The sequence below is a fragment of the Dendropsophus ebraccatus genome, chromosome 8, assembly GCF_027789765.1.
Source record: "Dendropsophus ebraccatus isolate aDenEbr1 chromosome 8, aDenEbr1.pat, whole genome shotgun sequence".
Lineage (NCBI taxonomy): Eukaryota > Metazoa > Chordata > Amphibia > Anura > Hylidae > Dendropsophus > Dendropsophus ebraccatus.
In genome coordinates, this window is record NC_091461.1 from 78,221,371 (window position 1) to 78,365,549 (window position 144,179).

The 144,179-nt window shown below is 42.2% G+C and overlaps 1 protein-coding gene across 1 annotated transcript; it reads right to left on the minus strand.

Annotated features, from left to right (window-relative positions):
- Positions 1-11,426: 11,426 nt before the first annotated feature.
- SH2D4B (SH2 domain containing 4B) lies at positions 11,427-112,318 on the minus strand. Its single transcript, XM_069981858.1, has 8 exons — positions 112,294-112,318; positions 106,355-106,514; positions 102,296-102,443; positions 73,160-73,307; positions 56,457-56,664; positions 54,359-54,486; positions 12,652-12,872; positions 11,427-11,698 (listed from the first exon to the last, which is right to left on the minus strand). The coding sequence occupies exons 1-8, from the start codon at positions 112,316-112,318 to the stop codon at positions 11,606-11,608; spliced, it is 1,131 nt and encodes a 376-aa protein (XP_069837959.1). The 3' UTR covers positions 11,427-11,605.
- Between the last annotated feature and the right edge of the window lie 31,861 nt (positions 112,319-144,179).

Consider the following 144,179-nt stretch of genomic DNA (forward strand, 5'->3'; position numbering starts at 1 on the left):
AAACAAGAAGGCACTTCCTAGTGCAATACAATCAGCAAAGGTGAGCAAACACAAAATTATATTGAAATGAACTCACCTAGTCGATACATAAGTCACCGCAGCTCCCACCACCTGTGTCCACTGGTGTCACAAATATGTAAAACAGAACAGCTTGATCCAGTCCTATCGTGCCACTTGATCCTTTATGAAATCCCAAGTGCAGGTGAGCGGTTGTCACAGTTCGTGGTAGATGCAATAGAGATGGACCATCAATTGATGAGCATAAATAATTTATTAATAGGTGTGTCATGTTTCAGCACCCACATATAACAGAGCCTTTCTCAATCATGTCATAACAAAGTACCTCTCAAGCATTGTTATGACATGCTTGAGAAAGGCTTTGTTATTTGTGGGTGACGGAACGCGTTACGCTTATTAATAAATTATCTGTGTTTATCTACCACAGAATGTGGCAACCGCTCACCTGCGCTTGAGATTTCATAGAGGATCAAGTAGCACAATAGGTCTGGATCGATCCATTCTGTCTTACCTATTAGGACAGTTCACCGGACACTGTAGGGCAGAAGGTGGTCAGACATAGTCTAAACATGGGTACAATGAAACATCTCACTACAAAGTATTCGTCAGAGCACATTGCTACACTGGGTTGGGGCTCCATCAACAATTGCTTCTCCTTTACCCTCAACTTTTCAAACACCGCTGCAAGTACCTCTCTTCTTCTACTTTACTTCTTTCAGCACCTCCTCAAGCACAAACGAGTTTAATCACTAAAGTCTGTGTCAAAGATTTATCTTTTCTACAAACAAGTATTGTACTATTGAAGAACTTTATAGTACTCACCAGCACCCACACATACACCAACCGTACACCTTGGTTATTTCCCCCTTTTCAGTGGGTGGCAGTACCGATAGTCCGGGTGGGTCAGTTGCCACTAATGTGACAAGAGCCCAAGGGATCTGAACAAGCCTGGCAGGTTACCAACCATTTGGGGAACACTACAGAATGGCCACACTAAAAAGCAGGAACCAACATCACACCTGTGTGCTGGACAAACACTGGCATCACAAGATTAGCATCACTGGCCGAGTCATGACGCATGCAATAAAGAAATCACTTTTCAGGATCACAACACTGTTCAGTCCTTATTGTTACAGTACAGTATATACTGAACTAAGAAAAGTATATAATGACCAAAAAAATTTGGGGAAAGATGTAATACTATGCCCCCCACCAAGTTTGCTGCCTTGGGATCACCTTTGACCCTTTCTTTTAAACCACACATTCAAAACCTGACCACCTCCCGCCATCTTCACCTCAAAAACCCGAATTTCCCAAATGCGCTCTTTTCTCAACCCTATGAGGCAAACGAAAAATAGGGGGGAAAAAAGTACCAATAATACCAGCGCTGATCTCAATGGACTGTGTACATAATGAAAATTTATAATAAGCACAAAAAATTGGCATTTTTGGAGCACTGACTCCCTTCCTCAGATTAAAGTGTAATTTAATGTTAGGACGGGAGTAAATGCTCCCAAAAATTTCTGTGCTTATTATAAATATATTTTCATTATTTACTCAATCCGTTGCATGCAAGTCCATTGGGATCGGTGCTGGTATTATTGGTACAGTTTTTCCCATTTTTTGTTTGCCTTATATCATCAGAGACCTTATTTTTGGAGTGTCCTGTTCACTAGTACAACCAGCTTGTAGACCATTTTTTCGCTTGCATCAGCCTACCATCTGAATACCTCTGGATAGGGTGATATGCACAAAGCCCAAGTGGCTACAATGTGAGCTCATTACCTATTTCTATCCCTTTGATCCCTCTATACATACAAGGCACTGTGCCCTTGTTTCTCCATCTGTCTCTTTTTCCCTTTTTATTGCTTTTCTCAACCCTAACTCAACATAACTGCTGGTACTTGCTCTCGTTATTTCCCGCTTGGACTACTGTAACATCCTACTCTCTGGCCTTCCATCTGACACCCTTGCTCCTCTTCAGTCTATCCTTAACTCTGCTGCCCATCTAATCCACCTTTCTCCTCACTCTGCCACTACCCTCTGCCAATACCTTCACTGGCTCCCCATTGCCCAACATATCCATTTTAAAATTGTTCATTATAACATAAAAGGACATCCACAAACTGTCCCCACCCTATATATATCCCGCTACTATCCCTCATGCAACCTCCGATCCTCCAATTACCTTCTTTTGTGCTCCCCCTTGTTCATACCTCACATAACCGCCTCCAAGATTTTGCCTGAGCCTTCCACATACTCTAGAAGCCACTACACCAACCAGGGGCATAGCTAGGGGTTCAGCCTAGGGGGGGCGAGCAAGTCTGAGTGGGCCCCCAACCGATTATGTTACCCAAAGGGAACCTAACTTGACGACAATGCTTTCTTAATAATAAAGGGTATATTCTGCTCCATTGCTCATAGTGAATTAAGATTAAGATCAGTGTTAGAGGCTTCTACATTTCACATATATAAACAAATTAAAAAAAATTACATTATGGACGATTCTCAATTTTAATCTCGATTTTATATATATATTTTTTTTTTTTGCTAAATCTATCAGTATCTGTACCTATCCCTACTGTTTCCTGCATTATCCCCCCCCCCCCCCCCCCCCCCAGCTGCCAGTAGCTCTACATACTGTGTTAGTAGAGTGACTGTATAAAAAGCACCAGAGCCAGTACAGTATACATGGAGGAGACAATACAGAGTGTGAATATACTGTGACAGTCTCCTCCATACATGGAGGACTATACATATGAGTATATATAGAGAGAGTGTGCACTGTGTGTGTATATGTGTATATGGACAGTGCACACACCTTATAGAGAGAAAGACCACAGTGCACACACCTTATAGAGACAGTGCACTCTCTCTGCATTGTGCATATGCACAGTGCCACTGTGGTCTCTATAAGGTGTGTGCACTGTGGTCTTTCTCTCTATAAGGTGTGTGCACTGTGCATATACACATATACACACACAGTGCACACTCTAAATCTTCTAAATATTCATATGTATAGTCCTCCATGTATGGAGGAGACTGTTACAGTATATTCACACTCTGTATTGTCTCCTCCATGTACACTGTGCTGGTACTGTGTACATGGAGGACTATACATATGAATGCATGAATATACACACACTCATATGTATAGTCCTCCATGTACACAGTGCCAGCACAGTGGAGGACATGGAGGACTATACATATGAGTATATAGAGAGAGAGTGTGCACTGTATGTTTATATGTGTATATGCACAGTGCACACACCTTATAGAGAGAAAGACCACAGTGCAGACACACAGACACACACACACACACACACACAGAGCACACCTTAGAGATGAGAACGGGGGCTGTGCGGAGGCCTGGACAGTTGTCCCTGGAGTCCCGGCAGGCTGACACCAAAGTGTGTGTGGCTAGGGCCACAGGCTCTGCAGCGGCGGCCTAGAGAGACCTCCTCCAGACTCCCGGAAGCCAGACAGGCGTGCCTCCCTGTATGACAGGTGCGGTACACCCGCAGGCAGCGCTTGGGGCCACAGGCTGTGCAGCAGCAGCCTGGAGAGGTGTCCCCCAGACTTCGGTAGGCTGGCCAGTGTGTCCCCTGCGCGGCTGTTTGAAGATCGCGGCCCGGTGGCGATCTCATTGGTCCAGTCGGGCGGCCCAGCAGGTGGCGCTCCGACCTGCAGAGAAGCAGCTTGCCGCTCCAGGCCCCGCTCAGGCCGGAAGCCGCCGGTAACTGCAGCTGAGCGTCCTCTTGTGGCTGGAGGCAGAATTGTTCTGCCTTCGGTCACAGGAATGATTAAATGGCCAGGATCAGCACCCAGCGGGGCCCTGCATTTGCTGGATGCTAGGGGGCCCAATACAGCCAATATTTTCTGCGGATCCCAGTGGGCCCCTGCCAGGGTGGGCCCAGGGGCAGCCGCCCCCTCTGCCCCCACCTAATTTCGCTACTGACACCAACACATCCTCACAAAGGTGATGATGGTGACTTTCACCCACAATCAAGACCTTTAAAAGTAACCTGAAAACCAATCTCTTTAAACTAGGCTATAACCTATAAACTGGCTGCCCTTTACCTCCTCTCTCCCTTTTCCTTGTAGATTGTAAGCCCTCGTGGGCAAGGTTCTCTTTCCCCATATACCAGTCTGTCATTTACCTTATTCATGGTATTAGTTTTAATAACGTGCTTTCATGTAATGTGTATACTACTACTACTACTACTACTACTACTACTACTACTACTACTACTAATAATAATAATAATAATAATAATAATAATAACTAGATTTGCATTTCCAGGGAAATGCATAGTGCTTGAAAAGAGCGCCCCTTTACCAGTGACTTCCATTTAACTTTAATCCTGGGTGCCGTCCCTTTAAGAGCGACTTGGGTCCCATCCCTTTAAGAGCAACTTGGCTCCCGTCCCTTTAAGAGCGACATGGGTCCCTTTAGGAGCGACCTGGGTCACTTTAAGAGCGACGTGGGTCCCTTCGCTCTTGAAGGGACCCAGGTCACTCTTAACGGAACCCAGGTCGCTCTTAAAGGGACCCAGGTCGTTCTTAAAGGTACCTAGGTCACTCTTAAAGGGTCCCAGGTCGCTCTTAAAGGTACCCAGGTCGCTCTTAAAGGGACCCAGGTCTCTCTTAATGGAACCCATTTCACTCTTAAAGGGACCCAGATCACTCTTAAAGGGACCAATTTCACTCTAAAAGGGCCCCAGGTCGCTCTTAAAGGGCCCCCGTTGCACTTAAAGGGACCCAAATGGCTTTTAAAGGGACCCAGGTCACTCTTAAAGGGACCCATTTCGCTCTTAAAGGGACCCATTTCGCTCTTAAAGGGACCCAGATCGCTCTTAAAGGGACCAATTTCACGCTTAAAGGGACCAATTTCACTCTTAAAGGGACCCAGTTCGCTCTTAAAAGGACCCATTTTGCTCTTAAAGGGACCTATTTCGCTCTAAAAGGGGCATATTTCGCTCTTAAAGGGACCCAGGTCGCTCTTAAAGGGACATATTTCGCTCTTGAAGGGACATATTTCGCTCTTAAAGGGACCAATTTCACTCTTAAAGGGACCAATTTCGCTCTTAAAGGGACCAATTTTGCTCTTAAAGGGACCCAGGTCGCTTTTAAAAGGACCCATTTTGCTCTTAAAGGGACATATTACGCTCTTAAAGGGACCCAGATCGCTCTTAAAGGGACCAATTTCACTATAAAAGGGCCCCAGGTCGCTCTTAAAGGGCCCCCGTTGCACTTAAAGGGACCCAAATGGCTTTTAAAGGGACCCAGGTCACTCTTAAAGGGACCCATTTCGCTCTTAAAGGGACCCATTTCGCTCTTAAAGGGACCCAGATCGCTCTTAAAGGGACCAATTTCACGCTTAAAGGGACCAATTTCACTCTTAAAGGGACCCAGTTCGCTCTTAAAAGGACCCATTTTGCTCTTAAAGGGACATATTTCGCTCTAAAAGGGGCATATTTCGCTCTTAAAGGGACCCAGGTCGCTCTTAAAGGGACCCAGGTCGCTCTTAAAGGGACATATTTCGCTCTTGAAGGGACATATTTCGCTCTTAAAGGGACCAATTTCACTCTTAAAGGGACCAATTTCGCTCTTAAAGGGACCAATTTTGCTCTTAAAGGGACCCAGGTCGCTTTTAAAAGGACCCATTTTGCTCTTAAAGGGACATATTACGCTCTTAAAGGGACCCAGATCGCTCTTAAAGGGACCCAGGTCGCTCTTAAAGAGACCCAGGTCGCTCTTAAAAGGACCCATTTTGCTCTTAAAGCGACATATTTCGCTCTTAAAGGGACATATTTTGCTCTTAAAGGGAAATATTTCGCTCTTAAAGGGACCCAGGTCACTCTTAAAACGACCAATTTCACTCTTAAAGGGACCAATTTCGCTCTTAAAGGGACCAATTTCGCTCTTAAAGGGACCCAGGTCGCTCTTAAAAGGACATATTTTGCTCTTAAAGGGACATATTTCGCTCTTAAAGGGACCCAGGTCGCTCTTAAAGGGACCAATTTCCCTCTTAAAGGGACCAATTTCATGCTTAAAGGGACCAATTTCGCTCTTAAAGGGACCCAGGTCGCTCTTAAAGGGACCCATTTTGCTCTTAAAGGGACCCATTTGCTCTTAAAGGGACCCAGATCGCTCTTAAAGGGACCCAGATTGCTCTTAAAGGGACCCAGATTGCTCTTAAAGGGACCCAGGTCGCTCTTAAAGAAAGCCATTTTGCTCTTAAAGGGACCCAGGTCGCTCTTAAAGTTACCAATTTCACTCTTAAAGGGACCAATTTCACGCTTAAAGGGACCATTTTCGCTCTTAAAGGGACCCAGATTGCTCTTAAAGGGACCCATTTTGCTCTTAAAGGGACCCAGGTCGCTCTTAAAGGGACCAATTTCACTCTTAAAGGCACCCAGGTCGCTCTTAAAGGGACCCATTTTGCTCTTAAAGGGACATATTTTGCTCTTAAAGGGACATATTTCGCTCTTAAAGGGACATATTTTGCTCTTAAAGGGACCCAGGTCGCTCTTAAAGGGACCCATTTCGCGCTTAAAGGGACCCATTTCACTCTTAACCCTTTGAGGACCAGGACCAAAATGACCCAGTGGACCGCGCAAATTTTGATCTTAGTGCTTTCGTTTTTCCCTCCTCCCCTTCTAAGAGCTCCAGCACTCTCAGTTTTCTATCTACAGGGCAATGTGGGGTCTTGTTTTTTACAGGAATAGTTGTACTGTGTAATGGCGTCATTCATTTTACCATAACATGTATGATGGAATCCCAAATATATTATTTATGAAGATATAAATAGGTGAAATCGTAAGAAAGAATGCAATATGGTAACGTTTGGGGGGTTCCTGTGTCTACGTAATGCACTATATGGTTACAGCGACATGACACTATTATTCTATAGGTCAGTCCGAACACAACCATATGCAGGTTACACAGATTCTCTAATGTTATATATGTATTTTTTTTAATGAAATCCTTTTTTTTGGCAATTAAATATTAATAAAATGGGCCTATTGTGACGCTTATAACGGTTTTATTTTTTCACCTATGGGGCTGTATGGGGTGTCATTTTTTCCGCCATGATCTCTAGTTTTTATTAATACCATATTTGTGAAGATCGGACGTTTTGATCACTTTTTATAGATTTTTTTATTATATAATGTAACATAAAATCGGTAATCTGCACAATTTTTCCCCTCTTTTCGTGTACGCCGTTTACCGGTCGCAATGACGCTTGTTATATTTTAATAGATCGGACAATTACGCACGCTACGGTATATTATATGTTTATCTATTTATTCATTTTTATATGTTTTATTTATATAATGGGAAAGGGGGGTGATTTAGACTTTTATTGGGGGAGGGGCTTTGGGGTAGTGTAATAGTGTTTTGAACTTTTTTTTTTTTACACTTTTGAAGTCCCTTTGGGGGACTTCTACATACATTACTTTGATTTCTACACTGATGAATGCTATGCCATAGGCATAGCATTGATCAGTGTTATCGGCGATCTGCTCATTGAGCCTGCCTGTGCAGGCTCAGTGTAGCAGATCGCCGATCGGACCGCACGGAGGCAGGTAAGAGACCTCCGGCAGTCCGTTTCAACGATCGGGACCCCCGCAGTCACACTGCGGGGGTCCCGATCGGTAAGTGACAGGGGACTCCGGCGTTTAAGGGGTTAATGACACGCGGCAGCGCGATCGCTGCAGCGTGTCATTACCGGTGAGGTCCCGGCTGCTGATTGCAGCCGGCCCCCACCTGCTATGAAGCGCGCTCCGCTCCGGAGCGCGCTTCATAGAGGGAAAAACACCCAGGACGTAAGGTTACGTCATGGGTCGTCTGGGGACAGACTTCCATGACGTAACCCTACGTCCAGGGTCATCTAGGGGTTAAAGGGACCCAGGTCGCTCTTAAGAGGACCCATTTTGCTCTTAAAGGGACATATTTTGCTTTTAAAGGGACCCAGGTCGCTCTTAAAGGGACCCATTTTGCTCTTGAAGGGACCCATTTTGCGCTTAAAGGGACCCATTTCACTCTTAAAGGGATCCAGGTCGCTCTTAAAAGGACCCATTTTGCTCTTAAAGGGACATATTTTGCTCTTATAGGGACATATTTCGCTCTTAAAGGGCCATATTTTGCTCTTAAAGGGACCCAGGTCGCTCTTAAAGGGACCCATTTCGCTCTTAAAGGGACCCAGATCGCTCTTAAAGGGACCCATTTTGCTCTTAAAGGGACCCAGGTCGCTCTTAAAGGGACCCAGGTCGCTCTTAAAGGGACCCATTTTGCTCTTAAAGGGACCCAGGTCGCTCTTAAAGGGACATATTTTGCTCTTAAAGGGACATATTTCGCTCTTAAAGGGACATATTTTGCTCTTAAAGGGACCCCGGTCGCTCTTGAAGGGACCCATTTTGTTCTTAAAGGGACCCATTTCGCTCTTAAAGGGACCCATTTTGCTCTTAAAGGGAACCAGATCGCTCTTAAAGGGACCCATTTTGCTCTTAAAGGGACCCATTTCACTCTTAAAGGGACCCAGGCTGCTCTTAAAAGGACCCATTTTGCTCTTAAAGCGACATATTTCGCTCTTAAAGGGACCCAGGTCGCTCTTAAAGGGACATATTTCGCTCTTAAAGGGACATATTTCGCTCTTAAAGGAACCCAGGTCGCTCTTAAAGGAACATATTTTGCTCTTAAAGGGACCCAGGTCGCTCTTACAGGGACATATTTTTTTCTCTAGAAGGGACCCAGGTTGCTCTTAAAGGGACCAATTTCGCTCTTAAAGGGACCTTGGTCGCTCTTGAAGGGACATATTTCGCTCTTAAAAGGACCCAGGTCGCTCTTAAAAGGGACCCGGGCCGCTCTTAAAGGGACCTTGGTCGCTCTTGAAGGAACATATTTCGCTCTTAAAAGGACCCAGGTCGCTCTTAAAAGGGACCCGGGCCGCTCTTAAAGGGACCCAGGTCGCTCTAGCGACATGGGTCTCTTTAAGAGCGACATGGGTCCCATACCTTTTGGAGTGTCCCGTCCGTTTAAGAGCAACTTGGGTCCCGTCCCTTTAAGAGCGACTTGGATCCCTTTAAGAGCTACTTGGGACCCTTTAAGAGCGACTTGGGTCCCGTCCCTTTAAGAGCGACTTGGGTCCCGCCACTTTAAGAGCGACTTGGGTACCTTTAAGAATGACTTGGGTCCCTTTAAGAGCGACATGGCTCCCGTCCCTTTAAGAGAGACTTGGGTCCCTTTAAGAGCGACTTGCGTTCCTTTAAGGGTGACCTGGATCCCTTTAAGAGCGATCTGAGTACTTATAATGGTAAAGATCATTGCTCGGTTACCATGACAATCTTACTCATGTCGGGGAGACAAAATCGTTAAGGACCTTCCATATATTACATCTTCTATTGGCCAACAGTGGACATGTGACTGTGGATGGTGTGATACATTGCATGACGAGACCTTAGAGTTCCTATTGGCTGCTATATTTCAGCTATTTGCATATGTGCTGTGATTGGCTGTCAGCGGTTAGAGTGTGGCCATTATTTGCAATGGGCCATTATTTTCTATGGGAAATTTGGGGTCGTTTAACGTACATTTCTTAAAAACAACAAATCCGATCGAAACGAAAAATAGATAGCACACCACACACCGCCGAGGGCTTCGAAACGCAGTTTGAACGGAGTGTGTGCACAAAGCGGTTCGGGCTGTATTACGCGCAGAAAAATGGCTGGAAGAAGAAGAAGAAGAATACGGATTACAATATAATGCTTTTCAAGCACTATAATAATGTTACAAATGTTTCACATGTAAATAGGTAATGGGTAATGCAATGGTAAAATAATATTATGTGGGAGCACTTTTAATATAATCCTGCCTTTTTTATACATTATAATAAACATCTTATTTTTATTTTATCACATTCCCCCGGTGACCTCTTGTGGTGTCTCTGGCTGACCGCTGCTGAGTTGGATTCGACTTGGTAGTGACAGCCTGCTCAGTCAATCACTGACATTGCCACTTTTTTGTTTGTGATTGGTTGAGCAGGGTGTCACTGCAGATACGAATTTGTGTGTAAAACATGTGACTTGTGCCCCTGATTAATTTAGATTTAAAGGGGTGCTCCAGCGTGGGGGCACTTTATTGGGGGGACCGGGGAGGAGGTGGCTGAAATAAAAGACGTCCACTTACCTTCCCAGTTCCAGTGGCGGGTCCCGCATCACTGCGCTCCGGTGCCCGGTTCCCGGCCGCTTCCGGGTGTCTGACGCGGGCCCGAGACGTGACGTCTCAGGTCCGCTCAGCCACTCAGTGAAGGAGGCGGGATCCGTTTGAAGTCCGCTCAGATCCCGCCTCCTTCACTAAGTGGCTGAGCGTCTCGGGCGGCATCAGACACCCGGAAGCGGCCGGGAAACGGGGACCGGAGCGCCGTGATGCGGGACCCGCCGCTGGAACCGGGGAGGTAAGTGGACGTCTTTTATTTCAGCCACCTCCTCCCCGGTCCCCCAAAAAAGTGCCCCCACACTGGAGCACCCCTTTAAGGAACATTCCTGGGATCCGATTTTATTATTTCTTTTGCTCTAAGAACTTCACAGGGTAAAATCTAGGGCCGGGCTTCTATTTTGTGTGCTACTAATTGATTGAAAACATGTGTAACCATATACTAGCATGTGAAGGCTAACTATGGGTATCTATGACTAACAGTTATCTAACAGCAGTTTGAGCCCTAAATTGCAACTGACAGATTGTTTTTAAAAAGAACAGAATAATCCTGCATTCCCAAATCCCTCATGATATTTGATTTATCTGGATACACTTGGGTTCTATGCTTCTGAACCTTTAAGGGGTTATGGCTTTTTTCCCCCTACAAACAAATCTGTGGCCTAAATTTAAGCCACATCACAACATACAGTAATATTCACATAAACAACTTAATGAAACCTGATAGGATACTGATGTATATTAAATTAAGATTAGTAAATAGTTAGGTGTATTTAATCCTTTGCAATCAATTCCTTTTTTAATTAAATAAGTTACTGAAAAAAATATCAAAGTGGTGGCACTTGCAAAGTATGTCTTTGAAAACTTAGAATAATTTAAAATTTATAAGTTTCAATATACGATTGACGTCATTCTTAGAAGCTTGCTTCTTACTTCTTACTCTCTGAGTTCTCCTCCATCTTTAGATAACTAACGCATAAATATGAATGGAATACATTTAATTTCAGATATTTCTCACTAGCCTATAAATGACAAATTCACACATTCTTATCCATAGTGCATGACATAAAATCCTGTTAAATAATGGATACACATAAAACAAGAACAAAGTAGAGACAGACCAAATAGGGAAATATTTTTAATGTAGAGCATTTGAACATCTGCCTTCAAAGTGTTCCTCATACCTCTGCAGTAAATAAAAAGGTCATCATATTAAAAGCATACAAATAAAACTAAGCAACTAGATCTTCAAATCTGAAGTCATTGACACTCTCCAAAAAGTGAAAAAGGTCCGTATTTTTTCAATTGTTAGGGGAATTGAAATAATAATCATCATTCATTAACTGTAAAACCATTAGTGCCACCAGCCTCATTCAAATAATATACTGAAGTCAGGTGGGGATTGTGCTTGTCCGCATGGTATCCCCAGAATCTCTCCTCCTGTGCTTGTTATGACTTCCTCCTGCCAATGGGTAAACATTTATAGGTGTTAGTTACAAAATAAAAGCATAAATACTAGTAACCACTAGAAATGAGTGAACCTCAAATACCCCCCAGGTTCGTCTGAATCTGAGTGTGCAGCCGGTGGAAGTTTTGATGTGCTAAAACTTTCTATATGCAAACTTAAAGAGATTTTCCTGGCAAAATCAACTTTTCCGCTATTCACAGGACAGGAGAAAAGTAAGAGATCGCAGGTGTCCAACCTCTATACCCCCTGCCAATCTCTTTATTGGCCCCCGGCTTCTGTGTTATGAATAGAGCTGCTCTTACGGCAAGTGACTCATGGCTCTAATCATTCCTACGGAGGTGTTATAAAAATGTTACTAAAATGGAGGGAAAAGTGCCTTAAGCTAAAAATATTGTAGTTATAGCATATTATACAGTATATCATTACTGATCCACAGTTAACATCTGGATTCAATGTTTCTTCAAAATTCAGAAAAATACCTTATGAAAAACAACCCTAACAGGTCATGTTTATAGATTATTGCACACAAAAAACATGTTTTAATTCTTGATTTAATGAATCTTATGAAATGTCAAGGTTCCTTCAGACACATTTGCAATATGCAGCAAGTTATTTTATAGACCTTGTATGGGACTTTAAAAGTTGCTTATGGTTTATCCTCTAGGGCACAGGTCAAAATGTTGCCCTCCCGCTAGTTGTAAAACTTCATTTCCCATCATGCCTGGACAGCCAAAGCTTTGGGCTTAGCAGTCCAGGCATGATGGGAATTGTAGTTTTGCAACAGCCAGAGGGCTGCAAGTTTGACGCCCCTGCTCTAGGACATCAAGTAATTGATTTACTACTAAAGCTCAGGAATTTGCCAAACCAAAGCATCTATGAATGTTAGCATTACTGGATGTCTTTTCTCAGATTTCTATTTGAAATGCTTTCAAAATACATTATTTTACCTTGTGAAAATCAATGAGATCAGTCAGTGTTGCATGTCTGTTTGGGTCAACACCAAGAAAGCTGTAGTAATCTCCTGAAGCATCGACTAGAAAATGTTTGAAGCCAGTCTGATGACGATAAGACAACGCATAGCCCCAGATTTTCTCACTAACACGAACAAGGAAGGAGCCCTCAGGCATATTCATCAGCAATTTTTCTGCCGACTCGCGGCTTATGATTCCTGTTCATAAAAAGAATTAGACACAAACATATCATAATAATACAAAATTATTACCTGAGTTCCATTAAGAAGATGCACTTTAAAACTTCAAGAGTGACAGAGAGAGGAAAGTGTGGGAATTCAAATTGATAAAAAACATTCTAGTCATTAACACATGGACTAAACCTGGCACCTGGATTTATGACCCACTACATGGACACACTCCACAGATAAGACTTAACTGACCAAGAATCTTGGACCTCTAAATAAGCTTTAATTTACAACAAGTCCTTTTTATTGCCCTGGCTTATCTATGAGATGTATATACCCCCTATACCAGCCCCCCTTATTCACAGATTTCTCTCCTTTCTTGCTTGTAATATCCCTAAAATGTTGTGCTGTTTCTGTAAGTCATTCATTTGTGAACTTGTCTGACGAAGGGATCTTTTGAATCCCGAAAGCTCACAATTCTAAAAAAAAAATTGCTGGCCAATAAAGGTATCACTTCTAAAATACTTTGATCACAAGTATCTCCCACAATATAGTCATAATATAAGACTTATGTCATTGCCTAAAACTACATTTTTTTTTTTGCTGGGATGTAAGTGTCTCATACATGGCAGGGAAAGGGTAAAGCTTCATGTACTTTGCACAAAACTAGTCCTCTGTCAGCCATACATCCTAATTTTGTCAAACAGAAATATGTAGCCGCATCCCTTCAGAATTACCACAATGCTCAGCAGGGTTCACACCAGCTTTAAAATCTTTTTATTTTTATTTTGGGTGCTTCTGTACCAGGTTCTGTTAAAAAAGACAAAAAAGTGCAGTATGCCGTGTTATATAATACCAGATACCACTAAGGAAATGTGACAGAACCTAATAAAATCAATGGGGCCCATTGGATACCATTCATTTTAAGCACATGACAGATCCGCCAGCATGGTGGTTGCATTGAATGCTGAGGTCCTGGGTTCCCTCCAAAAACAACATCCACAAGGACTTTGTATGTTCTCATACATGTAAATTATAGAGTTTAGATTGTGATCCCTAATAGGGACTGGTTTGGGTGATGCCAAGATAAGTAAAGCTCTGTGGAATATGTTAGTGCAATATAACTAAAGGAATAATTTTAAAATAGCAGAACAATAGAAAATGCAAGGGTTAACCTAGCCTTACTCATATTAAGGTTTATGTGCACCTTAATATTAGTTACCAATATAACACAAATCATAAATACAATACCCATAGTATTCTTTGAAATCCTTATATACAGTGATAAAACACAAAGGTACAGTAGGGGCATACATTGACATCTGCCATTGTACAGACAGCATTCTTTTAGGTAATCTTACATATTAAAGTGAAATTTTGGAGAGGATCTTTTAAAACAGTGCTTCTCAATTCCAGTCCTCAGGCCTCACCAACAGGTCATGTTTTGAGGATTTCCCATACAAAGAACTCCTGTGCTAATACCTGATGCACTGAGTATAATTATATCACCTGTGAAATACTAAGGAAATCCTCAAAACATGACCTGTTGGTGAGGCCTGAGGACTGGAATTGAGAAGCACTGTTAAAAAAAAAAAAAAAAATCTCCTAGTACTTGGAACAGAAAATGTGGTCAGTTGACAAATGCATTATTCATTGTTACACCTGTTGATGTAACAGAAGAGATAAAGAATACATTGGTCACAGATGTGTTTGGGGCCTAGAAAAGACTTGTTTCACATAGAACGCCTGTTGTCTGTCATTTGAGACTTTGTCTGCAATAAAGTGTTTTAAAGAGTTATAAATAAAGGAAGTTTGTCTTGAAAAATACTTGGTGAGCAGATTGGAGCACAAATTACAGTTTTATTAAATAGTCACTGCCTATTTATCACAGTGCTATTGCATTTCAAAAAAACATATGCACATATAGAAACATAAGCTAAATATAATAGACCTTTAGGCCCCGTTGCCACTGAGCAAAGCTAGCGGAATTCCGCGACGGAATTGTCCGCCGCGGAATGCCGTTAGCCTCCCGCTCATAATGGGAGTCTATGGGAGGCGCGCGCTCCTGCTCTGTACGCGCTGAAGAATGAACATGTTCATTCTTCAGCGCGGACAGGGCAGGAGCGCGCGCCTCCCATAGAGTCCCATTATGAGCGGGAGGCTAACGGCATTCCGCGGCGGACAATTCCGTCGCGGAATTCCGCTAGCTTTGCTCAGTGGGAACGGGGCCTTAGACAGTTTAAGCCATTTAAAACATACTAATTCCAAGTGAAATACTGAGGAAATTCTCAAAACATGACCTGTTGGTGGGTCTTGAGGACTGAAGTTGAGAAACACTGTCTTAGATAATCATAATCAGGCATGGTAAAACACAACATGTTAATTTTTATTTAGAATCCATATACTGGATGTCCTAATGCACATTAGAGTGTTAATAGATCAGCATATATCAAGCAAGTAGACATGATACTATGATAAACCATATTACTGTTACTGCCAGTAGTCATGGCTACCTCAGGAACTAACATTATGCTGGAACAACTTTGCTGGCACTGTTCATTGGGGAGCAGTCTCCTGGAAATGTTTATAATTTGGCTGATTTTGGCTGATTTTGCTAGAAAAATGTAACTTTCAACTGCACCAAGGGAGCAGATTGTGAAGATGTCCATTTTTCATCTAAAAGTTTTTTTTCTATCATATTTTGCAGTGTCTGTCAGAAAAGAAACCCATTTAGATGCTTAAAAGCCACTGATGTTGAATCAGAACACTTTTTGTGTCTTGGGCCTTCCTATTCATCCCAGGTCAGGGCTTTGTGTAGCCCATCTAAATTTCTTCCCACCAAACTCTTTATATTATGGGGGAATTTCAGCATCAGTTCATCAGTAAAATCCTGCTGGCAATAGATTTAACAGTTTTATTGCAAGGCACCCAAAAATTCAGCACCCTACCAGCTGCCCCCGCATTGTGAAATCTGTGTTAGCCCCAAGCTAGCCTAAATTTTATCTATGATTATATTTTCCAGGTGCTTTTGTCCTACCACCGTACAGCATGCCCTTACAGCTTTTTCTAAAGTGTGGTGTAAACCTGCCAAAAAGTCAATGAAAGTTTCCCCACCACCATTTCTTTATATACAACACTTTGGGCACAGGGACAGAGTCATGCTGGAACAGGATGGAGTATGTCACAAACAGTTGGAAGCATACTACTATCTAAATTGTCTTTGTGTGCTGTAACATTAATATTATATAGAGGTCCTAGGCCAAACCCTGAAAAACAGCCCCTTAACCAGTATTCTTGTTTAGTTTAGGTTAAGCACTATGCATTCTGTTTAATGAAGATTCATCCATCAGACTGTCAAAATATGATTCAAAGGACATGTTTCCATTCTTTTACTCTATTCCAGCAGCTGCTTGGCATGATTACACAATCCAGTCTTTATCACTCATCCTACTCATCAGGTTACACGGTCTACTTTTTCAGTATAACTATTACCCATACTACTACCAATGTTTGCCTATAGAGATTTTGTGGCTCTATGTTCTTTTCTATTTCCTTGTAATGCTTTGCAATAGGTGTAGCTGAAACACCTCAACTTAATATTTGGTAGGGTGTCCATAAGCCATTTACTGTATGCCAAACACTTTTTAGAGTTGCTAACTTGCTAAGGACTCATCTAATGCATTGTGGGTTTTTTTTGTTAGTTTGTTTCGTTTTTTTTTTTTTTTTTTTCAGTTCCGCTGGTTGGTACTATGTGGGGCTAAAGTTTAACTCACTATAAGGCTATGTTCACACAACGTATATTTTCATTAAAGTTACCTGGCCTCCTATACATGACACACCCACACTCCACACTGCCCCAATACATAGCTCAAATTGACAACTATGGCCGTTATTCCGGTCTCAAAATCAATTGGGACAAGTCAGTCTTCATGCCCCTGTTACAGCGCACTTGGCCAACGCACATCTGCAACCTGAGGGTGGTGGACCAATTCCGGTATCTGGGTATTAACATATACAGAGACCACACACTGGACTTGGCAGGGAACATATTGCCTCTTGTCCCATATATTAGAGATAAATTTAAGATCTGGAGCACGCTCCCCTTAAATGTTCCCGGACGTATTAATTTGGTTAAACTAATCATTCTCCCCAAATGTTTATATGCCTTGCAACATTCCCCAGTGCCTGTTCCTAAGACTTTCTTCAGGTCTGTCTCCTCCCTACTTCCCTCCTTTATTTGGGGCTCCACCCGCTCTAAGTTGAAACTCACTACCCTTCAGCGCCCTAAAGACGAGGCGGGCTATGCACTACCAGATTTGCACATATACTATCTCGCTGGGCAATTAAAGCACTTAGGGCCCTGGCTGTCCACTGAAGAGTTGCCACTTAGTGAATTCTTCCTCGCTCACTACCTGGGATGGTCCGCCCTCCGCCCATTACTGGAATCCGACTATGGCCCGACGAAATTATTGCTCCCCGCCCACAAACTAGCCAGGCAGGTGTGGCGTGCTGCCCTCCATATCCATAAGTTTCAGGACATCATGTCCGACCTCCCACTGTGGGAAAACCCAGCACTGCCCCACCTGACTACGGCATTAGACCCTGAGTTCTGGAAAGCCCACGGGGTACTGACGGTTGGCCAATTGTACAGTCAGAACATATTTAAATCATTCGAACTACGGGAGGAGTATAACATGCCTAGAGGCTTTTTCTTTAAGTTTCTACAGATCCGTCATACCTTAGCAAGTCAGTTCCCTAGCCCCATAAAACCTGTTTCTGACTACCCCCTGATTGGAGTCCTTAGGACCCAAGGCCCGAAGGGTCTGGTATCTATTCTCTATACTCACCTCCTGACGTATAAGACAGCCGATGCGCCCCTCAGAGCGGAGACCTATTGGAGGTCATGTATCCCTTCCATGTCTGCGGAGGACTGGCAGGAGGTGATGGCCTCACACCGTTCGGTTTCCCCGGCAGCCAACCACAAAATCATCCAATTGTACATTACCCATCACAGTTATCTCACGCCCACACTGCTTTTCCGCATGGGACGCATGGACACAGATGAGTGCCATAGATGCCATATGCCCCGCGCAGATTTTTGGCATCTCATATGGGCCTGCCCATACCTTGCTTCATACTGGCAAGATGTCACTTCTACACTTTCAGAGATTCTGACCAGGCCCTTACAAACGGATCCTCTTATTTGCCTGTTTGGAGTTCTAGATGAGGAGGCCTGGAACCCCTATGAGCGCACCTTTCTTAGAGAGGTACTGTTCCTGGCCCGCAAAGGGACCGCCCTAAGGTGGATGGACCCCCGCCCCCCCACACTCTCTCAATGGAAGAAAATCGTTAACGGTATTCTCCCCTTTTCTAAAATTGTATACAAAAACCGTGGTTGCCCTAAGAAATACGATAAGGTGTGGGGTCCCTGGTGCGAACACCCATTGACAAAAGTGTTAATTGTGCTGTTGTGTTCACTATGTTATATTCTGATTTTACCACTGCATAATGCTGATTCTTCTATGACTTATGCTGAAGATTGTACGGTTTCCTATTTTTGTTGTACAGCGTGTGCAGAGCCCCTGCGAGGGCTGATACGATATCCTCGTATTCTCTTTGCATAAATATATGTTCGTTCATTGTTCTCTGCACATATTCAATAAAACGAATTTAAAAAAAAAAAAAGTTACCTGGCCTCTATGAAATCCTGTCTGGAGCGTATACACATAGCATACGCTCCGGCTGGAATCTCTCGCGACGACGTAGAAAACTGACATGTCAGTTTTTTGTGGCCGCTATTCCGTGAATAGCGGGCGCAGAAAACCCTGTCAGTGTACACTATAGAGTGAGCGGTTCTGGCCGCACGCTCCATAGTGTGCAGTGGGGAGTTGTGATGCGGGCACGCACGGGTGTGCCCGCATTAGAACTCTGCGGCGCTAAAGATCATCCGGCCAGGGAAGATCTTTAATAAGACCAGTCGTTCCGTGACCCGGACGGGTCATGAAACGGCTAGTCTCATACTAAGTGTAAACATAGCCTAACTGTTAGGGGATCACTCTGTTACAGTGACAGGTTCTCTAAACACCTTATAACATCATAATTAGTTCAGTACTTGCTTCTGCTGCTGCCAAAAGAGATTTATTGTCAATAGTACAATGTAAGGAGAGATTGTCTTACATGATTGTATCACCTCAATCAGTTCTCTGCACAAAAAGTCACCACAGACAGAGGCGTCACTGAGTGAATATATAAATAACATATGCCACCTTCGACACTAAATCACTATAGTAGAATGGCCATCTTTCTAATGTCAAGGCCAGTCCTGTTATATCACATTTCCTTAAAAGTGAAGAGAAGCTAAAGAAATTACTAGCAGTGTGACAGGCTATAAATGGTTTGATCTACAGTTTCCTTAACCAAGTGTCAGGGAATAATGTTTTAAAGCACATGTGCCAGTTTGCAGAAATTGTGATTATTAAAGCACATCAACTCCATAGTTGTGGTTATTGCAAAGTGGAATATATTAGAGCACTATTAAACATATTAATGCCACTATGAAACTGAAAGGATTATACAGTACATGGAAAAACGGATTCAAAAAACTTGATATAATGATATCCCTAAATGGAGTTAAATGGCTATCATGATCATTCAGATCTTTGCTCCTAGTACACAAATTAAGTGATAAATATTTAGAATCCCAAAGGAAATGCAATTAGAAAAATACAATCAACAGAATTGTTGATTAATCGTCTTTGCTTCAATTAAATCATTGTGAAAGTAGAGCATATGTACACAGATCCTAGAGAGGTATTTCCCACATATCTAGCATGCCCAAAGGCCTTAGGGGTTAGCCCATAAATTATTTCCATTTTATAAATAATCTTTGTTAAGGTTTAAAAGCAATGTGTAGAGCATAGCGTACATCAAGCTTATAACACCTAAAAGCAAATATAATCTTCATAGCCTTAGCACAAAGAAAATAAACAGAACACAGCACAAGACAGGAAGCAGCATAGTATTATGCAGTCATTGCATGTTTACATTTCAAGGAGATGAGAGAGGGAGAGAGGGATTTGGAATACAGATAAATCTCCATATCAGAATCGTAATAGAAAACATTAAAGGACATGGAGGAATCTTAGCTGTTATCAGTTATTGCAGTAAGTTACAAAACACAATTTATTTAGCCCAAGTTTGTTAGAATTTAGTTATATTACCCAGTTTTCTGGTCACAAACTGGCCGCAAACTGTTCCCTAGTGCAATAATACAGAACTACGTTTTGGAGGTTAATTATATATTTATAATTAACGTATATTTATAATATATTTATATAATTTTTTTTTTCTCAGATCCTTTTTTTTCCTTCAAATTAGAAGGCATCTGTAGGTCTAAGAAGAGTAAAGCCATTGTAGGTGACCATTTCAAAAAACATAGACAACAATGTTTATTATCTGGAAGCACTGCATGGTCTTCCAGAAGGGGGCAAATGTTAGAGCACTTCCAGTGGACATGGTAAAAAAATTGCAAGCTGATGAACTGATTTGTTACAACAAGATTTTACTGGCAACTGGAAAACTGGGCAGCTATATTTTTAAAGAGATAATCTTGAGAAGTATCTATCACCTAACAATCAGATAATCCCTTTATTTAGAAAGGTTGTTACCAAAGAGTTAAAAAGCAAATTTGCTGTTAAAAAGCAAACTGTGGAAAAAATTATAATAGGCAGCTGGAGTATCTACAATAACCCAAATGTTCATAATTTGTCTATTATCCTGGTTAAAACTAGAGTAAAAAGATGTTCTTAAACCCCTGAATTTTTGTAGGCTGGAATACCTCCTTGCTCCTTCTCCCATCCCATTACTTGCTTGATTGACAGTCAGCTGGAAGTTAAACACCAAGCAAAATCAGGAATAGGAGGGGGAGTGAAGAGGTAAAGTTAACATATTATTTATTTGATTTAGTGAATAGTGAAAATATAATTGAATTGTGTTTAGGTTCTAATTGACAGCTATATATACAGTATATATCATATATCATTGCATCCAGTGCATCCATATAAAATCATTTTTTAACAAATCCAACCATTACCCTGAAAGTCAATGCTCCAGTGGTAAGGCTTAGAGGCCTCAATAGACAATGACAAGTTCCTAGACAGCAGACTTCAACTTCTACACTTTAACTGTAACAATCGCCTATCTTGGGTCCTAACTGTGGCCCCGAATACCGAAATATTCTGAGGATCTACAGCAGAACTAAACCTTATGACAAACACACAACTGAAAGAAAAAAATACAATGTATTTATAAAGACTTGCAGGTAACAAGAATAGTAACTCACCATTAGATGACAGAAACTGAAGATGATGGAATGGTTTATGGCACATATGTGACCCTAGCTAGCTGTCCATGACCTTTTCCCTGAACTTTAACTTAACAGCAGACCAACTAAGCCTTAATGTCCCTGTTTCCCTTTTGAAACTAGAATAGAGGTTATACACCATGAAGATATAACGCCCACTCTGATGCATATAACAGCTTAGCTATATGTATATGACAGTGTTAAATAGTAAAAAATAAATAAATAAAAATTAATAAGTAATGTTCATAAGGAAGACAGAGACAACTTTTAGGCTGGGTTCACACACAGTATATTTCAGGCAGTATTTGGTCCTCATGTCAGGTCCTCATAGCAACCAAAACCAGGAGTGGATTGAAAACACAGAAAGGCTATGTTCACATAATGTTAACCCTTAGACGACCCAGGGCGTATAGTTACGCCATGGAAGTCTGTCCCCAGACGACCTAGGGCGTAACTGTACGCCCTGGGTGTTTCTCCGGCTATGAAGCGTGCTCCGGAGCGGAGCGCGCTTCATAGCAGGTGGGGGCCGGCTGCAATCAGCAGCCGGGACCTCACCGGTAATGACACACTGCAGCGATCGCTGTCATTTACTCCTTAAATGCCGCGACCGCGGCGTTTAAGTGTAAGTGACAGGAGGAGTCCCCTGTCACTCACCAATCGGGACCCCCGCAGTGTGACTGCAGGGGTCCCGATCGGTAAAACGGACTTCCGGAGGTCTCTAACCTGCCTCCCTGCGGTCCGATCGGCGATCTGCTGCACTAAGCCTGCACAGGCAGGCTCAATGAGCAGATCGCCGATAACACTGATCAATGCTATGCCTATGGCATAGCAATGGTCAGTGTAAAAATCAAAGTACTGAATGTAAGGGGCGGAGCCTGACCGGGGATGGAGTAAGCCGCACGCCGCGTGAGATCCCGCATACAGCCGCATCATACATGCTCCTGCGGGCTGGAGGACGGCGGCACCCACACACCCCACGTACCGGAGGGCAGAGGACGCGGCGGGGACCAGATATGGCCGGCGGGACATCCAAAAAGAGCACCCGGGAGCCCAGGGACATGGCGGCACCATCCCACAGAGGCCTCCAAGATGGCGCCGGCTCCACTGTGCCGCGGTCCGGCGGGGCGCCCATACAGCAGGCTGCAGGCAAGCTGGTGGTGTGTGCCGGGGACCAGCTAGGGGAGCAGGGGGGCAGCCCAGACACCAGCCAGAACCGGAGCCCGCATTCCCCGGACACAATCCTGCCCGCTCAATCCTCACTGGGGCCTGCCATTATTGGGCAGCAGAGCCATGAGGCCCAGATTCAAAGGGAGGAGGAGGAGGACGACGACCTGCCTGAGCCCACACTGAGGGAGGTATTTCGAGCGGTAATGAAAGGCAACATGGCCATTGCCTCCCTACAACAGCAAGTAGACTCTATCCAGGAAGAACTATCCTTTATGCGCCAAAATGTGCAAAAAGTCAATGAGAGAATGGCTGCTGCTGAGGGCAGAATCAGTGATTTGGAGGACAAGCTAGGCCCTGTTGCTAGAGATACTCGCAGACATGATCAGCAAATTTCTGCTCTCCTCCTAAAAGCAGATGATCTGGAAAATAGAGACGCATGTGCGCATTGTGGGCTTCCCAGAAAAAGCAGAAGGCCCTAATCCCACCGGTTTCTTTGAATCCTGGATTAAGGATGCTATAGGAGAGGGGACGCTGTCACCTTTGTATGCTATAGAAAGAGCCCACCAAGTCCCTGCTCGCCCATTGCCACCTGGGGCCCAGCCGCGCTCGGTTCTGGCGAAACTGCTACACTACAAAGACAGAGACGCTATCCTGCAGGCTGCACGCCAAAATCCTGATATTACCTACAACGGTTGTCGTGTTTCCTTCTACCCGGATTACTCAGCAGAAATTCAAAAGAAGCGGGCACGCTTTACGGAAATCAAACGCAGGCTACGCCAACTTCATTTTCCCTATGCCATGTTGTACCCAGCCAAATTGCGCGTTGTCGCTATGGGAGACACGCATTTCTTCACTGAAGCGCGTGATGCTGACCGCTGGCTTGAAGCCCATCAACACCAGATTCGGCAGGGGGCCAACCCCTGATGTGTTTCACGTCCCTTTGCTTTCCTCCGTGGCGTGTGGAAAGTTTCTCCCTCCGCTGTGGAGAATATATTTTTCATTTTGGTGCCTTTTGTCCTCGGCCCGCAGTTGCACCTTGTATCCTGATTGAAGCGGGGTGGCCCGAAGAAGATGCAAGCTTTTCACCTACACTCGGTAGTGTGGAGAACTGGTGGCCCCCACTGTCCACACGTAGTGGACAATTGTCCCTGTTTCTGTTTTTTGTTCTTATTTCTGTTTCTCTTTTTTCTACTTGTTTTTTTCTGGTTGCTGGGTCTATCAGGCCCTGTGTTTCTTGGCAACTCCCACACACTATACATGTACTCTCTACCCTCCGATATTTTTCATTGTACTACGTACTGTGCATTGATCTGTTCATATTTGCAAATGTATTTCTTCCTGTTCCCTTATGGCGAATGGCATTAGAGTGGTCTCCTGGAACATAAGAGGTCTGGGTGAGGCTGATAAGCGTTATGCACTGTTTGATAGACTACGTACTTTCCACCCCCTCATCTTGTGTCTGCAGGAGACCCACCTTACTAAAGACACAGCTCATCTGTTACACAGGTCATGGATAGGCTGGAGCTTTCATTCTTACTATTCACAGTATTCCCGGGGGGTGAGCATACTGGTCCATAAAAATATACCATTTGTTTGTTTAAAGGTTAAAGTAGACCCTCACGGTCAGTTCATTTGTTTGTATTGCTCCATTTATGCTACTAAGTGGGTACTGTGTACACTCTATATACCTCCACCTTACAATAGCTCAGTCTTGAAAACAATTTTGAGTTTTGGTGCAGCACACCCGGATGCCTCACTGCTCCTCATAGGTGATTTCAATTCTGTTGTGGATGGCACCCTTGATGTCTGTAGTCGCATCGACCTCCAATGCGCGCCTGACCCCTTTGGGTGCGCTCTTACCTGAGGTAGCTCTCTTTGATCTTTGGAGGGCACGACACCCGGGTGTGCGCACCTACTCCTGTTACTCGGCCACGCACAATAGTCTGTCTCGTATTGACCTTGCCCTTGGGGATGCTCGGATGCTGTCCTTGGTGATAGAGGTAGAATATTTGCCGCGGTCACTCTCTGACCACTCCCCCCTGAGCCTCCTCCTGGAACACCCTGGAGTGTGGCGCCCCACAGTGCGCCTTAATCCGCATTGGCTCTCTATCCTCGAGACGCCTGGTATTCAAATGGCAGCGGAAGAATTCTTTAGTCATAATGCTGGTACTGCCACTCCGCAGATCGAGTGGGATGCCATGAAGGCGTATTTAAGAGGATATTTTATACAAACAATTACCCGAACTAAGCGAGCAAGAGGCCGTCTACGGTCGGCTCTCCAGGACTCCTTTTTACAGGCGGAGGAGAATTACATTGCAGGTAATTCTGCTGTTACCTCAGCTAGACTTAGAGAGGCCCAACAGGTACTTACAGATTTTGACCTTGAATCCGCCGCCCATAAGAGAAACTCTGCTAAGAACATGTTTTTTGTAGAAGGCGAGCGTACTGGACATCTATTATCTGTTATCACGAGTGCTCAAAAAAGTTCGACCTTCCTCACCTACATACAGAATAATGAGGGAGCCCTGGTGACCTCTACCCCTGACATCTTACAAGTCTTTTATTCTTATTATTCCAATCTTTATAGCTCTAAATTGGAGGCCACTCCCAATCATATCAGGGATTTCCTGTCTTCTGTCTCTCTCCCGGTCCTAACTACTGATGTGCGGGAAACATTGGAGACCCCACTGACCTTAGAAGAGCTAGAGGCTGCGGCCTCCTCTATCACCAACAACAGGGCACCGGGGATAGATGGGTTGCCGGGAGAATAATTTAAAAAGGTGGGAGAGGTGCTGTTGCCCAAGCTGTTGGAGGTGTGGCAGGCCTCTGTGGAATCAGACTCCCTTCCGGAGTCCATGGGGGAAGCAATAATTATAGTCCTACCCAAGCCTGGGAGAGATGTAACCTTGCCGGGTTCCTATAGACCCATCTCTCTGTTATCTACAGATATCAAGATAGTGGCCAAGGCCATAGCCAACAGACTCTCCCTCTACATGAGTGCTCTAGTTCATCCTAACCAAACGGGCTTTATTCCAGCCAGGTCCACTGCCATGAATATTAGACGGTTGTATGTTAATCTCCAGTTGCCCTCGGAGGATTCGGGGGGAGGGCGGTGTGCTCACTCGACGCTGTCAAAGCTTTTGACAGTGTCGAATGGGCCTTTCTATGGGCGGTGCTGGACAAGATGGGGTTTGGGCCACACTTTATTTCTTGGATTCGGCTGCTATATTCCTCAACCTGTGCACGTGTGAAAATAAATGGTGGCCTATCTGCCAGATTTGTGTCCCCTGATTCGCGGGTGTCCCCTGTTGCCGTTGCTTTTTGCGTTAGCCATAGAGCCGCTGGCATCCCTGATACGTGGCCATCCGGGTGTGTGTGGTTTTAAGAGGGGTCCCCAAGAGGAGAAAATAGCGTTATACGCAGATGACTTATTGTTATATCTAAATGACACTGATGCATCTCTGGCTACAGCTATCATGCTTATTGATGACTTTGGCAGATTTTCGGGATTGTCTATTGGTTGGGACAAGTCGGTGCTGCTGCCACTGGATGTTGATGTGGCACACATGCCTGTCCTCCCCTTCCCTCTCAAGATTGTCACGGAATTTAAATACCTTGGCATTATCATCTCTAAGGATATTAAAGCCTATGAGAGATTGAACCTCACACCGATTCTTTCCAAATTTCAGGCCAAAATGGGGGTGTGGCGTAAGCTCCCTTTATCAGTGGTGGGACGCTCTAATCTGATAAAAATGGTATGGATGCCCCAATTACTATATGTATTGCATAATTCCCCGATATGGATTCCTCTCTGTTACTTTCACAAAATACACAGCTTATTCAGAGACCTCATTTGGGGTTCCCAGCGCCCTCGTATAAAGCTAGAAACTTTGCAGAGAGCTAAGACAACAGGGGGTTGGCGGTGCCTAATGCCATGATTTATTTCTTAGCCTCTCAGCTGCAACATCTTAGGGGGTGGGAGACAGACACGTTAATGGACCCTACTTTTCAATTATTACAGGCCCACTTTGGAACGGGGCAGTTATTTGAGGTCCTGGAGGCTAAACGTTTCTCGACGGCTGCTACAGGCCTCCCTACACTTCAGCTTTATCATAGAGTCTGGTGGAAGGTTAGAGACATGTATGGGTTGTCCAGATGCTCTGCATACACCTCTATATGGGATACCCCCTGGTTGAGTGAGCTATTTTTCTTGGAAGGGTTTACACCATGGCGGGCACTTGGTCTTAGACGAGTGGAGCAGTTATATATTAATGGTCAGCTGAAAAGTTTCCAGCGGCTGTGTGAAGAATTCCCCATCCATAGGACACATTTTTACAAATACCTTCAGTTACACCATGCGTGTGATAGTGAGGGGGACATTTTGTCCCGGGAGCGGGTAATTATTCCGCCTATTCATATAGTGGGTGCTTCTACTTCCACATCTGGTCTCATTTCCTTGCTATATATCCATTTACACGACAAATTTTTAGAAAAACACCCGTTGACTATAAAGGAGAAGTGGGAGGCTGACTTGGGTCCCCTGGAGGATGAGTTATGGAAGGAAATTTTGGAGATGACCCCCAGTTGTCCGTGGGGGAGCAGCACCGACTGTCCCATTTGTACCTATTACACCGTGTCTACAGAACTCCGGAGTTCTTATTTAGAGTGGGACTTCGTCCCGATGCCCTGTGTCCTCGGTGCCGGAGAGACAAGGGAGGGATCCTGCACATGTTCTGGCGGTGCCCAAAATTAACGAGGTATTGGCAGGAGGTTGCTTCAATTATCCACAAAGTCTATTCTGTTCACCTTGAACAGTCTCCCTTAGTTTGCATTTTAGGCTACGTAGAGGACATAGCCTTATCTAATCCTGGTAAAGTAGCTGTTGCTAGGATCTTGTATATGGCTAGAAAGCTGATAGCTCAATCCTGGCTTGACCAGGATCCTCCGACGAGTACTGTCTTTGTAGCTAAAGTCAACTGGCTCATTGCCAATGATAAATATGCCTATGAAAAGCGGGAGGCGATGAAAAAGTTTGAGAAGATCTGGGCCCCTTGGCTGGATACCCCCGTATGGCACCGCCGTCACTTACTAGAGGCAGGCTCTCTCCCTCACCGGCCACCTAATCATATATCTAGGAGTTTTCTGTTTGTAATGAAAGATATAGAACCTATCTACTGGTTTACTTTCTATACTGCTGCGTATCTCTTCTCTTTTGAAGGGTTGCCCCTTTGAACTAGGTTGGTTGTTGCCAATTTGTTATGTATCTTTTTTTATTTTCTGTTCTGTTTTGTTCTGCGCAGGGTTTGGCTACTGTACTAGCATCCCTGCAGTTATGTGTACTTTAAAAAATGCAAAATCTTTAATAAAAACTATTTGATCAAAAAAAAAAGTACTGAATGTAAAGGTCCCCCAAAGGGACTTCAAATGTGTAAAAAAAAAAAAGTTAAAAACACTAACACACTACCCCAAACCCCTCCCCCAATAAAAGTTGAAATCACCCCCCTTTCCCAATATATAAATAAAACATATAAAAATAAATAAACAAATAAACATATAATATACCGTAGCGTGCATAATTGTCCAATCTATTAAAATATAACAAGCGTCATTGCGAACGGAAAACGGCGTACACGAAAAGAGGGAAAAAAGTGCGCGGATTACCGATTTTATGTTACATTATATATAAAAAAAATTAATAAAAAGTGGTCAAAACGTCCGATCTTCACAAATATGTTATTAATAAAAACTAGAGATCATGGCGGAAAAAAATGATGCCCCATACAGCCCCGTAGGTGAAAAAATAAAACTGTTATAAGCGTCACAAAAGGCCCATTTTATTTATAATTAATTGCCAAAAAAAAAGGATTTCATTTAAAAAAATATATAACATTAGGGAATCTGTGTAAACCTGCATATGGTTGTGTTCGGGCTGACCTATAGAATAATTATATAATGTGGATTTTACCATATAGTGCATTACGTAGACACAGGAACCCCCCAAACGTTACCATATTGCATTCTTTTTTACGATTTCACCAATTTATATCTTCATAAATAATATATTTAGAATTCCATCATACATGTTATGGTAAAATGAAAGACACCATTACAAAGTACAACTATTCCTGTAAAAAACAAGCCCTTACATGGCTTGTAGATAGAAAACTGAAAGTGCTAGAGCTCTTAGAAGGGGAGGAGGGAAAAACGAAAACACTAAGATCAAAATTTGCGAGGTCCACTGGGTCATTTTGGGCCTGGTCCTCAAAGGGTTAAAACTGAGTGGATGGCCGCCATATAACAGTAAATAACGGCCATTATTTCAATACAACAGCCGTTGTTTTAAAATAACAGCAAATATTTGCTATAAAATTATGGCCATCCACTCAACTACAACATTGTGTGAACAGAGCCTTTCTGTGTTTTTAATCCACTCCTGGTTTTGGTTGCTATGAGGACCTGACATGAGGATCAAATACTGCCTGAAATATACTGTGTGTGAACCCAGCCTTATGCTTTTTGTATACATTGTCCACTCCTTCCAATCCTAATACACATTTTAATTATAATTTTAATAAAAACCCTACAAGGATGCAGGGATGTTCTATACCCTTCAGCCTGGATTGTATTAGAGAACTGATACCAATAAAGGTCCCTAATACAACCGCTACATTAGCTTTAGGCCTGATCATCTATTGACTAACAAATATTTACAACATATATAAGAACGGTTGTGTTAATTTTACAAGTAAAAAGGGTCCTATAATTCTAGTTTGATGTTTAACCATGGGAAAATATATTATGTATAACAATTAATATACTACACTAAGCAGAACAAAATTTGCATCTATTTAATAATCCTTTGCTTCATTACACAGCTCTTTACTAAATGTAAGAACAATCATTAGCCTAACACATCAGCATTTTAGTCCATGCTCTTCTATACACATCACCACTGATCAAGTTCTTCATATAGGACATTACATAGTAAACCTTAAGATATGATGTTAAAGATCATGCCTTAAATAAACTGTCTCTTTAAGAAAATAATAATTTTACCATATCTTACATTATATATAGATAATAATGTACCTTTATTTTTTACCTTTAATTGGGATATTACTTTAATCTCTCAAGTGCTACTGCAAACTTTATACCCCCCCCCCATTACCGTAGTAATAAGGACAGAGGTGTTATTAGGAACAGCTTATTGTTGATAGCTCATTGCTAAAACTACTGATAACCACTCGGCTATAAAATCAGTGATAGATAGATAGATAGATAGATAGATAGATAGATAGATAGATAGATAGATAGATAGTGTATATATACTGTATACATAGTGCTATGTATAAATGTGTCAACTATAGCTATAAATATACAAGCCAGACCACTGCTTTTAAAGTAAAGTGTTGGTCTGTAACCTAGACATCGAGATGTCAACAATAGGGGAATTTTCAAAAATATTTAACATAATGAGCCCTACAAAAATAAATAATGTTAGCTGAGAATACCTCTTTAAGACTATAATAGTAGAGCATAAGAATCTTACAGAATTACATTTTTGTAGTGATTTTTGATACCTAAAAATAAACTAACAAATAGGCTGTATAGCCAGTGAGCACTAGTTACACTGCAAAGTGGATTATAGTTTATTACATTAAGAGCTCAATTCTTTCTTATCTCAAATACCTTGGAAAATTAATGGTTTCTATAGGGAATGCCTATTAGCTATTACTTGGCAGATATCATGTTGTTTTACATGCTTTTTATTGCAAACCTTGACTGAGGCTGACCTGATCTTAACCTACATCTTCCAGCTGTATTACTAAATATGGCCCCTGCTGCAGTAAACATGGCTCTTTAATGAGCCAGATGACCAAACAAATAGATACTGCACTCATAGTCAGAGGCGCAGCGGGTTTGCCATTTCCCAGATGAATAAACAGTGCAGGTTTTAATGGAATGCTCACTTTCTCTCTCTGAATGTATGCTTTCCCCAAGGACCACAAACACATCAATTTTGCATGCACCAATTACCGCATACTATTTAAAATCTTAATGGCAAAATATAGAACAGGATAATCTCAAAATTATAAACCAAATTTATTAGGTTCAGTAGTTTAGTTACAGTCATTTTATATCACTTTTTTTTTTTTATGTCATCTCTTCCTAAACTTAAAGCCCTTGGGTGCCAATGTAAAATCTGTTAGAGAGTCCAGGGTTTCCAACGTGACAGACAGGCTTTTGGGCCCCTTCAGGAAAAACATTCTGGGTGCAGCTCTAACTTCTAAAATGCCTATAGTTATATTCCTGCTTTTACAGAATTGCATTTTAAAAATAAACTTTAATGTAAGTACATTTTAACTCTTAAACACTTTAGTCTTTTAGACAGTTGTTTAGTAACTCTAGGATAATGGCACCCACTATATGATCAACTAAGCCCTAACTTTTAAAGAGTTCTGGACCTGCCAGATTCCTTCTCAACCAGACATTAGAGGGGCACAACTGTACCAACTTTTCTTACATATCAATAATCAGGAGTAAGAGGGCTTCCTGGCCCCCTCCGGCATGCTGGCTACTGACAGTAGTGGTTAGAAAGCTGAAAACAGCAGAGCTGGCTCCCACCTGCCGTTTGAGAACAGAGCTCAGCAAAGCAACTAACCATCGTAATTTCTGAATTAATGTAACCAACACAGCTCACACCGTTACTGTTACACTGTTTACAAGCACAAATGTTAACATAAAAATTAGCCGTCTCAGGTGTTGTTGATTTGCTTACCACTTCCAGCAACCACAAAAAGACCAGAGCAAGCCATCAATATTAGCGCCTCGCAACTGTTACGCTGAAAAAAAAAAAAAAAAACTAAACAAAATACTAAAAATGAACAAGATAAGGATATAAATCCTCCATCCCTACACTCATTCCTCAATACTAACAATCTATATCTACAATACATACCCAAATTTTTTTAATTAGTACTAACCATAATATATTAACTAACAATGTACACTAGTATATATAACACACTACTATAAATGCCTGCCTGGCTAAGCTTATTGCCCTGCAGTCTCTCAACTTCCAGTTAGTGGTGCCAAAGCCATCGTGTGCCGGAGTGCCAAGTCGCCATTTCTTTGCCAACAAGGCTTTTCTATCTCTGTACGCACACTGGCAGAAGAAGGTTTCTCCATGGACATCATACGGAGACCTCATGGTCTTCTTCCACCACCTTGTCCGATCATCACGCCAAAACACACCCTGTACTGACGCTGTGAAGATGGTGAGGAAATTTTTTACCCACTTCAGCCACTCATACATGGCATCCAACAAAATCGTGGAGTGCAACAACATTAGCTTATCTGCCATGTGCTAACGCACCGGAGTTCGTCCCTTCACATGTTGGATCGGCTGTACAAACAAAGATCACAAAGGAAGACGAGTCTACCATGTAAAATGGGCCCGGAGGGGTGGTTTGACCCACACAAACACAGTACTGCAAGGCTACAGTGCAAACCAGTGCAAACCAGTGCAGAGACAACATCAGCCAGCATCAGCTGCCGGGCACTTGCCTGTGTTTCTTTAAGAAAAGTCTTAATAAAAATATTTGCCCACCATAAGTATATCCATTTTTTAAAAATGACAAGTGATGTTCCCTCTTTACACCCCCAATGATACGATAATCCACTATGAAATACACATTCACACTGACATCCTGCCCGTGGGCCCACGCCCATGTGACAATTGGTATAATGCCACGCCAGCACCCAGTGACTTGGTATAATGCACAACCAGATAATTGGTATAGGGCCCAGCCAGCACCCAGTGACTTGATATAATGCACAACCAGATAATTGGTATAGGGCCCAGCCAGCACCCAGTGACTTGATATAATGCACACCCAGATAATTGGTATAATGCAAAGCCAGCACCCAGAGAATTGGTATAATGCACACCCAGATAATTTGTATAATGCACAGCCAGCACCCAGAGAATTGGTATATTGCCAAACCAGCACCCAGTGACTTGGTATAATGCACACCCAGAGAATTTGTATAATGTCATGCCAGCAACCTGTGACTTGGTGTAATGCACACCTAAAGAATTGGTATAATGCCCAGCCAGCACCCAGTGACTTGGTATAACGCACACCCAGAGAATTGGTATAATGCCCAGCCAGCCATAATGACCACCTCCTGCCGCCTCCACCTCAAAACATTTCCCGAATTTGCTCTTTTATCAACTTTGACTTTACAAAACTGCTGGTCCATTCTCTCATTATCTCCCGCTTGGACTTCTGTAACAACCTCCTCTCTGGCCTTCCATGTAACACCCTTGCTGCCTTCCAATCTATCCTTAAAGGGGTAGTGCACCAAAAAATGTTTTCTTTCAAATCAACTGCTGCCATGAAGTGCCAGAGATTTGTAATTTACTTCTATTAAAAAATCTCAAGCCTTCCAGTACTTATCAGCTGCTGTATGCCCAGCAGGAAGTGGTATTATTTCCAGTCTGGAGAGCAGGAGAGGTTTTCTATGGGGATTTGCTCCTTCTCTGGACAGTTCCTGACATGGACAGAGGAGGCAACAGAGAGCACTGTGTCAGACAGGAAAGAAAACACCACTTCCTTCTGGACACACAGCAGTTGATAAGTACTGGAAGGCTTGAGATTTTTTAATAGAAGTAAATTACAAATCTCTGGCACTTCATGGCAGCATTTGATTTGAAAGAAAAACATTTTTTGTGCACTACCCCTTTAACACTGCTGCATGACTAATCTACCTTTCCTCTCGTTCGGCCTCTAGCCTCTGGAGATCACTTCACTGTCTCCCCATTGCCCAACAAATTCATTTAAAATTGTTGACTATAACATACAAGGCCATCCACAACCTGTCCCCTCCATACATCTCCGATTTTTCCCGAGCCTCCCCCACTTTGGAGCTTTCTACCCTGACACATCCGTCTTTCATCCACAATAAATACCTGAAAACCCATCTCTTTAGACTAGGCTACAACCTATAATAATTCTACAGTACATCACACTTTGACTGGCTGCCCTTTACCTTCTGTCTTACTCCCCATTACCTTGTAAAATTTAAGCCAAGGTGGGAAGGATCCTTTATCCCTATGTACCAGTCTGCCATTTATCTTATTGATGTAACATGTTTTGATTTTGTAATTTTTCGTTTGTCCAAAATATGAGGTGGTTTACATAGGCAACATACAAATACAGACTGTTTGTCTATATTGGGCTCTCTAGTAAGATAGAGGCTTAAGGTGGATGGATACAATATGAAAAAACAGCAGCAACCAGGTAATCCATATGTCCTCTAGCTGTTTAACAGATGCAAAATATTTTACTTGTAGTAATGTACAAATCTCTGCGGCATCTGCAGTGGTTGAAAAAGCCATAAAGACGTCAAATCCAGAATCTCTATTGGGTCCAATAAACCAGCACAAATGTCAGGAAATTAAACATAAATGGATTTTCTTCCCCTGAAGATGCCTAAGAAAATGATTTATGTCATTGCACTATTCAAAAGGCAATGAAATCAGCCTACTGCACTGCAAGTGCCATGCTAATATTACCTTCATTGTATTCTTAATGACAAAGAAATCAAATTAGATGCAATCTAAGACCATGTATAAGACCAGCAATACCTGGCGGAAATAGGCACTTAATTATTAATGCTCAGATTATTATTTGCCCATCTAGACCTTTCATAATATACCCATATACCATACATGAATAACATTACATTTAACTTTTGGATAACACAGTAAAGGTGTAGTGTAGAACAGTAAATGTAAAATAATGTTAAGACTGTATCTGCAAAGTATCAAATGTGATGTCTGCACTGATATAAATGTCAATTTCAGCAGTTTTCTTATGACCTTTTGTCAGAATTAGCCATTAGCTTTCTTACAGATTGAGTGTTTGATAGATAGATATATATATATATATATATATATATATATATATATATATATTTATTTATTTTTTCTATTCATCAAAAAGCAAATGGAACCTAAACGCTCTTCTGATATATCGTGGATAAACATAACGGAATTGAAGTGCTCTATAGTGCACTGAAACAATAAAAAAAATGTGGTTGTGAATGAATGAGGACATAGCTTTTAAGCTCCTTTGGGCTCAAAGATTTTTGTTTCTGTAAATCAGACATGTTTTATCTTCAGCATATAGGCTGGAAAATTCTACCAATGCATACATCTTGTGTGCAAGCAACAAAACATATGCCAAAAGAGAGTCCATAATGATGCAGGCAAGTTCTCAAATACAGGTACAGTAGCTAAAGGCACTGCCTTTATAATAGTGGAAAACCACATGGTTGAAGAATGTTGTAGCCAGATGTTACTTTAAATGGTTGGATGTAAAGGAATCATGTTCTAGAGCAGGAGGAGCTGAGGAGGTTTATTTATAGTTTATAGGAAATTATTCAGTAAAACATGTATTTTATTCATTTACATCCATGATCTTTCTGTGGTTAACAGTCAACTGGGCAGTCATATTAAGTGATTGACTCTGAATAAAGAACTGGCTGTCAATCACTGATAAGACTGAATATTGCACTCTCAGGGTGTGTTCATAGTATTTATATCAATCTTTCGGTCAGTATTTTTGGCTTAAAAAAAAAGAAGCTGTGCAAACCTTTCTATTATATTTTTTCCTCTCAGCTTACATTACTGATTTTGGTAGCAAAATTGTCTATATGAGCATTAAGAAAAACTGGTGGACATTTTATAAGGAGTCTACAGTCATGGCCAAAAATTTTGAGAATGACACAAATATTATATTTTCACATGATCTGCTGCCGTCTGGTTTTTATGTGTGTTTGTCAGCTGTTTTTATCACATACAGAAATATAATTGCAATCATATTATGAGTAACAAAAGCTTATATTGACAGTTAGAATGAGTGAATGCAGCAAGTCAATATTTGCAGTGTTGACCCTTCTTCTTCAGGACCTCTGCAATTCTCCCTGGCATGTTCTCAATCAACTTCTGGACCAAATCCTGACTGATAGCAGTCCATTCTTGCATAATCAATGCTTGCATTTTGTCAGAATTTGTTGGTTTTTGTTTGTCCACCCGTCTCTTGATGATTGACCACAAGTTTTAAATAGGATTAAGATCTGGGGAGTTTCCAGGCCATGGACCTAACATCTCTATGTTTTGTTCCCTGAGCAATTTAGTTATCACCTTTGTTTTATAGCAAGGTGCTCCATCATGCTGGAAAAGGCATTGTTGATCACCAAACAGCTCTTGGACGGTTGGGAGAAGTTGCTCTTGGAGGACATTCTGGTACCATTCTTTATTCATGGCTGTGTTTTTTGAGGCAAAACTGTGAGAGAGTCGATTCCCTTGGCTGAGAAGGAACCCCACACATGAATGGTTTCAGGATGCTTTACAGTTGACATGAGACAAGAATGGTGGTGGTAGTGCTCACCTCATCTCCTCCGAATAAGCTGTTTTCCAGATGTCTTAAACAATCGGAAAGGGGATTCATCAGAGAAAATGACTTTACCCCAGTCCTCAGCAGTCCACTCCCTGTACCTTTTGCAGAATATCAGTCTCTCCCTGATGTTTTTTCTGGAGAAAAGAGGCTTCTTTGCTGCCCTCCTTGGGACCAGGCCTTGCTCCAAGAATCTCTGCCTCACACCTGCATGCTGCCATTCCTGAGCAAGCTCTGCACTGCTGGTAGCCCAATCCCACAGCTGAAACACTTTTAAGAGATGGTCCTAGCGCTTGCTGGTCTTTCTTTGGTGCCCTGGAGCCTTTTTGGCAACAATGGAACCTCTCTCCTTGAAGTTCTTGATGATGCGATAGATTGTTGACTGAGGTGCAATCTTTCTAGCTGCAATACTCTTCCCTGTTAGGCCATTTTTGTGCAGTGCAATGATGACTGCGCGTGCTTCTTTAGAGATAACCATGGTTAACAGAAGAGAAACAATGATGCCAAGCACCAGCCACCTTTTAAAGTATCCAGTGGTGTCATTCTTACTTAATCATGACAGATTGATCTCCAGCCCTGTCCTCATCAACACCCACACGTATGTTAATGGAGCAATCACTGAAACAACGTTAGCTGGTTCTTTTAGGGCAGGGCTGCAATGATGTTGAAATGTGTTTTGAGGGATAAAGTTCATTTTCTGGGCAAATATTGACTTTGCAAGTAATTGCTGTTAAGCTGATCAATCTTTATAACATTCTGGAGTATATGCAAATTGCCATTTTTAAATTTGTATCATTCTCAAAACTTATGGCCATGACTGTACTGTGTGTGACTCTTCTAATGAGGATTGGTGTATATTTTGTTTCAATATCTTGTGACTGATTTATTATACTGTGGCACTGCCATAGTTAATGTATCTAAGCAAAAAGGTGCAAATGATAAATTGGGTGTTATCCTGGATTATGCAAACATTTCGGTGAATACTCAAAATAGGCAAATACTCAAAACAGGCCAAAATAGGCAACAGGCTAAAAATAGGCACAAAGCATTGATGGACAATGAAAAACAAAGTGTTGAGGAGATTTATCAAACATGGTGTAAAGTGAAACTGGCTCAGTTGCCCCTAGCAACCAATTAGATGCCACCTTTCATTCCTTACAGACTCTTTGGACAATGAAAGGTAGAATCTGATTGGTTGCTAGGGGCAACTGAGCCAGTTTCACTTTACACCATGTTTGATAAATCTCCCCCTGTGAGTCTTATTGGCTGCAAAATTACATCACTTTTTTGTATGTTTTAGCCATTTCCCAGGTATTGCCAGCAAGTGACATTGACATACAGTGCCTAAGGGTCCTATTTCACAGGCCGATGGGGGCCCGATTAATAACATAAACGAGCACCGATCTGCTAGATCGGTGCTTGTTTACTGGGCCTATTACATGGCCCGATAATCGTTTAGCGAGGGCTGCAGGGACATCATTACCTTGTTTAAACACAATACTTTACCCAAACATGATGCAGGGCTCCTCCTGAGCTCCTTCTTCCTCCCGGTCCTGCGCGCAGCAGCAGCTTCGGTGAGGCCTGTCTAAGCTGACAGCGCGTGGGACCGGGAGGAAGAAGGAGAGCAGGAGAAGACCTGCAACATGCTTAGGTAAAGCATAGTGCTTGTCAATGGCCGATGGTCGATGCTCGATGATTTTAGGTTTGAACCTAAATAAATGATCAGCCAATGACACGATCATCGGCTGTTCGTTGTCTCTATTCCACGGAGTGATAATCGGCTAGGAGCTGATTATAAACAGACAACCGGACATAAAGGAAATAAAGGAAAGAAGTGATCTTCCAGTCTTTCTGACTCGTGGCAGTATCTATTTCCCATTGCTAGTTGGCGGTAAGTTGCAAGAGATTTCTGTTAGGGTATGTTTCCACTACAGAATACGCTCAGAGACTTCAAGCAGATTCCACCGCGCAGCATCCATTTAAAGCTCTGTCCTCTCCCATAGATTCAGTGATATTCACCTCAAAATTCCACAGAAGTCTCTGCATGTAATCTATAGTGAGAAGATACACTTACTGGTAGGTAAAATAGAACATGATTCAGGAAGCATTAGTAGAAATGATAAAAACTTAAGCCCATTTACTGCTAGGAAATGTTGCCAGCCAAGAAGTTAATATGTAACTAATGTAATACAAAATAGAGACTGGAAAAGCACAATGTTGACATTAAAACAGAATGTTGTGATGCACTATAATATATCTAACATGTCAAGACGGTTGTTTATTTTGATATTGTTATATTAATATTAGAACATAGCTCCAAGATTAAAATGAATGATATATTTGCCATCCTATGGTTCTAACAGTGGGGCCATATGCTTGCGTTATCCTGCTCTTTTACTACTTTTGTATTATACTGGATCTGCCAGATGTTATAAAGGTTGTACAGAATTTGGCTAAGTTCCGTTGAGCTTTTGGGTTTGTATTTTGGCTGCTTTTTATGAGGCTATGTTGCCAGAGTTTTGTGCTTTTGATTTTTTTTAGCCAAAAAAAGCCCAAGATGCAGCGTGGGAAAATGCTCTTAACAAGCATATAGATTATCTTCAAGAAACAGCACTACTCCTGCCCATAGGCATTGGAGCAAAGCAACGTGCTATACTATACACTAACTGATCAATTAGCATTATTTCTAGAAAAGAAAAACAGCCATGCTTATCCAAGCCCAAACAAACCCTTTAAATTTAATTGCTGGGGACTTAGGTAGAGAATCAGGCAGAGAAATGCAACATTCATAACCCATGCTTTTTTCTTCTTTGAATTCTGAATTCTGAAAAATATGGATTCATTTCAGTTACATATATAGCTCTGCCATGTTCTGAAGTGCTGAAAAAGCTCCAACATAAGGGGAACATACAAATTCCATGATATGTTGTCAGATCTAATCCCAGGAACCAGTGCTACAAGAAAACAATGCTTACCACTGAGCTGACATTTGAGCAAGAACCTTCATTAAAAAGTCAAGTATTACATATGATGATTCATAGAAGCAATTCTGAAAGCTCCAAACAAGACATTGGTTGTTATATGAGTAAATTAACCTATTTGTGTACTTAAGATCCCTTCATAAGACATTGCGTAAAGCTAAAATACAAAAAGAGCTGTTGATTAGTCAATTATGTTGAATGACATTAATTTAAATGTCAGGGGCTTGGTTAGTGTTACAGCAGCACTGCCAGGTTTCCACCACATCTAAGTAATTCTCCAAAGTTATGAGTGACAAAAGAAATCAGTCTTTGAACGCTCCTAAAATGAACATTCTACATGACAACTATTGTCAGCAAGACAAAAGCCATTGCATATGACGTACTATGAAGAATTAAAAAGGAGGCTGTTTCCACATTGGTAATTAGCCAATTTGCATGAATTATTCAGGCCAATGTCCTCTCCGGTTACAAAGCCTTGGCGCCATGTGCACCTGGAGTTTTTGTTCTCTCTCTATAGACAAGTTCGCATTACCACTTTTCGATATTCCACTCTCCTCCACATCAGGATGGGTTTCTAAACCATTTAATTTGTTTGCTAATAAACTTCTCTTTGCAGCCACTTACACAGCGGCAGGTAATGGGAAAACCATCTCATCACTAATAAAAGCTGATGAACTGTAGCAATTACTAACAGCTACTGTGCCTGAAGTTACATCCTGGAGCAAGTCTTCTCTTATTCACAACCCATTCAATTATTGGCACATCCTGTCAATCCATCCAGCGGCTATTAGAACTATGGATTTGAAATCACTTGTAATTTCCTTGTATATCAAATGCGGATCATTTCATATGAGTGACGTTGGTTGTCTTCTCATATTGCAATACCCTTTCAATTATTTAGGTAATACTTTTAGCATCGCATAGATATTTTCTTCTCATCCAGCTAAAATCTTATCTACGTCCTATGTCCACCATGAATGTCAACACATCCAGTTGTCATTGTTTAGATTTTTTTTCTCAAAAGTAAGAATGTCAGAGATATTCTAGAAATTCATTAGATGGTATAATGTGTGATGCCAATGGTGACAGTAGTGACAGGAGATGTACCCTGTTTAACTACTCAGGTCACACACAGCAGGCCCTATATATGATAATCCTCTTCACACTGGCGTCATGCATCATGGTACCTGTTGTAAAGAATACATGATGGACATGACTATTAACTCTAACGGATTCTAATTTTCAGTTTACCAACTGACAGATATGAAGAACAGTGCAAAATGCAGCATATCTATATATACATGTGTATGTTTTCTATAAGTTCATAATTATTGTATACTATATTTTATGTGCTGTATATTTTTCATTTGCCATAGGCAAATCTCAAGTCTTCCAGTACTTGTCAGCTGTTGTATTCTCTACAGTAATAATAATAATAATAATAATAATAATAATAATAATAATAATAATAATTTTTATTTATATAGCACCAACAGATTCCACAGCACTTTACAATTTGGGGGGTATAAACATAGACAAAAAACAAACATTAAAGAGATTTACATATAATAATAATAATAATAATAATAATTATTATTATTATTATTATTATAAGAAGAAGAAGAAGAAGAAGCCTGCTTAAAACGATGAGTTTTGAGGGCACTTTTGAAGCTTTGGGTATTGGTGGGGAGTCTGACATTCTTAGGCAATGGATTTCATAGAATTGGTGCAGCTCGGGTTAAGTCTTGAAGATGGGACTGACGGTAGACAGAGATGAGAAAGGAGATGTAGGGAGGTGCAGCACTGTGGGAATCCTGTATTGTATAGGGAGTCCATGTAGCGACTGGCACAGAGGGGAGGCATCAGTACAGCAGCTGAAGAGGGACATGAGCCTGACTGCTGCATTAAGAATAGACTTGAGAGGCGAGAGTTTAGAGGAAGGAAGGACGATTAGAAGGAAAGAGTCTAGATGGGAATGAATCATAGTAACAGTGAGATTTTAGCAGATTCGACAGTAAGGAAGGGCCAGAGATTAGAGATGTTTTTTAGATGCAGGGGACAAGAAAGTGAAAGAGATTGAATATGGGAAGTGAAGGAGAGATCAGAGTCAGACATAACCCTAAGGCAGCAGGCTTGCTGTCTAGGGGCTATGGTTGCACCACAGACAGAGATGGAGATGTCAGATGAGGGTCAGTTAGCAGAGGGAGGAATTACAAGAAGCTCAGTTTTAGCAAAATTGAGTTTTAGTAATAGGGAGGACATAACGTTAGAGATGGCAGACAGACAGTTATTGGTGTTCTGTAGAAGAGTGGGGGTGATATCACGGGAGGAGGTATACAGCTGGGTATCATCAGCATAGAGATGGTACTGAAAACCAAACTCACTGATGATTTGTCCAATGGGTAAAGTGTTAAGTGAGAAAAGGAATGGGCCCAGGACTGATCCCTGAGGCACCCCAACGGTAAGGGAGAGAGAAGATGAAGTAAAGCTGGCAAATTATATGCTAAAGGAACTGTCAGAGAGATAGGAGGGAAACCAGGAAAGAGCGGAGTCTTTGAGGCCGATAGAGCGGAGCGTGGAGAGGAGGAGCTAGTGGTCTACAGTGTCAAAAGCTGCAGATAGGTCCAGGAGAATGAGCAGAGAATGGTCACCTTTAGATTTGGCGGAGAGGAGATCATTAGAGACTTTAGTAAGAGCAGTTTCCGTAGGATGGTGATGAAGGAAACCAGACTGAAGGGGGTCAAGAATGGAGTTTTCAGAGGGATAGCTGGTTAGGTGGGAATAGACCTTACGTTTCAAGAGTTTAGGGATAAGAGGGAGATAAGAGACAGGTCATAAGTTGGCTGTACAGGATGGAACTAGAGAGGGTGTCTACAAGAAGTGATGTACTCTTTTAAGTCTGACACAGTGCTCCCTGCTGCCACCTCGGTCTGTGACAGAAACTGTCCAAAGCAGGAAAGGTTTTCTATGGGGATCTGCTACAGCTTGGTCACCTCCTGTCAAAGACAGAAGTGACAAAGGGCAGCACCATGTCAGACTGGAAAGAATACACTACTTCTTGCAGGACATATGGCAGCTGATAAGTGCTGGATGGCTGGAGTTGCTTTAAAAAAAATAGTAATTTTTATTTTCCAAAGTAATGAAAACATGTACAACAATGCCACTTCTTAACATAGTTGTGGCTCATGTAAAGGACCAACAAGCTGTAAACCAACAGTAAAAAGCTGTGTGACACAAAGTATGCTTTTAAAATATCATGATAAGTGACATAGTTTACCTTGCAGACCTTGTGGCTTACCATATACTTCTCTCTCAATCATAGCTAAACATAAACTACACATTACTACTAACTACTAAGGGTACGATATATACATACATAAGTCTATTTAGCGGTGAGAGCAATCAATTTCTTATATAGATGAGATGACTCATCACAATGAACTGCTGCCTCTAAACCATTTAGGTACTGACTGTAGTACTTGACACCTCAGAAGTAGTACCTGGATGGCTGGAGATTTTTACATAAAAGTAAATAAACAATATATAACTTTCTGAAAAGTTGATTTGAAAGAAATACATTTTTACCGGAGTATCCCTTTAAGCTAAATGAGAATTTTAATAGGGTGTAGGCACAAAAAAATGTGGGCTAATTTTTTTTTCAGCTGATGGTGTTCTAAGGGTTTTCCAATATTTTAAAATAATCACTATATTGCTGTTAGGAATTGGGCGTTCGGCTTGGCGTTCATAGCAGCCGAACGGCTTCTCATATTTTGCTCTGCTCTGCTATTCCGTGTTGTAGCAGTGGCCAGTGTTTCACTCTCTGGCTCATCAGCATAAGGTGTAATGTTTTCACTGATTGTTGACTGACAGCTGACTCACCAGACAGCAGGTATCTGGGCAGGACTTGGAGCCTTAGCCCAGTCATGCCTGGGGCTGGAACTCCAGGCTCCATAAGTATGCTCACTTTTCTCATGTTCCTTGCCTGCGATAGGGCCTAGTTTGATTAGTGTTATTTGACCTAGCGTTTCCCTACATTTGTATTCTGGTTCCCTGACTTCTGATATTGACCCTTTGACTACCCCTTTGGACACAATTTTGTACTTCGCTGCTCGGTTGATTTCTGACTTAGACTTCTGACTTCCCCTTTATTGTGTTGTGTATTGTCTGGTTTTCTTCAGTGTTGCACTTAATTGAGATCAGGGACTGCCATCCAGTTGTCCGTTGCTATTTAGAGCATCTAAGGCAGATAGGTAGGGACAGTGGGGCGGGTACCAACTTCAGGGTCCTTATGTCTCCCTGTCCCTACCCTAACAATCACTGAGCAGGTAAAATAATAATAATAATAATAATAATAATAATAATAATAATATTTTTTTACCTATCTCCCTCCTCATTCTCCGTCCCCTGAGACTTAAAGACAAGAAGGTTTGCTTCCAAGACAAGAGGTCCTGTCTGTACAAACATACCCTGCTTCATTTTCTCATCTTAAAAGCAGGCAGAAGAGAGGAGCATCTGGAGACCACTCTTTAATATCTATGGCCATTGCAATTAACATATGATTGACATTTGTTGTAGCCATTTTTTATCCTTTAGATGGCCTCTGAACTAACATCATTTCTGAATTATTAAATTAGATATTTCAAAGTAATTCTTTTTACCTGTCTCATGAAATGTTTTTGTAAGTCACATAAAAATTGCCTACTTGTGACAAAGCTTTTTTCTCCTGTATTTGTGCATGACATAGTTCTGAAATCCTCTCAGCCACATCACAGTGATAAAATGCAAAATGACTGTTTATTTTTAAGACCAGATAAAATATCTAGTCTGGCTCACTAAGCATACTGTTTTCTTTCTGCAGAGATTCAATATTTATTCTGCATACTAAAAAAATCAAAAGTGCAATAGGAAATCACAGAAAATACAAATTATATGTGGGTATGTTTGTTTGTTTGTATCTTGCCTTTTTTTTTTACATTTCTTTATATTGACTTTTAGACCTTAACTTTTAAGCTGTTACTATACGGCTAGTTAGACCAATGGTTGATTAGATATTTTCTGATTCTCAGTTTTTATGCTGCGTCTACAAAGAGCGATAATCGATCGTACGATTAACGATTTCGAAGTACCGATTTTTTTTTACAACGATCAGCGTTTAGACGGAACGATATATCGTACAGAAAAATCGTTTTGCCATCATTTTGCGATCGCTTAAGCCTATCTCGCACATAGGTTAAATCGGTGAACGACTGTTTACACGGAACAAATTGTGACTTTTTTGCGAACAGCCAACAAGGATTTAAGAACATGTTGTAAGATCAAAATAAACGATTTCTCGCTCGTCGTTTGATCGTTCCCTGCGTTTACACGTACGATTATCATTAGAATTCGATTGTTATCGTGCAAATTCGACCGATAATCGTTCCGTGTAAACCCAGCATTACTAAATCCCATTTATAAGTGATTTTCCAGGTTATTGGTAGAAATGCCTGTGTAATATCCAGTACCTGATAACTGCCAATATATATGGTGTTTCTCTAGACCCAGACTGCAGTGTTCATGGTCAAATTAACATTGCTTCCTCTATGAACAACACTTCAGTGATATGGCACTTGATGGAGATTCATAAAAACTTCTGTGTGCTTCCATATAAAAATCAGAGGCAAACAGTGGTACAGGGATCATGTTTATCTGTTGCCACATTATGTGAGAGATAATTTTTTGCAAGATAAGTTGATATTTTAATTAGTAGCATTTTAAGGTACACCAATTTTATTTTTTTATTGGGAGATGAGAAAATAATCTGTGTAATTAAATGTTTTTGTTTTTTTTTTGTTTTTTTTTTGTGCTGCACAGCAGGTTAAATAACTTTGTGTACCCTGGATTTTTAATTTATTATTGCATCCTTTCGATTTAAAGGGATATTTCAGCAGTACAGCATTTAAAAAAAAAAACATTTTTTTTTTACTGATCCTGAAAAAAAAAAAAAGCATACTCTACTGCTTTCCCCCCCAGTGCTGGTCCTGCTGCTATCTACTTCCTGTTGCCCCTGATGGATTGCCTTTACAGGAAATGCCCACTCACCCAATTACTACCTCACCCAGTCAGTGTCTACCAGGTCACATCAGAGGAAACAGCAGTGAGCAGTGGGGACCTATGCCATCAGAACAGCAGCAAAGAAGGATAGGGGCAGCTAAGTATATTTGCATCTTAATTTTTTTTTACATCTCCCAAAATCAATGACAAAAATGTTCCCACCAACTGACCCTGCATACTTGCCTCAACATTCCTAGGTGACTGCAGACAACCACGAAGACTGTCCCTTCTTGAGGCTACTGTGAGACACGGAACAATAGCCAAGACAGACTCACATACAGGGGAGATCAATGGGCTGGGGTCAAAACCAAATAGGCAGCAAAGTACAAAAACAGAATGCAATAGAATAGTCAGGTAACTGCCAAAGTCAGGAAAACCCAGGAAACAATAATGGAGTAGAATTTGCAGGGATGCTGAGCATGCTTGATAAAGTCTAATGGCCTGTGAGGTTTATGGGAACTATATATAGGAGGTCAGGGGTCTGGTCCAGAATGTCTTTGGATTGTCCCCTTGATCCTCACTAGGCACATGTGCCAAGATTAAACTTGACTGGCAGGGAGACCTGCCATTCATCAAAATATTGCAGAATTCAAACCTTCCCGTTTGGTGATGTGGAGCTGTGGCGCCCCGGTAGCTAGGGACACTGACAAGTACTTGGAGAGAACCCGCTGTGAAGCTGTTGGAGCGCGCTTGTGAAAGTCCAGGGCTGCACTCTAGGCAAGGAAGAGGACATCGCTGGAGCACTGGAAGGTAAGAATCTGACAGCCAACCACTCCTTTCTCCGATGCCTTATGATTTACCTTTATTCACATAGCATCTTCTTCTAAGTAAGCTTCTTTTAACTACATGTATTTTGCCCACTTCATTAATATTTATTACATATAGATGTATAATATTTTGTATTTTCCAAATAATGAATACTATTTTTACTACTACTCTCACTACTATATTCACTGCTGCTGCTGCTGCTACTACTACTTCCACTACTACTACTTCTAGTAATAACACAAATAATATATTTCAAATAAATAGAATCTAAACCTAAAGTGGTAATAGAAAAGATATTACTGCAAGTGAAGCTGTTTACTTTAATATGACCCCTTCCTCTTCTTCTTCTATGGTTTTATAATTTTACATTTTACTACTCACATTATACATTGTAGTGCATTATACATTGTTGTACAACTGTTGCATAGAAACAGCACAAAGGTACAAAATTGTATAAAAAGGACATGGATGTCCTTATAGCCTATAATTCTAAGAACAATTGACAATCTTAGATTGTTTTCGTACCGCTGCCAACATAATGTAAGAAGATAACCTGAGTGATTGAAATGGCCATAAAGTGCACAATTGTTTTTTTCCTGTTAAAACAGCCATTAAATACTTAGAGTTTAGAATGCAAACACCACTGGGAATATGTTTACATTTTGTAGCACCATCATTTCAATGGAAACATATCCATTTTATTCTGCATTGTATTTAACATAAAAAATTATGAGATTTTTTTCAGTGATATATAGTTGACCATTTTCTGACCCAGAGAAATGTTTCCTAAAAGTTAGAAATTATATTTTAATGCTCTTAAGGATACTAACAAAGTTTAAAGCTTCCTGCACATGGTTGTACATTGGATCCCACAGACTACCAAAGAAAAATGCTTTAACACTGTCCTATTACACACATGGACTGCGTACAGCTTTAGGCTATGTTCAAATAAAGTAAATTTTTTATTAATAATGGCAAACCGGCAACGACCATGATTAATAGAAAATTTATGTTGCACTGTAGTCAATGGAATCACCGCCGGAGTGTATTCCCATAGTTTACACTCTGGCTGGGATCCCTAGCAGCCACACAAAAAACTGACATGTCAGTTTTTTGCGGCCGCTATCCATTGCATAGTGGCCGCACAGTACTGACAGGTCATGTACTATGTACATGAAGGCTTTACTCGTTAGTATTTAGACTCCTTGCTGCGATTGACTATGAGAGTGGCAGCAAATAATTGTTTTTTATAGCACTGAATCCATGCACATGCATTACTCATTCTGAAGTACTGCATCCTGAGGCATTCACAATTCTGATGATTGCTACTGGAAACTGGTAATAATAATACTACTAAAAATAAAAATAATATTTTTAGATTTATGAAAATGTTATTATCAGTTCATGAAAAATAAACAAACACTATCTAGGAACAAAATCTGGCCAAAATCAACAGTATTTCGATCCCTGCTCTACCTATCCTCCAAACAATCTGGCTTATGTTACATTTCAGTTTTCGATTACTTGTCACATTTCCTTCTACTAGAGGATCTGTATAACTCCCCCTTTCTTTGTTCCACCAAACGTTAATTCCTTATTAATGCACAGTAATTCAAAGAAAATGGAGGCCGTAATGGTGATATTTAGATCCATATTTTAACCTTAATTGTCTTCTATAGGGAGCCTTGGCTTCTTTGATGAAGCAGCAGAAGGTTTGGAGATTCACTTATCTCTATTCATCTTCATTAATAAGTACCTTTAATAAGAGCATAGCAAGTGTTTGAAGCACTTTGGCTATGGAAACTTTTCTGGTACAGTCATAGCTAAAATTTAATGATGAATGTAAAAAGTTCACCTTGAGTATCATGTCCATTCACATGAGAATTGAGTGCCATCTAGGGAATATTGTAATGTAAAGGACCTTCTTCTCACATCTCACTGTTTCCTACATCCTGTTCTAGCAAACTGACCTGCCCTTACCACCGTGTATAGTGACATGTAATAGTAGCAGGAGACAAGGTATTAACTTGTAGGGTGGTTAGGATGACACACTGCTCTGGTTATATATTATTATTGATAGAATGACTCTGCATCTCACTTGTAGACTGCTGAATATACCTTGTGACCGCACTATTAAACTTATACAACATTTTAACAAATCAAATTAAATGACCAAAACTATAATTACAATGGCAGATATTTGGACTTAATCCTATTATTTTTTTCCTCGTTGCCATCTAAAAGCCATAACTCTTTTTGGCTACAGCACCATTTTAGGGCTTGTTTTTTTGCAGTCATGCTAATTCTAGGGGTTACAATAAAACTGACATGTTATTTGTATTCTGTTGGTCAGTATAATTACAGTAAATACTAATGTATGCAGCTTTTTTAGCTGTTTTATTTCATTAATTAAAAAAAATAAACTTGGGGGGGGGGGGGGGGGGCATGGCTAGCTATGGAAGTCAGCTTTTCCTTAAGCCCAGAGAGGGCTTGTGAGAGGGCAGCTGAACATGGAGAGAAAATCCCAAAAAGCAAAGGGGAAACCCCTCCTACCCGCTCTCTATCACCTCAGATGGACATGAAAACATATTTTACCCAGTTCCAGGAAAAGAAGCTGGATCACAATGTGCAAGGGTTCGTAGTGTTTGTGACCCCATAGCTTAGTGTGGATCCTGCTGACACCACATGCTCCTGGTCAGAGAGCCCTGAACAGCTCTCTATAGAAATATCCGACAGCTTAGGTTTGAGGAAGCCAGCATCTTTGTGCAAGCAGGGTCCATCACCTTCACCAGGCGCAACCATTTCTGCGTCATGGCTTACCAGATAACCACCCGCATGATGTGACAGGTGGAGTGGCACAGATACCAGGAGACAGATTTGGATACTCTTGCTCATGCACCCTTCACGCTATGTTCACACTACGTATACACTTCAGCCGGGATCCCATACGGGGCCGCAAATAACTGACATGTCAGTTTTTCTGCGTCCGGAATTCAGTGAATTCTGGCTGCAGAAAGCCCTGTCAGTTCACACAGTTAAGCGAGCGGCTCCGGCCACTCGCTTCCCTGTGCGCTATGGGAAGCTCTGATGCGGGTGCGCGCTAATGCAGACTCACCCCTGTGCCACAAGAAGAGCCTCATGGCTTACTATTGCTCCTGTGATATCTGCTCACCGGGTACTGCATGCAAGGGACAAGCTCTCCACCATTACCTCACTTGTCCCCCCCCCCAATAGCCCATGCAAGTCCTGTTCCCTTGCGCAGCCCCTCAATTGCCCTTGCAAGCTGGCTAGGCAGCACCACCACCATTGTCTCCAACATTAGCTGCATTGACTATCTATACAGTGGACACTTTGTGAACTGAGGTACCTCCCCTTCACATCAGAAAACCACAGCTTTGGTTCAGATGGCTCTGCAACAGTCTGCTTGCCTGCACAGTTTGACTATCTAGACATATGTTAATTGTCTTCTATAGGGAGCCTTGGCTCCTTTGATGAAGCAGCAGAATGTTTGGAACTTCACTTATCTCTATTCATCTCCATTGATCAGTACCATTAATAAGAGCATAGCAAGTGTTTGAAACGCATTGGTTATGGATCCTTTCTGGTACAGTCATAGCTAAAATTTAATGATGAATGTGAAAGTTCACATTATGCTTAATTTCGTTATCTATCTCTTTTCTTTGCATGATGAATGGAAGGATGGCAATGGTAGGAAACGCCTTCTGGGAGGTTACTAATCTGTGATGTAAATCTTATCATTAGCGCAGGCACTGTAGCAGATCCTTAGTGTTGCCACTTTACTATTGACGCATGCGCTGCAGCCAATCTCCAATGCTCACGCCGCCATCATGGATCATGGTTTGCAGGAATGGTCACGCCTGTTTGCGCAGGTACAAAGATTATCCACAGATTATTTGTATTGATTAGTTTTCATATAAATAACAGTCCCCACTTACATGCATTACCCCTGAGGAAGTCTGGGTGTACGAACTGAACGTCAGGGGCTCCCTTGACAGCTCTCCTTCCTATCTTCAGTCCAATATAAATTGGTGATATTTGTCCAGTCTTAATTTTGTGTTTAGATACTGTTGGTTATTCTGTTGTATATCTATAGCATTTAGATCTGTATTGCTTACTCTGCACTCTTTTATCTTGTATTGAAATCTATTGTTGGTTATCCTATTGTATACTAATTGTATTTGGATTTATAATACCGCAATCTTTGACACTTTATTACATAATTAGCACAACCTTTATATATAGGCTGGCTTACCTGAGATAGTTTGCTGTTATTGTATTGGGTGGCCGCCTGGGATGACACCACATCTAGTGCCCCCACATCTAGTGTTTTAGATGGGACTGTATATTGTTTTGTATTGTACCTGCTGGAATAAACTAATTTTACTCAAATTTTTACATTTGATGTGCCAGTGTAATTTATAGCATATTCTCTTTCCTTTTTATTGGTATCTGTAGTTTCTTGTATATGCTTACACTGTGCACCCTTTACCCTTAATTGATATAAGGCTGTGTATGGACACACCTTGCAGTTATATACTGTACTTGTTCCATACACTTAAATGTAGAAATGCAGGTATATAGTAATAAATACAGCCAGTGTTTTCAAAAGTCAACAGTATGAAACATGTCAAATAGCTCATGTCAATCATTATTCCCTTTCTGTAAATGTGTTTCTTGTGCAAATTACAAAGACACTTATAAGATAACTCAAAGTTCACCTGTAGTCCTAATAAAAATAACAAAAAAAAACTTTGATTTTACATTGTTATCTTCTGTGAGCAAAGAAACAGATATGTTCTACACCTGTTGATCTCAACCTAGGCCAGTGATGGTTAACCTTGACACTCTGAACAACCAAAGATATGGCTTTGGCTGCCCATGCATGATGGGAGTTGTAGTTTTGCAACAGCTGGAGTGTCAATGTTAGCCATTACTGACCTAGGCTATGTGTATGGATAAGTATATAAACCTTTGAAAACATTAAACTTATTAACAAGTGTCAAAGGTCAGAAAAACAACCTTTTAATTCAAAGTTGGCAGCAAGGTATTGTAACATTTGTCATTTTTCTTTCAAACAAGGCACCTAGACTATATTTAATTTACTTAGCTACAAAACTGACATAGACTTTGCACAGTCATGGCCAAAAGTTTTGAGAATGATACAAATATTAATTTTTACAAAGTCTACTGCTTCAGTTTTTAAAATGGCAATTTGTATATACTCCAGAATGTTATAAAGAGTGATCAGCTTAACAGCAATTACTTGCAAAGTCAATATTTGTCTTGAAAATGAACTTTATCCCCCAAAACACATTTCAACATCATTGCAGCCCTGCCTTAAAAGGACCAGCTAACATCGTTTCAGTGATTGCTCCATTAACACAGGTGTGGATGTTGATGAGGACAGGGCTGGAGATCAATCTGTCATGATTAAAGGAGAAGTCTGGCAAATTTTTTCATTTAAGTATTGTATTGCCCCCTAAAAGTTATACAAATCCCCAATATACACTTATTACAGGAAATGCTTATAAAGTGCTTTTTCCCGCTCTTACTACTGCATCACGTCTTCACTTCCTGGATAAAATGGTGATGTCACGACCCGACCCCCAGAGCTGTGTGGGCTGTGGCTGCTGGAGAGGATGATGGCAGAGGAACAATGAGGGACACTGGGCACTGTAGGGACACTGGGCATCCCTCTGCCATCATTCTCTCCAGCAGCCACAGCCCGCACAGCTCTGGAAGTCGGGTCGTGACATCACCATTTTTTCCAGGAAGTGAAGCCTTGATGCAGTAGTAAGAGCAGGGAAAAAAGCACTTTATAAGCATTTCCTGTAATAAGTGTATTTTGGGGATTTGTATAACTTTTAGGGGGCAACAGAATACTTTAATAAAAAAAATTGCCGGACTTCTCCTTTAAGTATAAATGACACCACTGGACACTTTAAAAGGAGGCGGGTGCTTGGCATCATTGTTTCTCTTCTGTTAACCATGGTTATCTCTAAATAAACCCGTACAGTCATCAATGCACTGCACAAAAATGGCCTAACAAGGAAGAGTATCACAGCTAGAAAGATTGCACCTCAGTCAACAATCTATCGCATCATCAAGAACTTCAAGGAGAGAGGTTCTATTGTTGCCAAAAAGGCTCCAGGGCGCCCAATAAAGACCAGCAAGCGCCAGGACTGTCTCCTAAAAGTGTTTCAGCTGTGGGATCGGGCTACCAGCAGTGCAGAGCTTGCTCAGGAATGGCAGCAGGCAGGTGAGTGCATCTGCACACACTGTGAGGCGGAGACTCTTGGAGCAAGGCCTGGTTTCAAGGAGGGCAGCAAAGAAGCCACTTCTCTCCAGAAAAAACATCAGGGACAGACTGATATTCTGCAAAAGGTACAGGGAGTGGACTGCTAAGGACTGGGGTAAAGTCATTTTCTCTGATGAATCCCCTTTCCGATTGTTTGGGACATCTGGAAAACAGCTTATTCGGAGAAGACGAGGTGAGTGCTACCACCAGTCTTGTCTCATGCCATCCTGAAGCCATTCATGTGTGGGGTTGCTTCTCAGCCACGGGAATCGTCTCTCTCACAGTCTTGCCTAAAAACACAGCCATGAATAAAGAATGGTACCAGAATGTCCTCCAAGAGCAACTTCTCCTAACCGTCCAAGAGCACCATGATGGAGCACCTTGCCATGAAGCAATGGTGGTAACTAAATGGCTCAGGGAACAAAACATAGAGATTTTGGGTCCATGGCCTGGAAACTCCCTGGATCTTAATCCCATTGAGAACTTGTGGTCAATCATCAAGAGATGGGTGCGCAAACAAAAATCAACAAATTCTGATAAAATGCAAGCATTGATTGTGCAAGAAATGGACTGCTATCAGTCAGGATTTGGTCCAGAATTTGATTGAGAGCATGCCAGGGAGAATTGCAGAGGTCCTGAAGAAGAAGGGTCAACACTGCAAATATTGACTTGCTGCCATAACTCATTCTAACTGTCAATATAAGCTTTTGTTACTCATAATATGATTGCAATTATATTTCTGTATGTGATAAAAACATCTGACAAACACGCATATAAACCAGAGGGCAGCAGATCATGTGAAAATATAATATTTGAGTCATTCTCAAAACTTTTGGCCATGACTGTAGATTGCATTGCCTTGTAGCTTGCATCAACCTATAATGTTGTACCGAACATATTTCAATGTACTTGCAATATATATCCTTTAGTTGAAGACTACTTCGGATACCCACATACAAGGATACATCGTAAGATTTGTTAAAATTGACCAATAATATATTTCGAGAACTAGGGGGAAAAAAAGGAAAACACAAATTTAATGTTCATTAGATTTGTTGTCATATTGTACATTTGTATTTATCGATACAACAGAGAAGCACTGCCGCTAATATTAACCCCTTAGCGACCCATGACGTACCTGGTGTTCAGAGCGGCGCCACTCCCGGCTGCAGATTGCAGCCGGGCAGTGCCTCTATTAGCTGGCGCGGGTCCTGTTGCCACGCCAGCTAATTAAGCACTTCAATGCAGCTGTCAAACCTGACAGCTGCATTGAAGGGCTTCAGACCTCATGTCCCTGGTGTCTAGTGGGACGGATCTCACCCCCGATGCGATCGCGGGGGGGAGATCTGTTCTTCTGGCTGGCCCGGGCCTCAGCGTCGCAATGACTCGCAATGACAGCGTCGCAATGAACCCTGGCTCGGCAATAGATTGCTGTGGCCTGTAATCGATCTTTGCTGTGTATATACACAGCATTGATCTCTATGAGAGATCAGTGCTGTGTATATACAAGTCCCCCAGGGGGACTTCTAGTTTATGTAAAAAAAAAAAAAGTAAAAAAGTGTTTTTATTAATAAAAAATCCCTTCCCCTAATAAAAGTCCAAATCAACCCCCTTTTCCCATTTTATAAATATAAATTAATAAATAAACAAATAAATAAACATATTTGGAATCGCCGCGCACGTAATCGCCCGAACTATTAAATCATCACATTCTTAATCTCGCATGGTAAACGGGGTCAGCGCAAAAAAAAAATCCAAAATGCAAAGTTGGTCGCATCAAACCCAGAAAAAATGTATTAAAAAGTGATCAAAAAGTCGTATATGCGCAATCAAGGTACTGATAGAAAGTAAACATCATGGCGCAAAAAATGACACCTCACACAGCCCCATAGACCAAAGGATAAAAGCGCTATAAGCCTGGGAATGGAGTGATTTTAGGGAACAATGTTGTTAACAATGGTTTGAATTTTTTAAAAGCCATCACATAATATAAAAGTTATACATGTTACATATTGTTGTAATCGTAACAACTTGAGGAACATGCATAACAAGTCAGTTTTACCATAGGGTGAACGGCGTAAATGCAGAACTCCCCAAAATCAAAACAAATTCTTTTTTTTTTTTTTTCAATTTGACAGCGCAAATGATTTTTTTCCGGTTTCGCAGCATATTTTATGGAAAATAATTCCTGTCATTGGAAAGTACAATTGGTTTAGCAAAAAATAAGCACTCATATAAGTCTCTTGGTGAAAAAATGCAAGCGCTATGGACTTTTAAACATAAAATGGAAAAAGCAAAAGCGCAAAAACGAAAATTGGCTTTGACCTTAAGGGGTTAAACAATTAAATCAAGAGCATTACCATGAAACCAGGTGGCAATTTGTCCCGTTTCCTTCTCCAAACCAGCACGTCGTGGAATCTGTTCTTCTTTAAACCAACGAACAATGACATCCTTAGATATTGGTCGAGCTGGTCTTTCCCATGTTTTTCTAGTAGAAACAGAATTGTATTTATTTATTTATTTAAATCTGTATAAATTGTGATCTGGAATACACATTTTCTGTTTATCAGCTTATCTAACATTCGTTAAATATATTGTGAGGAATTATATGGGTGAGAATTGGGGGTTACTTCAATCAATGGAGCTTGAGCTTGAGTGAATTATCAGACCCAGTAGCCCAGATTTACTGCTGTCTGCCAAGTGTCCGACATGCCAACTGCATTTGGTCACTTCCAGTGTTTTGTTAGCTTGCACTTGCAAATGATGCCAGACAAGTGTCAATTTGATTATTAAATTCTTCAGATATGCAAATTTCAACAAACGCTCCCTTTTTCATCCTGCCCATTCAAAGGATCATTGTCAGCTGCACATCACCTGTTTACACACCTGTTTTTACATAGGTCATGTAGAAGGGCTCTAAATTAGAAGATGCGGTTTTGTGTTGAAAAAAAATTGAGGTTTTTTCCAACATGTATTGCTAAACCTTTATTGCCAGTTATTCAGTCAAGTTCATCTACAGTATATTAATTAAACTAATGCAATTGCAGTACTCGCCATTGTGGCAATCATATAGCAGTTCTCTAGTCCTAATGTTAAAGAGAATCTGTCAGCATCTGCACCCTACCTGAGTGTGCTGTAGTTGTCAGTCCCCTTGTGAGTATGTTACCTTTTGGTAATTTTCTCTGGAGTGGATTATCAACAGTCTTGGGTCTCCTACTGTAATGAACAGCAGGGGCGGATTAACTTTACCATAGGCCCCGGGCTGCTCACCAAGCCTTGGCTCCCCACTCTACTGTAACTATGGCAGCACTAGCGTGGTGCTCATACTACAGGATAGATAATATCATGATGCCCTGGTGCAAAATTGCTGTAAAGCAGCGATTTTTTGCAAATCATGGCAGAAATGTAGCCAGGAGACATCACACCACTAAAAGCATAAGTCTTTTTGGGTGGCACTTGGCGCCCCAGAAGCTCAGGACCCCGGGCTACCGCCCGAAACGGATCTATTATAGTCCGCTACTGATGAATAGTCAATGAGGAGTTGTTCCTCAGCATTTGTGCGGCACTCTAGCACACCTCACGATTGTTTTCTCCTCACTCCAGGAATATTTTTTGCTGCCATGCCTCCTGCTCTCTCCCACTTTCATCCAGTGTCTTTGATTGCAGATTAGTGCTCAATAGGCAGTTTATGTCTGAAAGAAACACTCAGATATAGTTAAATCTCCTAGCCAAATGTGTTGAAGCCGTAGTCTAGGGACAAATCATCTGTGTAGAGACCAACAGCTGTTTTTTTTTTCCCTTGGTTCCTCTGATGGAATTTAACTATAGTTATATATGTTTTCTTTTTTTCCTCATTATTGTATAATTTTTAAAAGTACATAAAAATCACATTCAGGTCCAAATTAGTTTTAAAACTCTATATTTTTATACAAAAAAAGAGAAGAAGAAAAAAATTGTTATATTTCATTTCCATCAGGAGAATCGAACCAAAGGGGAAAAAAACTGTTGTTGCTCTCTACACTAGTGATTTACCACTACACCACAGTAATGAGGTGTGCCAGACATTGAGCCACAACTCCTTTTTGACTCTTCATTACAGTAGAAGACCCGAGATTGTGCATAATACACTCCACAGACAAATAACCAAAAGGTAACATGCTCACTAGGGGACTGCCAGCTACAGCACACTGTCAGCATCTCAGGTAGAGTCTAGGTGCTGACAGATTCCCTTTAAACTCACTTTCAATTTACGAAAAAAATACTTAGTTATAAATAAATGGTTTAATATCAAAGTTTTCAATATTTTCTTATTTGTTATTTATTAGCAGTGAAAATAGGTAGAGAGTAGACTTTTAACTACTTTGGAAGGCCAATGAAGAACAACAATCTGTGGGACACCAATATAAACATAAATTATTGTATACAACTTAAGTTGAAATTTCATCAGAGAAAACTTACTGAACTGGCACTTGAACTCTAACTGGTGATAAACTACGACTGTCGTGACTAGATTCTTGCCCATTGCTGAGGTTGGCGTTTTGGAATAAATGACTCAGTCCAGCTACCTTTCCTTTTTGAATGGCTCTCAGAGATTGTCGATGATATTCAGCCCTTGCTCTTCGAGCTTTGTGCTTTCTTTCTTCATCTGCTTCCTTTGACTTGCGCACTGAAAAATATGGTAAGACATAGACAAATTATCCTCTTATAACTAGCATAATAGTGGGCACCAGAATACAAGGAAAATAATCAGTAAGCAAAGTAAAGAGGTCAAAATAAATCATATAAACAGTTCTGTGGATTTACACCACTCATACGTAGTAAAGAGCCCCCATCAGCAGCAGACACTGTTTAGTGCACATGCTCAAACACATAGTAATAGGAAGGTGCACATCTCTGGCCATGCCATAGACTCCATTCTATGCACAGGTGGATTCTTCCGTCTGCCCAAAGAGTGGACTTGACTTATCTATATATTATAAAGTATATCAATGGCATAAACAACAAGAAGAAAGCTAAGTATGGTATAAGTAGATAATATGTAGTATTGGCTACTCTTTAACTGCGCCAATAAAGGTCCAAAATGATACTAACAATACTAACTTGACTTGGCGTCTTAACCTTTTATAACTTTATACATGAGTAGGGATGAGTAGAAATAAGCCAACTTTGAGTATGTTTGGATTTGCCTGAACTCAAACTAATTCAGTAACTCCCATAATCAGTTGCTCTAATATACCGTATTTTTCGCTTTATAAGACGCACTTTTTAGCAAGAAAATATCTAAAAAGTGCCTGCATGTTATATTCAGGAGACAGGGCAGCCTGACACGGTCTGACTGCCCTGACTCCTTCCCCGATGGTCCGGAAGGCTGCATAAGCTGTGCAGTCCTCTCCCTTCTCCTGTCGGTACTGATCAGTGAGATCAGTGCCCGGCAGGAGAGAAATCGGGAGGGGATATGCACGGCAACCTACTGAAGGCCATTCGGAAGCTGAAGGACCTTCGGTGATGTCACAGTCATGTGACTAATCACATGACTCAAATCACTCAGGTACTACACTCCCGCAGGTCCTACACTGTATTATAACTAAAGAGCAGAAGAGGTATGTGTGTTAGAACATTGTGTGTGTGCCTGTGGATATGTTTGTATAGCTGAGTGTGTGTATGGGTGTGTATGATACAGCAGAGCTGAGAGTGTATGGTGTGGCAGAGCTGAGTGTGTTTAGTACAGCAGAGCATAGAGTGTATGGTGTAGCAGAGCTGAGTGTGTATGATACAGCAGAGCTGAGAGTGTATGGTGTAGCAGAGCTGAGTGTGCTAAAACATAACTTTTATTACAATAATTAAAAAGGTACACGCCTGAAATAATTCATACCTATAGACACTGACACATCAAGCCAATACAACATACAGTGCTAGACAAAACAAAGAATAGGGGGTATATAACCCAAATATGGATGGGTAGGTTATACAGGAAGGGCGAGACACAGGGAATGTGTGCCCTGCTCTGAAGTAAGTGTGGTCTTTCCCTGCCTTTTGGGGGACCCACCCATGATACTCAATAACAATAGATAATGCCAGATAACATGATATATAGTCAGCCAGAAGATACAAATAAACAGCATCTCACATAGGTCCAAGAATAGGACAGATATGCAGTAGGACCAACAAGGATGAAGCCCCCACCAGATCAGCCTAGAGGGGCAAATTTATGTGATGATTATCTACATGTTGTCCCCAAAACGCTAGGGATACATAAATAACCGGACACATTGTACATATTATATACAGATGAACGCAACCACTTATCTGTGGTCCTATGATAAGAGGGCCGGGACTGGATGATGATCCCCAGGCCGGTTAGGTCCTGTAGACGTTGGAGGCAACTGTGAGACCGACTATCCTGGGCACGTTTGTTATTTTTTCCTTGGCACTTTATCAAGAGTAGGGACCGACACTGTGGTTGGGGCCACCCTATTAAGGTGGTGGGTCCCCCAAAAGGCTGGGAAAGACCACACTTACTTCAGAGTAGGGCACACATTCCCTGCGTCTCACCCTTCCTGTATAACCTACCCATCCATATTTGGGTTATATACCCCCCTATTCTTTGTTTTGTCTAGCACTGTATGTTGTATTGCCTTGATGTGTCAGTGTCTATAGGTACGAATTATTTCAGGCATGTACCTTTTTAATTATTGTAATAAAAGTTATGTTTTAGCGCCATTTGACTTACGGTGGTCTACTTTACATACATACAGTGGGGGGAAAAAAAGTATTTAGTCAGTCACCAATAGTGCAAGTTCTCCCACTTAAAAAGATGAGAGGCATCTGTAATTTACAATATAGGTAGACCTCAACTATGAGAGACAAAATGAGAAAACAAATCCCGAAAATCACATTGTCTGATTTTGTAAGAATTTATTTGCAAATTATGGTGGAAAATAAGTATTTGGTCACCTACAAACAATCAAGATTTCTGGCTCTCACAGACCTGTAACTTCTTCTTTAAAAGTCTCCTCTTTCCTCCACTCATTACCTGTAGTAATGGCACCTGTTTAAACTTTTTATCAGTATAAAGAGACACCTGTGCACACCCTCAGTCAGACTCCAAACTCCACTATGGTGAAGACCAAAGAGCAGTCAAAGGACACCAGAAACAAAATTGTAGCCCTGCACCAGGCTGGGAAGACTGAATCTGCAATAGGCAACCAGCTTGGAGTGAAGAAATCAACTGTGGGAGCAATAATTAGAAAATGGAAGACATTCTCACCCCGTGGGGCCAAAATGATCACAAGAACGATGAGCAAAAATCCCAGAACCACGCGGGGGGACCTAGTGAATGAACTGCAGAGAGCTGGGACCAATGTAACAAAGCCTACCATCAGTAACACACTACGCCGCCAGGGACTGCAGTGCCAGATGTGTCCCACTGCTTAAGCCAGTACATGTTCGGGCCCATCTGAAGTTTGCTAGAGAGCATTTGGATGATCCAGAAGAGTATTGGGAGAATGTCCTATGGTCTGATGAAACCAAAGTGGAACTGTTTGGTAGAAACACAACTTGTCGTGTTTGGAGTAAAAAGAATACTGAGTTGCATCCATCAAACACCATACCTACTGTAAAGCATGGGGGTGGAAACATCATGCTTTGGGGCTGTTTCTCTGCAAAGGGGCCAGGACGACTGATCCAGGTACATGAAAGGATGAATGGGGCAATGTATCGTGAGATTTTGAGTGCAAACCTCCTTCCATCAGCAAGGGCATTGAAGATGAAACGTGGCTGGGTCTTTCAACATGACAATGATCCAAAGCACACCACCAGGGAAACGAAGGAGTGGCTTCGTAAGAAGCATTTCAAGGTCCTGGAGTGGCCTAGCCAGTCTCCAGATCTCAACCCTATAGAAAACCTTTGGAGGGAGTTGAAAGTCCGTGTTGCCAAGCAACAGCCCCAAAAAAATCACTGCTCTAGAGGAGATCTGCATGGAGGAATGGGCTAACATACCAACAACAGTGTGTGCTAACCTTGTGAAAACTTACAGAAAACGTTTGACCTCTGTCATTGCCAACAAAGGATATATAACAAAGTATTGAGACGAAATTTTGTTACTGACCAAATACTTATTTTCCACCATAATTTGCAAATAAATTCTTACAAAATCAGACAATGTGATTTGTTTTCTCATTTTGTCTCCCATAGTTGAGGTCTACATATGGTGTCAATTACAGGCCTCTCTCATCTTTTTAAGTGGTGGAACTTGCACTATTGGTGACTGACTAAATACTTTTTTTTCCCCACTGTATATATAATGTTTTCAGCACATTTTTGTGATTGTTCGAATGTGCAGCCCACAGCAGCTACCAGCCACAGCTGCAGCAGAACCTTTATACCGGAGAAAATTAAGTTTTAATTCCCTGGCACGCAGCAAGCAGAGGCAGGCAGGTGGTCATTTGGGCGGCTCCCCGTCCATGTGTAGTCACCACTCTCTGTCTGTCAGCGTGCTTGGAGGGGATGTGTCAGCAACTTACCTGACCGTGCTCCAGCGATGTCTGCCCCGGCTGGAGTGCAGCGCCGTCGCTCCGCCTCCGCCGGCCGGGTGACGTCGCGGAGACCCGACGGCGCCCCTAGCGACCGGAGACGCCGTGGGGTCACGTGACTGGCTGTCGGCCGACCGGGACACAGCTGAGTGGCATTGCACTCAGGGTGAGTGGCTTTCAGTTCAGCCACTCTGCATGCAGCGATGCAGCTGCTGTGTTTTGCTCATTAGGAGTCCGGACCAATTAGCTCTGGTCCAGGACCCTCCCTCTGGTATATAGTTCAGAGCCAGCCAGCAGTACATCGCTGGCTATTAGATCAGTTCATAGATCAGTTCTAGTCCCAGCTCACCCTGTCCTTTTCCTGTCATCCCCGTCCTGATTCCTTTTGCTTGACTACTCGTGTTTTGACCTTTGCCTGGACTTAGACTATTCCTTGTTTTCCTGATTCTGTACCTTGTTGCTAGTGTGGTTTGACCCGGATCGTTCATTACTCTCTATTGTGTTTTGTCTGTCTGTATTGTTCTGTGTGTTCACTTACGCAGCGTAGGGAACGTCTTCGTGGTTGTCCGCGACCGCCTAGGGTCGATTGAGGCAAGCAGGCAGGTGACAGTGGGTGGGTTCAGACCTAGGGCTCACTGTCTTGTCGTGTCTGTATCACCTGATTCCTGACAGAATAGCCAGCCCATACTGCCGCTAGCCTTATGGATAACAGGACCGCCATGACTAACATTGTGGAACAGATGCAGAGACTTAATACTATGGTCCAGGAGCTGGCGGTTAGGGTCCAAGACCAGGAGACGGCACCCCGACAGCTTACCGTGACCTCCCCAGTACCCCCGGAACCACCTGTTCAACTCCCGGACAAATTTTTGGGAGACAGGAAGAAGTTCCGTGCCTTTAGGGAGGGGTGCAAATTGTTTTTTAGATTGCGCCCCCGATCCTCAGGAGATGAGACCCAGCGGGTGGGCATTGTTATGTCCCTTCTCCAGGGTCCTCCTCAGGAATGGGCCTTTTCCCTACCTTCTCACTCGCCTGAGTTGCTGACTACTGACCATTTTTTCGCTGCGCTGGGGTTATTATATGACGATCCTGACAGTGCCTCTAACGCAGAACGTCAGTTAACAAGCCTGAGACAGGGCCGTCGTCCAGTGGAAGAGTACTGCTCTGAGTTCAGACAGTGGAGTGGTCTTTCCACATGGAACGACTCTGCGCTCCGGTACCAGTTTCGTGTGGGTCTGTGCGACCGCTTGAAGGATATGTTGGTAGCGTACCCCACTCCTGAATCACTGGAGGATAGTATGACCTTGGCCATCCGGGTTGACCGCAGACTGAGGGACCGACAGAAGGAAAAGAGTACCCCCGATCATTCCAGGTCCTCGAGCTCCCCACCTTCCCATCCCGTTTTTTCATCACCCGTAGAACCTATGCAGGTAGACGTCACTGATGCTAAGGTCAGGCGAGCCCATCGGATGCAAAACCATCTGTGTTTCTACTGTGGAAAGACCGGTCATCAACTTCGACAATGCCCTTCCAGACCAAGATCCTCGCCGGAAAACTCCAGCGCCTGAGAGATTATCGAGGGGATCTCTCAGGCGCACAGGTACCCTTTAAAAATAAGTTGTTATTACCCATCTGCTTGTCCGTGGGAAATAAAACTATAAATGGATATGCCCAGATAGATTCCGGATCTTCTGCTAATTTTATTAACTCCACGTTCTTTTCCAGTCTAGAGGTATGTCCCATTCTGCTTCAGCGTCCTGTAAATGTCACAGGAGCTGATTCTGCGCCGTTTGTGCAAGGGGAAGTACGTTATATCACCCCCTGTCTAGAAGTCAAGGTGGGCTCAATTCATGTTGAAAAACTTGATTTTCTTCTCATGCACAATTTGTCATCTGACGTGATATTGGGATTGCCTTGGTTGGAGACACACAACCCTGTGTTTGATTGGTCCAGCCGAGAACTTGTAAGATGGGGTTCAGCATGTGGGTCTCACTGTATTACTGTTGCTTTGGCGGAATGTTCTCCAGATAAGGAGGAGATTCCAGAATTTTTGTGTGATTTTGCCGAGGTCTTTGATGAAAGGGCTGTGGAGGGTCTCCCGCCTCACCGACCATATGATTGTTCTATTGATTTAATTCCCGGTGTTAAATACCCTCGAGGGCGAATTTTTAACCTGTCCTGTCCTGAGAGAGAGGCCATGCGGGAATATATTAAGGACAGCTTACGTAAAGGTCACATACGGCCCTCCTCTTCCCCTATGGGGGCCGGATTCTTTTTTGTTGGTAAAAAGGATGGCGGTCTGCGGCCCTGTATTGATTACAGGGAACTAAACAAAATCACTGTAAAAGATCAGCATCCATTGCCATTGATACCAGATCTTTTTAATCAGATAAGTGGAGCTAAGTGGTTTTCTAAAATTGACCTCCGGGGAGCATATAATTTAATTCGTATCAAGCAAGGAGACGAATGGAAAACCGCATTTAATACCCCAGAGGGCCACTTTGAGTACCTGGTCATGCCCTTTGGGCTGTGTAATGCTCCAGCAGTATTCCAGAGGTTTGTGAATGATGTTTTTCGTGAATATCTAGGACGTTTTTTGGTCGTATATCTGGATGATATTTTAATCTTTTCCCCTGATTGGGATTCGCACGTTAGACACGTACGTACAGTGATGGAGCTTTTGAGACAACACAGTCTATGCGCCAAATTATCTAAGTGTCATTTTTGTATCCAAGAGATTTCCTTTTTAGGTTACAATATTACCCCCAACTCTTTTAGTATGGACCCTATTAAAGTAGCGGCCATCGAAAAATGGCAAAGACCCAACAATCTCAAGGCTCTTCAAAGGTTCCTGGGCTTTGCCAACTACTACAGGAAATTCATTAAGGGGTTCTCTCTCATTGCTAAACCCCTCACTGACCTGACTAGAAAGGGGGCGGATCTAGTACATTGGTCTCCCGAAGCCATGGGAGCATTTGACACTCTTAGACGGTGTTTTTCGAAAGCTCCAGTACTGGTTCACCCAGATTTTGAGCGTCCATTTGTGGTAGAGGTGGACGCATCCGAGGTGGGGGTTGGAGCAGTATTGTCTCAAGGGTCGAGTACCCTGAGCAATCTTCGACCTGTTGCGTTCTTCTCGAGAAAATTTTCTCCAGCGGAGCGCAACTATGATATTGGCAATAGAGAGCTATTGGCCATCAAGATGGCCTTTGATGAGTGGCGGCATTTTTTAGAAGGCGCTAAACATAAGGTTACTGTACTGACTGACCACAAAAACTTGGTCTACCTCGATACAGCTAAGCGTCTCTCTCCTCGTCAGGCTAGATGGGCTCTATTTTTTACTAGGTTTTATTTTGAGATCACTTACCGACCTGGTTCTCGTAATGTCAGGGCTGACGCTCTCTCCCGCAGCTTTAGCCCGGAAGATATCCCCGAGAATCAGGTCGATACTATCCTAAAACCCGGTGTGGTGGTGTCAGTGTTACAACCAGATCTGGTGGCCCTTATCGCAGAGGCCCAAGATGTGGCCCCACCTAGCACGCCCGAGTCTCTCCTGTTTGTGCCACCGAACCTTCGCCTCCCTGTGTTGGAGGAAACTCATAGCTCTGTTTTGGCGGGTCATCCAGGTATCGCGGGCACTAAATATTTGCTCTCCCGCCACTTCTGGTGGCCATCCTGGGCCCGAGATGTCAAGGCATTTGTTGAGGCCTGCGAAATCTGTGCTCGGTCCAAGGTTCCTCGTAGGCCACCGGAGGGACTTCTTCATCCCCTGCCGGCCCCTACGAGACCTTGGACACACTTGTCTATGGATTTTATCACTGATTTACCTGTATCTAAGGGGAAGACGGTCATTTGGGTGGTGGTGGATCGTTTTTCCAAGATGTGCCATCTTATTCCGCTGCGCAAACTCCCCAATGCTCGCCTACTAGCTACCTTGTTCATTAACCATATCCTACGATTGCATGGGGTTCCGGAAGACATTGTCTCAGATAGAGGTGTCCAATTTGTTGCGGGTTTCTGGAGAGAATTTTGTGGTAAACTAGGTATCTCATTGTCCTTCTCTTCTGCGTTCCATCCCCAGACCAATGGGCAAACAGAACGAGTCAACCAGTCATTAGAACAGTTCTTAAGGTGTTTTGTATCTGATACACAGGACAAATGGCGCGACTTCATTTCTCTCGCCGAATTTGCGATCAATAATCACGAACAACGTTCCATTAAGATGTCGCCGTTCTTCTGCAATTATGGCTTTAACCCCAGATACTCCTCGGTTCACTCCGCCGACTCTCTAAATCCTTCAGCTGAAGCCATATTCTCTAAACTGTGCACAGTTTGGGCCCAAGCTCATCAGAACTTGGTCAAAGCCCAAAACTCCTACAAAAAATTTTCTAACAAAAGACGCATATCTGGCCACCATTATACAGTAGGTGATAAGGTCTGGCTAGCTACTAAGAATCTTAAATTGAGGGTACAGTCAGGGAAGCTGGCCCCTAAATACATTGGGCCATACACTATTACTGAGGTTATAAATCCCGTCACGTTCAGACTCAAACTTCCTACGGCGTTGAAAATTCATTCTGTATTCCATAAAGCATTGTTGAAAAAATATATTCCACCTGTCTCTCCATCACCTCCTCCTGCTCCGATCGTCATTCAGGGGGAATTGGAATATGAGGTGGAGAGAATTCTGGACTCCCGCTGGGTTCAAGGGTCATTACAGTATTTGGTCCACTGGAGGGGTTACGGACCAGAAGAGCGTACCTGGGTGGCGACCAGGGACATGCATGCCCCTCATCTAGTCAGACGATACCATACTCGGAACCCGTCCAAACCTGGTCCATGTAATAAGGGTCCTGAGGCCCCTCCTGAAGAGGGGGGTAATGTCAGCAACTTACCTGACCGTGCTCCAGCGATGTCTGCCCCGGCTGGAGTGCAGCGCCGTCGCTCCGCCTCCGCCGGCCGGGTGACGTCGCGGAGACCCGACGGCGCCCCTAGCGACCGGAGACGCCGTGGGGTCACGTGACTGGCTGTCGGCCGACCGGGACACAGCTGAGTGGCATTGCACTCAGGGTGAGTGGCTTTCAGTTCAGCCACTCTGCATGCAGCGATGCAGCTGCTGTGTTTTGCTCATTAGGAGTCCGGACCAATTAGCTCTGGTCCAGGACCCTCCCTCTGGTATATAGTTCAGAGCCAGCCAGCAGTACATCGCTGGCTATTAGATCAGTTCATAGATCAGTTCTAGTCCCAGCTCACCCTGTCCTTTTCCTGTCATCCCCGTCCTGATTCCTTTTGCTTGACTACTCGTGTTTTGACCTTTGCCTGGACTTAGACTATTCCTTGTTTTCCTGATTCTGTACCTTGTTGCTAGTGTGGTTTGACCCGGATCGTTCATTACTCTCTATTGTGTTTTGTCTGTCTGTATTGTTCTGTGTGTTCACTTACGCAGCGTAGGGAACGTCTTCGTGGTTGTCCGCGACCGCCTAGGGTCGATTGAGGCAAGCAGGCAGGTGACAGTGGGTGGGTTCAGACCTAGGGCTCACTGTCTTGTCGTGTCTGTATCACCTGATTCCTGACAGGATGATTGACATTCCCTCCGATGTCATGGACTGCACAGGAGCTTTATACTGTTGCACCAGGACAATTGGGCTGATTGGTTCCCTTCAAACTAAACTTTTACTTACTTGCATCATAAAGGGAAGGCTAAAGGGAATTAATTAGGACTGCACCATCAGGTAGGAACACATGTACATTTGTTAATGGATGCATTGGTTGCAGACCCTTGATGGAGGGTGTGAACTGATGCTTAATGACACTAGTAATGCACCCTGGACCCTAACGTGATTAGTTATTGGCTGGATTTCTGAATACTGCCTGCCCTAATTTTCCCTTTTACAATGTATATTGTGTATTAGTGGCCATAATGGAGATCTAAGGGGTTAAGTGGAGCTCTAAACCGATTGGCCCACATACACTCTGTCTATACCTCCCAGAATAAAGCCGACTAACATGCTATAGACAGCAACATGGCCACACGTGAAAGCAGGTGGATGCGCCAGGATGACAACAATCTTTTGGCAGTAGGCGGTACTTTTACTGATTATAATGAATGTTTAGCTGTGAAAAGTGGTGTGAAACTATTCCTATCTGTGAAAGATTTTATATTATATGGACATTGATTGTATAGAATGATACACTTTGATATGATGTACCCTTATGAAACACTGTGTCATGTATGATTGTATAATCACAAATTTAGGTACACATCTAAGTACATTTTTTCAGCACTATTTTGTATGCTACTTTGGAATCACTTGATATACCTGCACGTATTGCATAAAAAGAATTGTGTGCTCACTGTTGAATTTCTTGAGAAAGGCTTCATGATGGGGCAGAAACACCGCTTGTTACTTTGAAGATTTATGGAATAAACACCACCATTTGATTTAACTTTATTTGGGAGTGCAGCGGGATTTGAAGGCTGTTTATTGGCAGTACAGTCTGTCCCTCTCTATCCAGTGAAGGCGTTGACAAGCCCTTTATTTCTATTGTTGTAAAAACAATTCTATATCCGGTATACGACTGTATACAGTGTGTGTGGGATAATACCTCTTATCTTGCTACTACAGATTTGCGCAGTCTGCGTCCAGTGAAGGCGTTGACCAGCCTTTTATTTCTATTGTTGTAAAAACAATTCTATATCCGGTATACGGCTGTATACTGTGTGTGTGGGATAATAGCTGTTATCTTGGTACTACTGGTTTGCACAGTCTGCATCCAGTGAAGCCCTTGACCAGCCCTTTATTTCTATTGTTTTAAATACAATTCTATATCCGGTTGTATACTGTAAGTGTGGGATAATACCTCTTATCTTGCTACGACTGATTTGCGCAGTCTGAGTCCTGTGAAGGCATGACCAGACCTTTATTTCTATTGTTGGAAAAACAACTTTATATCCGGTATACGGCTTCATACTGTTAGTGTGGGAAAAATTAAAAACTATCTGGTACAGATGAATTGTATTGAAAAAAGTTAAATGGCTACTACAATGCATACCGCAAAGCGGAGAGGACAGGGACGCGGAAATGCTGATGGGGTTTTAAGCCACGGTCAAGTGATTGGGGATACAGCGTATGCTTTAGAAGGACGTCCAGGATCGCATGCATCCACCATCCCTGGCTTTATAGGACAGTTGTGCAGGGGGCGGGGTACACAACTATTGAGGCCCGATCAGCGTGACCAAGTGTTACGATGGATGGCTGAGAGTGCTTCCAGTCATTTATCCACTCACTGCAGTCTCGAGGCTAGCCAAAAGACACATATGTCTCCAAACCTGCACAATTAGTCCAGTTAACATGCCTACTGTGCAGGAGGAGCAGCAGAGTGAGGAAATAGAAGAGGAGGGGCTGGACGATGAAGTAAACGACCTGACCTGGCAAGGGGTGATGTCCTGTGGGGAAAGTAGTGGAGGTGTAGAGACCTGCGCAGCTCCAAAAAAGGCGCAAAGAGGCAGAGGGATGTCCAGAGGTAGAGTACGGATGAGTCATCGAAGGCAGGCCAGAGTCACCAGGGCCAAAGATTTTCCCCGAAGCAGCCAGTCACGCCAAGCTCCCCTCTTGAGGTCACGCAGTTCTTTGGTGTGGAGGTTTTTTAATGTTTGCACGGATGACAAGCTGAGCGCAGTGTGCACACTATGTCATTTCAAACTAATTAGAGGCTTGGAGAAGAGTAACTGGACCACCTCGGCCATGCAGCGTCACCTGGAAGCAAAGCACTGAGCTCAGTGGGAAAGAGCAAATGCAGGAGAACCTGCGCCCGGCATTGCCACCGCTGACTCTTCCCCTGTTCTCTCTGCTAGTGCTACAGTTCAGACCACCAGCCAGGACATCTCGCCATCTGCCTGTGCTTCGGCCACTTTGTTGCCTTTTTGACCTTCCCCTTTGCCTACGTCTGCTCCTTTGCCTGCGTCTGCTCCTTTGCCTGCTCCTTTACCACCGTCATGCACCTCTTCACAGCAATTCCATCACTCAGGCATTTGATCGCAGGCATAAGTATGCCTCCACTTACCCCTCTGCCCAAGCCTTAAACTGCCACATCACCAAATTGCTGGCCATGTGGCAAGCCTTACGTGACCAGATGACAGCTGTCGCACCTCGGTGTTCTGTCACTAGCCACCACTACTTTTCAAGGTGTGCCATGCACCAGCACCTGTCCCGTAAAATTGGCGCGAAGGTCCACTTGACCATCGACGCACAGACAAGTGCTTGCGGCCAGGTACACTATATCTTACTGATGGCGGGAATGTTGTGGAGGCGGGTACCGGGTCTCAAGCAGGGACAGTCTCCCTCCTCCCCCCACCTAAGATTGCCAGCACGGGCTCTGAAAACCCCTTCCACTCCTCCTCCTCCGTAAAATTGTCCTCAGCCGTGAGCTGGAAACGCCACAGCACTGGCATGGGGAGACGTCAACAGGCCGTGCTCAAGCTTATCAGCCTGGGTGATAAGAAGCAGAGCGCCCCAGAGGTAAAAGATGCCATCTTGCAGCAGGCAGAAATTTGGCTGTCGCTGCTGCAGCTTGGACCAGTCATGGTTGTGTGTGATAAGGGCCGTAACTTGGTGGCAGCTCTTGAGCTTGGAGAACTCTAACACGTTCCATGCCTGGCCCACGTTTTTAATTTGGTGGGTTTTCGCAATGCTGGACCCCCGATATAAAGATAATGTCTCCTTGTTCATTCCAGTAGAGGAGAGGACCACCAGACTACTTGAGTACCAGAAAGAACTGCTGCAGAATATGATGGAGATATTCCCACCTTTCATTGCTGGCGGGAGAGAAGAGAGTTCCTCCTAAAGCCGGACAACATCCATCAAGTCAGGGGAACACTCTCCAAAGTATGGGACACATTCATGGCACCCCCTTGCGAAAGCACCATCACTGCAGGGATTAGTATGAACAGGAGGGTCAAGTATCGGCGGATGTTGAGGGAGTACTCTCAACCCTGTCCTCCCCGATCCCTCGACTCCCTACACGTATTGGGTCTACAAGTTGGACACATGGCTTGAACTCTTATTATACGCCTTGGAGGTGCTGGTGTGCCCTGCCGCCAGTGTTCTTTCTAAAAGAGTCTTTAGTGCAGCTGGGGGCATCATCACAGATCAGCGCAGCCGCCTGTCAACTGACAGTGCTGACCGGCTGACACTCATCAAAATGAACGCCCAGTGGATGGACTCAGACTTTGCATCTCCACTAGTTGAAAGCCTCGAGAAGTGAAGTCGCATGTTTCAGCTCTAGGTCATTTCCTCCTCCTCCTCCACTACCATAGAAATGGGCCATGTAAAAAAAAGTTCACAGGCCTCTATACAATTTTTTTGAGGGCTCACTTCATAGGCCTCTATACAATTTTTTAAAGGGCTCACCTCATGGGCCTCAGGCTTATTTTTCGAGGGCTCACCTCATGGGCCTTGTGAGAAAATACTATTTGTCATTCTAGAGGATAGATACGTGTCACCGAGGTGCCTGGCCTTGGTGAAGTGAACTGGTAGTTTTAGACAGTAACTGTAGGTTATTGACATTTTTGTTAAATGCATCAGCTGTTTCCACAGCTGATCCGAGTCCGGCTTTACGGGAGCAGTCAAATCGACGGGTGTGACGACTGCTCCCATGTATTCCAGGCTTTTCCATTGCCTCAAAAAATAAAAGGACTGCTGTTTGGCTAAACAACATTTGGACAGAGACTCTATTGCAGTTTAGCACCTTAACGACCGCAGGCGTATATTTACACCCTGCGGCTGCCTCGGGCAGACCCCGCTCTGAACCACCGCGGTCCCGGGTGCCGCATGTAGCCCGGGACCACGGCAATTAGTGGGCAAAGTCCGATCGCAGTTCTCGCTAATTAATAATTCAGATGCAGCTGTCAACGTTGACAGCTGCATCAGAATTCTTTATAGAGCCTCATCCCTGGTGTCTAGTTGGGTGAATCACCCCCCCCCCCGGTACATTGTTCAGGGGGAGCGATATACACATCCCTCACCGGCCGGGGTCAGCGCCGTAATGACGCTGATCCCGACTCGGCACTCAATTGCTTTTGGCTGCTGCAGCCGAAAGCAATCCAGTGCCTATCTCATTGATCTATGCTGTATAACTATACATCATAGATCTCAATAAGAGACTAGTGTGCATATACTAGAAGTCCCCCAGGGGGGCTTCTAGTATATGTGTAAAAAAAAAAATAAATAAAGTGTTGTTATTAATAAAAAGCTCCCTCCCCTAATTAAAGTTTGAATCACCCCCCTTTTCCCATGTTATAAATAAAAATAAACATGTTTGTTGTCGCCGCGTGCGTAATCGCCAGAATTAATCATTTATTTCATTCCTGATCTAGCACGGTAAACGGCGTAAGCACAAAAAAATTCCAAAGTGCAAATTTGTGCATTTTTGGTCCCATCAAATCCAGAAAAATTGTAATAAAAATCAATCAAAAAGTCGCCTATGCACATTCAAGGTATCCATAGAAAGAACACATCATGGCGCAAAAAATGACACCTAACAAATCCCCATAGACCAAAGGATAAAAGCGCTATAAGCATGGGAATGGAGCGATTTTAAGGAACATATTTTTGTTAACAATGGTTTGAATTTTTTACAAGCCATCACATAAAGGAAAATTATACATGTTACATATCGTTGTAATTGTAACGACGAATATATAACAAGTCAGTTTTACCCCAGGGCGTACGGCGTAAAAACAAATACCCCCCAAATAAACAGAATTCGTTTTTTGTTTTTCAATTTTACCACACATTTATTTTTTTTCTGGTTTTTCAGTGTTTTTTATAAAAAAATTCAGCCTGTCATTGCAAAGTACAATTAGTGGCACAAAAAATAAGGGCTCATGTGGGTTTCTAGGTGGAAAAAATGCAACTGCTATGGGCTTTTAAGCAGAAGGAGAAAAAAAACGGAAGTGCAAAAATCTAAATTGGCTCTATCTTTAAGGGGTGTAATCCCCACACCAACTTTGCTTTTTGTGATTTAAATGTCTGCATGATAAATTTTCTTTTGCTCGATATTTGGCTTTCTGTCCACGCTAATGTAGACAAAAAAGTTGTCCCAGTATTTATTCCATTATACAAAGCGGTTATATAGTGTTTGGAGTCTATAGTTGATAGTCTGTGAAAGTGGATATATATATATATATGCAATACATACATGTGAGCAATCAATCACATCACTGGCTGGGCAATATATAACTCTGCAAACAATTGTATTTTGCAAGTGTATTGAATAAACAAAAAGCAACAAACAAGTACTGCTAGACCAAAAGGTACACTTCTACTTTCTGTTCATATACCCAGGCATGCTTCCCCTGCTGTCCTATATGCATTCCAGAGGTGTTGGCATCATTTCCTGAGGTTTCATTGGGCACTTAGTGACCTCCTAGTGGTTGAATCTTGATTTCCAGGTCCCAAGGATTTTTCTCCCACAGACTATAATGGGATTCGATATTCGTTCGAATAGTTGAATATCGGGAGCTATTCGAATCGAATTTCGAATTATCGAATATTTCACTATTCGCTCATCTCTAATAGATAGATCTAAGTTCTATTTTTAAGTTTACAATTTACGGTTGGCCACCTCTATTCCTGCAGAGGTATTTTATCATTCAAGAATGACCAAATAACATTTTGTACACCAATTAGCGAATGACTTCTCCAGAAATAAGTAATTTGCTGTTTATTCTCAGTGACAGAGAATGGTTTGGTTTTAGAGCTTTAGGCTACAATGTATTGTGAGAGACAACTGCACACACAGCATGAAACTAATTAAAGGGCATTATGAGAGAAACAACCATACATACAATGGCTACTGTGGCTACAAGACTGGGAAGTTAGTTTTAATTCATTTTAATATCTTATTAAACCCCAAGAAACAAATGCATACATTTTAGTTATGTTTTCAGGACCAGCATTCTATGAATCTAGGAATGAATACCTAAAGGTACCCATAGACATGTGGGCATTGGGCCTACAGCTATTTCTCACAATAACCCCGTACACAAAAGAACTTGGCTCGACTGATCATTTATGCATTCTAAATAGATTGAGGGGTAAACGCATAAAAAAAAAAGAGTCAGACAGTTAGAATTGAATGGGCCCAATCCTTCTACAGTGAGCAAAGCATTATACCCAGGCAGTCTTTATTGTCAGATAAAATTGAGGAGGATTTTATATATATTTATCAATTTAAAGGGTTTTTAAAATATATTTAATATATATTTATATAGTCAAAGGGGTATTTCGATCTCAGGTCATGACCATCCACATAATTGTCCCCAGAATGAAGGGAGAGTGGTGTAGGTGGCCATTGCATCATTCATTATCCTCCCTTAAATGTTTTGTAGTAACATAAAATTAAAGAAAGAGCTGACTGCGCAAGCATAAACAGTGGCCACTCTGAAAGGCATAGATTTTGAAATTAAAATACATTTAATAAAAAAGACTATTGTACGCAGTGCTCCTGCACAGTCATTTTTCATAAAAATTTACAGGAACACTTTAAAAAGAAACTTTAAACTTCAAAATGAATAGTGAAAAACTTATTTGAAAAAGTAAAAATATAAACCCTTTTTCTACTACTTACACTGCTCTTGCCACTCTTGCTCGTCATTTTCATTACGTTGACTTTGTAGCTGCGCTTTCTTCAGACTGAGGTAAAGCTCTTTTGCACGTTGCTCTTCTCTCTGCCGAATTTGTTCTTCACCCTTTTTCCTTTCTTCATCTTCCCGTTTCTAATTCATGATAATAATCCATTTAAATTCTGTATACTCATATGCATTCAATATCCATAAAAGTAATGCTTACATAAGGAACCTATTCACAGAGACTGCCTTTACCTAGGCCCATTCTCTATTATTGTGGTGCTCCATACACCGCTGATACCCATCCTGGTGTCAGGGCAGACTGCTCTCAAGTCCATACATGGCCTCCTATGGTGGAGCTTATAACAAAACATGTCGTGTTGCATCCTCCACAGCACTTGCCCTCCTTGCTTGAATGCAGTGTAATGCTATGGAGGAGGCAGAGTGATGAGTACATTGCATGTTCCTGCATAGAACACAATGTATTGACCAAGGAGACATCCGTTGTGGCACCAGAATTGGGTAATAGTAGTGGTGGGGGAGCATGGAAGATTCTTTGTGAATAACCACATAGTAACATAGTAACATAGTAAATAAGGTTGAAAGAAGACAAGAGTCCATCAGGTTCAACCTAGGAAAATCCTACTGTGTTGATCCAGGAAGGCGAAAAAACCCCTATGGGGCAGAAGACAACCACCCCACCACAGGGAGAAACTCCCCCCCCCCCTCCCCCGACTGCAATGGCAACCAGAACAATCCCCGGATCAACGTATCACCAGAAATCTAATGCCCATAACTTGTAATATTATATTGTTCAAGAAAAGCATCCAGGCCTCCCTTGAACTTATTTAATGAATCAGCCATGACAACCTCATGTGGCAGAGAGTTCCACAGTCTTACCGCTCGTACAGTAAAGAACCCGCGTCGATGCTGATGATGAAATCTTCTTTCCTCTAGACGTAGAGGATGCCCCCCTTGTCATTGTTACAGACCTAGGAGTAAAAAGACCACTACAAAGATCTCTGTACTGTCCATTCATATATTTGTACGTTGTGATCAGATCGCCCCTAAGACGTCTTTTTTCTAGCGTAAATAACCCCAAGGGTGATAACCTGTCCTGGTACTGTAACCCACCCATTCCCTTAATGACCTTTGTTGCCCTCCTCTGCACCCGCTCTAGTTCAGCTGTGTCCTTCTTATATACCGGTGCCCAAAACTGTACACAGTATTCCATATGTGGTCTGACTAGTGATTTATAAAGAGGCAAAACTATGTTCTCATCTTTAGCATCTATACCTCTTTTGATGCACCCCATTATTTTATTAGCCTTGGCAGCTGCTGCCTGGCACTGATCACTAAAGTTGAGTTTACTGTCCACCAATACCCCCACAGAATACCATATACCTTATTTGAGTTTACAAAATGTGTTTAAAGGTGGAAAACCACTTTAAGATATTCTGGGTGGAGCTTCTGTAGTTAAAAAAAAAATAAACTTTATTTTTCCTGGCACTTGCCAGAAACTCAGGTAGGTACCAGTGTTCATGGTTGTAATGCCATGTCTCTGTAAAGACTTGCATCCTGTAATAGGAAACTTTAGCTCAACCTTCATGATTACTTCAGTAGCACACAAAACATCACCCCACTGCAATTCAGGATTGTTTTTCTAACAAAGGCTATGTCAGTGAAAAGGTAGTCTGCCTGCTGGTGCAATGGTGAGTTGTGACAAATTGTTCACACTTGTGTTGCTTGGCGGCCGCCTTCTCTGCCCACAGCGCCTGCAGGGTGTGTGTGTGGAAGGGGGTCCAGTGGCTTTGGTCCTGTAACAGTGGGGTTGCAGGGCCATTCTGTTGCCTCCCTCCCCTGTTGTCGCTTGCTTTGTAGGGTTGGCGTTCGCTGACCGGCATAGTGTTGTTTTAGTGTAGGGACTCATGTGGGCCAGAAGACCGACACGTGGTACATGAGGAAATATGGTTTGAATAAATTATATACCAACATTCTGGCGTTGGTTTTTAAATATAACCGAGAGGCACTAATGCAAGCCAAGGGTGTGAGGTGCAGCAGCTCTTTTTTCTCTAGGTCTGTACTTTTCAGATTCTCCCCTTTCTGACTGGCTAGCACTCCTCCTTTGTAAAACCCATGTGACCCCAATCAACAGGAAGCACTTGTGCACATATTGTGAGTACCTCCTCTTTCTCCCAGTCTGCCTCACTGCCTATGCATGTTATAGCACTGGCGGTGAGCGGGGAGCTGACAGCACTCGTTTGCTTCTCAATATCACCTCGTGTAATAGGGGCTTTACTGTCCTTTCCCAGACATACAAGCTAAGTGTATCCCAGAGGACAGAGACCTCATCATCAGTGCACCTCCTCATTACACAGCTATGATGATCAGGAAAGTGTCCCAGGGCCAGTGGTTCCATTCACTGCTGCTGTGATGCTGTGATCACAAATACTGCAAGTACCAAATGGCCCCAGCATCATCATCCAAACATTTCTGGTTTCTTTCCACAAAAAAGATCTGTATGTAATAAAGCACAATAACTGGTTTGAGTTAGGAGTTTGACGCCATAGAAGGCTGCTGTAAACCAATTTAGTTAAGAGAATATCTATTTGGTGCAGTTATTTGGAATTTAGGTAAGAAAGTTTAGTTAGAGCCAGGATTGTTAAGAGCTTCCTGTACTGGGTGCACGGGTGAGTGGGGGAGGGGTATGGTCTGCAAAGCGGGGTCTACAGCACTGTACACTGACCCAGGACATCTCCCTCACCTTCTAAATTATGGTAGATACACTTGAGGTTGGGGCTAACATCAAGGGACAGGACTGTGGAGGTAATCTCTTAATCTCTTCATAGCTGTAACCTCTTTGTCCCTGAGAAGAGAGTGCTGCATTTATGTGCCCACATCTGCCCTGCTCATTCCTTCATACTCCCCGCAGTCTCTGTCAGCCCTTGTGTTTCCTTTCCTCTTTATTCCTGCTATAATGTGCCTGCACTCACACTCAGCCATTCATACTGCTGTATAGAAAAGATTCTATCACTGTCCTCCTGTACAGCTCTGTGATTCTCACTTCCTGATTGGTCCATGCTGAACACCCCCCTTCCCCATTGCTGTCATGTGACCACACAGACTTCTGACAGCAGCCCTGCTTTTCTATTTTAGCCTGTTGTACTACACAACTGCATTATGAGGATCTGCAACTCCATCCTGTATCTACAAACTGCTGCTGTTTTTCAGGTTTATGCAGTTACTATACATTATACTCTACATGCTGATTGCTACTCTGTACAGTAACCTATAATATCACATATTCAGCAGCTTCTCATTGTTTGTTTCATCTGTTCTACATGTTATTCAAAATGTAAAAAATCATTATTTTGGGGGGTGGAACCAATTGTCCGCATTTCAGTGATTTCTTATGGGAAATTTTGCATTGGTTTAAGAGTGGATTTGGATTATAAGCATGGTCCCAATACGAATCATGCTCGTAATCCAAGGCACCACTGTACTTCTGTTAAATGGGTGTTTTGCTGAGGACTTAAAAATATTAAAGCTTGATCAGCTTTTAGGTGACCTCAAACTCCCTGACTAGAATGTGTTTAATAATAATAGTACAGACACTATATAGGATATTTTAAATCACCTTAAATTTTCACTATAGGAGGTACATATTTACTTAGAATAAAAAGGTCAGGAACAGGAGAAATACAATGTGCATAAAAAAATGTGAAGGGGACAATAAATAAAAAAAAAAGCATTTAAGTTACTAAAGTAAATGGGCAGTAGGAAAGAATTTAAAAGCTTATGGAAATAAAATATGCAAACAACTAATAAAAGCAACAAAGTTAAAGATACAGACACTCAAATCAGTGCTCCAGTGCCAGATGAAAGAGTTGAACATAATATGCAAATTCCTTTATAAAGCCCACAGGCTGTTGCCCATGGCTGCAAAAGCCCAGCACAGTTTGTCTCCTTTATGCTAATATTATGCCCCTAAGCCACCCGTATACATCTACAGACTTCAGACTGACAACCCGAAGCCTGTACTTTCAGCCTGGCCAAGCACGGGGTAAGCGCTTTTGATGCCACCCTGTACCCAGTGCGCCCAGTTGTCGGCTGCCGATTAGGGCAGATCATCCAAGTCGCCAATGTAGCATCAAAGTGAGCTTTGATTTACTTAGTCTGTTTAGGGTGAGGTCACTTAAAGGCTATGTTCACACAGCATGGAAAATACTGAAAACTCCGGCTGCAGTTTTCCGGCAACAACAGCTGTAGTGCTCACAGACAGGTGCACTACGGCCGTTGTTCACTGCGGCCGTAGAAAAAAAATTAACTTGTCTGTTTTATATGGCTGCTGTTTGGTGAACAGCAGCAGTAGTTAAAGGGGTTGTCCAGCGCTACAAAAACATGGCCACTTTTCCCCCTACTGTTGTCTCCAGTTCAGGTGCAGTTTGCAATTAAGCTCCATTTATTTCAATAGAACTGAGTTTCAAAACCCCACCCAACCTGGAGACAACAGTAGGGGGTAAGTGGCCATGTTTTTGTAGCGCTGGATAACCCCTTTAACCTTCTGTGCACACAATATATGGCTGTGCTGACAGGTGTACATTGCACAGAGGGCTACGGCTAATTGGATTGCAGGCAACACCCAAAGGTGCCCACAGTCCAAATAGAAATAAAATAATGTTCCTGCGGCTGATTATGCATTATGCATTACTGCATTATGTATGAAAAACAGCGGCCATTGTTTGATACTGCAATAGCATGTGAACATGGCCTTACACAGACATTACTATGGGTTATGTAGGAGTATTGGTTATAACTAGCAAACTATGGTATAGATAGATAGATACATACATACATACATACATACATACATACATACTGTATATACTTTCTGTGCCATATTGTTTGTTACATGGGCTGCATGATTTAAATGACTCATCTGTTTCTTCTTACAGTAAAGTACCGAACTGTATTTGCATCTGTTCTTTCCATCTTGCTATTTAACATATCCTAGACTATAAGGACCTAGAGCTCTCCTGCATTTTATGGTAACATTTAAAGTAATGGAAGTCACATTAATGAAAAGGTAAATTATAACGGGGTTCTGGGGAAAGTGCTACTTTAGCAGCGCATTAGTTCAACATGATTAACATAGTTATAATGAACACTAAATGAGATTCTAATGATGTGAAGGAGTAAGGAGTCACTGAGAAAGAAAAGGAGAGGGCGGGTTGGCAGCTTTATGGGAATAGTTCATAGGAGCAGGAGAATGTAGACTGTATTGTTGAAGTAATAAAAGGATAGAGATAACGTGACCTGTAATACAGTGCGAGCAGGTGCTTAAACCCTGAAATGACAGAAAGGTCCCTGTCAGTGCACAGCATTTCATTTACTGGTTTAACATCTAAGCTGCTGAAATAAGTTCCAGAAATGGTTCATAACTGCAATAAAAAAATATTCAGTCAAGAATCTAGGAATAACTTACATAACTACATATTCAGCAGAAAAATGTGGAGAAAAAAATACACTGCAATAAAATACAATGTTAGACAATAAAATGCAGCTGGGCTCAAGTGAGAACCTGCAATGTCATTGCAGATTATTTTTTACTAACAGAGTAGTAGATGCTTCCAGCAAATTAACAGTAAATGATTATAAATGAGTTGTCCTCCATAACTGCCCTGCTCAGCCAATCAGTGGTGGTCCGCCTCATCCAGTGATTGGCCGAGCGGGCACTTCTTGTACTGATGACACATCATCAGTAACCAGGAATTAACAGTGACAAGTGGTAAAATGTTGCAGAAGCATATATTGTTACTAGAGATAAGCGAACCGGGTTCGGGTTCGAGTCAATCCAAACCCGAACGTTCGGTATTTGATTAGCTGGGGCTGCTGAACTTGGATAAGGCTCTAAGGTTGTCTGGAAAACATGGATACAGCCAATGACTATATCCATGATTTCCACATAGCCTTAGGGCTTTATCCAACTTCAGCAGCTACCGCTAATCAAATGCCGAAAGTTCGGGTTCAGATCGACTGGAGCATGCTCGAGGTTCGCTCATCTCTAATTGTTACTTATCTGTGTGCCTCTGTTCTGGAACCACAAAAAAAAATCATTTTTTTTTTAACAAGAACTGTATGTTATGCTCTTCCTTGCAATGTTTTTCATTCCTTCCTGATTTAGCAGATGCTCAGTACTACAATTCCAAGAATGCATTGCCTACCCTTAGAACTCCATTACAGCACTCCTGTTCTTCCTAGAGCCATTGTTTTTTTTTTTCAAACATATGTTTATTGTTTTCACACAGGTAAGCAGTATAGGCAAGGCATAAAAGTTGTATAAGTACATCAAGAGGAATTACAATCGGTAACAAGACAATTATACATTGAGCATTAACCTAATTACCCCCTACTCCCACCGCAGAATCAGCAGATCTACAAAACATCAACTGGATCCAGTTGTTCAAGCAAATCAGTGTGATATGCTATCGGCCGGCGGTACAAGAGTCTGGTGTACGTAGTAGATCTTTCAGGGTAGGGTAACAAAGACGTAAGAATGTAACGCCACTCTACTGTCTTCTGGTGACTGTGCAACCCAGTCAGAAAATATAGGACATGAATAAACAGATAAACCAAAGAACTATGATGAAAGTAAGTACCCGAGCCTACCCTCCCTCCCCCCTCCCCGGCAGTCACCCCTCCCATTGAAATGTTAGAACTCCCAATGTGCCTCGTAACGCTTCTGTATTATACCAACCAGTACTCCTGAAGTTAGACATCAAGTCATCTATTTCCGTGCGTTGAAAATGAAAGCCAATAAAAGCTCTCCATTTGGTAAAAAACTTCTTGGACTCCCTCTCTTTGTGTCTCAGTGCCTCGACCTTATCGTATAGTAGGAGTCTCTGGAGGATGGACACCAGTTCTCCCAGTGTGGGGACCTCAGGTTGCAACCAGTGGCGCAATATGCATTTCTTCTCCGCCAGACCAACAATGTGCATCATTTTGGGCCCAGTGGACCCTAAGGTAAGGTCTGGTTGGTCCAGCGTGAAGTCATGGAAAATCATTGTGCGTACCTCTAGAGGTACCTCTGCTCCCCAGACTTGTTTCAGATAACGTTGAACTTCCACCCAAAATGGCTGAATATGGGGACAGTGCCACAACGCATGCATCAAATTGGCCCTAGGTAAGTCGCATTTCGGACACTCTCTCAGAAAGTGTGCTGGTGCATTCTTGAATGACAAATTAAATGCATACGTCGCTCTGTGTAATATTATAAAGAAGAGTTCCCGCCACTGCTCATTTACCATGTGTTTCCGAACACCCTCCCATCCTGTTAGCAGTTGTACCGAGATCTCTTCATCCCCTAGTTCCGTTACCCACTTCTTGAACAGATCTCTCTTATCTTTTGTTAATATCTGTTTCCGTAACACCCCATACAGGTATGAAAGTGAATCGTGCCGTGACCTGGGGCCTATTAGATCTTCAAAATTGCCCAACACCTCTTTCGGTCCCCATGCCAGGGCCAGAGATTTGCAGTATTCTTTTACCTGGCAATATTGCAAATAGTGGTTGGAACCGAAGTGGCCATTGGTTGCTATAGTTTCCCACGGCAAGAAAGATCCGTCAGTAAGGTTCATAAGGTCTCCCACTGTTTGGATTGAACTAGAGACCCAATGTTCAAAAAGTTTATTTTGCCTACCTAGAGGAAAAGAAGGGGGGCACCAAAGAGGCATGTAACGTGATATCCTAAAAGGTAAGTCATATAATTTCCGGACGGCTTTCCACGCTGCCAGTGTATCACCTAGCACCAAACTAGATTTCACCTGTGATGGGAGGGCTGCGTATCTGCAGTGCAGTAGCGCCACTAAATTGTGTTCTCCTGCCAATTCCTGGTCTAAGGCGGGGTTAGAGAAATATTCTGTGTTATGTATCCAGTCTCTTATGTGACGAAATAGAGCTGCTAGGTTATATCCTCTTAATAGTGGCAACTGTAAACCGCCCTCTCTCTTCGGGAGAGCCATCTTATTATATGCAATGCGAGGCCTCTTACCCTGCCACAGGAACGAGAGCACTGCTGTTTGTAATTTCTGGTGGTCCGCATGTTTTACTAAGAGTGGTATAGTCTGAATAGGGTAGAGTAAACGTGCAAAGCTCACCATCTTGTACAGATGAGCCCTCCCGAAGAGAGAAAGGGGCATTTTGTTTTGTATCCAGAGATCTCTGCAAACTCCCCGAGAAACCCGAACACCTCTGCCAATTGAGTCTGTGGGTCCTGCATGTATAATAACATGTCATCGGCAAAACATGTCAATTTGACAGTTGTTGCACCCACTTGTATCCCCTCATATAAAGTGCTCTGCCGTAAGTAAAGAGCCAGTGGCTCCAGGGCCAGGTCAAACAGAAGGGGAGACAGGGGGCAACCCTGTCTCGTCCCTTTTTGCAGATCAAAGGCCCCCGATAAGTAGCCCATAGAATAGACCTGTGTCCTGGGGGACGTATAGATGGCCTTCAGATAATGTCGAAAGGGGCCTATAATACCAAACCTATCTAGCACCAGTTGTAGCCAGCCCCAGTCGACATTATCGAAGGCCTTTTCCGCGTCTAAGGCCACTAGGCCCTGGCACCTCCCTGCTTCCCTCCTGACATGCTCCAGGACCGACAGGACCGTTCTTATATGAGTCACCGCCGACCGTCCCTTTATGAAGCCTACTTGATGCGACCCTATCACAGAAGGGAGCAAGACAGCTAGGCGGTCGGCCAGTAGTTTGGACATGATTTTGATGTCTTGATTAATGAGTGATATGGGGCGGTAAGCACCTGGGTCTGTCGCGTCCTTCCCGTTTGTATATTACTCTAATATGGGCCAGGTCACCGGAGGGGAGTGGGTCTGCTTCCGTGAGAATCCGGTTGTAAACCGATACCAGAGCAGGGGTGATCTCTTTGATCATAGCCTTATAAAATTCCCCTGGGAATGCATCTGGTCCCGGTGCCTTGCAAGAAGCCAAAGATTTAATCGTGGCTTCGACCTCCCGTTCCGTGATAGGGGCACCAAGAGTTGCTAGGTCCTCCTCACTTATAGTAGGGAGAGATACTTTAGAAAATCTTGTGCCTGGCCCGTGTCCCCTCTTGGGGCTGTGTAAAGGGTCCTGTAGTAGTCACCCAATACAGTATTTATATCTTTAGGGTCAGTGACCAAGTTCCCCGAGGAGCCACGCAGAGATTTAATGTAAGTTGGAGTAATTTCACCTCTCGCCATGCGGGCTAACATGGTGCCCGCCTTGTTTCCAAACTTAAAGAAGTCAGCCTCCCTCTGATCCTTTCTCATATCCTCATATTTTTCCAGCCATATCTCGTATTCCATCTTAGCCTTCGACCGAGCGTCTTTATCCTCTAACGACGAGAGGTAGGTTGTATATGCCTGTCTCACTTTTTCAGTCGCCTCTCTAACTGCCAAGGTCGTTTTCTTCTTTGCTGTGGAGTGATATGCTATAATTCTGCCGCGCAGTACCGCTTTGGCAGTGTCCCAGTATAGATGGGGAATCTCTCTGTGTTGTGCATTGTCTATTGTAAAGTGAAGCCACCAGTCTTTAATTAGTTCCATAAAGTTGTCATCTCTGGCGAGATAGGATGGAAACCTCCATAGGAAGTCTGAGCCCTTCCGATAGGTATCCGACAAAACTGTGGTCACCGGTGAGTGATCCGATATTACTAAGTCTTCAATGGTTACCTTACTTAGTCGGTTGGACAGGTTTGTGGATGCAAGCCAATAATCTAACCTAGACCACGTTAAGTGGGCGTGCGAGTAGTGCGTATACTCCCTTTCCATGGGATTATTATCTCGCCACACATCCGTCATACCTGTCGAAGCGAGGAAGGGGTACAATACCTTGTCACGTGACCTCTCTGGTGCCCTCACCCTGTTTGTCCTCTTTCCGTCCTCCACACTGGATAGGACCGTGTTCAGATCCCCCCCAATCATGAGGTTACGCTCTCTATCTTCGAGTATGCGTTTTTCCAGCATCTGAAAAAAAGACGTGTTAGAGTCCGTCGGCCCGTATACCCCATATATGCTGAGTCTGCCCATTTGACCCTCCAACACTGCATGTACCAGCCTCCCCTCCTCATCATGATCGTGAGATACCACAGTACAATGTAAGTTTTTAATTAAAAGGAGAATGACCCCTGCCTTGCCGTTTTTTGCCGGCGATCCCAGCACTTGGCCAACCCACTGTTTGTGCATTCTGGGGAAGTAACAGGCCTCCAGGTGAGATTTCTGTAGGATGGCACAGTCTACTCTCAATCTCTTGAGGTGTCGGAGAATCATCATTCTTTTATTAGGGGACCGGAGACCCTTAACATTCCATGTAGCTAATTTCATATTGGGCTAGTCAAAGGAACACGATTTTTGTGTGGCCATTGGGAGACGGCATAAAACAGCAAGGGAAGCTATGGTGACTGCCGAGGAGAACCCCATCCCCCACCCCCTCCCCACCCCCCACCCCCCATCCCAACACACTTACAACTGGAACTATAAAACAACATCTGAACCATGAGGTCCCTAAAAGAAGGACCTTCTACAGGAACTGTAACTAAAGGGCTTCGCTTTTTTCGCGTCGCCTATAGGGCGTGTCCCGTCTCGCCCACCAAGTACCTAAAATAAGTATACTGCAGGGTAAGAACCCAATCTCGCATCAACCCCCCGCACAACGGGGTCCACATTACCAGAAAATTGAAGACCTCAGGGTTATAAGAAAGGACAAGGGGGGGAGGGAGAGGGGGGGGGGTAGGGGGTGTAAGGGAGGGGAGTGGGGAAGAAGGGGAAAAAGATATGAGAAGAGTGAGAAAGAAGAAGAAAAAAAAAAAAAAAAGGGGGGGGGTAGGAGGTAGGGGATAGATGTCTTGTGAATAACTGATAAAGGCCAAAACCCGCACCATTGGGAATAATCTACGTGGAGCTAACGGTATGAGGGGCCATGGCTATGGTTTCCTCTTAAAGTTAGCACATAACATATAAAAGGATAAACGTCACAGAAACAAAGAACTGGAGTAGATCCCGTGACTTGCAATTCCAGTACGTATGCGAGCATTCGCTCTATGTCAGCGGCACTAATATTCCTTCCATCAGAAGAACGCGAGCCAGTAGGGCCCTCCTACCAGGTCTTCTTCAGTGGGTCATGGAGTCTTCCTCCGTTCGAGGGCTATTCGTCCTCCTCCTCTTCGAAGGCTCGGGTGCCCGCTTATCCGGCTGTCTCATGGATTGCACATAGTCCTGTGCCTGCGCTGGTGAGATAAAAGAAATCGTGGAACAATCCTCTTTAAAGACTTTCAAGGTTGCCGGGAATTGTAAGAAACATTTCAGTTGAAGTTGCACCAAGGATGTACATACTGGTGCAAATGCCTTGCGTCGCTTTGCCACATCTGCGGAGTAATCGCTGAATAATAGCAGCCTGCATCCTCTGATGACTAGGTCTTGGGAGGATTTTTTTGCTGCTTGTAGGATAGTGGCCTTGTCCATGTAATTTAAGTATTTTACAATGACTTGGCGCGGCCTCTGGTTATGGAGGGAGTCCCGGGCTTCTTGCGTATTCTGTTTAGGGGGGCCCACCCTATGCGCTCTCTCAACAATGCACGGTCTGTTCATCCCAAGCGCTTTTGGTATTTCCTCAGAGCAAATAACAGCCAGGTGCGCGTGCGTTACAGATTCAGATAAGCCGACTATGCGCAAGTTGCTCCTTCTGGACCTGTTCTCCAGGTCTTCTGTTTTTTCTTTCAGTTCTTTGTTGTGTTTAATAAGAGCCTTCATTTTGTGCCGTGTGTCCGCTAGCTCTTCCTCCACCATCTCCATTCTGTGATCTAGAGAGGCCAAGTGCTCCGAATGCGACGACACGTCTGCTTGGATCTTGGCTAAAGTCTTAGCTATGGTGGACTCTAAGGATGCAATGAGATCTGGGGCTAGCACTTTTGCTACCTCTATGGCTAGTGCCTTACAGGACACAGGAGCCCCCGGAATTATGTATTCTTGGCTGCTCACCGGCTCCTGAGAAAGTGTGATAATCGGGTCTGTTGTCAGTTCCTGCTGCTGCTGGTCATGCTGTGCAGCGGTATCCGGCGCCATCTTAGATTTCCCCGTCTCTGCAGGTCTCTGCATCTGAGGCGTTGTAGAGGCAGACCCCTGCTCCCCTGGTCTGGTAATATACCTCTCCATCGTCTGGAGAGAGTGGAGAGGTAAGTGTGATACACCTATGGCCAGGTAAATCCGTTCGGGGAGCGGCGGGAGGCGAGGCAGGGCCACATTTACCACTAGGCACCCATCGTTTGGTGCCTAGGGCAGCACTTTTCAGGGAGGCAGCAACAGGGAGCAGGGGGAAGGAAACAACTTTTTTTTTTTAAGCCTCCCACCTCCCTTTCAGACGTAAATCTGGTGTCTTTTTAAACGGTACAGTGAATGTCGGAAATGACGTACAGTAAATGTGGGAACAAGACTGATCAGATTTCAATATGACGTTCAGAAACTAGAAAATCATGATGCTAATTGGTGAGTGAAGATAGGGCGTATTCAGGCTTAGTGCCTAGGGCAGCAGCAGCTCCTAATATGGCCCTGGCTGGAGGTAGTGACATCACTCAGGTTTGGGGGACAGAGTTCCGGGACAGAATCTAGACAAGTCTTCTCAGACTTGTATGATGTGCTCTCCCAGAAACAGCCTGCAGTCCACAATACTAACCAGAGATATCATAGGGTAGAAAATGAAGATATTAGTCAGATAACCCTTAACATACGTACATTGATAAGCATGATTAACCCCTTGCCTCTTCAATCTGTTTTTGGCCTTAAAGGGGTAGTGCGGCGCTCAGAAATTATTCACAGAATAACACACATTACAAAGTTATACAACTTTGTAATGTATGTTATGTCTGTGAATCACCCCGTTCCCCGTGTCCCACCACCCCCACCCGTGTACCCGGAAGTGTGGTGCATTATACATTACCTGATCCGTGTCGAGGGCCGTCCGCCATCTTGTGCCAAACGTCATCTTCGGACGGACGGCCAAGTCGCTGCTGCCCGTCCCCCCTCCGCCGTGTCACAACTGTGCTCAGCCGCGATTGGCTGAGCACAGTTATGCTCAGCCAATCGCGGCTGAGCATCGGATGACGCTGCAGAGGGCGGCCGACACGAGGGACAGTCGGAGCTGTTCGCCGTCCGCCCGAAAAAGACGTCACTCGCTGAAGATCAGAGACTGGTGTCGGCACTTGACAGGTGAGTTTAGCGCACCACCCTCCCGGGTTCACGGGTGGGGGTGGTGGGACACGGGGAAGGGGGCCATTCACAGACATAACATACATTATAAAGTTGTATAACTTTATAATGTGTGTTAGTCTGTGAATAATTCTTTACCCCCGCACTACCCCTTTAATGCCCAGAGCCTATTTTTCAAATCTGACCTGTCTCTCTTTATGTAGTTACAACTCTGTGATGCTTTTAACTATTGCGTTATTCTGAGATAGTTTTTTTGTGACATATTCCTCTTTATGTTTGTGGTATATTTTGATTAATACACTCAGTAGTTTTTTGTTAAAAAAAAAAAAAAACATTTGCGCAAAAATTTAAAAAATTAAAATTTTTTTACATTCAAAAGTCTCTTTTCCTAAGAAAGATAGTCATGCCACATAAACTAATTATTAATGCAACATCCACAACATGTCTTCTTTATGGTGACGTCATTTGGTGAATGTCCTTTTACTTGTTAGGATGGTAGAAGACTTCGAAATTTTGCAGTGGATTTGTGGGGCCTGTATGTTAGTTACCCCCATAAATCCCTCCACTGTAAAAACTGCACCCCTCAAAGTATTCAAAGTAACATTTCATAAGTTTATTAACCCTTTAGGTGTTGGAGTTGGAGGAGAAGTTTAAAATTTTATTTTAATAATTTTTTTCCTCTTACACAGCAAATATTAACTGAGAAATACCACTCACTATTTATTCTCCTTATTCCAGTGTTTCTAGAAAAACCCCATATGTGGCCGCAGTGCGTCACCAGACATGACAGAGACCTGGTGAATTTTGGGGCCTTTTATAATTTCATTTTTTTTTAATAGTCATTATACCATGTCACAGAGGCCTTACGGTGCCAAAATATTTGTGTAAGACGAGTCAGGTCAGTACAAATACAGTGATATCCATTTTATATAGCTTTTGTTTTAGTTTATGGCATTTATACTATAAAAACAGTTTGTGTCTTGCATATTGTAAGAGCAGTAATATTTTTATTTTTTCCAATTATGTGAGGGCTTTTTTTTGCAGCATAAGCTGACGTTTTTAGTGGTACACATTTAGGGTACATGTGATGTTTTCATAGCTTTTATCTATATTTTTTATGGGGTGGGATTAACAAAAAAATTGTCATTTTGTGTAATTGTGTGTGTGTGTGCTTTTATTTTTTCAGGTACCTCTATAATACATTAAAGCACATGATCAGTGCTGTAATGTAGTATAGAATGAATGAGCTGTCAGAACCTGTCAGTACAGGGGCCTGATCATACTCAACCATATCAGCCCAGACACAGGAAGCAGCGTCTGGATTGCTATGGTAAAGACCGCCCCCCCCCCCCCCCCACCCCGGAGCATTGTCAACAATCCCGAGGACGGAGCGGATCTCCCTCCGGCTGCTGCATAGACACTGCGGCCACCCGGACCGCGGTGTCTATGGGGTTAACTGCCCGGAGGGGAGCGCGGCTCCACTCCGGGCAGGGGCAGCAGGAGGAGGCTGTGTGACACAGCCTCCTACTGCTGCCTGATCATTGTTAGGGACAGCAGGGGGAGGCAGGGAAAGAATGATTAATTACCTGCAATACATGATGTTCCAGGAACGTCATTTTGCGGCAAGGGGTTAAATAAAGTTCATTATTAAATTTAAAACATCTAGGGAACATGTTCTGTATGCAAAGAGGTTTGTTAGGATTTTCATATTTATAGCCTACCCTTAACAGGGCTGTCTCATGATTACAAGATATACCCCATCCTGAGCATAGGGGATAACCATCTGATCTTAGGAAAGGGGGACCTGAGTCTCCAGTCAGAATGGCGTAGCGGTACACACATGCATTTTGATGCTCCGTTTACTTTCTGTTGGAGCCACAAACACTGTACTTGTCAGGCTGCGGCAGCTGCTGTGGCGGCATGTGTAATAGCACAATAGTGTGAAAATTGAAGTGCAATATTGGTTTTCTAGTTAATCCTCTGAGTGTTTCTACCTCTCTGAAAAACATGTTAATCCTGGGAAATGGAGTTATGCACAATTTGTTGTTATGTTGTCAGAATAAACATAGTTAAGAGTCTGATAGCACAGAGGCAGGATGAATAATAAATGTTCATGTCCTGGAACATGTCATTAAGACTCTTATCTCTGTACCTGGCTGGCAGATGAGGAATGGTCAATGAATTACAATGTAAATAGCCTGCTATGGGGTTTAATACCCTCCCAATAGAATTATTTCTGTTCATAAACAGTAAATATTTATTCACATAAAACAGCATTAAAACATATTGCATATTATTCATTCTGTCCTCCCATGTTCAATATGCTTCAGGTTATGAAACTATCCTACAGTTATCAGTATGAGGAAATAGTAATCTGCACTCACCATAAAGCCGAGGCCAATACTTCAGTAGCACATTAAGGGGATTTTCAATCTCCAGACTACGTTCATCTTTCAAACATGCTACCATACTGCATTTCCTAAATCCACATAGTCTGCATGAGGCTTAATACTATACCAAGGGGAAGTTGTACACCAGTTGCTTTGTTTGTTCCTAAGAATATGATCTTCATACATGGATGAGATGTTATAGAGCTTGAATCCAGGGACCAGCTGGCAGTTATATCTTAAAAGGGCAGTGCGGCGCTAAACAATTATTCACAAAATAACACACATTACAAAGTTATACAACTTTGTAATGTATGTTATGTATGTGAATGGCCCCCTTCCCCACATTTCCCCCCACCCACGCCAGACCCGGAAGTGTGATGCACTATACTTACCTGATTTGTGTCGACCCCCGTCCACTATCTTAGGACAATGATGTCATCTTCGGGCGGGCGGGCAGTCGAACCGCTCCATTTGTCCCCCGTGTCGGCCCCCCTCTGCCGCGTCATAACAGTGCTCAGCCGCAATTGGCTGAGCACAGTTATGCTCAGCCAATCGTGGCTGAGCAGCTGATGACGCAGCAGAGAGGGCTGGCACGAGGGACGGATGAAGCGGTTCGGCCGCCCCCCCCCCCCCCCCGAAGATTACATCATTGTCACAAGATGGGGGACGGGGGTCGACACGAATCAGGTGAGTATAGTGCATCACACTTCCAGGTCTGGCGTGGGTGGGGGGAAACACGGGGAAGGGGGCCATTCACATACATAACATACATTAGAAAGTTTTATAACTTTGTAATGTGTGTTATTTTGTGAATAATTGTTTTTCGCCACACTACCCCTTTAACGCTGCAATAATTTGTTGTTGATGCAGCCAGTTTAGCATCCGTGATCATGATGGGTGAGTAGATAAAATAAGAAGCTGGAGCTGTTATTTTATTTAGTGGGCAGTATAATGGCTTCCCACTACGTCCATATTTATGGCTGCCTCTTATTACATGACGAAGTCGCTTTCAAATAAAAGCTGTTTAGATATTATTGTGCTGAGTGAAGAATCATATAGGGAGGAGATACAAAGCATATGGAAAGCACATGTCCCACATAATGTTCATTCAGGTAGGCACTTTGCTGTCAGCCTCCGCATGGTATAGAGATTAAGAAGCTACTGTAATATAAATGACAAGCTCTCTGGAATATTTGACAAAACATAACAACATTACTATTTGTATGATGTTACTAACCTACTAAAGTGTGAGGCGCTATGTATCCTTTTTTATTTATTCGTAAAAATCAATATAGCGCTCTTGTGTGACCTGGTTGTGTTTCAGTTTTGTAACTAAAAGCCTTCAGTAAAGATGCCTTATGGTAAATGTACTGAGCTTAAATCAAATTGATCCCGAATGCAATGCCCATAAAACCAGGTTTTGGACTGAAACATAAACAACCCTTTTTATGAGACAATGACATGAGCAAATTTGTTTCTCCAGGCTTCATAAATGTACAAGTTGGAAAAGTAGTATTGATGTTGGGGTTAATATTGGCATAGAGGAAAATTGACCATGCTTCACTTTGAGAATTGCAAATGTAATTGATCTGCTGCAGCAAGCTTTCAATTCCCGAGCAACTGTACAAGATGGGACGTGCAGAAGTTGCTAAAGCAGGGCTGGGCGGACTGCAGCTTGGCTCACAATGGAACAACTCAGCAAAATGCTTAATTAGGAAAACTAGAATGTAAGCAATGTAGTTCACAAGGTGTGGGCACCTTTACTTGGTCAGATACGAACGAGTGGGCTCGTAACAGTAAATAAACATTTGGATGCTCCATAAATTATCTCCACTGTCTCATTTTAATCATGTAATATTATTGCTGACAAGTGCTATGTTTTAGCTTTATGGCTCATTAATCCATTTTACTTCCCTTTACAACTACCTCAGTCTCACATAAACAGCTTATTCCGTGTTCTCCTCTGAGCCATAAACTTATTATCATTCATGAAAAGTCATGTATGTAGGTAAATACAATCATTCGTGTGAATATACTTCTTTGTCTATACTGTATATAAGGAGATTCACTGCATAGCATTGACTGTACTGTATCTCAACAGCTTACAGGGTAAATTGATGATACAATTTAATTAACATGCCGTTTTTTGCAAAACCGTTAAAAACACAGAAAGGGGGGGGGGCAAGAATGTTATGAAGATAAAGATAGTTTGATAAAATATTAAATCCTGGTATGAGAGGCTGAAATCCACAGAGTGGGGCATTGGAAAAGGATTTATCCCACTTTACGATAAGAAGAGCGCATGATATCTGTTAGGAAATCTATTTTTGCTCAGCTTAATTGCCCATGGAGGAACCCTGTTAAAGGGGTAATTCGAGTAACAAAAATAATATTCTAAATCAACCCCCTTCCCAATATCACCTTATGTCTAATATACATGTATAACCTACCTAGCACCTTTTGGCTATGTTCACACAATGACAGAAATAGAGAAAAGGCAGCCACTTTTGCAATTTAAAATAACGTCAGTATTTGCCGCGATTACACTGACTGCAAAGGCAATGCCTTGAAATCAATGGAAAGACAGACGTCCAATGCACACAATGTATTGAATAATGGACATTTTTAAAGGGAATGTCAAAATAATGAACATAAAAGCAGATGCTTTTATTAGTTGTTCACACACAGCTTTTCTTTTGTCACCGTTCTTTCTTCGTTTTTACTATTGAATTCAATGGACTTTTCAATTAAAGGGGTTGTCCAGGGGGAAAAAAATATTTCTAATCAACTGGTGTCAGAAAGTTATATAGATTTGTAATTTACTTCTATTTAAAAATTTTAAGTCTTCCCATACATATAAGATACTATGGGGGACATTTATCAAACATGGTGTAAAGTGAAACTGGCTCAGTTGCCCCTAGCAACCAATCAGATTCCACTTTTCATTCCTCACAGACTCTTTGGAAAATAAAAGGTGGACTCTGATTGGTTCCTAGGGGCAACTGAGCCAGTTTGACTTTACACCATGTTTGATAAATCTCCCCCTATATATTCTGCAGGAAGTGTTGTTTATTTACATTCAGAAACAGTGCTCTGCTGACATCTCTGGCCGAGTCAGAAACTGTCCAGAGCAGGAGAGGTTTTCTATGGGGATTTGCTAGTGCTCTGGACAGTTCCTGACTCGGCCAGAGATGTCAGCAGAGAGCACTGTTTCTGAATGTAAATAAACAACACGTTCTGCAGAATATATAGTAGCTTATATGTATGGGAAGACTTGAGATTTTAAAATAGAAGTAAATTACAAATCTATATAACTTTCTGACACCAGTTGATTTGATTTTTTTTTTTTTTTTTTTTGCTGGACAACCCCACAAGCCACACACAAAGGCCAATTAGTAACCCAAACTAGAATAATGTACCAACAGCTGTTGTTGCAAGGGAGCGCTAGACAGCTAAATGACGTCCATTATTTTAGACTCAAAACGATAGACGTAATTTTAAACAGAGTTAAAAAAAAACGTGTGAACATAGCCTTTCCCTGTTTTTTATCTCATTCTTATCAGCTCTGGATGTCTAAAATCCTCTACTCTAGGTTCACTATGACCACGCTCAGCCACCTCTTCCCACTCCCTTTGTAGTCACAGCACATGTGATCTCCTTTCTGGGAGCCAGGTTAGCTGTCTCTTGACTTGGTAACCCAAACCCCAGGCATCATCTGCAACTCCATGCACCTGTGCTGCTTCCATAGACTTACATATGTCCCTGAGCCTATTTTTCTGTAATATGAAAAGTTATAGTTCTATCTCTGCTTGATGTCAGTGAATGCAGGCACATGCCCTGTCTCTGTGTCACAGCTCTGCATATTGTAAGTGTTATAGATGTTGTTAGAGTCTGGATGGAACTAGAATGTTTTCATTCACAGTGAGCAAGCAGATATCTAAACTACACCCCTACCATCGATATACAGATACTCATTATATAGCAAATAGCTACACCATGCACACATCAGCTCTGCTCCATCATCAGCTAGTATGGAAAAATTATAGGGGTGATGTGATACAAAATCAGTGAAAAAACTGTCCGGTGTTTACTGTGCAAAAGTAATGACAGCAGTGGGCAGGAAAGAAAGCTAAGGGGGTGAGAAGGCAAATGGAGCAATTAGGGAAATACATGGTGTGAAATGTAGTTTCTTATCTTGGTTATAGATCGGCTTTTAGAAAAACCTCTAACTGAGGAATGGCAGCAGCTAGAAAGACAGGAGACGGCTCAAAATACTCAGCGGGACTTGGCAAATAAGACATTAAATTTTTTTGGTCTTAGATGGATAACCCCTTTAAGCGGAAAGGAGGGGGTCTGGACCTATTTATTAAGCAGAAGTTCCTGTACACTACTGCTATAGTAAAATAACTGAGGCAATGGCAACTAGATATCAATGGCCTTAGTATAATATTAAAGGGGTAGTGCGGCGCTAAACAGTTATTCACAAAATAACACACATTACAAAGTTATACAACTTTGTAATGTATGTTATGTATGTGAATGGCCCCCTTCCCCGTGTTTCCCCCCACCCACGCTAGACTCGGAAGTGTGGTGCATTATACTCACCGCATCTTGTGCCGACCCCCGTCCGCCATCTTGTGACAATGACGTAGTCTTTGGGAGGCCGGTCGAACTGCTTCATCTGTCCCTAATGCCCCCCCCCCCCCTGCCGCGTCATAACTGAGCTCAGCTGCGATTGGCTGAGCACAGTTATGCTCAGCCAATCGCGGCTGAGCTGCTGATGACGCGGCAGAAGGGGGGCGGCATGAGGAACTATGTCATTGTCACAAGACGGCGGACTGGGGTCGACACGAGATGCGGTGAGTATAATGCACCACACTTCCGGGTCTAGCGTGGGTGGGGGGAAACACAGGGAAGGGGGCAATTCACACACATAACATACATTACAAAGTTGTATAACTTTGTAATGTGTGTTATTTTGTGAATAATTGTTTAGCGCCACACTACCCCTTTAAGCCCCACCTCACAACCCTAGCATTAGCCCAGTATGTAATAATAATAATAATAATAATAATAATAATAATAGGATTAGTCACCAGTTTTTAGCAGACTGCAGTAATGGTTATTAAAGAGCAATAACTCATACAGAATATTTTCAATGCAGGCCTGTTCTCAAGAAGCATGCTACTATCTTCTCCACTATTCCCTCATCCTTGTGTCATGGATAGAAGGCTTCATGCATATATGGTGTTCTAAGGAGAAGCATGCTCACACTAAGACCTCCACTGCACCTGCTCCCCTTGTTTGAGCCCAGGGTACCACTATGGAGGAGACAGAGTAATATATTGGTCATATACACTACCGTTCAAAAGTTTGGGGTCACATTGAAATGTCCTTATTTTTGAAGGAAAAGCACTGTACTTTTTAATGAAGATAACTTTAAACTAGTCCTAACTTTAAACAAATACACTCTATACATTGCTAATGTGGTAAATGACTATTCTAGCTGCAAATGTCTGTTTTTTGGTGCAATATCTACATAGGTGTATAGAGGCCCATTTCCAGCAACTATCACTCCAGTGTTCTAATGGTACAATGTGTTTGCTCATTGGCTCAGAAGGCTAATTGATGATTAGAAAACCCTTGTGCAATCATGTTTACATATCTGAAAACAGTCTAACTCGTTACAGAAGCTACAAAACTGACCTTCCTTTGAGCAGATTGTGTTTCTGGAGCACCACATTTGTGGGGTCAATTAAACGCTCAAAATGGCCAGAAAAAGAGGACTTTCATCTGAAACTCGACAGTCTATTCTTGTTCTTAGAAGTGAATGCTATTCCATGCGAGAAATTGCTAAGAAATTGAAGATTTCCTACAATGGTGTGTACTACTCCCTTCAGAGGACAGCACAAACAGGCTCTAACCAGAGTAGAAAAAGAAGTGGGAGGCCGCGTTGCACAACTAAGCAAGAAGATAAGCACATTAGAGTCTCTAGTTTGAGAAACAGACGCCTCACAGGTCCCCAATTGGCATCTTCATTAAATAGTACCCCCAAAACACCAGTGTCAACATCTACCCTGAAGAGGTGGCTGCGGGATTTTGGGCTTCAGGGCAGAGTGGCAAAGAAAAAGCCATATCCGAGACTGGCCAATAAAAGAAAAAGATTAAGATGGGCAAAAGAACACAGACATTGGACAGAGGAAGACTGGAAAAAAGTGTTGTGGACGGATGAATCCAAGTTTGAGGTGTTTGGATCACAAAGAAGAACGTTTGTAAGACGCAGAACAAATGAAAAGATGCTGGAAGAATGCGTGACACCATCTGTTAAGCATGGTGGAGGTAATGTGATGGTCTGGGGTTGCTTTGGTGCTGGTAAGGTAGGAGATTTGTACAGGGTAAAAGGGATTCTGACTAAGGAAGGCTATCACTCAATTTTGCAACGCCATGCCATACCCAGTGGACAGCGCTTGATTGGAGCCAATTTCATCCTACAACAGGACAATGACCCTAAACACACCTCCAAATTGTGCAAGAACTATTTACAGCAGAAGCAGGCAGCTGGTATTCGATCGGTAATGGAGTGGCCAGCGCAGTCACCAGATCTGAACCCCATTGAGCTGTTGTGAGAGCAGCTTGACCGTATGGTACGCCAAAGTGCCCATCCAACCAATCCAACTTGTGGGAGCTGCTTCTAGAAGCGTGGGGTGCAATTTCTCCAGCTTACCTCAACAGATTAATAGCTAGAATGCCAAAGGTGTGCAATGCTGTAATTGCTGAAAATGGTGGATTCTTTGACGAAAGCAAAGTTTGATGTAAAAACAATGTTATTTCAAATACCAATTAGTATTTTTAACCTTGTCAATGTCTTGACTTTTCATGGAAAACACAAATTGTTTGGGTGACCCCAAACTTTTGAACGGTAGTGTACTTCTCCATAGGACACTATCTATAGATGGAGGTGCTGAAAGTAGAGCAGACAATTTACAGAGAATAGTCCCACAATAAAGATACTCTGCATGAGTGATTGTCTTATTTTGACCATTACTGTAGACTGTCAAAAAGGGCAAATTCCTTTAGAAGGAATTAGCAGAAACAGGATTAGCAGTACCAGTACCAGTACTGCTCCAGTGCAAAGGTTGTGTGGTATTAGAACTCAGTTCAGTTTACAGTGAAGCTGACCTGCAAAACCACACACCACCCGTGGATATGTGTGGCACTATTTCCTAAGGATAGCAGCCATGATTTTCTAATTTTTTAATTAGTATATAATTTCTTTGAAGAAAAAGTATAAAGCATTATAAGCAGTATATAAAGCAGTATAAGCATTTAAACCTCTGATACTAGTACTTAACCAGTCCAAGCAAGGGCAGGGAAAAATCAAAAAGTGAAGGCTGAGGGTATACAATAGCTCCCAATGTGGGAGGAGAGGAGGACTATCAATGTTGTCCTATTATAGAACCACCTCATGTTAGACAATTTAACCTCTCAATGTAAGAACTCTCTAGCATCCTGAATATAATTGCCCCTACAGTCAGTTTGTACCTTCCCTATCTGATTGGGTGCACTATACTGTTGGTAAATTGTTCTTCTAAAAGACAGCAGGAAGAGTTGTCACTTCTATCACAGGGATAGTAAACACATTCTGATTATTGTAATGAATACAGCCAATAAATAAAGTCCTAAATATAAAAATAGGAAATTGTAATGAGCAGCAGATATGGACCTGCTGTTCTACCAAACATGGCCACATGTGAGAGCAGAGTCTAAGTGCCTTCTAGGTCTTCACCCTTTATCCCACTGTAGTATGCAGAAGCAGGACATCTGTGGCTAATGGATGTCACGTCAGTCCACAAGAGTGGTCCCTGTGTGGGAAGCGGTCGGTCCAAAGAATTAGGCTGGGTTAGTGAAAATGAAAGAGTAGGTTAAATAAGTGGATTTAGCATAGTGTCAGGAATGAGCCAGAAACGTAGTCAATAAGGCACAGAACCAGGGAACGCAGCTTTAGTTGCAGGTCGACAGTTTGAGTTGGCAACGTGAGAGGTAAACAATACAGAAAGGGGCAAGGAGGAACATGTAATCCAAGGAACAGGCATAGTTAAAGGGGTTGTTCAGCAAAAGTTATATAGATTTGTAATTTACCTATATTTAAAAATCTCAAGTACCCCACACTTAGAAAGTGTTGTTTTATTTACTTTCAGAAACAGTGCTCTTCTGACATCTCTGTCCATTTCAGGAACTGTCCAGAGCAGTATCAAATCCCCATAGAAAACCTCTCCTGCTCAGGACAGTTCCTGTCTTGGCCAGAAATGTCAGCAGAGAGCACTGTTAATGTAAATAAAACAACACTTCCTGCCAGACATATAGTAGCTTATAAGTATTGGAAGACTTGAGATTTTTAAATAGAAGTAAATTACAAATCTATATAACTTTCTGACACCAGTTGATTTGAAAGAAAAACATTTTAGCTGGACAACCCCTTTAAGGATACATGTGTCCCTAGTGAAGGTGTGACCCTGTTATTGGTATTTAGTTGTTATCTTGAGGATTCAACAATGGCCAGGTAAGGAGGAGCCGATGGAGCGACTTTAAAAAGGTAGGTGGAATAAAATATGGAACAATTTACATTTTTTGCAAATATTAACCAAGAGCCTCATCATTTTTATGGAGATTTTTTTTTAGCAGTTGGGGGGCTGCTTTTAGCAATTTTATAATCTGTATTGGGTCTGTATCTTGCCATTAACAGTTAGCTGTTGCATTTCTTTGTGTTTTTGTGTGTCAGCAATTTCAGCCATAGCGATGTGCTCCTGCCTAGTATGAATTGAGTTCTAGGAGAGATGACCAAATTTGTCTTTTTTCCTATGTTCCAGATACGGGGAGTAGCCGCCTCTACTTGGTCAGGTGGTTATTTTTAATAGTATTAGTTGGATCCTGCATGCTAAGAGCATAGGTTTATTATATGCCATGGAGAGGCTAAAGCATAGTGTAGGCTCCATCCCGGGCATGAGGTCACCTTTTCATGGTGGAATGGTTCACACTATTTGCAAATATTTATGGAGATTTTTTAAGCAGTTAGGGGGCTGCTTTTAGCAATTTTCATATCTGTTTTGGGTCTGTGTCTTGCCATTAGCGTGAGCTGTTGCATTTTTTGTGTTTTTGTGTTAATGATGTGAAGTCTTCAATGTCTTTTGATTTCACTAGTTAAGAGTGGGGGTTGTGGCTCCCTGTTGTCTTCTATTATAAGATCTGGAGTATTAAGACACTGGAAAACTGAAAAATTGGAGGCTTCAGTTTGTCATTTACAACCTTTCAGGGCTGGTTATTAAGGGGTTAATATTTTCCCCCTGAAATCATGGATGAGGAATTGGTTTAACCCTTGTTATTATACTGTATTGATTTTAGATACCTGACTAACCTGAAATGTTTATGTATTCTTTGGAAAAAAAAATCATAAAAATTAGAAAAAAAATATAAAAATAAATATAAAAAGGACAGCCCTGTGCATGCACAGAAGTTCAGGAATCCTTAAATACAGACTGTAAAAAGTATGCATTGCAGAATATAGCTGACATCTTACTAGTGCAATTTGAATAATCAGGAGGTCTTGGAATTATGTCATAAGAGAAACAGATAGCTGATCTCAGGAAGACCAGCCAAACGATAACACTGCCGGCTGCTAGTGAAAGCACTCAATGTCGTGAAATCCTAAGTGCATTGCCCCCTGGGAAACATAGGGATATCTGGCTAGTCCTGTGTTCTGAGACTCTTCAATGAGGCTCCATGGGCTCTTCTTTTGGAATTATGTTGTCCATTACTTGCAGCAGTAAGGTATAGTAACATGGGCACTATTCTCCGACATACCTACAAACTGAGGATATTCAATGAACTAAGAGGTCGCAGTGGGGATGCAGGAGCATGAAATGAGGTATGGATTATGCTGTACTTACAAATAGAAGTTTGTCTAGCCATATAAACACAATACTAGTAGTAGTTACCCTTACAAATCAATAAACTGCCACTCACTATAACGACTAGTATAAACAAGTAGGAGTGCATATTAAAACATTGTATTCATTACATTCAAAAGAAAAATAACATCCTAAATAAAAAAATGTTGCCTAAAAAAGTGTAATGAAAGAAAAATCTAGATTTTTTTTTTTATATAGGAACTAGTTGCAAGAAATAATTTGCATTAAAAAGTTAGCATATGGTGAGTATGGGGCTTTATTCACCGTAGCCTCGGAGTATGCCCTTCTTGGCTAGTGCTGCACTGCCTTGAATAGTGGTCCCTATAATGACAGAGTCTTTGGGGGTCACGAGTCTAGGGGTAGTACCAAAAGCAGGTTAAATATAGCAGGTTCACGAAACAGATAAGAGGTAAATTGAAGTTTTAGGAAAGACATGATGTCAATTCAGACTGTTCTATTACAGCCTAATTCAGCCTAATAAACCAGACTACCTTTTGTTATTTGTTTCTGACATGTCTGACAATAGAAAACCACACGTGCAGAAGCATTATTTTATTATATATAAGTAACCTCTGAAAAAGAAATAATACTTTATGGGGGGGGACACTAGCTTACTAACAAGAGAAATAAAGTAGTAGAATACCTTGGGGTTTTGCAGATTACTGTATGGTTTTATTTACTGTAGCAGAAAATAAATTTATAGAATAATTTCCCATTTAATCTTCTTTATGAGCAAAAGGATTCTGAAATCATATTGTCAAATATTATGTCATTATAATTACTAAAGTGAAACAAATAGTTTTCATTTGGTTGATGGTGAAGAAATCATTTGCATAAGTCTGGAAAGTAAATGCTCTTTAATGGACTTGACATTTTTTTAACTACACTTTTCCGACTTTAAATATGGTCCACTCATCATTTTAGGAGGGAGATTTGTGGAGTGTTAAATATTTTAGCATGGTTAAAGCACGCTTGTTAAGTGTTCTGCATATAATTCAAGACTTTGAATCCTTAATGAAGGCACGTCGCTGTGGGAATTGTATTCAGTACATTATGAATTTTAGCCGACACAAAATGTAAAATGCAAAAAAAAAAAATTAAACTATTTTAGTCAGAAATTACCAGAAATTTTGTATTATTATAAACAAAGTCATACTTGATTTAAAATTTCATAACCAGACATAAAGAACTTATACAAATAAGAATAACCATATGTCCAGACTTAAATCCAACACTGATTTTATAGTGTAGCTCTAGTTCCAGAGAAAGCTGGATAGAAGCTTAGAAAGATTGTGGGGGGTGCAGGAAAGGCACGGAGGGCCACTTCCTAAGTAACTAATCATTCTCCATAAAGGGAACTGCATTCTCATGAACAGATGACTATAAATGTTTACAATGCATAAAATAAGTAGTTACTGAATACAGTAAATGAGAGTTACTGGCTCCTAGAATGCACTCGACCCAGATACTGAACCCACACCAATGTGATCATTTTGGCATGGCTGGTGGGAAAGCCTTATTGAAATCTGAATTAGAAAAAAAAGCATTGAAATGTTTTCAGTATGGCCACTGAGTCTCTTAGTATGCTGTCCTGCATAGATAACTTCTCTGAAGTCATCTTATTATTACAATAAAGGTAACACCCCTATTATAAAGCTGTAAGAAGATAACACAGGATTTGCCAGTGACAGTAGGTAAAGGTCGTAGGTCACCGCCTCCCCTCCTTGCACAGTTAGCCTCAGCCTAAAGCCCCTATTACACGGGACAACTGATAGCAGCGGTCTGCTGCCGCCGCTCCTGTTCCTTGGTGCGACGGCAGAAGATCGTTGCTATCATAGTCGTTTGTCTTTCAACATGTTGAAAGACAAAGACTGAAACAATTAGCCGATATCGTTCATTTCGGCTGATCGTTGCCTTCGATTATCGTCCAAATATGGACAATAATCATTTCATGTAATAAGGTCCTATGTCTGCATATATCTAAATGCTGTCTAACAATACAGCTGCCTACAAATCGTGTACTAAAAATAAACAAAATAAAAAAATTAAATCAGAGAATAAATCAGCATCAAATAAAACAAAATGTGTACCAGTATCTGGTTTCAATAAAGTTGAAAAAATATATGCAATATACTCCAGGTTTAGTCTAACCCACCAGAGTACCAGAGGATCCTGTGTTAGGCCCAAAATTTATTAAAGAGTATGCCCCAAAATGCATTAAAGAGTATCATTATATGAAATTTTATATTTCAGGCAAGATACAACACATACCCTCACTACCTTAAAGGGGTAGTTCTGCAGACCAACAAAAAAAAAATCTAATCAACTGGTGCCAGAAATTTGTAATTTACTCCTATTAAATAATCTCAAATCTTCCAGTACTTATAAGCTGCTGTATGTTTTGCAGGAAGTGGTATTATTTTCAGTCTAAATAGCAGGATAGGTTTTCTATGGGGTTTTGCTAATGTTCTGGACAGTTCCTAACATAGATAGAGGTTTCAGCAGAAAGCATTGTGTAAGACTGGAAGAAAAACACCACTTCCTGCAGGACATACAGCAGCTGATAAGTACTGGAAGACTTGAGATTTTTTTAATAGTAAAAGTAAATTACAAATCTACTTATTAGTTTATTTATTTATTGTTTATTTATTGCCATACTACCCCTTTAAAGATGACTGGTTGGAGGATAAGGTATCAGAAAAACATTATATATATAATATTTTCTGTTAAGAAAAAAGGGTTACAGTTTCATACAATACAATTTTAAATGAGCTATAACATTTTTTTTCGGTTGCATTTGCAGAAATTATTACTGCAAAATGTTGACGTCCATAATTTTAATTAAGAATGTACGTTCTACACTGTTGATTATGAGACGCTGTATACAGGTAGCAAATTATTTAAGAGATAGTTAAATCCAGAATTCTACTTACATCTCAGCAGTAGTGATGAGCGAATACTGTTCGATCGAATAGATATTCGATTGAATATTGAGATAATCGAATATTCGATATTCGTACGAATATCCCGCGAATATTCGATAAATATTCAATAAGCGTTCAAATCCCCAGCTTCCGGTTTTACCCTCCAAATGGTCAAATAGATGTTTTTCACTAATCGAATACTTGTTCCCATAGACTTTAATGGGATTGAATATTCGATCGAATATTCGCGGGATATTCGTACAAATATCGAATATTCAAATATCTCACTATTCGCTCATTACTACTCAGCAGGTCACAGTGTGAAGCATTGACTGGTCAGTGTTCTTGAGCTGAGACAATATCATTTGAGTGTTATTTACTAAAGGTCAAGGAATAGCTCAATTGCAATAAGTTACTATTGTCAGTTTATACTGCATGGAATCACATGGTTCAGACTCTATACATATATAATCATAGAAAGTGCACCTAGAAATTAACCAAACTGTTTGCTAAAAAAAAGTAGATCCACATTGCATTAGTATGAAAAGCAATATTAGAGATCATGCTTAATTCTATAATAATCAAAAAATGACAAATTACCTACCCTTAATTCTTCCTGAAACTTCATTTCTAGTAATTTTGCTGCTTTCCGATCCTCAATTTCAACTTTCCATTTTTCAGCAACTATTCTTGCTTTTTCTTTGGCCATGGCATCTCGAAACTTCTTTTCAATTTCAGCCTCCTTCTGCTTCCTTGGTAAATTATGACATAATTAATAAATACATCAATAGTCAAAGAAATTTAAGTCAGGCCTATCATGTCTAAATTTACATGGTCCCTCAAGTTACAATATTAATTGGATCCGGGATTGTATGTTTAAAATAATTTATCTTGAGTCAGAAACTGGTAATTGGTTTGAAGCTCCAAAATGTCATCTCAAAATGAGAAAAAAATGAAGATTTAAAGAAAAATAAGCCCAAAACAAATATAGATAAAGCAAGTCCTTACATACAACAGTCAGGAAGAGCTACTGGAAACTATACATTACTTCCTAGGGCTGGAGTGTTTTCCGAGTTTTGTTTTACACAGAAGCCCGGAAAAATAAAAATGAAGCCGCCCTCACCTCGAGCCAAAGGAGCAATTCATCCTGGCACAGGTAAAGAGCAGTGCAAGATATAAACTATTATAGTGTACTATAGAGAGGAGATACTAGACAGCCAATCACTGCACGAACTTCAGTAATACTGGGTTTTTACCAATAAAATTGGTAGATTATTTTGCTATTTACATGAGTGTAAAATGAAGTAGCAGTTCAGTTTTGTTGCTGACTTTTGTCAGCCTCTAAAAACTCAGACAATGTGAACAACAAAGCAATAGAAGAAAGGGGCCTAAATCATACTTTCTATATTATGTGGGATGCCAAGTGCCAGTACATGGCAATGGTATTTCTAAATTGCACTGGACTCTTTGAACATGATAATGTGCTTTGCTGCACTGCAAAAATTATTTAGGAATGGTTCAAGTACATGACAAAGAATTCAAGATGATGGCTTGGGCCCCAAATTCCTCAGATTTCAATTTGCAGCCTAATATTAAGTTAAATCTTATTATTTTCCAGAGGAAAGCAAACAGCACTCCATAAAACATGTTTTGATTCCTATAATGGGTCCCCAATTGGTTGTGTCTCATCGCGAGCTGATCTATAGATACCTGCAGTTCTAGCTGTGGTGTTCTTTGTTGTTCCATATTATAATGACAGACAGAATTTAAACTTAGGGTGCATTAACACCTACAGGATCCACAGCAGATCCAAACTCTATTCCATAGCACATTGTTCCTATTTACAGACCATGCACAGAATGTGTGACTGCCCACTTAAGTTACCAACAGTAGTTAAATTAGTTGGGATCTAGCCATTTACAATAAATAAAGTGCACAGCTCATCTCCTCCCCCTCCCTGCACAATGAGATCTGCACAGGTCAACCACACACAGGAAGTCCCCTCCATTCTATGTCTATATTGATGCTATAAAGCATATAACTAAAGGCCCTATTCCACGGGTCGTTTAGAGGAGCAATATCGTTCGTATTCGGCCGATAACGGACGCTACGAACGATATTCGTCCCGTGGAATAGAGTGCAACGATCAGCCCACTCACCCGCTCGCTGACGCCGCGTTGAATAGCGGCGGCAGCGAGCGGGGAACGAGGAGCAAACGAGCGCTAATAGCGCTCGTTTGCTCCTCCAAACGACTCGTGGAATAGGGGCATAAGCTGTTGAAAAAGCAGCACAGGTAATATAGCTGTGGACAAAAATTTACAAAAAAGTTAAATAAAAATGTTACAATAAGAATACACAGATTACAAAAAGTTTGTTTCAGTACATGGCCATTGTAAGTAAAAAAAAAAAAAGTACTGCGGTCACATTAAAGTATCCGCTTCAGTCATCTTGGCACAATATATTACAGAAAATCTTCAGAGGTCTTGTGAAGTCCATGCTTTGAGAGGTCACAATTGTTTTGGCGACATAAATGGCATTAAAGTGTTAATGTCCTTTTTAAAAACATTTAACACGTTGTCCAAAGTGATCATAAGTTATAGCAGGGGTAAATGTGTTGTTACATTCCTCACTCCCCAGCTGGCCGCCTAATACAAGTGATTACAGGAGTCGGGCTCTGTAGACCTATAATGGATCATCTCCTGCTATGGGTTTGATTGGACAGACAGCAGAGAGTGACGCAAATGGCTTCACACTATTAACCAAGCTATCACTCACAATAGAGGTGGATTTCAGGATACTGAAAAGTGGCAGATGCAATATGTAGCCCAAATGGGTTGAATTTAAAGAGGTCTGTCAGAATGATGAAGGAGGATTCTCCTAAACTTTGGGTGCTATAGGCACCTGTGACTACCCACTGGTTATATTTAGTGTAAAAATGTAGAAGGCCTTTCCTTAGGTGGTTAAGGACTCTTTGATATGTGTTAAGGGATAGCTGTCTAAATGGGTGGCGCCTGCAATATTAGTCTAATGTTCCAGTGTGCTGGCTTAATCTCCGACAGGCTGCAGGCTGATCATAAGGGGTCTGCCTCTATGCTAAGGATGTCTTTAAAGGTAACCTAGATGAGCTGGGTTATGAAATATGATTCATCTCTACTGGAACACTGACAATTGCTAACAGGGCTGGTACTGTTACAGTTACAGACCTTGCAGATCTTGCCCAGAGACTTCCTGTTAGTGCAGTGCCTCTTTTGGTCCTCCATACAAGACTGGGTGTACTTGTGCTATGTTGGTAAGTTTCCATGTGTTGGTGGGCGGCACTCGTTGTCCTCCATGTTGCTTCTATAATGGACAGTGCCACTGAAAAAGTGCAGAACCCCCAGAAAACGTCTCAAGGGTGGTAACAGTCCCTCACAATGTTGCAGAAATGGTGCATAGCCTGATAGGGCACAATGCAGAGGGAGCACCACTAGAGGTAAGAACCAGAACCTGTAATGACTGGGCTACAGTCAGTGACAGGCAGGTTCAAGGAATCCTGCAGGCTATGCCATGCCTATTGGGATTATCTGGCACCTTGCGGGCCCCACCGATGGTGTAAGTCTTGATTTCCAAGGGGACACAATGTAGTGTTGTCAGGCATAGAGAAGGTCTGGGTTTCAGGAGGCCATTATTTCAGCCAGGAGACATAAGCTATAGCTCCATTATAGCTCCAAAAGCCACAAGGATAACTAGGATAAGCTGAAGCCCAGCATGGCCCTATACTTGCAATTGGGGAACTTCAGCAAAATTTCTCTCAATGACTTTAAATCCCCCTCCACTCTCTTTCAGTATTACCTTTAATAGTGGACAGGGCAGGCACTGAGCTGATAATTCCAGGTGATCTAAGGTCTACTCTGGGGAAGGCAGAAGACTGCCCCACTCACCCCACTTGTTTCATCACACTCCTCTAGATTTACATTCAACTACCTGAATTAAATATGATTCCTTCTCTTAGGGATGGGAGAGAACACGAGACCTTCCACCTTGTAGGGCTTGCCCAATGTATGGCCGAGGGCAGTTGCAAGTGTACTGTATGTATGGGAGCCCATCATATCATAGTCTACAATAAGTATCTACAGAGGCTAACAGTACAAATGTGAAGAATATTACACAAAGTGCATTCAACATTACAGCCAATAAACAGCACAAACTCAGTGGGACACTGCACTATATTAGCAAATAAGGAAAAAAATAACCACTCCAAAAAAAATCTTTAATTAAACATTTTTTTTAGATAGGTAGTCAATTGTATAACCAATAGGTGGTAAGCATCAATTTGAACCAACACATTTAGTTGTCTAACCAGAGATACCTAAAAGCTGTACGTAAAGGTCTCTCTTAGTCATCATAGATATCATGTATGACCCCTACTTTTCTGTATTGCCCTCAGCTTCTATGTAACAGAACTTTTGAAGTCTTTGTAATTAAAATATTTGCAGTTCTTCTTTAAATAATAGCTGCACTGAATATTTGCAAATATGAAATCCGGTTTTAATAAAAATGATAACCATTTACTTGTATGAACAAATCAAACTGTTTGATATATATATATATATATATATATATATATATATATATATATATTTCTATATATATTTATTAGATCCTTAATATTTCAATATCTCACCATTGTTCCTCTGCTTCCTTCTGAGCTTGATATCTGGCTCTCTCTGCCATGAGGTCCTCACATATTTGCTCATATGGCTTATCTCCCTGGGCTTCTCCCATAATCCAAACCCACACATCTCCATCAGCACCTTTTAGCCAATCAATATGTTTCGAATTATCTAGAAAGAATAAAAACATACATATAAAAAGCAAACACAAAAAAAGACGTTTTCATCTCCATTTATCTATTATCCACTTGTAGTGTCTAGTGGTGGGCCCTATTGTGGGCCCTAACACTTCTAGGCTTCACTGTGTGTTCACTGTAATGCACAACACTGCCTCTTTGACTACTCCACCCACACACTGCCCGGCAACATACAGGAGAGGAGGACTATGTAAGTACCTCAGTGTACAGCAGTGTGTGTATGTATATAAGTGTCCCTGTATGGGTGTATATATATATATATATATATATGACTGTGTGTGTACATGTATGTACTGTATGTGCCTGTGTGTACAGTAGGTATGTGTGTGTCTCTGTATGGGTATATATGTGCTTGACTATATGTGCCTGTGTATATGTAATTGTATGTGTCTCTGTATGCATTTTCATATCTGCATGTCTTTATGGGAATGTATGTATGTACCTTTATTTGAAGCATGTGTTTGTATGAGTATATATGTTCCTCTTTGTTTGTGTGTATGTGACTGCATGTGTCTCTATGTATGTATGTGCCTGATGGTATGTGTGTATGTCACTGAATGTATGTGCTTATGTGTACAGCATATCTGTGTGTGTGTGTCTCTGGATATGTGTGCCCTACCATGTGTGTGTATATGTGACTGTATGAGTCCCTATGGATGTATGTGCCTGGGTATATAAAGTATGTGCCTGTGTGTATATATATATATATATATATATATATATATATATATATATATATATATATATACACACACGAATGTATATATGTGTGTGTGTGTGTGTGTTTGTGTGTGTCTGTGTATATATGACACTGTGTATGGTCAGCTTTATCATACATAGGGCCAAGTTGTCAGATGAAAAATGCCAAAAAAGTCAAGCATAGCAACCATGCATGTGTGTGGTTTATGCTATGGTGGTATGAAATAATTAAACGGTGGTAATATGTGGTCAGAATTTGGTGACTGGGTTTGTCCCTTGTATAGTATTATTGGCCTTTATATAGTGGGTTTTATGCTTTAAGGGTCCGTTCACAGAGAGCAGAAGAGGCGGCATTTCAAGCTGCGCCTGTGCGAAAGGATGCCGCTTAAAATTCTGCCCATCCCACTGATCCAATGGGATTTCTCATGCGCTTCCACTCTCCTCTTAAAGAATTATTTGAGCGGAAAACAAAGGTGCAGAAGAAATCCCATTGAATCAGTGGGACAGGCTCTGTCTGTGCCTAATTGGGTGGGATGGGAGGGGGGCAAGCTAAAGTTTTGCACCAGGGCCCATCAGTTCTTAGCTACACCCTTGCGTACTGTATATGTCGAATGGGGAAAGTATTATGCATGCCTGGGATCTGGACCTGTGTCATACCCGATGGGTGCCATCTGCCACCTGTAGCCAGCACTTGTCTGTAATGAACATCTTTGGAGATGCCATTGGTGTTTCACAGATTCAATCACCACCCCCGCAATGTAATCGATGATGGCCAACTGAGGCCTCTGCTAGGCCACAAAGGCTGAAATGAAGTCTATACTGCTGCTCGAGTCTGCATGTGGCAGATGTGAAAAGCAGAACACCCATCTATTTGCATTACAGGTCAGGAAAAATTTATCAAAACTGGTAAAAAATGGAGCAGCTTTGATTTTATGACTTGCTTATGGCTCTTGCAACCTGATGGGTTGTTGGGTTGCTATGGACAAACTGCTTCACCTCTTCATTTTTTTTTTCCCCAAAAACTTTTTATTGGGGTATAGTACAATACAACACAAGATTCGTATAAAAGCATAATGTGAAATCGAGAAAGGTTTCAGAGAGACATGTTAAAGTCTTATCTAGAAAACTAGAAACTCTGCCGTAAAGGTGAAAACAGCACATCAGAGTGATGTTTATAAAGCACGGCTTCTATCTCCCTGCCAGAGATACTCAAAACGTAGAATTCACAGATTATGAACCAGTGTCGTATATCAAAACATGAAACATTCTATGTCCAACCAATTATCCCACCTTGCTTTGCGCACCCCTTCCCATCCTTTTATTATGCCACCAGGGAGTTCTTCATCCTCTAATTCCCTGACCCATTTCCGAAATACCCCCTCCTCCTCTTTTCGCAACATTTGCTTTTTTCAGTGTGGGATATAATGAGGAGATAGAGGCGGCTACATGGTTAGAGCTCATTACGTCATCAAAGTCTCCTGGAGTCTCAGCCTCTGCCAGACGCCTGACCCTTTTTTGGCAGTAGCTCTTAATTTGGTTAAACAGCAAGAATTTTTTATGCAGGCAAACCAAAATGAGTAGAAAAGGTTTCCCAGGATTGAAAGTGGCCAGTATCCTGTTGTAATAGATCTCCTAGTACAGGGGTGGGGAACCTTTTCCATGTCGAGGGCCGGTCGGGCATTAATAAAATCATTTGAGGGCCGCATACCGTGCGCGGCAGTTAGTAGTGTGGGTTTGCAGCACCCAGGGCAAGGCAAGGTATTGTTCGCCTAGTGCCCCTGCTATTGTAGTTAACCCCCAGCCATGTCCCTGGTAGCCTAGTTAACGCCCCCAGCCATGTCCCTGGTAGCCTAGTTAACCCCCATCAGGCATGTCCCTGGTGGACTAGTTAACCCCCATCAGTCATGTCCCTGGTAGCCTAGTTAACCCGCATCAGTCTTGTCCCTGGTGGACTAGTTAACCCCCATCAGGCATGTCCCTGGTAGCCTAGTTAACCCCCATCAGGCATATCCCTGGTAGCCTAGTTAACCCCCATCAGTCTTGTCCCTGGTAGCCTAGTTACCCCCCATCAGGCATGTCCCTGGTAGCCTAGTTAACCCCCATCAGGCATGTCCCTGGTGGCCTAGTTAACCCCCATCAGGCCTGTCCCTGGTAGCCTAGTTAACCCCCATCAGGCATGTCCCTGGTGGCCTAGTTAACCCCCATCAGGCATATCCCTGGTAGCCTAGTTAACCCCCATCAGTCTTGTCCCCGGTAGCCTAGTTAACCCCCCATCAGGCCTGTCCCTGGTAGCCTAGTTAACCCCCATTAGTCATGTCCCTGGTGGCCTAGTTAACCCCCAACAGTCATGTCCCTGGTGGCCTAGTTAACCCCCAACAGTCATGTCCCTGGTGGCCTAGTTAACCCCCATCAGGCCTGTCCCTGGTGGCCTAGTTAACCCCCCCAGTCATGTCCCTGGTAGCCTAGTTAACCCCCATCAGGCATGTCCCTGGTGGACCAGTTAACCCCCATCAGGCATGTCCCTGGTAGCCTAGTTAACCCACATCAGTCATGTCCCTGGTAGCCTAGTTAATCCCTCAGTCATGTCCCTGGTAGCCTAGTTAACCCCCCATCAGGCATGTCCCTGGTAGCCTAGTTAACCCCCCATCAGGCCTGTCCCTGGTGGCCTAGTTAACCCCCATTAGTCATGTCCCTGGTGGCCTAGTTAACCCCCAACAGTCATGTCCCTGGTAGCCTAGTTAACCCCCCAGTCATGTCCCTGGTAGCCTAGTTAACCCCCAACAGCCATGTCCCTGGTAGCCTAGTTAACCCCCAACAGTCATGTCCCTGGTGGACCAGTTAACCCCCAACAGTCATGTCCCTGGTGGACCAGTTAACCCCCAACAGTCTTGTCCCTGGTGGCCTAGTTATCCCCCCCCCCAACAGTCATGTCCCTGGTGGACTAGTTTCCCCCCCCCCCCATCAGTCATGTCCCTGGTAGCCTAGTTATCCCCCCCCCATCAGTCATGTCCCTGGTAGCCTAGTTATCCCCCCCCCCCCATCAGTCATGTCTCTGGTAGCCTAGTTATCCCCCCCCCCCCATCAGGCATGTCCCTGGTAGCTTAGTTATTCCCCCCCCCCCCCCCTATCAGGCATGTCCCTGGTAGCCTAGTTATCCCCCCCCCATCAGTCATGTCCCTGGTAGCTTAGTTATTCCCCCCCCCCCCATCAGTCATGTCTCTGGTAGCCTAGTTATCCCCCCCATCAGTCATGTCCCTGGTAGCCTAGTTATCCCCCCCATCAGTCATGTCCCTGGTAGCCTAGTTATCCCCCCCCATCAGTCATGTCCCTGGTAGCCTAGTTGTCCCCCCCCCCATCAGTCATGTCCCTGGTAGCCTATTTAACCCCCAAATAAAAAAAAATAAACATCCCACTCACCTCACCTCCGCCCAGGTCCTCTTCTCTCCCAGGTCCTCTGTGCCGGTCTTCTCCTGCAGGCGGCGCGCGATGAAATGACGTCATCGCGCGCGGCCCGCAGGAGACTGAAGACACGCGCCGCTTTGGAGGAGGAAGGAGCCGACACAGACAGCACGGCAGCTGTCACAGAGGATGCTGTGTGCGCCGGCTCCTTCCTTCCTCCAGAGCAGCGCGTGTCACAGGGGAGCCGCGGGCCGCGGGCCGCATCGGGAGGTCTCAGGGGCCGGATGCGGCCCGCGGGCCGGAGGTTCCCCACCCCTGTCCTAGTACCTTGACTTCCTTTGCTCGCCACTGAGAAAGCAGAGGTTGGCTCCCTCTTGAAGGTAAAAGATGATTGTTACATAGAGGCATATATTTAGACTGACAGTATGGGAGTCTATAAAGTTTTCGCACTGATTTCCAGGCTGCTGCATTTAGTGATTCCAGATTCTCAGCCGAAAGAGCTGAAAGAGATAGGGAATCAAGAAAGGCTCCACCGGGTCTTGCCTGTATAAGTTCTCGTAGAATTCTCTAAAAGCTTCTGCTATATCCTTAGAATGTTGAACTAATGGACTATGTTTATTGTGAACTCCCTTTACATAGGGGGGGACATACCGACCCCTTGCTAATTTGGCCAATAGAGACCCGGCTTTATTGCCAAATCTGCGGTTCTCCAGGGGATTCAGTACTGTGTTAAGGTCACCACCCACCAGAATGTCACGTTGGTCCATATAAACAGTATAAACTCAGACGTCCCATTTGGCCCTCTAACAGTACTCTTAGGTATCTACCCTCCTGGTCCTCCGTACTTGATATGATTTTACAGTTTAGTCTTTTGTGTAACAGTAGCAACACCCCCGCCCTGCCATTTTGTGCTGGTGCACTAACCACATGCGCTACCCATAATTTCTTCATCCTATGGAAATCTGTAGCATCTAAATGTGTTTCCTGTAAAATCGCGCAATCCACATTGAGGCGCTTCAGATAACGTAGCACCTTCATGCGTTTGGTGGGGGAACGTAGTCCCTTCACATTTCACGTTACAATTTTCATATTTATCTTATCAGCGAAATGGAGATAACCATAGCTGCGTAGGATGGTGCATCAGAAACAAGCTAGCGGTCTGGGCATACATTCTGTCTACTGTGGACGAGAGAAGAGAAGAAGAACCCTCCACCCCCCAACCTCCCCCCCTCACCTTCCCAACCTCCCCAACACCCTACCCCCCACCCTCCCTCCCCCGATTAACATCAGAAATGAAACATCAACTAACAAAACATTCGCAGTGTACTGTAGAACATCATCTGGACCTCACTTTTTTCGTGCGCCTGTACAGGGAACCACTGCATTTCCCCATACGGGAGAAAGCCCGACAGATATACTCTTTCCTCACTAGCACAAGCATCCCCCGGATCCCCCTATACAATCACTCATTGTGGTAATGATAACAAAAATATCCCCACCACCTCCAACTGAAATAATTGTGAAGTAAATATAACATAACAGGTATATTTCCCAGTAGAACTTAGCAGGCTTACAGTGGCCTAACAAAACTATAACATGCGCTAGGTATCGGCTACTCGCCGACATTGTGCGCCCAATACTTGATTCAAACTTACATCCAACGGGAAAGTCTTTCCACATGTTAAACCTCCTCCTGACACATCACCAGAACCAAAGTACCTTAAGTGCTACGTTTCCTGGAGTCCTCCATGTCCATCTGCTCTTGCTGTGCGTCGAGGAAGGCTTGTGTGTCATCTGGATTATAAAATATTTCCGTCTTTCCATCTTCCAGGAAGATACACAGAGTTGCCGGGAATTGAAGAAAAAATCGCAATTGGCGTTGAACCAGCTTGGTGCATATAGGGGCAAATGCCCTCCTCTTTTTTGCCACATCTGCGGAATAATCTCCAAAAAGTAGGATCTTGTGGCCCTGTACAACCAGTGGTGACGACATCTTCTTGGCGGCTTGTAATATCAATGCCTTTTACGCATAGTTCAGATATCGGACTATCACTTGCCTTGCCTTCTGGGTTGCTTGGCCGGGTGACGATAGTGGAGGCCTGACAGGGCCCAGTCTATGTGCTCTCTCTACGGTGCAGGAAAGTAAGAGACCCAACGCCTGATGGATGTCTACCGTACAAGTCTGGTTGATGAGCTGGGACAGTTTCCGGAAGACCTACGATTCTGAGGTTGTTCCTCCGTGATCTGTTCTCTAGATCATCTATCTTGAGTCCCATTGCAATATTTGATTTTAGCAGGTGCTTCACTTGGGCTTGCGTACCTAAAAGTTCATTCTCAAGTGTATTCACCCTCTGTTCCAGTTCACCTATCTGGGCTGAATGCACTGAAAGTTCACCATTTATCTGCTTTAGAGCCTCTACCACTGTAGCCTGCAGCGCTGCAGTGATATCGGCGCTAGTATTTTGGCTACTTCCACAGCAATTTGTTTGCAAGACAGTCCCATCTGTGGTCTTATGAACTCCTCTCCCCTTTCATCCGTGTCCACTTCCAGCGGAGAAGGGGGCTCTGGGTCGCGAGGTTGTGTCGCAGCATGCTGTAAGCCCTGCGCCATCCTGGATTGCTGTTTATCTTTATCCCGATTCAGCAGATATTTCTGTGGCGGCTGCTCACCGACCCGATTAATAAAATTGTCCATGGGACTGCTAAGCGGGAGGATAGTGGGGTGTTCTCTCACCCCAGAGATACTTGCTGTTCAAATGCCTAGATTTGTCGGGGTGTTAGGAGGATCCGGAGCGGAGCTTCCTCACACACAGCCACTCATGCATGCGCCGGAACCGGAAGTCCACCTCTTCATTTCAATAGGTTTGATAAATCACTAATCTTTTCTCACAAATATTCTACATAAGCTTCTAACAGATGCCCATAATGTTTGCCTATAAAGGAAATCCATATTATAACTACTGATTGTTTAATTTTTTTGAAATCTCTAAAACAGTCCTCTTCCACCACTGCAAGTCAATGGCTGGCCAATTACTGAAAGAAAGGGATGGAGTAACTGCTTTAATCCAAAGAGAAACATATCTCTGAGACTGAGTTTTTAGACCCTGACCAATCAGTAGAACAAGCGGAAAGACAACCGCACTGGCGCATGCTAATCTCCCCACTCTGTATCTGAGACCTAGACAACCCCATAGACATTTTGCATTTAATATGTCTCTGTGACATATAAAATAAAAAATAAAAAAAATCTTACAACAGTGCCCTTTAAACTTCCCAATAAAACTTTAAATTTCAATGAGGAAAACTTTGTATTATTCTTGTAAAGCTTATAAAGAATTTTTTTTAAAGGTGACAATAAATATATAATGTTTTTTTTTTCCACTTTAGGAAATACATTAAATAAAATCAAGGGTAAGTAAAGCATTAACCTTGAATATAACATTCATGAAGGAAGGAGCTGCTCTACAACATCAGTGTGGGGTATCCTGATGTAACTGTGCTATTTGTCATGATCAGGGCTAGATTTCCCACTTGGGGAAGTAAACACTTGGATTGCGGATCCTAGGAGTGAGGGTCAGTAATCACATCTGAGATGTCAGTTCCTAAGTAATTGTCTATGAATGCTCTAGTAGTTGTATTGATCTAAGCGGACTCTAGGCTAGAATTTTATATGCTGTAAAAAACAGAAATTTGTTAATGAGTCCTTTAGTTACTGGTCGCTCTATTTTAAAGAACTTATAACACAATTACTGATGATTATTATACAGGTCACCAAGGAAATGGATATATCATAGTAGTTTTGCAATGTTTCTACTTTTATTAGAATAATGCTTCTTTTTTTATTGAAGATCTCAATGAAAAACATTTGCTAGTAGTGACTAGGACAAAAGGAGTATGAATCCACAAGGCTATGCTATGACTAATAGCTCGAGTGAATGGTAGAGATATCAGTCATAGCTGAGTAGGAATATTCTCAATACTGGGTGCAACCCAGGGGGCAACCCGATTCTCCAATGTGAGCTGCTTTTTTCCCATGCCTAACTTGTAGAAAGCACTTGACAGTGAACCCTTAAACCCATGTATCCAGGGAATAATATAAAGACCATAAAATGTTTACTGACTGCCACATTTGGCATCTTGTTCTTTTAACTTACTGTATATAAGACAGCCTCACCAACCAAAACTAGTCTTCAAAACCCCCTGACTTTAGGGCAAGGCTCACACCACAATTTATGCCTCCAAGGATATGTTGGGAAACTGTCAAAATGACATGCTATTAGGCCTCTATGAGGGATCAGTGCAGTAATAATACTGCACAGGGGGATTTCAAGTTAGAGTGTAACTATTATATAAATAAAAATAAATAAATAAACATAGTTGATATTGCTACATGGTAAACAGCGTAAATGGAAAGTAATGCCAAAGTGCAAATATTCAGATTTTTGGTTACATCAAATCTGGAATAAGATTGTAATAAAAAGTGATCAAAAGCCACATATATGCTAGCTACCAACAGAAAGTACAGATTATGACGCAGAAAATGACACCTCAAATAGCCCTATAGACTGAAGAACAAAAAAGCGTTATAAGGATGGTAATAGAGCAATTTTAGACACATTTCATTTTCTTTTTTTTTAAGGTTTCTCTTTTTTTTTTTTTAAACAGTCAAATAAAATAAAAGTTATAAAAATTGCCTATTGTAATCGTACTGATTTAACCCTTTGATGACCAGTCCAATTTAAATTTTTGCATGTTTTTCCTCTTTGTGTCATAATGCTTGAATTTTTTCACCTTCAGATTCACATGATCCCTTATTTTTTGCAATACCAATTGTACTTTGCAGTGACAGACCTAATTTTTCCATAAAATATGCAGCAAAAATGGAAAAAAAAATATTTGGGTGGTGAAATAGTTCACCCTATGGTAAAACTGGCATGTTATCTCTATTCCTTAACCCCTTGCCTCCTCATCCTGTTTTGGCCTTAATGCCCAGGGCTTATTTTTCAAATCTGTCTCTCTTTATGAAGTGATAACTCTGCAATGCCTTTAATAATTTTATTTTCAGATTGTTTTTTCATGACTTATTCCTCTTTATGTTTGTGGTATACTTTGGTTAATACAAATGTGTGCAAAAATTAGAAAAACTAACATTTCTTTATATTCAAAATTCTCTTTTTCTAAAAAAACGATAGTCAAGTCACATAAATTAATTATTACTGCAACATCTACAACATGTCTACTTTATGGTGATGTCATTTTACTTTTTAGGATGCTAGCGGGCTTCGAAATTTTGCAGCGATTTTTCAAATTGTCTTGAAAATATAAAATTCTGATTTTATTAGAGATCAGTTCAGTTCAGTGAAGTGGATTTGTGGGGCCTGTATGTTAGTTACCCCAATAAATCCCTGCACTGTAAAAACTGCACCCCTCAAAGTATTCAAAGTCGCATTTCATAAATTTCTTAACCCTTTAGATATTTTGCATAAATTTAAGCAAGTTAGAGGAGAAATTTAAAATGTAAAAAAATTTTGGCCAGATATTCCATTTCAATCATTTCTTTCCATCTATCACAGCAAATACTGAGAATGGAACTCAATATTTATACCCCTTATTTCAATGTTTTTAGAAGTCCCCCATATGTGGCCACAGTGCATCACCTGACTCCACAGGCCTTAGACATGACAGAGAACTGGTGAATTTTCTGGCCTTTTTTTATTTCAGGTTTTTTTTAGCCATTCTACCATGCCACAAAGACCTTGAAGTGTCAAAATATTTTAGCAAGCCAAGTAGATGTTTTCATCTGTACCATTCTGGGGGCCATGTGACACCCTGATCTTTTTTAATTACATTTTTTAGAACGTGGTACAGATAAAAAACACAATTTAGCAGCTGTTTTTCACTATTTCTTTGCACGCCATTTACTATACGTTACATATGACATGTTATCGTTATTTATCAGTGCATTTACAGTGATATCTTACAATATCCCAGATCAGTGCAATTACAGTGCAGTGATATTTTATATAGCTTTTGTTATAGTTTATGGCATTTATACTATAAATTCTGTTTGTGTCTTGCATATTGTAAGAGCAGTGATATTTTTATTTTTTTTACCAATGGAGTTATGTGAGGGCTTCTTTTTTTTTTTGCGGCATAAGCTAACGTTTTTACTGGTACACGTTTAGGGTACATGTGACGTTTTTTCTATATTTTTGATATATTTTGAGTATGATTAACAAAAAATTGTCATTTTGATTAGCTTTTTATTTTTATTTTCTCTTGGCATTAATCGGGTAAGATAATTAATGTAACGGGTTAATAGACGGGGTCATTATGGATGCGGCAATGCCAAATGTATGTATCTCATTTACAGGGGATCATTTATAAAGGAGGGATGGGGATTTGTTTTATTTATTTATTTAACTTATTAAATTTTTTATTTATTTATGTGTTTTTGTGTATTTTTTTTTTACTTTTTCAGGTACATCTATAACACATTACAGCACATGATCTATGCTGTAATGTATTAAATAGTGAATGAGCTACCAGTACACTGACAGCTCATTCAAACAATCAGACCCCTGCCTGCACTGGGAAGTGTCTCGGTTGCTATAGTTGCGTGCAATTGCTCGTCCGGCTCCGGGGGGGGGGTTCAGAGGGAGAAGATCTCCCTCGAGATCTGCGCCTATGGGGTTAACTGCCTGGGGGGAGCGCGGTTCCCCTCCGGGCAGAGGCAGCAAAAGGAGGCTGTGTGAGACAGCCTCCTCCTTCTGCCTGATTGCCCCCATGGACAGTGGGGGGAGGCAGGGAAAGCATGACGTTCCAGGAACATCATGTTGCAGGAACTACCTGCTTTACATGACGGAATTTCATTTTGCGGCAAGGGGTTAAAGAGACATAGAACATGACTTTTTAAGGCCAGTATCTCGTACAAAAAGCACATCTGATCACATGATCGTATTTTCTCATTAAAGGGCACTTTTAAATGAATAGCATTCAGAGTGCAATATAATTAGTATCCATACATCGCTTGGTAATGGTAATTAATGAAACAAAATACAATGGTCTACAATCAAAAGTTTAGTTCCTTTTCACTAGTGATTAGTGGACCCGTGGATTTTCAAGATCAACCTGTTTGTTCAAACTGGGGAAAAAAAAAAAAGTTTGCCGACCCAGACTTTTACCTGAACTTTTGTACAGACTTGAACCCTGTTGAAGTCAATAGGGACCCGAACCTTGAGCCCAAACGTGGCTGTAAATGGGCATAGGAAAGGGCTAGAGGGCTGGAAATGCAATCAAAATCAGGGTAAGAACAGAGCAACTTCCCTGGCAATAATGGGGTAGGGAAAGTATTTAACCCTTAGACAACCAAGGATGTACCGGTACATCACTGCCTTCTGTCACCAGATGACCATGGACTGATGCCCATACGCAGGGCCATTTCCTGGTAATTTTGACTACAGGGCAAATCTTGATAAATTCCCCTCCCCCCCCCCTAATTAGTAACTCACAGAAACATCTTCTTTGACCAGAGGCGTCACTTTTCCTCTCCATCTGGCCACGACCACCATGATGATTTCTTGCAGCAACAATTCATCTCTTCTGAACCTGCCAGACAAACATCTTAGGCTCCGCACTTTAAGGGTATGTTCACGCTGCGTATGAGTCCGGCTGTAGTTCGTACGCCGTCGTACATGTGCGGCTGAAACTACGGGCGTGGGAAAAGTAGACATGCGGCCGGATGCGTACGAACCGCGAACATACGCCCGTAGTACAGTTATGCTTCCCTAGCTTTTTTTGTAGCGATCTGAAACAGGTCATTTACTTGGAAATCTTCGCTCAGCCCAATAAAACTCACAGAACCTTTTGAATCGAAAAATCAAGTTCAATTTGGCTGAAATAAGTGCTTCGTATGGGACCGCACTGAAATCCACAGCCGTGAGTTTCAACATTTCTGTCCTCAAACAATGGTCTTGTTCATTTTTCACAGCGCCGTATACGATCCGGCTGTAAGCTCATACATAGTGTGCATTGTGCGGGCGTATATCGTATACTTCCCAGCGAACGCATCAACCTCAAAACTACGTGGTATATTCGCAGTTCGCACTGCGGACGGAAACATACATTTTTGTCTCACGTGCAGTAAAGTCAGTAGGTATGTGGATTTCCCCCTGTATGTTGAATCCTCTGCTGTTACCCCATATAGTAGTAATCCCCCCTGCTCTGCTGTGCCCTCCATAAAGTATTAATGCCTTCTAATGTGCCCTCTATATAGTAATAATGCTCTCTGCTCTGCCCCATATAGTAATTATCCCCCTGCTCTCTGTCGCCATAGTAATAATTCTCCTGCACTCTGTCCCCATAGAAATAATCCCCCTGCGCTCTGTCCCCATAGTAATAATCCCCCTGTGATCTGTCCCCATAGTAATAATCTCCCTGCGCTCTGTCCCCATATTAATAATCCCCCTGCACTCTGTCCCCATAGTAATAATCCTCCTGCGCTCTGTCCCCATAATAATAATCCCCCTGTGCTCTGTCCCATAGTAATAATCCCCATGCGCTCTGTCCCCATAGTAATAAACCCTCTGCGCTCTGTCCCCATAGTAATAATCTCCCTGCGCTCTGTCCTCATAGTATTGATTTCCCTGAGCTCTGTCCTAAAGTAATAATCCCCCTGTGTAGTCCCCATAGCAATAATCCCCCTGTGCTGTCTCCATAGCAATAATCCCCCCTGTGCTGTCCCCATAGTAATAATCCTCCTGCGCTCTGTTCCCATTGTAATAATCCCCCTGCGCTCTGTCCCCCTTGTAACAATCCCCCTTGTAATAACCCTTGTATATCAAATCACAAAAAAAAAAATTAAACTCACCTAATCCTGGCATGGAGTTGGTCCCCCTATCTTCTCTCACAGCATGTGAGGAGGGGAACGGATCATCCAGAAGGTGCAGTGACGTCATATCACTGCGCCTGCTGGAGGGCGAAGATGAGTGCGCTGGGCTGGGAAGATGAATATAGGGGTCCTGAGAGGGGGGGCGGTCGGGTGGCTGGGTAGCCGAGCAGGATCTTGTGGGACAGTCAGGTGGCGGGGGGGGGAACACAATCGAACGGCGCCTGGGCAGGTGCCTGGCTAAGCGCCGTCCGGGGGGAAAGACCGCACAGCTGATTGAGGTCCCGGGGGCGCCCCCTAGCTGTCGGCGCCCAGTGCGGCCGCCTGGCCTGCCCGGCGCTAAGAACAGTGCTACCCATACTCTCTATGCAACCATAAAGCGAGCTCAGGAGTTGAGCTCACTTTACAGTGAGTGAGGGCCGGCTGCTATCAGCAGCCAGGCCCTTACCCTTAATGACAGGCTGCAGCAATCACTCTGAAGTCTGTCATTAACTCCTTAAACCCTGTCATTAACCCCTTAGCATTAGGAATCTCCTTTCACTTACCACAGTGTGATTGTGGGGGTTCCAATCACTTTCCTGGACCAACAGAGAAGTTCTCCTTACTAGAGATGAGCGAACCGGGTTCGGGTTCGAGTCCAGCCGAACCCGAACAATCGGCATTTGATTAGCGGTGGCTGCTGAACTTGGATCAAGCTCTAAGGTTGTCTGGAAAACATGGATACTGCCAATGACTATATCCATGTTTTCCACATAGCCTTAGGGCTTTATCCAAGTTCAGCAGCCACCGCTAACCAGATGCCGATCGTTCTGGTTTGGCTTGACTCGAACCCAAACCCGGTTACCTCTATTTAGTCCGATCGCCATTCTGCTTGTAGAGTCTATGCAGAGTGTATGCAATCCAATGATTGCATGTAAACAGTCTCTGGGTTAATACTTGTATTAGCTTATGTTGAAATCCTCTCTCACTGAGAAGGACCCAACACATCTGTGCATTACCTGCACAGCCTATTGATGTAACTGGGAACTGTGTAATACTTAATTGCCCCTTTGGAGGTGCTGCGGGGAAATAAAACAGGTTCCCTGACAGATAGCAGCTGATTGCTGAGGATATTTAGTGTGATCAGCTTATTCTCAGGGGACCCGTCTAACATGAATATTTCCTTTAATTATCAGAGTTTACATCTGGGAATGTGATTCACCACCAAACATGAAGACAGCATAGTAGTATGTCCTTTGGGTGCAAACAAAAACTGATGAAAACAAAATTAATATTCATCACTTATTCAACATAATATCAAAGCATGTGGTTAAAAAGCGGAAAATACAAGGTAGCAGGTCTAACAGTTGACTGCAGACTTTGTCAGTTAAATACCGTTATGTGTGGTACAGTGCCAACTAAATATTCAGCATTAGTCAAAGTACATGCTTACTAGGACCGAACAATATTGATGGTATTTGTTTAATTTTATAATTGACAAAAAAAAACAAAGCATTGCTGTCACTTCTGTATTATTCAGCATTTCATTTCTTAGTGGCAGTGCCTATGCTTTCCCAACTCTACGGAGAGAATTCACAGAGGAAGCCGAATAAGCAGAGCAGACAATCCCCTGATAATAAAGTGACCTCTAGCAAGGGGGAGGATTTTTAGCAATCACCACAAGACATTGATTAGTAAAGCTTCTATGTGTATGCATATTTATGTCAGTGCCGAGATGAGGAAAAAAATAACCACAGCTCCATCTACCAACATTATAGATTATGCCTCAAGATGTGCTGGATAACACAGGCAGAAGGAGACTAGGACTGTGCTTCCTCAATACAGAGGACATGGAAACTAATTTATCCTATACTATACCCACATAGGTGACATTTATTCATTTTTTCTGATGCTAGCATTTCATCTACATTCTTAAATTTTTTTCCTGCTTCCTACGAAGATCCCATGCACTATACAGCTCTATCTGGAAGGGAGCCATAGTCATTTGCAGAGGCAAAGTGATTGTCAGTGTCACCTTTAACATTGAGTTTCTTTCAGGCAAAATAAACATAAATGGATGAATGAGGGGCTTGTTCTTTTGTGCGATTGTGAAAAAGAAAGACATTGAAAATGCCAGAATTTTTTTTTTTTTAAATGTTACATGCTTTTTCATGGCGTTTTTGATGGAGGTCTATGGTTCCTGTCATTTTGTAATATGCATTTTTCCTGACAATTTTTAATTTTGGTAGAGAAGCCTATGAAAAAAACATCGCCATATATAAAACATGCTCCATTTATGAAAAAATGACAGTGCCATTCCTCCCACCCCCCACCCCCAGTCAAAAAGCCCCACCAAAAATTAAAGTCCCTTGTGTGTAGGGTGTTATATTTCACTATAGACCCTTCTCTCCACACACACAGACACATAAAGCAAAATACTAATCAAGCCTGTGTTTACACATACCGCATCTGCAGCGGATTCTGCACTGCAAGTCTTGCAGCAAAATCCGCTGTGGTATGTGTTACAGTTATTCCCTATGGTCTCTGCATTCTCACAGCGGATTGAAAATCTGCTGCGATAATGTAGCCCCACTGCCCTTACTAACTATTGGCCTACCAGATGTTTGAAGAAGCTCATACATTACCTGCCCAAACTCCGGCTTACATCTCCGGCTCCCTGGTCACTGATGGCGCTCAGCTGGCAGGGGGTCGAGCTATTGGGATCTCCTGAACAGAGCTCCAGATAGTATGAATGGAGGAATGAGTTGTACATACTTACCCACTTTACATTCAATCTCCATGGGAGCTTCGGAAGGTAGATGAACCTTGTACTTAACTATCTTTATCAGCCTCATAGAAAATGAATGCAGTGGTGCTAAGCATGCATGATTCATTGTTTCATCGACAACAAAGACCCAGGGTTCTGTTTTGGAGATAATTTGACAATTATCTTCTATCATGCGGATAAGTAATTTTACCTCTATAAACTGAAACATGAAATCCAAACAAGAATAAACATTAGTTCCCACTCATGGACAAATCACAGGTTTCCAGATCTTTCCACTGATAAACACCATAAACCTTAAAATCCATAAGTCACATTGCCCAGAAGGTATCCATCCTAGAGTTTTGCAAGAATTAAGTACAGTGTTAGACAGACCCTTATTCCTAATATTTAAAGATTTTATAATGACAAAGATTGTTCCACATGACTGGCGCATAGCTTATGTGGTACCAGTGTTCAAGAAGAGTGATCCTGGAAACTAGACCTGTAAGTCTAACATCTATAGTAGGTAAAGTATTTGAGGGGATTGTAAGAGATGCTATACTGGAGTATCTTAATGAAAATAATCTTATAACGCAACACCAGCATGGATTTATGAGAGATCGGTCCTGTCAGACTAATCTGATCAGCTTCTATGAAGAGGTTAGTTATAGACTGGACTTGGGGGAGGCTGTGGACATTGTGTATCTGGACTTTTTAAATGCATTTGATACTGTGCCGCCTGAAAGGTTGGTCTATAAAATGAGGATGCTGGGACTGGGGTAAAAACATATGCAAATGGGTAAGTAACTAGTTAATTCATAGAAAACAGAGGGTGGTCATTGATGGAACATATTCTGATTGGGTTTTAGTTGCTAGTGGGGCACCACAGGGGTCAGTGTTGGGTTCACTTCTATTTAATATTTTTATTAATGACCTTGTTGAAGGGCTACAGAGTAGAATCCATTTTTACAGATGATACTAAAGTAATCACCATAGAGGAGGATAATATATTACAGGGAGATTTGGAGAAGCTGGAGGCTTGGGCGGAGAAATGACAAATTAATTTTAATATGAATAAATGTAAGGCTATGCATTTAGGCAATAGAAATAATAAGTGCATTTATGTGTTAAATAATAAAACACTGGATAGAACTTCCTCCGAAAAGGACCTAAGGGTATTGGTGGACAGTAAACTCAATTTTAGTGATCAGTGTCAGGCAGCAGCTGCCAAGGCTAAAAAAATAATGGGATGCGTCAAAAAAGGCATAAATGCTAAAGATGAGAATATAGTTTTGCCTCTTTATAAATCACTGGTCAGACCACACATAAAATACTGTGTACAGTTTTGGACAACTCACGACCCCTCCAACAAAGACACCCCAACGCATGTTTCGGTATGCCCTTCGTCCTGACGAAGGGCGTACCGAAATGTGCGTTGGGGTGTCTTTGTGGGTAAGGGAGCTGCACGGCTCTGTGGCATGTGATCTGCACTTTCAGCGATACTTCACATTACTCTGAAGATTTAATTTACTGCATGTTAGTTGCACTTTGCACTTTTTTCTTCTATGTTTAAACCAGTAGCATTTTAAGCACGCTTTGCCTCCATTACTTTTAAGTATTACATGATGCACATGGCACTTTGAGATATATAAAATTTGCTGGTCAAAAGATGCACTTTATTTAATTTCTACACATGTTACATGCAGGATCCGTGTAGTCTTCCTCTCCCTATGCTGTGTTGTTTGTTTTGTGCTGTCCTCCTTTATAATCTTGTTTCTGGATAATTGTATTTAAATCATGTTTTTATTAATTGCTTCAATAAACTTTGTTAATATTTTTCATAATACTGGTGTGTTTCTTTTGTGGGGAAACTTGTTGAGGGGGTCGTGAGTTGTTAATACATCCTTGAGCATATATATACATATATTTTGGCACCCACTAGGAGCCACAAAAGCAAAAAATTCTTTTGGTTAAGGTGAAGTTTTGGACAACTGTATATAAGAGGGACACAGCTGAACTGAGGGTGCAGAGGAAGGCTAAATAATAAAACACTTGGTAAAACTACTTCCAAAAAGGACCTAGGGTTATTGGTGGACAATAAACTCAACTTTAATGATCAGTGCCAGGCAGCAGCTGCCAAGGCTAATAAAATAATGGGATGCATCAAATGAGGTATAGATGCTAAGGATGAGAACATAGTTTTGCCTATTTATAAATCACTGGTCAGACCACATATGGAATACTGTGTACAGTTTTGGGCGCCAGTATATAAGAAGGACACAGCTGAACTGGAGCGGGTGCAGAGGAGGGCGACAAAGGTCATTAAGGGAATGAAGGGTTAGAGTACCAAGACAGGTCATCAAGCTTGGGGTTATTTATGCTAGAAAAAAGACGTCTTAGGGGAGATCTGATTACAATGTACAAATATATGAATGGACAGTACAGAGATCTTTCTAAAGGTCTTTTTACTTCGAGGCCTATAACCATTACAAGGGGGCATCCTCTACATCTAGAGGAAAAATGGTTTCACCAAGAGCACAGACACGGATTCTTTACTGTAAGAGCAGTCAGACTATGGAACTCTCTGCCACATGATGTCATGGCTGATTCATTAAATATGTTCAAGGGAGGCCTGGATGCTTTTCTTGAAAAAATATAATATTACAAGTTATGGGCATTAGTTCTCTGGTGATACGCTGATCCAGGGATGGATTGCCATTGGAGTTGGGAAGGAATTTTCTCCCTGTGATGTTAGGCTATGTTCACACAACGTATGAGACCGGCCGTGTCATGGAACGGCCGGTCTCTGTCTGGATCATCCCGGACGGTACTTAAGTACCGGCTGGATGATCTTTCCGGCCGCAGAGCTTCCCATAGTGCACAGTGAACCGAGTGCCCGGAGCCGCTCGCTTCACTGTGTGAACCGACAGGGTTTCCTATGGCCGCAATTCATTGAATTGCGGCCGCAGAAAACTGACATGTCAGTTATTTGTGGCGCCACACGGATCCCAAGGCAGATAAGGCTATGTTCACAGGTGCATAAAGTACGACCAATGGCAACGATGGCCGTACTTATACGTAGTGTGAACATAGCCTTACTATGTATGTAACAATTAAAATCTTGATTTGGGGTACCTTCATATTTACTGTATCGCAGCTTATATCACACTGCAAGTTTCAATGTGAAATCTGCTGCAATACTGATTACAATAAACCCCTTCCCTCTGCAGACTTTTTTAGCCTTAATGACTAGGTCATTTTGGTCTTTTCGTTTTTTTCCTCCTCCCATTCTAATAACCAAAGTGCTTTTATTTTCCACAGGGCTCGTTGTTTTTGTGTGTGCCATAAACACACTTTTTATTAGTATCCTATTTCTGTAATTGGGAATTTATATTGGGAAAAGGCCTATGTCATATTTTAAAAACTTTTTTTCCCTTTTTGTTTTTTTTTACACTTTTTAAGTCCCCCTAGTGGACTATCACATGCAGTCATTGGATTGTATATACTGATTAATGCTATATCATTACATAGCATTGATCAGTTTTATCACTGATTTTCTCATAGATTCTGTCTGAGGCAGGCTCTATTAGAATATTGCCGATCGGACCACAAGGAGGTGAGCATTTTACCCCCAGCAGTTAGTGACAACGATCGTGACACCCACAGTCGCACTGTGACAGTGACAGGTAGGCAGCGCATGATGTAAAAGCTACAGTAACTGCTTTTCATGACATCCCCAGATGTTCCATGAAGGTGTTAAAGCTTATGACACTCCATTCTCTCAGCAGATTTTCATTCTGCTGTAAGAATGGAGTCCATCAGCTTGTAAAAGATATTTTGCTGCTGTGATGTTAAAAAAACAATAAAGCCGCTACTCTTACTTGTTTGACCCCTGATACGCTTCAGCAGCATCCATGGATCCCACGCTCAGTGACAGTGCAGTGCATTCAGCCAATCACTCTGCTGTCCCACCACAGTTACTGCTTGGCTGAGAAAGATCCGGATCAGCACCTCAAACAGCTGCTTTATAGATTTTTTTACATTACAGCAACATAAGCCTTTGGACTTAAAAATCCAATTGTGAGAATGGCGTGTCATAGGCTTTAATGGTAATCAGTACTGCAGCAGGATTTTGGTGTTTTCTAAACACTTGTGCATTGCCCCTTGGGCCTTGTACTAGGCGAGTCACTTATTCATATACTGTTTCCTTGAGTGTTCTATTGACAACTTATTATTAGGAATTGTCTTCATATACACGATTTGCATAAAACTGTGAAAAACCTTCTTAACTCATCTATGCATGTTCCATTTTTTTCCAGGAGCATTATAATACTGCACAATGCCTATGGGTATTATAAGGGGTATAAGTGATGGGTGGAGGTACTCATTTAATTAAGCAATGCAAATACAGTGAGGCCAATTTCTTTAAGTTACCTCATTATTTTAGCTTGGTTCTCTGTTTGAAGACAAGCAGCTAGATAATGTAAGAATAAGTTTACAAGGCAAATGATCTAAACAAGTCATAACTCCTGGTGTAATAAAACAAAGTCAAGATCTAAATGGCCAGTAAAGTGTGCTGTGGTTGTGAACACAAGGTCGACCAGAAAATGCAGGGCAAAGGCCACTAATAAATTGGCAATCAATCCAATGTTATTAAATCATGGACCAGTTCAATGAAAGCAAAATATGGTGCGAGCTTCCAGGCCCCTTTAAACTACAGATTTTACCAATGCCATGGCTTAAAACCATTATAGCAAGCAAAGGGTACTAGTGATCCACACATGAGTCATGGTTTAACTACATGGTGAAGAATGGTGGCACATGTATACAAATACATAATACATCTTTTCAGGAGTGAACATTACTATTGGGAGAAGTTAAGAAAAGGCAGAAAGATTTATTACACTAATTGCTTGTCCTCCAGATTCTTTATGACATGACATACTCTTATAAGGTGACATGCCATGCCATTAAGGATTAAGTAGAAAGCAGAATTTAGTACTGGCACATAGGAACTTCAAGTACAGTATGTCTCTGGACCGAAGCATAGTAAACATCCAGTGGTATTTTAGCACTGCTCCATAGCACACAAAATGAATTCAGCCTGAATTAAAGTAAATTTCTACTGGGCATTGAATCAGCAGCAAAATCAGTAAGTATGTCGGGCACACACTGACTTATATTACTAATGGGCTAGGAGGAGGTATTCATTCACAAAGACTTGCCTCATCAGGTCATACAGTCTTCAGCTAAAATACATCATTTTCACACACATGTCATAGACAGCAATAGTGAGGGTATATTTCCATATCTTATCAATGAGAGAAGAATTTGCTGCATGATTTTAATGCAATTTTTTGGCGTCTTTTATGCATTTTTAAAAGTTGATTTCAATGTGAGCTTCCAAATCAGACTATTCTAAAAAGGATATGTGACTTTTTTTTATCAGCTCTGTTTTTGAAAAACACATGCTTTTTGGAACAGTCCCTAAAGGAAGTTGAATGCATTTGGGGTTGTTTTGGTGTAGTTTTTGGCAGTGAGAACATAGCTTGAAAGTATTCTCATTTGGACTTGGTATTTCCTATCCATAGGATAAGCGATAACAAGCTGGTTAGTAACATTTGTTTACCATTACCATTGATCCAATCACCCAGACCCTCACTTATCCCTGGGTCAGTCAGTGCTCAGAAATGTTCAGTGGCTCCATAGAGAATGCATAGAGCATCGACTGCAGAGGCCACACAAGAATGCTGAGCGCTCCGCAAGGCAATTTCGTCCCAGTTCTTGGGGTCTTGTTATCCGCTATCCTATAAATTGCAGATAAAAAGCACAGAAGAGAAAACCTCAATGCTGAAAAGTCCTCCTACCTTATCTGAATTAAAGGTCAAAGCAATTGCTATATTATCTCTAGAAAAAGCTGAATACAAAAAAGTAACACAATATGAGAATTTTTGTCCATATATCCATTTAGTCCATGATACCCCAAACCTGGTACCAGCCTCTCTACTTAGATGTAGAAATGATGCAGTGAATGCAAACACTGAACAGCAAGCAGGAGGAGGTGTTGGTCAATTTGGCTCTTTGAATAGTTCTAACTAGGCCATAAATATAAAGCATTTTTACCATTTTTGAGACAACCAGAACAATCCCATTGAAGTCTATGGTAGAAAAAACGCCACAGTTTGCCAAAAAAGCAATACTCTCAGCATGGAAAAACTGCCAAACAGCCTCAAAAACGCCATGAGGAGAGGAAAATGGCACCCCTCAAAAAACACTATGTGTGTAAGGCAGATTGTAAACTTCCATTGACCTTCAGCTAACATCTGGCCACTAGTGTTTTCGCAAAAAAAAGAAAATCATGGTGTTTTTTTTGTGTTTTTTTCTTCGGGGTTTTAAGGCACTGTGAAGTCAGCCTAACAATTTTTCACTTACATGTACATCCATGTGTTGCTACACATTATCACATGCCTACATACATGTACTTAAATTAGTTAGACTGTCACTAGTTAAACTGTCAATGTACAACTTTGAGTGATCTCAGCAAGTGGTGACAGGTGCCGCTAACCAGCTAGGGACCTATCACCACTCTCCTCAGCAGGAGGATTATCCATCATTACAATATGTCAATTTCTCAATCCGTCAAGTTGTCACAGTTCTACCTGACTGCAGTCTCCCGTGGCAGGATATGAACCTCAGATTGAGATCTGGACAGGATAGTCCATCATATATAAACTTTGTAATGTCTCTCCAACCCTTCCTCAACAATGTTTGCAGTGTGACAGGACATTATCTTGCTACCCTTTAAGGAATACAGTTGCTTTACCTGGTACATTTGATCTGCAACAATGTTTTGGTGGAGCGCAGATTTCACAGTACCATCTACTGTACATGAATGCCAGGACCCAAGGTCTCTCAGGGTGTCATTCTATCTTTTTCAGCTTGCATTCTTTCAATCGTGCATCGGTGCCATTTCTTTACCTAATTAATGCATTGTAAACACAATGCATTTGTATCCATCTAAATTACTGTTCTAAAAGCACATGTGAGCAATCAGCTTAGGCCAGCTTTTTCCATTTCTCTATGGTCCAGTTCTGATGTTCATGTGCCCATTGTAGGCACACTAATTTGTGGACACAGATTAGCACTCAGCCTGTCGCTAGTTCATTTTGTCCTTCCTTAGACCGCTTTGTTATGTACTAACCACGACGTATTGGGAACAACTAACAAGATTTGCCATTTTTGAGATGCTATGACCCAAACATCTAGCCATGACAAGTCGCCCATTGTGCATTGGCCTTGGAAGAAGCTCATTTTTCTTGCTTCACTTGAGCCTAATATATCACATCTCATCACGGATGCTAATTCATAATATTCTGTCATCAGTGGTTTTGATGTTATGGCTAATCCTTGTATATAGAATTAATTCAACATGTTTTCATACCTTATACAATATGACCCTTCTCATCAGTAGAAGAATAAAGAAACGTTGCACAAGAAGTAATATGTTATTTACATGTCAGAATAAGATGTTGTCCCTCTGTGTAATCATCTTTTGTTCATAGCATTTCGTCTACATCTGCATATCTGATGCTAATTAAAGCAAGGTTCCTTCCAAAGATCCAACCTGCAGCAGCTAATCGCTGGGGTCAGCAGACTACATGGCAGCGCCATTTATCATACTTGCCACAATTATGCATTTGTTGACAACTCTCATTTCTAGTGCCCGTACATATTTCACAGCAGTCTTTTCTTGTTACATTAGCAGAATACACTAGTTCGGAGTTCTAACCTCCTCTGCTATCAATGCTGTGACTGTGAATGTATGCGTGAGAATTGGGAAAGCACAAGTACTGCAGTCAAGCAAATCGCTGGTGATTACTTTCTATAATCGCTTTTAATTTTTTCCACCGTAAGTAAAATGAAAACTGCTTGGAAATCTCTTGAAAATTACTCATTAGAAATAAAGTTTACAGTAAAAAGTCTAGGTGTAGCCCTAACCTGTGGCCTCCAAAAACCATGGTGATGGCCTGCTGATATCTTCCAAAAGCACACAGGGCCCTGAGCATGAAGGTAAGTCCGCTCAGTTTGAAGTTAAATCGCTATGCTAATAAGGTGGTTTGGTACACTGAGGGCAGGACTATTGCCCCCAATGCACCAATCTGTCCTGCTGGCCCGCCTTTTGGCCTGCCCCTTCTAATGAATATTAATGGAGCAGGTTGGGGTGGTCTGGATTTGTGCATTCCCTCCCCCAGTGCATCAAAACACCTTCATCCTCAGCACTCTCTGTGCTGTAGAGAGGTATCGGCGGGTTAGGTTAGTCCACACAAATCATATCACAGCGGATTTCATGCTGAAAGTTTCTTGCAGTGAAGTTCGCTGCAATTCTTAGTAGCAATATAGCCTAAGGCATTCCATTCTGCAGATTTTCATTCCACTGCGAGAATAGAGTCCATAGCATTGTAAAAGCAAAGGCCATTGTTATATTGATTGAACACCAGCCGTTGTTTGGCATGTTTCTGTGACCGTTAGAGCTCTGACAGCCGCAGGGACATTGTTTTCCATACAGGCCATTAAGGGTGTGTATGGAAATCAGTTAACATTGATTTTCATGCACAGCATGGATGCACGGACTGCCGGAAAAGTAAACGTTAGTGCAACAGTGGCCCTTATTGATTAAAATGACAATTATTCTCATGGCCGTACCAAACTTTGCACTGATTTCAATGAAATGTCGCCCAGGCTGAAAAGAATGGCCACTGTTTTCATTGAAAACAGTGGCTGTTCTTTGCAACAAAAAAAAAAGTATGTTGTGTAAACATACCTTTACAATGCTATGGGTACCATTCTCACAGTGGAATGAAAATCGTGTGTGATAATAGAGAGCCAAAGATTTTAATTTTAATCTGAACCACAGGGGATTTCACGACGAGAAACTCGGTACCTATAAACGTTCTCTTGGGCTATGGTCAAACACTGTAAAATAATGAGTAAACAAGTATTCAATAAAATAATTTGCTCCATTGGAGTCAAAGAAAACTTATCAGGCAGTGCTTACACCATAATTATAGTGCTTGAAAAGGCATTTTATTGTAATCCCTTTTCTTTCTTTCTTCTTGTTTTTCTCCTGATTTTCTGCAGTTAATACAGCTTTATGTATAGACTACGTTCAAACTGCGTTTCAAAGCCCTCGGTAGTGACAGGTGTGCTAAGTATTTTTGGTTTCAATTGGTTTTGACTTTTTAAAAAAAATTAAATGTTCCCACAATGTCTTTTTTATGTGAAAAACTGCCCTCTTTTGAAAAGAGATGGACATTTTTAATGCTCATGATTAGAGATGAGCGAAGCGAATCTGGCGAAGTAAGATGAGTCAAGCGAATTTGGAGAATTAAGATAAGTCCAGCCAATCTGGTGTAGCAAGATTCATTGCAAATCACACTATCAATTCACGTCATTCTGTGAAGCGAATGCACGTGGATTTTTTTAAGGAAATTCACAAAATGTTAGCTGTCTGGAGCATCACTGGGCAGGAGAAAGGGAATAACCATAATCCATAGCGCCAGTCCAATCAGCTGCAGGCCCCTCTGTGATGTCAGCACTTCCCTCTCACCCTCTATATAAGGTGATTTGTTTACTGGAGGCCAGTCTTTTTGTGTAGTGAAGGAGAGAGCAGGGAGAGACTAACAGAGTGATATAGAGACAAAGAGGGGAGGATAGAAGGGCTGATTGTGGCTAGATTGTGGGTGATTTTTCTGTTGGCGCTGTCAACCAACTGATTTTCTATTTTAAATATCATATGCAGCATATTAGTTATACCTCTATTTAACAATCCTACAGTTAGGGCCCCATTACACGGGACAATTACCGTTTGAATTTAAACGATAATCGTTTTGTGTCGTTGATCGTTGATTTAGATCTGTACCTAAAATAATCGTTAATCGTTCACTGTAATCCCACATTTGTTCGTTCAAGTTCCGCATTTTTTTACTAAGTAGTGTAATTGCACATTGTTCATTGTTTTGCTGGGATCAGATGGAGTAAACAATCATAGTAGCGATTGCAATAATGATCATAGTAACGTAATGTAGTATCGTTCTGTGTAATATAGTGAACGATTTCAGCTTAACAATAAACAATCTCGTTTGCGATCGTTTATCGTTAGTTGTTAATCGTTGAAAATTGCTTAGTGTAACATGACCCTTGTTCTTCTCTCTAGAAACTGGCTGAACAGAAATCCCAATCTTCATTCAGCTTGCCTTGAAGAGTAAACATAAAACAAATATCTACTTGACAGAGCTTTATTGCCTCTTATCCAATCAGCTTTAGAAGACTAGTACAAACAGGTTTCACATCCAGAGAAGAGACATAGATCTCTCTAGCTATAATGTCCTGGCCATTACTTGTCCCTTCATCCGCCTTTACAGGGAAACAGGTCTCTTTCACTGTCTTTCCTTTTCTTAAATTGGTCTGCCATATCTATCAGCTCCTGTGGGACCTCTTGTTTTGGCCATTTCAAAATTATCAGTTCTCCAGCAACTCTCCTATCTTTCCTAGACAAAAATTCTTCAAGGGGTAGTGCAGCACCCCCAGCCCCCCCCCCCCCGAAAAAAAAACAGAACAAAACAAAAAAACACAGAATATATATTTACCATCCCAATTGCCGTCCGAATTTCCTGCGCCCCGGCCATCTTCGGCCGCCGTCCTCACTTTCAGGTGCAGTGAATGGGAGAGAATAGGCTGCTGGCGCGCATGAGCACCGGCAGCCTTTACAGGGCCAATCAGGGCTGAGCAAGCTGGAAGCCATGTGATGCGATCTAGCCAATGATAAGGCCACTGGTGTGCATGTGCACCAGCAGCCTTTCCCTCTCCCATTCACTGCTGTGGAAGACAGTGAAAAGGAAAGAGACCAGGACCGCCCCCTGCTGTGACGACATCGATCCAAATGGCGCCCGGGAGAAGAGGACGGGGTCGACCATGTTTTGGTATGTATACTTAAACAGGGAGAAAGGGGGGGAGGGGCCAGACAGCTTGTTAAATGGGTACTCCGACCCGGGGGTATTTTTGAGCTATGGCCTGGGAGGGGGTGGTTATAGACGGCAGCGGACACTTTCCTCCTCAGTTCCAGCGCTGGGTCCCAGATCGGACATGACGCCTCAAGGCAGCTCAGCCATTTAGCGGCCGAGGTGGGACTCTGCTACGCCTTCGGTGACGCCTTCTCCCGAATATCAGCAATCAAAATAAAGATACTGACACAAAATTGCGCTTGAAAAAGGAGGAGTGGCCTCCGAAATGTTGCATAATGATGTTACCACTTGGCCTCCCAGCTGCAGTGGAGGTCTCTGCCGTTTAAGGGATACTTGGACTTTACCAGCACCTGAGCTTGACGCGAAGACGCAATTTTGTGTCAGTATCTTTATTTTGACATTTGGCCGGTAATGCAGTATCAGCCGGGTAAAAATCACAGACAGACGGTGTTATGTGACACGGCCATGTCACATAACGGCCGCTGTTTTTGCAGTGTCTGAATGTTGCCTTACTGTATACAAACATAGCCTTACAGAATAAGGCTATGCTCACATTTAGTAAAAACAGCGGCAATTGTTTAACACGGACGTTGTTCGTAGTGTCAAACAATAGGCACTGTTTTACCTGTTCCTGCGGCTGATACTGCAATATCATTTTATTTTATTTGGATTGTGGGCACATTTGGCTGTGCCAGCAATCCAAATCACCATAGAACTCTATGCAATGTATGGCCCTCGGAACTGCCATACATTGTATGAACAGTGTGAGTGTGAAGAACAGACATGTCAATTATTTCCACGGCCGTACCAAACAACGGACTTTGTTCAATACAGTCCATTATTTTAAGACATGAATGGCCATTGTTTTAATCAGCAACAACAGCTGTTCTTGTCTTAAAAAATACACTGTGTGAACATAGCCTGTATAGATAGATAGATAGATAGATAGATAGATAGATAGATAGATAGAGCTGATATATGCAATAATGGTGTGGTATCAAACTGATATTCTTTAAAAAAACACAGTTTGTACACATTTGAGCCAGTGTTAAAATACTTTGTAAAATGCTCTACTCATGTTAGATGAGGATAAGATATTTTGAGATTCCTTTATCTCTGGAAAATGATAGCTAGGTGTCATTTTTTGCGCTATGTATTGTATTGTAATAAGTAGTCACTTTGATTTCATGGAATTGCTCATACCTTTAAAAATGAGGAAGTCTAATTAACCTCTTAGGGACATATGCCGTACCCGTCCGGAAGAGAAGTTTCTGAACTGCTGTGATCCCGACTGCTATCTACAGTCATGGATCATGGCTATTAGCGGGAGCGGTCCGATCGTCGCTCCCGCTAATTAACACCGTTGGATGCAGCTGTCAAACGTGAAAGCTGCATCTAATGGTGTTAAATGCAGCCCATCCTTGGTAACTAGTGGCGGATCCCCCCCACGTGATGCGATGGCGGAGGGGGAATCCCTTCATCTTACCGGGCCAGGCCTCAGCGACATAATGACGATGATCACGGCTCGGTATTCTATTGTATTGGCCTGCAGCAGTCCAAAGCAATAGAGCACCGATCTCATGGATCGGTGCTGTGTTATACAGCTACACTGATCTCTATGAGAGATCAGTGTAGCTGTATTAGAAGTCCCCCAGGGGGACTTCAAATTAAAGTGAAAGTGAAAGAAAAAAAGAGTTTCCATTAATTAAAAGCCCCCTCTCCTAATAAAAGTTTGAATCAACCCCCTTTTCCCATTTTATTAAAAAAATAAAGAAACAAACATTTTTGATATCTTTGCGTGCGTAATATCACAAACTATTAATTTATCACATTCCTGATCTCGCACGATACACGGCGTAAGCGCAAAAACCCGCCAAAGTGCAAAAATTGCGCATTTTTGGTCACATCAAATCCAGAAACATTGTAATGAAGAGCGATCAAAAAGTCGCATATATGCAATCAAGGTACCAATAGAAAGACCACATCATGGCGCAAAAAATGACACCTCAATCAGCCCCATAGACCAAAGGATAAAAGCGCTATAAGCCTAGGAATAGAGCAATTTTAGGTAACGTTTTTTTGCTATAGAAGATTTAATCTTTTTAAAAGCCATCAAATAATATAAAAGTTATGCAAGTTGCATATCATTTTAATCGTACCGACTTGAGGAACATGTATGACATGTCAGTATTTCCATAGCGTAAAAACGACAAAATCCCAAAGAAAAAGAATTGCATTTATTTTTAAAATTCACCGCGCACATAATTTTTTCTGGTTTCGCAGCATATTTTATGCAAAAATTAAGTCTGCCATTGCAAAGTACAATTAGTGACGCAAAAAATAAGGGCTCATGTGGGTTTCTAGGGGAAAAAATGCAACTGCTATGGCCTTTTAAACACAAGAAGGAAAAAGAGAAAACGCAAAAACGAAAATTGGCTCCGTCCCTTAAACAGGTTTCTTATACAGAGAGGGGAAGTAGTTAGTGTTTATTCACTATATCCATCCTCTATTTTGGAGCTCTTATATATGCCCTATACCTAATGTTCTTATTTATTGGGAGTGTCACACTGGGAGACAATCACACAATATGTATTAGCACTAACTCTATTATAAATATGCTATGGCTGAATGACTCCTCAGTATACACACTATGGCTAATTTCACACACCATCTTTTTTGGGCTGTTTGATGGCCGTCTTTTCGGACCTCCATTTTTTTTTTCAGGCCAAATAATAAGATTTCAAAATAACGGACGTCCAAAAAGACAGCCTTCGGACAGTCAAATCAAGACCTAGCTATTGTATAGAAAATTTTAGTATAGAATTGGTGCTATAACATCTGAATTATTCACGCTATGCATTTCCTTGCACTTGTTTGTCATTTTTAACTGTTATGACACATTAAAATGAAATATCTGCAAAAGTTGACTAGAAGTTTTGAAGTCTTCCTTTTCCACTACTAAAGGGCTAAGAGAACTTATTTTCTGACAGACACAATACAAGTATCTTTAAATGAAACCACTTGGTCTAATTAATTTCTTCGACCTGCTGCCAGTAACTTGCCCGCCGCACACCAAAAGACTTTATTTTTCACAAAGTTTCCAGACAAACACTAGTTCCACATCCTGTCCTAATTTCCATGTCCTATAATATTTTCCAACTTTGCTAAGTATTGCTCGGGGGCATGACTATTTGAACTGGCTTCTTAGTGCAAGCATTAAATATTCATGTTTTGTTCCCAGTGTCATGATTATTTTACAGCCGCTCCTAGAAGTTTCCCCCAGAATGCCATTGTATACTGGAAAGGGGATAGTCCTGTACTGGTGAAATATCAACGGTACTAGTAATGTCTTATTGTACTATAAGGACAAAGGCAATACACTATTCAGAGTATACAATTTCCAGATTAATACTGAAAGTGTGGTAGATGGTTATCAACAAGCAATACCGTACCGTATCATACTCTAAAAGACAATATAGCCAATAGAAAGATGCATTTAAAAAAAAAATCCAGTTCTGTATAGCGTAATAATAAACGTTTTAACATTCATATTTGATACCTCTCTATAGTTGTTACAGAAAGGGATTTTTGGTATATTATTTAACAACAGCAATGGAAAGGTTGTCTGGTTTCATGTATTTCAAAGTTTGCTTCTGCTACAGAAATGAACACCTCTCAGCTGCGTACGGATGGATGTCACAGAGGGGGGTTCCTGTCTCTTTAATAAACAGCTGGCCACAGTAAGCCACGGAACATACACCAATACAAATCTCTGTGTCTTATAATTAATGTGGAGACATATTAAACCTATTTTCCCTAGTAAAAAGAAGGCATTGTTAGAAGGTAATGATGATGAGCTAAAATAAACTGACTATAACTGATACTACAATGGAGATGGCAAGATAACAATGGCTCAAAGTACTCAGATACCTAACAAAGAACTAAACAAGCAAAAACTCTAACAGCCCCTCAGAGAAACTTTCCAATACCAGATACTAAAGTGTTCAATGAGAAATAGATAGGACGTAAGGCAAAAACGAAGAGCACATAGCAGTAGGTGTACTAGGTGTAGTAGTATTATATTTAGAGGGCCCAGTCTGCAGTAGTAATATATTCAGCGGGGCACAGTGGGGGCAGTATCATATATTTAGGGGAACAGTGTGTTACAATAAGGGGAACAGTAAGGTCTTTTATTGGTCAGTATGGGTTTTTCATTACCCATTATGCAGCTAGTCAGCCAATATATAAATAATTCAGCTAGTATTACCTCATTTTGTGCTTCCTTTCTATGTGTGGATTCCTGGAATTCTTTGCTTCAGTTGGGTCATATGATCCCATGGTGACCCCCTGGTAAATACATGTCTTTCTGTACTCTCACTGGGGTCACCATCCCTTCCAGAATGTCCTGCATTATCAAGCTACAAGGACTGTTCTACCAAACTCTTCACATGGGGAGGGGAGACATAAACTTCCATTACAGTTACTGATAATGACTATGCAGTTTATGTTGCACAGTTGTAATTGTGTTAATGACAGGTCAGCTTCCCTGTGTACTTACAGTCTCTTAGCTTATTAAGTTATATATAGAGATGAGGATTAATACACTGTCCACCCAGACCGGGGACACTGCTGTCAGTAAAGTTATTAATTTTTTTTATTATTTTTTTTTTGAGGAATGTCTATTGTGTCAGAATATTCCAGTGACAATTTGCATATCATTAACATGTCTATTGATTATGTGATTTCTCTTCTTTTTATTATCTATTAATTAACGTCCTTTGGATGTATTTGTGTAAAACTAAACAATTAAGTAGTTTGGTGCGCTGGGAGCAGCGCTAAACTATATCCCTTGGTGCACCAATCTGCATGCCCCCCTGTATTGAGGCAACGCTCTGCAGTGACATAACTCTGGCCGGTTATCCCTGCAGAGCACTGGAGGGATATTCATGAAGAGGGGTGGGCAAGTGGGCGATCAGTGCACCAACCTGCCTAAGCAACATATTAAAACTGAGGATTACGTGAAAGCAGGACTGATGATGAAGGTAAGAGAACTACCTTCTTTCTTAGCGTCTCCTGCTGTGGGAAAATGAAACAGCACGTTAAATTCTTATAACCTGTTGTTAGTTTCCCTTTAGACAGAGCAAACCATATAAAAATATAAAAATGCATTGTCAAACAACCCATCCTTGAAACTTATGGTGAGTCGGCATTAATATAGCACACAGCCAAGAAACACAGTCGTCTGACTCCTAGCTAGGACTTCAGTCTGTGCTGCTTAATTACCGAGCAGACAGGTATTTTTCAAATAGAAGAAACAAAATCCTAATGAAATCAAGTGCCAAATGAATTGTTAAGAGGATATACTGGTAGTGCAGCTAGACACCTGTTCAGTAATTATAGTATTAGGCTGTGCTCCTGTCATGTTTTGGCCCTATATTTGCAGTATACATCTGCAACCTGTCACACTGCAGCATACTGATCACAGCCCCATAGAGTTTAATGGACCAATATAGTCAACTAGTGTGTGGTTCATTTTCCGAACATATACATCAATTTTGCGGGACTCAATAGCATAACATACCAAGCTCTAAAGTCACGGGAAATGCATGTATATGTTTGTAAAATTCCATCATTCCATCTCTGTTCACATAGCTCATCGGTATAACTGCTACAAGCGTAGATTAGTAATTTCTGATAACATGATGTTTGTGCCAGTTAGAATTCTAATATCATTCAGGTGCATCCTCTGTCTCCATATAAAATTGAAGCATGAAAGTATAGTTTGGGCCCACAGAATTCTAGAAGAGCTATAGTAGGGATCCTAACCATGTAGATATTTGTGGAATTCCTGGCAGTTTCATGTTAATTAGAATAACAAATATTTTTAAAACCCATTCATTTTATGGCAGATAGGAAGGATTCCAATGCTGTAAGTAAAGATGTTGATTCTATCTTTGGCTGCAATGGACAGTTAAACATCAGAGTACCTAGTCCTACGTGTTTCAGTCCATGAACGGCAAACACCACATACAGTTTTGCTCGAAAGTTTACATACCCCGGCAGAGTTTTTGCTTTCCCGTCCTTTTTCAGAGAATATGAATAATAACACAAAATTTTTTTTTTCCACTCAAGGTTAGTGGTTGGGTGAAGCCATTTATTGTCAAACTACTTTTTTTTCTCTTTTTAAATCATAATGACAACAAAAAAAATACAAATGACCCTGATCAAAAGTTTACATACCCCAGTTCTTAATACCATTTATTGCCCCCTCTAACATGACAATGACAGCTTGAAGTCTTTTGTCGTAGTTGTGGTAGTTTCTCAGATGGTAAAGGTGCCCATTTCCTGTAAATTCCTGGGCTGTGTTGCATGAACTGAGCTTGAGATCTCTCCAGAGTGGCTCAATGACATTGAGGTCAGGAGGCTGAGATGGCCTTCACTTTGTTCTGCTTTAGCCAATGACGACTTGGCCTTGTGTTTTGGATTGTTGACATGTTGGAACGTCCAAGTACGTCCCATGTGCAGCCTCTGGGCTGATGAGTGCAACTTTGCTGATAATGTGCTGCCTTCATATTTCCTTCAACTTTGACCAAATTTCCTGTGCCTTTGTAGCTCATACACCTTGCTTTACAGCAAGAATGATGTTCCTTTGGTCATATGTCTTGTAGACTCCTCTCCAAATGTAACCACTCCAAATTCCCTTGTTCCAGAAGTTTTGAGGCTTATCTCTGTGCTGTTTGGCATATTGTAGGCGAGATACTTTGTGGCATTTGTGCAGTAATGGCTTTCTTCTGGTAACTCATCTATGCGCCCATTTTTCTTCAGGGGCCTCCTTATAGTGCATCTTGAAACAGCCATGCCGCTAGTTATCAGAGAGTCCTGTATTTCAGCTGATGATATTTGTGGGTTTTCTTTGCATCCCGAACAATTTTCCTTGCAGTTGTGGACGAAATTTTTGTTGGTCTACCCCAGGGGCGTAGCTAATGTCTCCTGGGCCCTGGTGTGAGAGGCCAACTTGGGCCCCCCCCCCGCTCCTTTCACGACCAAGTGATGCTATTGGTGTGTATATATATATATATATATATATATATATATATATATATATACATACACACACACCAAGACAGATATTACCAATAATACCAGCATATTGGAAGAAGAGTATTATCACCGTACATATTACCGCCATACTGTTACTGACCAAATCCTGTATACTGAGACCAATATTACCAGTAATACCAGTATATAGGGAGGAAACATTACTGCCACACCACAGCCACTACCATCACCACCATATTGTTACTGACCAAATCCAGTATACTAAATCACCTCATCCAGTCATATAGAGGTGGCCCCAGCTCTACACAGGCTCTATACACCATATACATTACAGTGCAGTTATATCAGGTGACTCACATGAGACGTCTTTTCTGATCGGAGTTCTTCCCTTTTCATCTTCTTCTCCATCTGCCCTGGGCCGTTATGAGAACTTCTCCGAGCCACGAATCCACAGAATCTGCCAGACAGACATATTAGTCTCCTCACTCTGGCACCATCCTCATCTATATACATACTGCACATTTGTATTGGCCCCTTTACACCCTCATTTAGTGTGACCCCCTAATAATATATGCCCCCCTCTGTGTATTCCCTCTCCCCCTATGTTGCCCCCCCCAAATAGATGGCCCCTCTCCCCCAATGTTGCCCTCCTTATAGATGGCCCCCTCTCCCCCTACCCTCCCTTATAGATGGCCTCCTCTCCCCCCTCCATATAGATGGCCCCCTCTACCCCCTCCCTTATAGATGGCCCCCTTCTCCTCACCCTCCCTTATGGATGGCCCCCTCTCTCCTCACCCTCCCTTATAGATGGCCCCCTCTCCCCCTCCTTGATAAATGGCCCCCTCTCCCCCCACCCTCCCTTATAGATGGCCCCCTCTCCCCCCTCCCTTATAGATGGTCCCCTTCCCCCCCCCCTCCCTTATAGATGGTCCCCTTCACCCCCCCTCCCTTATAGATGGTCACCTTCACCCCCTGTCCTCCCTTATAGATGGCCCCCTCTCTCCTCACCCTCCCTTATGGATGGCCCCCTCTCCCCACTCCTTGATAGATGGCCCCCTCTCCCCCCACCCTCCCTTATAGATGGCCCCCTCTCCCCCCACCCTCCCTTATAGATGGCCCCCTCTCCCCCCCTCCCTTATAGATGGCCCCCTCTCCCCCCCTCCCTTATAGATGGCCCCCTCTCCCCCCCTCCCTTATAGATGGTCCCCTCCCCCCCCCCTCCCTTATAGATGGTCCCCTTCACCCCCCCTCCCTTATAGATGGTCCCCTTCACCCCCTCCCTTATAGATGGTCCCCTTCACCCCCTCCCTTATAGATGGTCCCCTTCACCCCCCCCTCCTCCCTTATAGATGGTCCCCTCCACCCCCCCCTCCTCCCTTATAGATGGTCCCCTTCACCCCCCCCCCCCTCCTCCCTTATAGATGGTCCCATTCACCCCCCCTCCTCCCTTATAGATGGTCCCCTTCACCCCCCCCCCTCCTCCCTTATAGATGGTCCCCTTCACCCCCCCCCCCCTCCTCCCTTATAGATGGTCCCCTTCAGCCCCCCTCCTCCCTTATAGATGGTCCCCTTCACCCCCTCCTCCCTTATAGATGGTCCCCTTCACCCCCCCCCCCCCTCCTCCCTTATAGATGGTCCCCTTCACCCCCCCCTCCTCCCTTATAGATGGTCCCCTTCACCCCCCCCCCCCCGCTCCTCCCTTATAGATGGTCCCCTTTCCCCCCCCCCTCCCTCCTCCCTTATAGATGGTCCCCTTCCCCCCCCTCCTCCCTTATAGATGGTCCCCTTCACCCCCCCCCCTCCTCCCTTATAGATGGTCCCCTTCACCCCCCCCCCCCTCCTCCCTTATAGATGGTCCCCTTCACCCCCCCCCCCCCTCCTCCCTTATAGATGGTCCCCTCCCCCCCCCCCTCCCTCCTCCCTTATAGATGGTCCCCTTCACCCCCCCCCCTCCTCCCTTATAGATGGTCCCCTTCACCCCCCCCCCTCCTCCCTTATAGATGGTCCCCTTTCCCCCCACCCTCATAGATGCCCCCCTCTTTCCCCCCACCCTGCAGGCTGATAAAAAACAAAACAAAACTTAACTCACCTGACAATGCGCTCCCACGTTGATCCTCACTCCTTCGGTCTGTCCCCGGCTGCTGCGCAGCTGCCGGGGGTGTCGCGTCTTATCCCCGGCAGCGCGCGCATCCGAGAGCTCCCTGTGCGCCGGAACCGGAAGTCAGGGCCCAAGGCGCGCAGGGAGCTCTGGGATGAGTGCGCTGCCGGGGATAAGACGCGACACCCCCGGCAGCCGCGCAGCAGCCGGGGGAAGACGGAGTCGGACTCTTGTGACCGCAAGCAAAACAATGATTGCGGTCACAAGAGTGATTGATCGGGAGGGCCTTGCGGGGCCCCCCTTTGTGGCGGGCCCGGTCGCGGCGGCGACCCCCACGACCACGGTAGCTACGCTACTGGTCTACCCAACTGTAGTTTTGGTTTGTACAGAGCCCCATATTTTCCATTTGTTAATCATCAGTGGCTGGATGAAAGATGCAAGAGTCTGTCTGGATCCTAGAAACTCACTCAGTTTTTACATACACGCATGAATTACAAGTAAGCAGGTCACAGAGGAGAATGTTACCTTTAGTAGCCATTCAAACCAATTTGTGTCAACTTCTGTGCATGTTATGAGGCCCAAACCACCAGGGTATGTAAACTTTTGATCAGGGTCAATTGGATGTTTTTGGTTGTCATTGTGATTTAAAAAGAGAAAACACAGTAGTCTTCACCCAACCACTAACCATGAGTGGAAAAAAAGTTTTTGTGTTATCACTCATATTCTCTGAAGAAAAGTAAAAGCAAAAATTCTGCCGGGGGTACGTAAACTTTTGAGCACAACTGGATGCAAGTATAATGGTATAGAGTTTTTTTTTGTAATGCTTCAAATACCATATTATTGTAGTCTAATTTATTTTCTTTTAGTGTAATAGTCCAATCTATATTCCTTGATAATACAATTACAAATGTTCACTCATACTGTATGTATTTATATGTTATTGCAGCTATTTTTCTATTATATCATTTAGCTGTAATGAAATAGCAACAAGCTACCATTGTTGATGCCAGTAGATGTTACAAGGTCATTTAGGATCAATGCAAACTGCAAAGTAAAACCCGTTTTCTGATATTCATATCTACATACATAGATACATAGAAGGTCAGTATTTTTTGCTCCGTTCAACTTCACTGTACAAAAATGTGATCAAGTTATACAACCATATATAATTATAGCTGTGGGCCGTTTTTCTGTGTACATGCTTGTCTGTTCTGGTGCTGAGCAGAATAATATTGAAAAGATAAAAGTAAGAGATAAGTGAACAGCAAAACTTCTGCTGTGTTTAATAAGGAAGGAAAGTATTACCACACAGGGATAATTGATGGTTTTGACTGACTCAGCCGCTAAGCTGAGTTTTATGGGTGTTACATGCTGCATTGCATTAATCTTAAAATTAATAAATCATTCAACACATGAGAAGAATTAATTTTGAGCAGCTCTCTTCAACACCAATGAGAACACATAATGCGGCTTTAAAAGGGGATTCTGGCATTATCTAAACAGAATGAAATTATTGTTTCATGAAAAGTTATTCAGCAGTTAAACACTTTGGGGGACATTTATTAAGTCCGACGTTTTTTACGCCGGACTTAAAAATGTCCCCGCATCTCCGGCGCTACAGAGATTTATGTAGAGGTGTACTGCCTCTACATAAATCCCGTACGCGTCGGTGCGCACGGCAGCAAACCTACGCCACCTGAAAGGTGGAGTAGGTTTTCGGCGTATCTTTT

Coding starts and splice junctions, on each gene's coding strand:
- SH2D4B (XM_069981858.1), bottom strand. CDS start 112,318: ATGTGGAAAGACTTTCCCGTTGGAT. Junction 106,515..112,293: donor GAAAGACTTTCCCGTTGGAT/GTAAGTTTGAAT, acceptor TATTCTTTCTAG/ATAATTCGAAACATATTGAT. Junction 11,699..12,651: donor ATCTCATTGATTTTCACAAG/GTAAAATAATGT, acceptor ACCCATTGGCAG/GAGGAAGTCATAACAAGCAC.